This window comes from Sceloporus occidentalis, unplaced genomic scaffold (genome assembly GCF_023333645.1).
Source record: "Sceloporus occidentalis isolate IW3139 unplaced genomic scaffold, rSceOcc1.0.p SCAF_4, whole genome shotgun sequence".
NCBI lineage: Eukaryota > Metazoa > Chordata > Lepidosauria > Squamata > Phrynosomatidae > Sceloporus > Sceloporus occidentalis.
Genome location: NW_028316984.1, coordinates 111317439 through 111461617, shown reverse-complemented (window position 1 = coordinate 111461617; position 144179 = coordinate 111317439). Strand labels below are relative to the sequence as shown.

Below are 144179 nucleotides of genomic sequence, written 5' to 3'. Positions count from 1 at the left end.
TTATGTCTGACCATAGGTGGCGTTGCTCATCTTCATTACTAAGACGAAAAGCCAGCCTTGTCAGAGACAATTCTGTGATCATGTGGCCAGCATGATTGCACAGAATGCTGTTACTTTCCCATCAAAGTGGTGCCTATTTATCTACTTGCATTTGCATGCTTTCAAACTACTAGGTTGGCAAAAACTGGGACTAGTGATGGGAGCTCATGCCATCATAGAGCACTTGGGCCTCAAACTGCCAACCTGCCAATCTTGCAATCAGCAGAGTCAGCATCTTAACCACTTGAACCACCACATCCCTAAGAATCTCAAAGGTGCTACAAGAGAGAGAGAGAGAGAGAGAGAGAGAGAGAATAAGATCCCCTTGCATAGGAGCTAGGGTTAGGGGGAAAGGGTCCCATATGGGAAAGGGTACAGGTTGAGGCCAGCTTGATGTAGAAGTATGAGCATTGGACTATGACTCAGGAGATAAGTATTTGAATCCTGGCTCAGTCATGTAAACCCACTGATTGACCCTGGGGAAGTCGCATTCTCTCAGCCTCACAGGGTGGCACTGGCAAACCCCCTCTGAGGAAACTTGCCAAGAGAACTCCATGATAGCTTCACCTTAAGGTCACCATAAGTTGGAAATGACTTGAAGGCACACAACAACAATAACAGCAGGTTGAGTCCCTACATATCTCTTATGAGAAAGTTAACATTTTATCTTTCCACATTAGACCTGCAGATGTTTAAATCATGGAGCAGAGGATTAATGTTGAAGCTTTTGCTTGATCATCCATGTAAATCATCTGGGCAACTGTAACTGGTCCAGGGCCCAAATTTTAGCTCAGGATCTCTGGGGGTTGCTTGGATTCTCAGAAATCCACCCGACAAACCCCCACAAAAATAAAACAAAACTGGAAAAACCCCAAAGTGGAGTTATATGTCCACTTCTAGTTTTGAAAAAATGTTATTTTTTGATATTAAACTGCAAGCTATTTAAGAGGCAGATGCCAGAAATTTCATGGGGTACTCTTCTTCTTTCTTTCTTTCTTTCTTTCCTTCCTCTAAAAGGGGCAGTCTAGAGAGTCTGGAGGGGCCGAGAGCTGCCTCTGATATAAAGCATCCTTCATTTGTTTACTCTGTTCAGCATCAGTTTAACTAGAACAATACTAGCATTCAGACAAAAGTCTGAATTCCTCTTAAGATTTCCTATACGGGTAGCAAATATGGCTGAGTGCTGTGCGTGTCATAGTGGCTGAGCTTTCAGTTTTATATCATGCTGACATTAATAATATGAATGCTTCAGTTACTATGGTAAATTGTCAGAATTAGTTGTTTTTTCATTAGTGTCCTGCCAAGAATTATTCTGGATTGTAACTCAAAAGACCCATCAGTGTGCCACAGCTCTTTTCAGTGTTTGAAACTAGGCCAGCTTAATGAGTAGAGGAGAGCATTTTGCTGAAAAATGTTTGTTTACCAGAATGCAGTAGGTGGACTACCAATTTATTTGTCTAATTTGTAAGAACTGAGAAATCTCAGAGATGCAATTCATATTTGAATTCACAGGCTATTTACCACAGATTTCTTTGCCATCACGTTATACCTGGAATAATTTTGTTATCTGATTTAAATGGCAACATAGTTGTTCTGGCATCTCAATTTAAGAGAAGATTGGATGATATTCCTGAAGTCAATTACAAGTGCTTTATTTTTTTTCTTGAAACAAATTTTGTGCTCTCCTTCTCCTCATCCCCCCATTAAATGTAAATTGGAAAATTAGATTGAGATATCAAGAGTGCGTATTGCACAAAAAAACATTAAAACATCATTAACATGTACCAAGCACAAAAACTGTGAAGTAGATACAAGTATCCAGCTACTCAGGAGTACTGGAGCTTTAAGCTAACCTATGTTAGTACAAGTATCTTGCTAACAGTGTACCAGAATGCTATTACTTTGAATGCCCAATCTGTAAGTGTTGCTTACTATGTAATAGTCCTTGACAAAGGTCGATATACACTTATTAAAATAAAGAAAAACATATCCACATAGACATGTGAGCATAATAGTGTCTGTTTCATCTCACCCACCATGTTTGAGAACACCTTCAAGTGTTACTTTCTCAGCATACACCAAATAATGGACACTTGCATGATTTTCACACATGAAGAAGAAGAGGTGGATTCCATATGCATCAGGCAAAAGGAACTTGTGGCACCTTTGACACATTTTAACTAACTGTGAAAAAGAAGTTGTAGCACATACTTTAAGTGGAGTTGGGCTTCATTTGTACTGTAAAAATAATGCAGTTTTGGCACCTTTTTTACTGCCTTGGCTCAATGCTATGAAATTCTGGGATTTGTAGTTTGTTGTGACACAAGAGTTCTCTGACACAGAAGACTAAATAGCTCACAAAACTACAGATCCCAAAATCCCATAGAATTGAGACATGGCAGTTAAAGTGGTATGAAACTGCATTAATTTCACAATACAGATGCACCCCAGGTCTACTTCCTGAGATGCATGGAGTGAACACATAAGTACCACATGCATAAGTACTTCATACTGGATAACTGGTGGTTCTCAGCTGAATGCTTGGCTGGTTCTCATCAAAAAGGCATTCTGTATCATCTATCTCTGATGGTAACTCTGGGATGACTCACTAATTTGCATATGCAAGGCATCACTTGATGTTACATTTGTCAAGCGGTGAACATGAACAATGAACTGAAACTGCTTGAATCAAGAGGTTTTTTTCCTGTAAATTAATAAAAGGATTTGATCCAACAGCTGGTTCTGCTAGAAGAAGAAAGTTCAGGGGAAATTTTCACAAGATCTCTGTTCTCCCTCCATACCACTTCACCACTGTAGAGCAGATTTTCAAGGAGCACCAAAGGAAGGTGAGGTGGATAGAATGTCATGCCAGACAAACCTGATCTCTTTTTTTCATAAAATTACCAGCTTGTTAGATGAAGGGAATGCTGTGGATATAGTATATCTTGATTTCAGTAAGGCCTTTGAGAAAGTTCCCCATGACATTCTTGCAAACAAGCTTGTAAAATGTGGGCTAGACAAGGCAACTATTACATGGATTTGTAATTGGTTGACTGACCGAAGCCAAAGGGTGCTCAACAAAGGCTTCTTTTCATCCTGGAGAGAAGTGACCAGTGGGGTCCCACAGGGCTCTGTCCTGGGGCCAGTGCTATTCAATACCTTTATCAATGACTTGGAGGACAAAATTGGGGGCATACTTATCAAATTTGCAGATGACACCAAATTAGGGGGAGTAGCTAATACCCCTGAGGACAGGATCAAAATTTAAGATGACCTGAATAGACTAGAAAGCTGGGCCAAAGCTAACAAAATACTGCACTTAGGGCGGAAAAATAAAATGCACAGATATAGGATGGGGGACACCTGGCTGAATGAAACTACATGAGAAAGGGATCTGGGAGTCCAAGTAGACCACAAGTTGAACATGAGTCAACAGTGCAATGCAGCAGCTAAAAAGGAAAATGCAATTTTAGGCTGCATCAATAAAAGTATAGTGTCTAGATCAAGGGAAGTAATAGTGCCACTATATTCTGCTCTGGTCAGGCCCCACCTAGAATATTCTGTTCAGTTCTGGGCACCACAATTTAAAAAGGGTGTGGAGAAACTGGAGCATGTCCAAAGCAGAGCAACTAAAATGGTGAAGGGTCTGGAAGCCATGCCCTATGAGGAACGACTTAGGGAGCTGGGGATATTTAGCCTGGAGAAGAGAAGGTTAGAGGTGATATGATAGCCCTGTTTAAATATTTAAAGGGATGTCAGATTGAGGAGGGAACAAGCTTGTTTTCTGCTACTTCAGAGACTAGGACCCAGAACAATGGATGCAAGCTACAGCAAAAGAGATTCCACCTCAACATTAGGAGGAACTTCCTGACAGTAAGGGCTGTCCCACAGTGGAACACACTCCCTCGGAGTGTAGTGCAATCTCCCTCCTTGGAGGTCTTTAAACAGAGGCTGGATGGCCATCTGTTGGAGATGCTTTGATTGTGATTTCCTGCATGGCAGGGGGTTGGACTGGATGGTCCTTGCGGTCTCTTCCAACTCTATTATTCTATGATTCTATGAAAGGACTTCTCCCTTCCACTGGCAGTATTGTTCCAACTCTGCTTATGGGAGTGCCTGATCCAGTCCTATGCATGCTGGAGTGAATGAGGTTTTCTCTTCCATGTGATACTGTGCACATTAGTGTAAAAAAAAACTTGATGTATGAATGTTTTCTGTTGTCATAAGTAGATTGTGAGAAGCGTGTAAGATATGTTGGAGTTTGTGTTGAGAATTTTGTTGTCTTTGGTATAATTTTAATTGATATTTATGAATAAAAAGAGAATTATAAAAAAAAATTTGAAAGTGGAACACTCTTTAAATATGACCTCAGTCACTCAGAGCCAAAGCAGATAGCCCAGAATGAGCACTCTTCAACCACTCTGACCATGATCACTACAGGACCGCAGCAACTGGATGGCCCACTCCAAAAGCAGGCTGCCACCATGGTTCAAAATGGGCCAATGGCTGGAATGGATTGAATCCCCTCCTTTTGTTTTGTGTCACCATAGGCAGCTTCCAGCCAAGTCAGGGGCGTGAGTCATCTAAACGCCATGCCCCCGAAGCAGCTAGAAGCCACTCTATTTGGCCCATCTGTTTCAGGCCTCAGTGACTAGATGGTCTTAGCCAACTGAGTCAATGGCGCTCTCCAGATGGGCCTAAAGTCTGGTGCGCCTCGTCACGTGCTAGGGGTTGGCCAAGGGCGCACTGCCCATACATGCCTCACCACAGCACATGATGAGGGCGTCAAAATGGCAGCGCCCTGTAGACACGGGCACCGCCATTTTGACACAATCAACGCTTAGCGTCTGCACATCCTGTCATAATTGTGACGCCGCAAGTACACCATTGGTGCACTGTGGTGTCACAATTGTGCCATAAGAAGAACCTGCTTTTTGTGGGTTCTTTTTGCTGCGCAAGGGAGCCGCGCTGTTTTTCGCTCGACTCCCTCGCGCGGCAAAACAAGGTGCCGGCAGACCACCCTTTTTGGGCGGTCTGTACCCTGCCTTTGTTCTCCATCTGTAAAATGGCAATGATTGTATTCAGTCAAACATCCTCGCTTGTCTGGTGTGAGTGACAATGAGTGAGAAAACATTTGTACCACACATTACACCTAAAATAATGTTACAGAAACTTGGGAATATGCAAGTATAATAAAAACAAAAAGAACTGGAACTCTTGATACTTCCAGATACATTTTCCCCTTCCAGATGATCCAAAAGGCAGCTTTCAAAAGAAATTTTAAAACTATAAAAACAAAATGATCATTAAAAAAAACCCTTTACTAGCTAAAAGAGCAACAAGAAAGAAAATATGCCTTCATTTTCCATATTTATTCTGTTACATTTACTTCTAAACTTATGCCCAAAGAGTTTCAAGGGCATATCTGTGGTTCTTTACCTCCCCCCTTCCACTTTTAGCCTCATAACAACCCCATGTGTTAAGGCAAAAAACAGTAACTGGTGAAAAATCATGTGACTGGTTATGAGCGCCATAGCTGAGCAAGCATTTGAACATGGATCTCTAGGGTCCTGATCCATCATGTTAATTGCTGTTTAACATTGGATGTTTTTCTGTGTTTTTTTTAAATGTCTAGCAGCAGCATAACTTGTCCTCCAGAAATATATGAAGATCCACATTTTCATTTCTTGAAAGCCAAGGAATGATTGAATAGGTAGGCCTCCATTAGAATGACATTCCAGATGAATTGGGTCTATTTTGTGTATTTATCATTCTAATCTCTTCATAATTTATGGTGCATATAGTTGGATCCAGCCTCTTTTCTGCCAGCAAGAACATTCCTTAAGTGAAATTTTGCTCGGAACATACTCATCAGAAATCTTTACTATTTCCTCACTGCTTCTTCCCCACTGCTCTGGATGGTCCCTTGATTATTTTAAGAGTAGATGGAAAGGCAAAGAAAGAATCTACTATATCAAAGCTAGCTGAAAGAATCTACTATATCAAAAGCCTCCAGTTGACAAAAGGGACCCTTCTTTCTGGATCCAACCCATAGTTTTAACCAGATTCAACAACATAATATATACAGAAAACAGCAGTCCCTGCCTGTGACTGCTGTGTAATAGTGGTATATTCCACTTTTTGGCATGGCAATATCCTATGGAATCATGGGATTTGTAGTTTCGGGAGGGACATTCTCAGCCAGAGAGCTCTTTGGCCTCACTAAATTACAAACCCCAGAATTCCACAGGATGTTGCCATGCCAATTAGAGTGGAATATAGTGCTGTAACAGTGTAGTGTGATAAGAACATTTGTACTGGTAATGGGAGAGACAACAAAGACAACAAAAGGTAACAACTAGCATTCTTCGGTTTTCAAAACAGCAATCAAGGGTGGTCAAAATCAATGACATCAGGGTTGACCATTAGGAAACCTCTACTACAAAGCTTGTGATCTTCCTAAATACCAAATGAAAGCACTGATTTCAGTTACCTTAGCCAAGTGTTCCACAAAATTTCTCTGCTTTCTCTTGCTGCCCTCAACTTACTTCTTCTAGTACTTCTGTTCCTTCTTACTGGGCTTTCTTTTTTATTTCCTTAAGTGCCTTCTCAATGAAAGCATAAAGAGGCACACACTTGCTACTCATGAAAATGTGAGCAGCCACTGACTGACACAGAACCTCTATCTCAGAATATTATTATCCTTCTGGAAGAGTTCTTGGTGGAGTCTGGCAAGCAATGGAACCAAGATGTTGTTGCAGCAAGTAGTTCATCATAATGCCTAATAGAGATGTCAACAGATGGCTTGGGAGGCAAATGTTAACCTACTGGATCTCTCAGTCCTTTTTTCTGGCAACATATTTAATTTAATTAATTAGTAAAAGGTGTGAAGAACCTGACAAATGTCTTGATTGCCTAGACTTGTGTGGAAAATAAAATCCAAAGGGGCTAGTTCAGTTTTTAAGCTATTCTTTGATATTCAGACTAACCACACAACATAAAACATTCATTGTTTCTTTATTTAAATTTAATTTATACCCCATCTTTCTCCCTGATATGATCCACAGCAATAATGTTCTCTTTGGTCTTAATGATTTCCCAGAATCCCAGAGCCGACATTTATTTATTTCAGAATTGTGCTCAGAAACATTTGGTTGGAAGTGAAAATGTCACAACAACATTGTCATGTGCTATCTATAACTAGCCCCAGTCAACAATGACTACAACATTCTTCACCTGCTGAAGTCTCAAAGCCTTGACATATGCAGCCCTATGTGTTATGAATTACTGTAACTCAGACATGGATTTTAGCTGTGCAAATGCACTCCAGATGCCACCAAAAGCAGGACTGAATCCAGGATTACATTCAAAATGGAAACCTGAGTCTTCCAGGGGAGTACTATCCCATCCAGCACACGTTTCATTCCAATTCCCTTTCTTTTTTCAAGAGCATCTCTGTCTTCTCCAGGGGACCTCAGTTTATTTGCTCTCATCCTGTCTATTAGTAACACCAAGCACTGGGTTAGAACCAGAACTAGTTCTTGCTTTCAGGTATGTGAGCAGCCACTGGCATGCTCTGGTGGTGCAGTGATTAAATGTTGGTACTGCAGCCATTCACAGCTGCAAGGTTGTGAGTTCAATCCCAGGGACTCCAAGGTCCACTCAGCTTTGCAACTTTCCATAGGTCGCTAAAATGAGTACCCAGCTTGTTGGGGGCAATTTAGCTTACATATTGTAAACTGCTTAGGGAGTGCTCAAGTGCACTGATAAGTGGTATAGAAATGTACTTGCTATTGCTATTCAGATACAGCAGAGAACAAGAGTTTCGTGTCACCAGCACACAGGTAGCATCAAATTACCAAACCTCTCTATGAAGTTATTCACTGGGAATAGCTTCTTTCAGCTACATGGTAGGTCTCACTTCTCCAAGGATCCTACTCAGATGCTTAGACTGAACAAACTGAAAAGTATCCAGTATAATTAGACAAGTAGTTGCCAAAGGCATATCACATCCCCTGGATGTTTACCAACAATGGTATCTGGGGGTCAAACTCTACAATACTTTAAAAACATAGAAGCCAATCTAAGAGTAGTCTCTTTATCTTCTGTAAAGTAAGGATTTAACCCTTCTGTCAATCTACAGTGTTTTTATGCTTATAAAAATCTATTGGTGCTCTCTGTCTCCTACCTCCCACAACATTTCTTGTGTGAAATGGCAATGCCTTTAGTCTAAGTCTCATTGTTGTGTAGTTCCATTTGACTTCCCAAACCTTGAGGGTGGATGGCTGCAAGTATTTAGAACCCTGAAACGTAACAGGGTTCTTAATTGCCCAGGGTGGTCACAGGAGTAGAGAAAGCTATCTGCTGCAGAAGGTCAACCCCAGTGAACGGAGAGTAACAGGACCAGCAACAAGGATGTGAGGAAGGCATTGTGGCTGGGGTACGCATACCAAACATACACCCTATCTCCCCCATGCAGTGAGTAGAGATGCTTAAAGAGTAAGGTCATCACAACAGATGTAGCTTTCTCGGTTTAGTGTCGAGCATACCTGGGGAACCAGCATGGTGTAGTGATTTCAGCATTGGACTATAACTTTGGAGACTAAAGTTTGAGCAAGTCACACTTTCTCAGCCTCAGAGAAAGGCAAAGGCAATCCCCCTCTGAACAAATCTTGCCAAGAAAACCCCATGATAGGTTTGCCTTAGGGTCGACATAAGTTGAAAATAACTTGAAGACACACAACAGCCGATACTTGGAAAGAGATATGAGATACAGTAGAGTCTTGATTATCTGACGTAAACTGGTGGTCCCATAGGTCGGATAGTCGAAAAAGTCGGATAATCCGGAGGGTCATAGGAAAATAATAATAATAATAATAATAATAATAATAATAATAATAATAATAATAATAATAATATTTATTTGTATACCGCCCTATGGCGAACCAATCCGGGCGGTTAACAACAGTAAAATATAAAATATGACAATTAAAAACCCTTTATCCCTCCCCCCTTAAGACAGTATTAAATAGTATAACATATTAAAAACACAATATCAAGCATAAAAACAGCCTAGCAATCACTATGAAAAGCCTTGAATCACTATGAAAAGCCTAGCAATCACTATGAAAAGCCTAGCAATCACTATGAAAAGCCTTCCAATCACTATGAAAGTACAAATTGTAAAAAAAAAACACCATTGAACAACAACATTTTCACGTACAGTACTGTAAAGTACATACCTGTACAGTATAAACAGTTCAGTCTACTGACACTTTGAAAAAGTCACTGATCTTTTTCTGCTTTCCTGAGGATTGACGTTTCTTTGCAGCCAAATCTCGCCATCTTTGCAGCATCATAATGTCCATCCCCGTAGCCTCCTCTTGTTGCTCAATGTACTTCATTGCAGTTTCTAGAGCCCTAACCCCATCGCCATGCGAGATTGTGACAGGTTGAACAGATGCTTGCTCATCAATTTCTATTTCGTCACCATAACTATCACCACTATTTACAAGAGCAACAATTTCTTCATCAGTGATTTCATATTGATCATGTTCTTTCATCCAGCTGTCAACCTCATGAGAAGACACATCCTCACAACCTGGGATATGGTGTACTAAGGGTAGAATGCTTTCTTTGTCTTCATCTGTGCTTCCCATAATTTCATCATCATCTTCTTCATTCTCGCATAGCAACTTATTCCAAGATTTGACAATTGTCTGATCCTTAACATCACCCCAAGCCCTTGAAACCCAATAAGCAACATCCTTAAATTGATGCGTTTCAGTCTTTCAATCATGTCTTGCCCTTCCTCAGATTCTTCTATCAGTGTTGACAGCAACTTCCTGTGATAGTTCCTTTTTTGCATTTCTAAAATGCCCTGATCCATCGGTTGGCATATGGCGGTGACATTAGGTGGGAGAAACATAGCCTTAATGTTCCCATCTTGAAGCTCCTCTGCATCAGGGTGTGTTGGGGCATTGTCTAGCAACAAAACTGCTTTTCTGGGACGGTCATTGTCTCTCAAAAATTTCTCCGTGGAAGGAACGAATTCTTTAAAAAACCATTCTTTGAAAATTTCTCTGCTCATCCACGCACTTTTTTGACTGTAGTATTTCACAGGAAGAACAGTGTTTGAGATGCTTTTAAAGGCTCTTGGATTTTTGGACTTCCCAATCAGTACAAGGTCCATTTTGAGGGTTGCAGATGCATTGCTGCATGCTAAAATTGTCAGCCTTTCTTTACTATGCTTGTAGCCTGGAGCTGTTGCTTCAGTTCTGGATGCAAGGCTCTTACTGAGTAACAGTTTGTAATTGAGGCCGGTCTCATCACAATTAAATATCTGATCGGCCGTTAGGCTTTCAGTTTCAACAAGGTCTAGAAATTTTTTCTTGAATGTCTCCATCTCTTGAAAATCAGATGATAGTTTCTCTCCACAGATACATAACTGACGGACTCTGTAACGTCTCTTCCACCTGTCAAGCCAACCAACACTGGCCGTAAAACCTGGGTCCCCTTCATCAAATTCCTTTCGAAAATGCAATGCCTTTTGCTGCAAAATAGGTCCTGAAATAGGCACACCTTTGTCTCTGAACTGCAGAAACCAAACATACAAGGCTTCACTGACCATTTCATGGAAGATTATCGCTCTGCGTCCTTCCGTTCCGTTCTGAGCACGGAACGGAAGGAGCAGGGATGAGTGCGGAATGAGTGGGGGATGGATTTTACCGCACGCACCCGTCCCTCATTCGTTCCATTCCCCCTCTCTTCTGTTCTTAATCTGTTCCAGAGGGGGAAATTTTTGAGAACTGTTCTGAACAGTTCTCAAAAAGCGTTCCCTCTGGAACAGAATGGGCAGGGAAGAGAGGGGGAACGGAACGAGTGAGGGACGGGTGTGTGCGGTAAAATCCGTCCCCCACTTGTTCCATTTCCTGCCAGACCGGGCCGAGAACCCGGTGCGATAAAGTTCATAGCCACACTTTTTCATGGTTTTCCTCTCTTTCATGGCCTCATCAGTTAATCTGGAGGAAGACCATTTCTCTATCTCCACTCGGTTCCTTCTCCAGTCTCCTACAGTTACCCTTCCAACACCATAGTCATCTGCTACCTTCTGCAATGTCTCTCCATTTTCCAGTCTCTTGATTGCCTCAAGTTTCTGCTCCATTGATACAACAACCTTCTTCCTTTTCGTTGGAATGCTTGGGGATGTGCTGGAGGTTGCCATGCTCTGGGCCTAGTGGTTGCTCTGGGCCTAGTGGCTGCTATGGGCCTGGTGTTGCTCTGGGTCTAGTGTTGCTCTGGGCCTAGTGTTGCTCTGGGCCTAGTAGCGGTGGGGCTGCTTACCACTTGCGGCCTGGGGGTGGTGGTGGCGTTTGGAGCCTGCGGCCTGGTGGGGATGGTGCTCGGGGCCGCTGCCACCTCCGCGCCTGCGGCCTGGCGGGGGTGGCGCTCAGGGCCGCTGCCGCCTGGTGCTCCACGCCTGCCACCTCACTTGGGGCCTAGTGCTGGGGGCGTGGTCAGGACTCAAAGCCATGCCTACCGACCAGTCCAACGTCGGATAAACCAGAACGTTGGATCAACGAAGGTCGGATTAACAAGATTCTACTGTACTTGGGGACTTTGCTGAGTTTTGTAGTCTATCCACTTGCACATACTCTTGGCCTTTCCTTCTGAAGTCTGAAATGGTATGTCAACTCTCAAGAGAAATTAGAACAAGTTTCAGTGTATGACTAGCTTATTATATAGCAGGGGTAGAAACCATGTTGCCCTCCAGATGTTGCTGGACTGCCACTCCCAGCATTCTTAATTATTTTAGGGTTGCCATAATTGTCCACTATTACCAGGGACAAAATGTGGAACATTCAAGACCAAACTGTAGGACAACTGCAGGACAAAACTCAGCCCAAAATGTAGGACATTTAAGAAAAAGGAGGACCTTAAATGTCCTACATTTGGGGCTGAGTTTTGTCCTGCAGTTGTCCTACATTTTGTCCCTGGTAATAGTGGACAGTTATGGCCACCCAAGTTATGCTGAGATCCTTTGGTGAGGAATGATAATAACAGCAGCACCAGCAACAACAATAATAATATATCAAATGGTGAGGAAACACTGTGAGCTGCAGTCCAGCCATATCTAGAAGCAACACACATTTCCCATTCTTGGGGCACATTCATCCTGCACAATTACAATGCTATATTCTACTTTAACTGCCATGGTAATGAAGGGGGAGGGTAGCAAGCCCTCCCAACCTATGCCGGAAGGGTCCTTGGAGCACCCAGCAACAAAGAAAGTCCAGAGTCCGAACTGTAGCTCAAAATAAGCACACCTTTATTCTCCGTACAGGGTGACAGCTGCCTAGATGGCAATTCCAAGACTGTCACACCCAATTGTCTTTCTTCAAACCTTTTATACATTCAAAAATGCATAGTTTTAGCAACATCCTTTCTTCAAGTTACATTTTTTAATAATTTCCAGAACTAGTTCATTGACTAATTCCTGCCTTCCTGCCTTCCTGGCAAGTTTCCACAGTTCTGGTTAATCCTTCACAATCCCATTGTTCCTCTCTATCTCTAGTTCAGATTGCTTTAGCCATGCTATGCTGTAATCATTAAATTGCCCAACTGTCCTTTAGACTTTTAGGTGGTCGTCTCTCTCAGTAACATCCAAGGAATCCTGGGATTTGCAATTTAGGGAATGGCATTTAGAATTCTCACCCTGAGAGCTCTAGTGCTCCACCAAATTTCAAACCCCAGGATTCTATAAGATATTACCATGGCAGTTAAAGTGGAACCATAACACTATAATAGTGTCATGTGGATTGGCCCCTGGTATAGATGCATAACAGTGCTAGACAATTTAGAGTCCTGACATGCCATGGTCCTAAATTATGTGGGATCTTCCTGAATCTACTGCCCCCAATGACTCATTGGATCTACTGTAGTTGGGATTCCTCCTCCTCCTCCTCTTCCTCTCTTTATAGCTCACCTCCTCCCCAATAGCAGGACTACAAAGGGGGATGTAGGCCACACGTTTTTATTTTTGCATTTACTGAAAGACACAGACAGAACTAACAAACACATGAATACTATAGATTCCTCCATCTCCCACAGATATATTGTTAGAGGGAATCTCTGCCTTTTGAGAATATGATAAATTTACAAAGTATTCTCTGAAGTGTTGTTATCTTTTAATTTGTTTGTAGAAGCAGGAAAAAAAGGAGCAGCAGGTAAACCAGCAATAGTTAACTAAGATCATGTTCAGTCCCTGGGGCCATGATACTTTATGTACCATACTAAGGATCCCACAGGGACACAAGAACTGTGGATCCCATTATTAGAGAAAGAGAAGTTTGAAAAGAGCATAAATGTATTTTTACAGAGCATCAATAATTATTTTAGAAACAGACCTCTTTTATGCACATCTTAATTCTACCCAACGAGTTTCACAATTCTAGAAAGAGTGTTTAAAATGCCAGCAACGCCTTATCCTCAGAGCTCCACTTGAGTCAGCGTTCATCCCTAAATTTGGCTTTTATGTCAGGACTCCTTCCAGAAACAGAAATAATAAAAAGGGAGAGCCTATGTTCAGAGTATGTTCTTTCTAGAACAATGCAATTCATATCTCAGAGATTCGAGGACAACACCTCCAGGTCAGAGAATATGTGTTCCCAGCATGCTTTAGCCCTATCTCTCTCCTGTAAGCCATTAGCCATCATTAATTGTATAGAATCTAGAGATGTGGAGTAATCATGATAGTACAGTGTACTCCTCTTAATAATATTCTATTTTAAAATGGATGATCAAACATAATGGAATAAAACAATGAAGCCTCTTTAAATCATGTACTTATTTGTTTCCTTTAAATGTAAAGTTACATATATACTCTGTTAGAAAATTCTAAATATTCCTTATGCTATGAGTTACTTATTATATTGTAATTTTTTATGTTTCAACTAGAGTAGACCTATTGGATCAGTGCAATTCCCTACACAATGTGTGCATCTATATTGTAGAAATAGTGTAGCCTGACACCACTTCAAGTGACGTAGCACCATCATGATCCTGTGCATTCCCAGACATAGGTATTTTCAGAAGCATTGTTTTAATAGCACCTTATCACACTAGTGAAATCCCACTGAGGAACGGGATTTAAAATAGATTTAAATTAGAAAACTCCACAAATGTGGGGAGCTTATCACATGACGTTTCACCAGACATTTTGCTGAGAAATGGGATTTAAAATAGATTTAAATTAGAAGATTTTTGGAGATTTCGGATGGCCATCTTGCAGGAGTGTTTTAAAAGTGTATTCTTGCATGCCAGGGGGGTGGACTAGACAGTTCTTGAAGCCAACTCAATGCCTCTATGATTCTACATAATACTACCACTGAGATTCAGGGGCCCAAATCTGCTTATGCTGAACTAAAGCAGTGTGAATGGATACATGGAGGGGGGGGGGGGGGAAGAGTTATACTTACAGCCTGATTTCCCTCCAATGAGCTCAAAGTGACATACATTATTCTCTTCCCATTGCTACCATCACAACAGCACTGTCACATGAAGTCTCAGAAATCATGATTGGCCCAATATAACTCAGGGTGTAGCCACACAATAAAAACAATGTGGTTTGATACCACTTTAAGTGCTGTATATCCATCCTATAGAATCCTGGAATTTGTAGTTTACAAGGTCTTTAACCTTCTCTGACAAAAAGTGCGGTTACCTCAAACTACAAAACCCAAGATAGTATCAGATGGAACCATGGCAATTAAAATGGTGTCAAACTGCATGATTTCTAATGTAGATGCACCCTCAGTGAGCTTTATGGCTGAGTGGGTGCTTTAACACAGGTCTCTCCCTTGTTCAGTCTAACTACTACAACCATACTGACTCTCCCAAAATATGTAAATGTACCCTAAAGGCACCAGATTCTTCCTGATCTTGGAAGTTAAGCAGGGCAGGCCCTGGCTAGTACTTGGATGGCAGATCACCAATTAATACCAGGTGATGTGGGTTATATTTCAGAGGAAGTAACTGGCAAAACCACCTCTGTGTATTTCATGCTTAAAAATAGCCTAGGAAATTTAAATAGCTTACTCTTTTGGTCTCTTCCACTCTAAAAGATTCTATCATTTATATTCCATGTACCTTTGCTGAGAATATCACTACAGGTTGCCTCAGCCCAGTGCTGGTATATAGACTGATGCTTATATAGCTATTCTTGGCGTTTTCCTTCCTTTCTTTTTCAGACTGGTTCAAAACATTTTTGCCTTGGGCATGGTACAACAGGGGGCCTGCTCTCATTTCATGTACCAAAGCTGATTGGACTGGCACTTAAATATTTTTTTTCCCAACACTGGTGTTGGGGCAGCATCCTTCATGGCGCCTGACAGCAGCAAGCTAGTTTAGGGAACATAAGGAACACAGGGTCTGCACATAGTCTTTTCTTCCAGCACTTGCTGGTTCCTCCCTGTTTCTGCTGCCCAAGGAGGCATCTTCCCTTTGCCTAATGTTGGCGCTGGCCATTTGTCTTGTCTTTGCTTTCCTTCTTTCCTTTCAACTCTAAAATAATTATTTACTTTCTGTATTAAACTGCTCTATTCCATGTGTGTGCATATTTTTTCTTCTTCTTTCCCCTCTACATGATTAAACAGCTGGTTTCAGCACAGAGGTGACTTCATGTCAGGGGTGGATGAAGTGATCCTTTTATATCAATTAGTAATTACTGTAAAGTGCTTTGGGGTGAAAGGTACTATATAAATGCCACAAAGGATTAAGATTTCAAGGGATGAATAAGCAGCAGGAGCACACAAACTCATAAGTGGCATAGATCCTATTTTTATGCAAATTGCCCTGGTGATAAAGACTGAAGAAAGGGTCAGAGAAATAGAGAAATGTATGGTTTGGAAGTGGAATTATCTCAAAGCAGCCATTTTTCTTCCCTGTTCCTAAAGACATCAGGATATCTTTAAGCCAACAGCTCTTTCAGTTGAACACCATCTAGCTTTGCATCAGTAATAGTCGCAAGCAATAATATTCCAGATTCTTTGACCCCATTGCTAATTAATTCATGCTAGCTAGTCCATTATAGTATCTCCCAACCTGTTTTTCCTCTGTGACAAAATAATCAGTGCCAATAAAGCTCAAAGGCTGCAGTGAAAACAAAATATGCACAGTGATAATATTCACATATTTTGTTTTGAGTGTTTTCCTAAAAAGATTCAATTAACACACTTTCCTCTGAATCTGACATCTGTGGGCAATTCCAGAAAAAGCTGTTATGACGGGCTCGCTTTTCTCTGTTGCTTTGCTTCTCATGCAGCTTACACACAACCTTGTCCTCAGCTTGTATACACACCATATTTTACACATTTGCATCCTGATGCTTCACTGAACATGGAGAACCCAGTTTTTACAAACAATTTGCATGCCATGAAGAGAGTCTTTACTGTGCTTTGGGGATGTTGCTTTATTGGTGATTTCACTTTACCTACAATGGCTTCATCCTGTGGAACCAGATAAAGTGGAATCAAGATGCCATAATTGCAATTGAAAGGCAGTGCTATGGAAAGGTCTGTTTGGGAAAACATCAGGCAACACACCCTAAGAGATGTGAAAGCAGCAAAGTGGATTTCCCCTCTCTTAGCTGACAATGTCCATAATACAAATAATCATACTTTGAAACTGGAACACCAGCAAATAGACTGCACAAGACAAGCTCTGTATGAAATTGTTCTGTGTATCAAAATCTAGTCTGATTATGTTGGTCTTCCAGAAGCAGTAATGGTAATGAAAAGGGGGGGGGGGGGGGGAATAATGTTGATGCCATGTGAGACTACATGATCTGAGACTCGGAGGAAGAGATAAGTAACTCTGGCAAATGCACATAAAGAGAAATTAAGTTTTTAGCTCAACTATCTTTCATTCCTTCCTCATCATGAGCACTAGAAACTCTATGGAAAGGGAAAGTGTATCAGATCTCTCACTAATGCTGGGGAGTTAGCCCAAACCACACTAAGTTTTATGTAGACAATATTGTTACTAATATTGTTACTAATAGGGCAGTTGCCAACCAACTCCTGGCATGCCAGCCACAGATGCTGGCGAAACATCAGAAAGAAACTCTGCTGGAACATGGCCACATAGCCCAAAAAACCCACAAACAACTCCAAGCAGTCTTGGATGACACCGATTATCTTGATCCATTTCAAACTGGCTTCAGGTCAGGATATGGAGTCGAGACCGCCATGGTCGCCTTGGTCGATGATCTCCGTCTGTGCATCGACAGGGGAAGTGTGGCCCTGTTGGTGCTCTTGGACCTCTCAGTGGCCTTTGATACCATAGACCATGGTATCCTTCTGGAACGCTTGAGAGGTTTAGGAATAGGGGGCACTGCTTTGCAGTGGTTCCGGTCCTATCTCTTGGGTAGGTTCCAGATGGTGTCGCCTGGGGCCAAGAGGGAGCTCAAATTGGATGTCCCTCAAGGCGCGATACTGTCTCCAGTGCTATTCAACATTTACATGAAGCCACTGGGTGAGATCAACTGGAGACATGGGGTGGGATGTTATCAGTACACTGATGACACCCAAATTTGCTTCTCCATGACCCGGACTGCTTCGGTGACCAAGGATGGCATCTCCCCTCTGAATGACTGTCTGATGGATTGGATGAGAGAAAATAGACTTAAACTGAATCCAAATAAAACGGAGGTACTCACTATAGGCAATCCTAATCCGGGAATGGTGATAAGCTCTCCAGTTCTGGACGGGGTCACACTTCCCCTAAAGGATTGTGTTCGTAGCTTGGAGGTACTCCTGGACTCATCGCTTCAGCTGTCATCTCAGGTGGATGTGACAGCCAGGAGTGCCTGTTATCAGCTTTGTCTGATACGCCAGCTACGACCCTTCCTGGAACGGGAAAACCTAGAAAGAGTTGTACATTCACTGGTAAGCCCTTGTCTCAATTTCTGCAATGCTCTCTACATGGGGCAACCTTTATGCCTCGTTCGGAAGCTGCAACTGATCCAAAACATGGCAGCCAGATTGGTTACAGGAAGTTCAAAATTTGATCCTATTACACCTACCTTAAAATCCCTACACTAGCTGCCTATTAGCTTCCCAGCACAGTATAAGGTGTTGGTCATTACTTATAAAGCCCTGCATGGCTTGGGTCCAGCTTTCCTGAGGGAACACCTCCTCCCATGCAATCCTTCCTGCACTCTCAGGTCCTCTGGGAAGAATCTCTTGCAGTCTAAGAAAACCAGACTGGTAACAACTTCCCAGAGGACATTTTCTGTTGCCGCTCCAAAAATCTGGAATGACCTGCCAGAGGAGATCCGCCTTATAACATCTTTGGAGGCCTTTAAGAAGGCAATAAAAACAGATCTCTTCCAGCAGGCATTCTCAAATTGACCTCCTCGGAATGTTCACTCTCCAGTTGGGAATTGTCGTTTTTAATGGTATTTTAAGGTGGGAGGGAGATAGGGAATTGGATTTTATATGTTTTGCTTGTGGTTTGTTGTGGTTTGTTTTTATTGTTCTTATGTTTGTTGTTACCCGCCTCGATCCAATACAGGGAGAGGCGGGATATTATTATTATTATTATTATTATTATATTACACTGAATTAAAAACAGAGGGGGTGGGTGGGCTGCAGGTCAGAAAAACTCCTAGCAAGTCCAAAGAATAATCTGGAAAGGTGATGAGCAGTGTCAAGGAAGCTATTAAAACAAGGAAATCCTCCTTCCAAATCTGGACAAGTGAGCACAAAAAAGAGCACCCCCATTAACCAAGGCAGGTAATAAGGGATACAGTAAAGGATTTTGAGGCTCATATTGCTAACAACATTAGGAACAACAAGATAAAATTATTCAATACACCAGCAGCAAGAAAGTAGTGAGTTAAGGAGTAGTAAATGTGGATATGAAGACTGAAGAGAAGGTGAAACAGTTCTTTGCATCTGTCTTCATTTCAAAAGATATGGGGATGATACCCTTACCTGACCTAATATTTTCAGTAAGAGAGCCTGAAGAACGTGGACAAATATTGTAGTGGGGAAATAAGGTGAAGTTTTAGACCAAGGATAGGCAAATGCAGAAAGTCCAGGGGGCATTTTCCATTATTGCCAGATCCGCATGGCTCCCCTTTCAATGAAACTGGAAGCGACCAGAAAAGAAGGTATTCCAGAAAGATCATGAAAGTTCATTTGTGGTTACTGCATGGAAAATATATATATGGAGAAGACTTAGAAGGAAAATAAATAAAAAGGAATATGATAGAGAGATATAATATTATGGACCTGTCTAAATACCCTAAAGGCGCCTGATCCCATCTGATCTTGCAGGTTAAGCAGGATCAGAGTTGGTTAGTACTTGGATGGAAGACCACCAATCAGTACCAGGTGCTGTAGCTATATTTGCTGGAGGAAGGAATCAGAGAAACCACCTCTGAGTATTTCTTGCCTAAGAAAACCCTATGATATTTATGGGGTCATCATAAATCAACAGGCAACTTGAAGATGCACCCACACACACACACATATACTCATATAAAATTATGCATAGTGTGAACAACATAGTCTGCTTTCTGTATCCTCAGATTCTTTATCTGCAGATTCAGTCATCCATAGCTTGAAAATAATTTTTTTAAATATATGAATTCCGAAATGCAAACCCTGATTTTGCCATTTTATATAAGGGACATCATTTTACGGTACCATTGCTTATAAAGGGCATCCATGGATTTTGGTATCCATGGGGGGGCCCTAGTGAATACTAAGGGCCCACTGTAGGTGAAGAGAAACTTTACCCCTCTCTTAATACTAGATCATCCGTAGAAGCTGAATGGTAGGAAACTGAGCAGAAATAAAAAGAAATGCTTCTTCAGACAAGTGGGTTTCTTTACCAAAAGATGTAGTGGTGGGTTTGGATAGATTGATGTAGTGGAGCCAGAGTTTCCAGGATCCATGTGCTAGAACTGTTTGATTGGAAGAAGACAGTCCTCATCTGCTGCCACCACCCCATGACTTTCCTTTTTACATCGAGCTTAGCTGCAATCCATGTCGAACCTGGAGAAGGGGACAAATTTTACAACAATACAGGCATACCTCAGTTAACAAAGCCTCTGACTTAGGAGTTTCTTTTAACAATTTTTTTATGCTCACCAAGCTTGCCCTTTCCACCTTATTTTCTGGCTGGCTGGAAATTTTTAGCAGCATCAGGAGAAACACAGACTCTTGGTGCTGAGTTCCAACAGTGCATCTGTGGCAAACATTACAATAAAGCCTGAGGTGAGAAAAAGCAAGATTCTGTCATGTCTGATCAGTCTGCAGGAGTATTTGCCTGCCTACAATAGGCAAGAAAAAGATCAGCTGCATCTACAAATCCATACTGCAAGCCAAGGGGAGAGCAGACCTGCCTCATCAGCTGTCCCCATCATGTTAAAAATAAGCACAGAGGTATAGCTGTGCATGAAGTGCCATTGCACCATGATTACATATTCTTGGACAAGGTGTATCCATATTCTCCTGCTGAAATTGACCATAGTCCTCCTTCAGCTATGGATGTCATTGTGCATTCAATTATACAACATCGTCATTCAACACAAGAGTTATAAACATAATAAACACATGCAGAGGTTTAGGCTACACAAGTCCAGAGTATCAGCTGAGCCTTTAAATTTTTGAACTCATTTACTAATAGGCATCAATAAAACTCCCTGCATTTTTGACAATCCTTGGGAGCTTGGCTATAGAGACTGTCATGTTGAGCAATTGTGCTAGAAGTGGAAAGTATATTTGAAGAAGTTGGCAAACAAAAGGAAAATGGGATTCTCAGTTGTCAGGAAATTCTCATGAGGCAAATCATGACCAAAGCCCCGGCCCTGAAAAGACACATTGTTTTTTTCATTTTTGCCCCAAGCCTTTTTGTCTCCAAACAAGAAAAAAGCCTTTGAAAGTCCCTAAGTTTCATTCTTGTACTGACTGATTTTATTTTGGCAACCCACATGACATTTTTATCCTTCTGAAGTATTTTCTGGGAACTCCTGGCACTATAAGGACTTCTCAATCCTGCATCCCAGGTCAGTTTAAATTAACCCAGTAGTTACTGAAATGAAATATATCTTTGCTTGGCCATCTGTTTGTATTATCTCGGAACTACCTAGGACAGTGATGGAGAACCATTTTGGGGCTGTGGCCAGGGGTGGGGCTTTTGCACTCTGGGCCGGTACTTGCACCCCACCCCACCCCCAGGGGCAGGGTATCCAGGCCAGGATTTCTCTACCCTCTGAGAGACAGCTAGAAGCTGGGGAAGGTCTGGGAGGGGAGCAATGGATGTGCACTGGTTGCTCCTCCTCCTGTTGCCTTTTCCCCAGCCTCCAGCTGTCTCTGAGACACACACCCGGTCCTCCTCCTCCTGGTCCTTTCTTGACCCCCAGTTGTCCCTCTGGAGAGAGCTGGGGGTCAGGAATGGTCCATGCAGAGGAGGAGGAGCGGGCATGCACCCTTTCCTCACCTTCCTACACTTTTCCTGACGACCAGCTGTCCCTCCAGAAGGAGCTCCGGAGGGAGCTAGGGGTCAGGAATGGTCCGTGTAGAGGAGAAGCTCTCCAGAGATAGCTGGAGGTTGGGAAGGGTCTCTGGGCAGGAGCAATTGAGGTGCCGGTCACTCCTCCCCCCCCCCCAGGTCAGTTAACTAAGGGAAGAGAGGAGGTGGTAAAGTATTGCCTTTCCCAATATGCTCCCCAAGATTTCTTTTTTTACCCCAGACTTTCTTAAACTCAGTTCCTACATTCCATGGTTTCTCTGCTTTTTGTGTGTGTGTTTTTCATCATTAAGAACTTTTGCCCTCTTGTTGCTTGTGCAAACCTTTTTGACTCCATTCTGACCACATGTGTCCTGATTTTCATCTCTGAAATGTTCACGTTTAGTCATGATAACTATAGGGCTCGACAGACGGCCCCAAAAGGACATGCTGGAGGTGCACATTTTTCCTCCTGAGGGATGCCACATCAGCCAAACCACACAGCCTCCCTCTGCAGCAAAAAGAACCCTCTGAAAGCTGAAAGCAGCTTCTTTTTGCTGCATGCGACAGGCTCCATGAGTGCGCCATTGGCGCACTGTCATGCATCAATGATGCAAGCGCAGCACCTTGACGTGCAGATGCTGCACCATGCTTGCATCATAATGACAGCCCCCATGTGGACGGAAGGCCACCATGATGGCACTGCCACCACGCACTCGGGCTCGGGACCATGCGGTTGCTCCACAATCTTAATCCTAAAATTGACGCCAAACTGCCACTTTCCAGCAGTCTGTATCGGGCCTAAGAATTACAGGTTTAGTCTCCCTTATCCAGAATGCTTGGGACCAGAAATGTTTTGGACTTGCATATATTTACATATATAGTTGTATTTGCATATGTGTACATAATGAGATATCTTAGGGATGAGACCTGTGTCTAAACACAACATTCATTTATGTTTCATATACACCTTACACACATAGCCAGAAGGTAATTTTATACAATATTTTTAATGATGTTGTGAATGAAACATAGTTTGTGTATTCTGAACCAACACAAAGCAAAGGTGTTACTATCTCAGCCATCCATGAAAAAAGTTTTGTTTTTTGGAGGATTTCAGAATTCTGGATAAATGAGATTCAACCTGCACTTCAGATGTTAGAGGTAAATACCAAGAGCTGGTTATTGAGAAACATGAGCAGATTGATGGTATTGAACTCATGTTTGTGGTTTCCCAGTAGGGTTCTCAAGTGTCCCATATGCTACTTAATATCCCATATTTTGGATCATAAAGTCTCATTCCACACTGAGTAATTTGGGGTGATATGAGACACCCCAAATCATGTATTTGGGACCAGGGACCAGCGGCTATCTCACCTGGTTGACTCTCCAAGCAATTAGTGTGCATGCAATGATCAGGACTTACATACCAAATACCAGGGATCCATTTGCTGTGATTGTAGTTGGCATGGTGTCGCTTTTCCTCCTCTCTATCTAGCCAGACAACAAACAGAGAATAAAGTTTTCATCCCATGATGCCAGGCCTGCCATTGTGAGATTTGGGTTCCTGCAAGATTTTCAATTTTTTGGGAGCCATGAGATCTCATGAGAGCTACCCCTCTCCCAAGATTTGAGACAGCCTAATATAGGCCTGCCTCATGCATCTTGTATTGATTTCCAGAAAACTTGGCAATCCTTCTTCCCAGAGGCATCTGTTTGACTACCATGGGAAGAGAATGCTAGAACAGATGGGCTTTTCGTCTCATGCAGCAAGATCTTCTTATTTTCTAATAATATAATCACCATAAACCCACAGAAAGCTCATAATCTTTTAAATGCACACTATGTTTAAAGGTTACTTTTCCCCCTTTATTTTATCTTTTAACTTCTGTGTTTTATTTTGTTTTTGGGGAGGTTTAAACTCAAGAACAACAGTACAGTATGCATTGGAATATACCTCAAAAGTCAGTTGTCATGACTAAAGATAAAAAAAAAGCAGAACTAAATTTATTCCTGAGTCTATTGGAAAGTAGTCTTAAATAAATCCAAACAAGTCTTTGCTGAGTTTTCACAAACAGTTTCTGGTTCTGTGCAAACTGCAAATATTAAAATTTTGATATAGGATTAAAAATTCAATCATAAAGCTCCACCAAGTGGAAATACCAAAAACTGCACTCAAAAGGTTTTGCCCACATTTTTCCATGTCAATATGCCAGAGGATTTAAATAAAAGACAAACGCAAGTCAGCTGTTAGCTCTGATGATAGTCAATGTATGACAAATCTTCATTTTCCTTCCAACCAAATGTCACTGTGATACACATTGCAGATATGATTACTGATTTGAGGTGTGGGGAGTTGACAACAAAAAATCACAGACCAAAATACTTCCTTCCCAATTCCACAAAACATGAGCTTATTTTTAAAAGGATGTTTTTGCATTATGTGACATAAATGGGAAAGTATGTGCAACCACTAAAGTACTGCTTGAATGAAAATCATCCTGCTGGCTCCATGGAAATGTCATGCACAAACCTTTAATTTCTTTTCTTAACAGGCAACTTTGGTTATATATACAGAATTAACAGGCATTACTTTTCTGAGGGGTACCATATTCTAAAACAAATGCAGTCTGCTAAATGGTTTTGCTCTTTCTCACTTTTGAAATATTCATCATCTGTGTAGTTTTAACAACTCAACAAAAAAAATGTTAAAAGCATAGCTCTACTAACCCAGCAGGTAGTGCCATGTTTAATGAAACCATCTCTGTCATAAATAAAACACAAGCTGCTTATGCAGTATTAATATTTTGCCTCCACCTCAATCAAATCTTGAGTTTGGGTGAGGGGCCTGTAAAACTTGCTATGGTATTTTGTAGCTCTCTAAAAAAAATGTTAATTTCATCTCAGAGTGGTTAATATTTATTTATTTACTTTATACCTTTTCTGTAAAAGACTTGGGGGAGAGTACATGGTTCTGTCCTTTCATCTTGTCTCACAACAACCCTGCAAAGTAAGCGCAGAATAGGGATGGCTGGTAGCTTAAATGTTGAGGTGGAGTGGGGTGATAAATCCACTCCAGACTTAAAAACAGCTGTCCAAAGTGCTGAACCCTGTCCACAAAATAGTTTCAACATTTTGAATACCTCCTTTAAAGTTCAAACTAAACCCCATGGTAAATTCACTGCTGTGCCGACCTGGGGACAACAGCTTTTACTGGCTCAGTTCAGAGAGAATGAATGGTCCAAGATCACTCACTCAACTTCAAAGTTGAATTTGAACCCAGGTCTCCCCAGTATCAGCACTTCAAGCACTACATCCTCACCTAGATAGCCTTGTAATGGCTGTGAAGTGATACTGAGTGCCAGTAGGTCTCAAGTCTTTTCTGTCAAGACTTTCTGTCTTAAATATTCGGTTTAAATTCTTCTGAAGAGAGCTTTGGTGGCATCCCAAAGCAATAGCACAAGATATGATTCTTTGCTCTATAAATTTGTATAATAACACACTCTGCGCTTAGGAAAAGACATCCAGAGAGAAAGGCTCTCTCTTCTAATTGCTTACTTGGGGACATAAACTGTTCCCAGGTAATGGTTTGGACCAGTGGGTATCTATGGCGGGCTATTGGTATCTATGACTGATTTTGCGCCTTCCCCTCCAAAAAAAGTCTACTGCATGATCTCCAAATTTTGGGGGGCTACCCCCCTCTTTCCTCTTGGGTGACATGCATTTCCTCAATGCATATGACTTGATATTAGTTCTATCGTTCTACTGCAAATTCAAAACAAAAAAAATTGTTTGATGTTCCCTTTGTACCCTGTCACCTTGGGAGCATCAACTGAGCAGCTGGCTAAGCAGAGAATGAGAAGCCACTTGCCCATACCAGCCTTGCGGTAAAGACTGGTGCAAGCAAGAGGCCTCTTGGTCACTGCTTGACCAACTGCTCAGTCGCTGCTCCCTTTGCACCCAGTCACCCTGGGAGCAGCAACTGAGCAGCTGCCTCAGCAGTGATTGAGAAGCCTCTCATCTGTGCCAGCCTTTGCCATGAGGCTGGCATAGGTGAGCATCTTCTCAGTGTCTGCCCTGCCAGCTGTTCAGTTGCAGCTACCAAGATGACCAGGTGCAAAGGGAGAAATTTCTTCCCAATGAGGAAGAAGTCTCAATCCTTCATAGGGTAGAGAGGGACACAGCTAGTGTGTATGTAGGGGTTTTACAAAAGCCACATGCTCTGCTCTGGAGATATAGATGGGGAAAGCGAAATTTTTAAACTACAGAAGCTGCAACAAGATGAAGAACTCTTTTCAAGGATCAACTCCAGATACTCTCCCTCCTTCCCCAGAGATATGTCTTCCCCACAGAGCTTCCAGTGTCCCCCTCTTCACAAACATTGTTGTTCCTGTTACCTCCTAGCCTGTCCAATGAAAGAAGGAACAGCTGTGCAGCTCCAACTTGCCAGCCAAGTCCTGGTAAAGCTCACAAAGCTTAAACAGTGTACCAAATGTGAAAGCTCCTTTTTGCTGCTGCTTTTCTGCCACTACCACATGCTCTTAAGTCTTTGCTCCAATCAGTCAGTCTCTTGCAAAACGGCACTGTTCTCAGCCGCAGAAGTGATGCCCTGTGCCCAAGTCTTACAAGAGTTTCACAACCACCAGTGCCACTGCTAGCAAAAGATGCAGATAATGGAGTGAGCTTGCATGGGCAAACAAAGAGTGGGAGACACCAACACACAAAGCAATCAGAGGCACTGTACTGTGGTTTTAGGGGACCCTGAAAAGAAGTTTCACGCAAACCCACATTCCCAACATGATTCTAAAGGCTGCTTGTCCCCCCTGTCTTTCTTGGCCCTCCTGCCATCCACCTTTCCCCAGATCTTTCCACCAACCCCAGGGGGACATATCCCTCTTTTTGGGAATCACTGGTCTAGTCGGAGTGGGCAGTTTCAATCCACCCTTACAGTTTATACATACTACATGGCTAATAAAGTGTGGCATTTTCATTAGGGTGCTGCAGCATTTGAGTAGTTTACTAGGAAGATATTTTGCTGTGTATTCCTTGGTGCTTGCTTCCAATAAGTTCTCTTTGTATATTTGTAAATACAAGCACTATTGCATAGACTCCACACATACCCCATACGGTCAGAAAGGGCTGTCTTATCCAAAGGAAGTTAAATCCAGTGAACGTTTTATTGCTTCTCAGGACTTGACATATCAGAACAGATGACCCAGTAAGGAAGACTTGCACACTCAGTAACACTGATGCTTAAGATGCATTTGTTTTTAATCAATTGCAAGTGGTTGTTCTGAGTAAACTGCATATCCAGGAATCCTCTTGCAGTATTCTACACTCTATGTACATTCCATTCCAGCAGCAATTGAACCAATGATCACCACAGTCAGAATGGAAATCCTTGTACATAGTTGTAGGAATGCCAATGCATGAGAACATATCTGTTTTTGGAATCTATAAATACATACTCTCGAACATTTCACAAATGAAAAATGGAATACATGAGGCTGAGCAACATCAGTGTGTGGTTAAAATGGCAAAAGGTATTAATGAGGAAGAACACACAAGCTAGGAAAGCCTGCACCTGTTTCCTCTTGCCTGAGGCTACAGGGAAGGGTAACATTCCTCTTCTCCTTTCTTCTTCTCCAAACCACTAAGCTACTTATAAACTCTGAATTCATTCAGCAGCAATTGAAGTAAAGAGAGGACAAAAAGGAGGAAATGGGAGGGAGGGAGAGAAGCTAAAACGTTTTAAAAGCAGCTGAAAAAGTGGAACAAAAGATTAATTAGGACTCTCCTTGTAAAATTGAGACAGAGGGTATACATATAGAAGACAGATAAGTATATGCAAGGTAAACCATTAAATGCACTGGCATAAGCATGCTATTAGCATGCTTTTGCATGATTAGCACTCAAATGCAAACTACACCAAACTCACTAAACTCACTTGAATGTGTGGTTTGTCCACAAAGTGTTTAGTGTCACAACATGGGAAATCTTTTAAACAAAGAACAAAGTTGTTTTTCAAGGAACTTAATATCCAGTTTTAAGTATTTTCTCCAAAGTATTTGCATACAATCCTAAGCAAAAAAAAAAAAAAAAAATCTGGACGATGCCGACATGGCTGTCACTATAAGCCTTTCCATACAATTTATTTCACATTGTGACTTTTTAAATAGACATTTAGGGTTCTTTTATAGAGAATATAACTGCCAAAGTAAATTTCTTTTTGACCTAAGCTTTTCTTGAGATTAAAAATAGCCTCCTGTAAAATAATTACGAACTCTTTCCTACATTGCAAAATAGAAGACCTTGCATCTCTCATCAGAAACACAGCTTCAACACCTATTTTACCAATCTAATCAGCCTGTTTGATGCTTTAGCCTGGAAGAGTTAGTACCCAAGCTGAGCATTACACATCAGTTTACTAGCTTCATCTCCAAAATGGAAGGCAAAGGGAGTTCAGTGTATTTCCACTGATGCACTCATAATAATTTGCAAAGAGCCAAAATGTCAGACTGAGTGATCAAAATAATCATTGTCGTTTTGTATGTTGGGCATATGTTTCTGCCATTTTTCACATTCATCTGAAGCAATTTTGCTTACTGAAGCCACCTGCTGTGAACATTATGGAAGCTTTGCTCCTTATTCAGTGACAAGCAGCTTTTATACCACTTAGGTATTCATAGTGTACCATGTTAAGATTGGACAGCCACACAGCAAAGAGAGCAAAGAATTCACTGGATTTAGTTCTTAAATTTAAATTTAAAAATCCTAATTAACTATTTCAGTATCTAAATTTCAGAAGTTCGTTGATCGTTGCTAGCACAACACAGAATTTTGGAGTTTAAAATGGATAAATGTGGTATTGCAATAGCTTTCACAGGTGAGAGTAGAAACTCAGCTCTTAGTCTGGATACCCAAGTTTCAACAGTGGCCAGGAGTGCATTTGCACAGTTAAAACTAGTGTGCCAGGTGTGCCCATTCTTAGAGATGTCAGATCTGACTATAGTGACACCATCCTTGATTACATCCCATTTGAACTACTGTAAGACTCTCAGCATTGGGCTATATTTGGAAACTGGAAGCTTTAGTGTTTCCAAAATGCAGATTCATTTTTACCTGCACATTCCATGCTATTAATAATGAAGGGACAGCATGATCATTACCCTTTTGCCCATCACTAAACAGCCTCTCGGTGACATATTTTGCCCTGTTTAATGGATGCTAATTTAGAGAGCATATGGCCATGTACTTTTCATAGGCTGTCACTGTCACATTGGAAAACTATAATCTGCCTACCCTAAAAAAGACTCAGGGTGCATCTACACTGTAGAAATAATGCAGTTTGACACAACTTCAAGTGATGTAACTCCATCCTATGGAATCCTGGAATGTGTAGTTTTACAAGATCTTTAATCTTCTCTACCAGATTGCTGGTCCCTCACAAAACTACAAATCCCAGGATTCTGTAGTATGGAGCTATGGCAGTTAAAGTGGTGTCAAACTGCATTATTTATAAAGTTTAGATGCACCCTCAGTGTAAATAGAGCTACTTTAGTAAACAGCCTAGGCATTGTTCTTGTGACTGATGCTCTGATCCTGAAGTAAACCTATCACAGGCTTTTCTTGGGGGGGAAATGGCAGAAGAGCTTTGCAGTTGCCTTCCTGTGAGAGAGTAAACTACTCCAGGATCACCCAGTTTCCATAGCTGAGTCAGCATATGAATCCTGGTCTCCCAGAGTCGTAATGCAACACCCATAGCAGTAAGAGTGAATGATCTCTACAGTATTGTTTGAAAAGCAATGCCTTATCAATTAATGATGTTTAAGCTACAATGTTTAAGCTATTGAGACATAACAAAATAGAATACATATTGTTAAGGGATGTGTTTAAATTTAGAAAGCTACTGAAACAGACCTTAAAATCACTGATATATCACTATGGAGTTTATCACACGGGGAGTTTAAACAGTGATTAACCCATGAAAATCACACAATTGATATTAAAATATGATTAAAATGACATTAACACAAGAGCCATTATCCCATGAATAACTAGGGAATAACAGATGATAAGCAGCAAAAAGTCATTCATGGGAAAATTCACTGAATGATTTGCTGCTGTTTCTTGCCTGGTTATTCACAGGATAATGATACTTTAATCATGTTTCATCTCGGCATCGTAGGAAAACTATTAGAGCAATTGCAGGGTTATCACAGGTTATCCACAGAATAATAGTGCTTTGAACACAATGACGTATGAAAACCATTTGTGCAATTGTGGGATTATCATGGGTTACTCACTATTTATACTTCCAGTTGTCTTCCATGTGATAAATTCCTATCTGGAAGGTACACGATTTCATGACAATTAGTACAGTAATTCAACTCACATTATTTCAAATTTGCTCCAGTGTTATGCAAAACCACTGAAAAGTATTCAAAGGGATCTTTTTTAAAAAATTTAAAAAACAGTGTGGATGCATCCAGTAATGTAACTTGCACTGCTAGACTTACATTACCTTCAGATTGTGTCATTGCTGCAAACTGTCTGAGCTGTCCACCATTCAAATGTGCTTCCAATAAATTCATTTGAGCTTTGTGGCCTGTTTTATGCATCTGCCAGTGAACTGAGGTGTTGCAGGCACCACTGTTGTGATGGACTAAGGAAATGCTAAGGTCTGTTGCTTTACATCATCAATCTGAGACCCAAAGGGAACTTTCCTTTCAGGTTGCCTCTGGGTACATTCCTGAAGAGTAGTGACTGGTGACCAGAAAGACTGAGAAAAAGGACAGTGGCCATTTAACTAGCTGTTTGCCAACATTTTCTGGTCCCTTTTTGAGAAAGTTGTTTTATTTTTAGTGCCTAAGAAATGTAATTACAAACTTTCATTTGCCTAAAATTATGTATACAAAATTATGTATAGGACATGGAACCTAAGAATCTGTGAGGGCAAGGTATTTTGTAGCACTCTTGAGAAAATGCACTTTTCTTGTGGAAATAAAGCAAAAGTGCAGAAATGAAGCAAAAGTTGATGCTTTTGTTATATATCCTTTTAAAAATTACACACAGAAGACCATTTTTTGTGCCTCTTTTAACAAAAACAGCCAGTCATTCTTTGCTCAGAGTGTTTGTGTGTGTGTGCACAAATACATGAACACACACACACACACCTTACTCCTCAAGGAGCAAGTACATCAGTTTGCAGCAAAGACAGTCTGTACAAATTGCAAAGGCCTTCTTGGGACAAAATAGTGCTCATTCTCTCAATTGCACGGAAAGGCAAGGAAAATTACAGGGCCTAATAATTCTTCATCAGTTATCTCATTGAGCAGAGATGAAGCAATGAGTATTATTTTCATATCCATTAATGAAACAAATACCGTGTAGTTCCCCAAAGCAAATCTGAAAGCATTCACCAGAAATGCAGGTGCATAATCATTTGACAACGCCACCCCCCCCCCCCCATGGCCTAAACTTGTCTGAACAACCTGCAGATCCATGTAACAGCTTCTGGGTGCTCTTTTAAGCAGGCACAGGGAACTGTCCATGTGCCAAAGCTAGGTGTTTGGGTTTTTTTTAAAAGGGCTTCAACCCAGTTAAAGACCTGTTAATCAGTTTGTTGATTCACTTCATTTACTTATTAAATTGACATTAACTTTGTAAAGTTAACAATTCTGAAGCAAGAAACATCCTTTTTTGGTTCAGATGCACATAAAGTTGTAGCAGCACCGAAGAGGCATTCTTCATCCTTGTGCGTGAGAAGGGAAAACACCTCATCTAACCCACTGCAGGTTTTATAAGTGCTTGAATTAGAAGTATTCTTCCTGTGGAATGTTTCCCATGCAGAGACTCTCCAAGATGGCCCAGCTCAAGATAATTTGCTGCCTGAGGTGCAGCAGGAAATGGTACACCTCACACCAACCCAGTGCAAGTATGGTACCAAAGTATTGTTTCAAGTTGTTTCGGCACATGAAATACATAATCCCATAAATACTTATCCTCTTCTCTCCTACATCCCCGGCTCTCAATGCTGCCAAATACCATCTCTGAAAAATTTCTTTACTATGTATCTCTAGTATGTTTTAAGGGATACACAGAGGGTTGTAATGGAAAGGGGGATCATATTTCCTGTTTCTTGTGGGTTTCACTGTTCGAGCAGCAGATATCCAGTCCTGGGCATTGTACATAGTATATAACAAAGTCTTCTGCCTTTTCTTGACACCCAAAATTTGCTGCCCAAGGCAGCCTCTTCAACCTACCTAATAATAAGGCCAACTCACTAAACTACATACTAGATGCTTTCACATATCTAGTTTAAAAATCTGTCAATTTAATATTTATTATTTTTCTCTCATATGGTTATGCTTATACTCTTCATTTTCTTTGTGTATATGTGTCTGGATTTTTTTTTCCTGTACATCCAGTGTGTCTGCTTTGGCTGTTACAGGAACTGTTTGGGTGTTGCTTGATACGTTACTGTGGTTTTGTTTGGCTGATATTTTTAAGAGTTACAAATCACCTTAACCAGTTCTTTTTTTAAAGCTTTTTACGTTTTTACAAATTAAATAGACTAAATGTTTTTAAACTTGGGGAGGTATTATTAGCTAATTTGGGTTGCAGTCTTACACCTACTCAAATTGAACAGTCTCATAGAAATTTTTTTGCAAATAAGTCAAGGGGATTTTGTGTAGGATTGCACTATGCATCACATAAATGTTATTACAAAAATAATAGTGTTAATTTTCCTATTTTTTATTTTTGTAAATGTCCAGTTTGAAACAAAAAAAAAAAAAGACCTTCTTTGCCATGTACAGCTTTAACCTGCTTACATCAAAATAACTCTAAAGGACTGCTCAAAGAGTAGCAGTACAGATCTGACAATGATCTGACAATGTAATTTTTTTAGAGGCAATGAAAGTAGAGATTGTTTTGTGGGAGTTCTGAAGAAGAGATGATAGACCTTCGAGGTCAGGTCAGTCATAAGAGAAGTGCTTCTGTTTCTCATTTATTTTGTATTTACAGTGCACTTGCTATGGAGGCTTACCAGCAAAGTCAATATTCTTTGTTTATTAGAAACATTTTTCTAAACATTGAGAAAAATATTCATGTATGAAATGCTAAAAGTGAATAAAGGTTGTTTGTGCTTGTCCTTACATTATTGTCCTAAACAATTAAGGGACTCCTTCCACTTCTTGATTAAAGCACCATTACTCCTCTTTTATTGCCATGGCAACTTCGTAGTGAATTCTGAGGTTTGCAGTTAAAGAGAATTCTCAGACAGAAGCAATAGTGCCACTCCAAACTACACATCCCAGGATTCTGTAGGATGTAGCCATGGCTCTTAAAGCAGAATCATGACCCTGTTGTGTGAAAGGATCCAAGGTGAAAGGGTGGCCACATGTCATAACCTCAAAGAAGGATAAGGTACCATAAAATGTAAGACATTAAATAAAAAGGTAGGACATGACAAAATAAAGGTAAAAACCATTAATATAAATGTAAATTCATTATTATTATTATTATTATTATTATTATTATTTATACCTTGCCTTCCTCCCAGTACAGGAACTCAAGGCAGCTTACAAATCTGCTTCTTAGTCATGCTCAAAATGAAAGACATTTTGGAATTCCTCCTTGACAGAAGGTTAAAATGTAGGACATGTCCTGGAAAAGGGGGACATCTGGTCATCCTGTCCCAGTTACACTTGTATTCATTATCCCCACCATAACCTGGTGACAGATCTCCACTCCAGACCTAGGCTACAGTTCCTGGAGTGGCATCTAAGGGACATAAGGTATAATAGACCTCCTTCTCTGCCTATAGAAAGAGAGATCCCCGGGGGTGAAGGAGTTGTGCCCTTGGAGGCTAGTGCCATATAGAAGGAAAGTCCACCTTCCACTGGAATTCCAACCACAGAAGTCAATGTGAAGGCACCCCAGGGGTGGTGTTACTCTAAATATGTGGGGCTTGTAGAACCTCCACTGACAGCAGTAGTCTGTCTTTAATTAATCTGGGAAATACTCAGCTTGACGTTGCAAGGGGGGTAATGTATGCAGGATCCAGCACCTGCTTTCCCAGTAATAAGTGATGGACATAACCCATCCAGACACTCGGCACACAGAACTAACTGAATAGAGAAACATAGCAGAAGCTGAGGGTTGGCAAAGGGGGGTTGTATTACCCGTCCTGAATAAATGGTCCACAGAAAGCAGAAAAGCAGGATGACCCAAGCCACAAGGTTTGGTGTATGTTTAAGGAGGCAGATGAGAACAGAAACTCAGACTGAGTCCTGAGGGCAACAGTCACCATACAAGGGGTGGGTGGGTGGGGGGGGGGGCAAATGCAACAAAAAGATTTCATTTTGGGATGGTATTTATACCCTTAAAACCAATCCTTATCCATGAAAGTTCTATGGGAAACCAAAAGTTTGATTACCCCTTGACAGAACCAGAGGAGATTTACAAAGTGGAGAGTTTGTTTAGATATTCAGGAAATGAGAAGGTTTGATTGTGATCGAGGATGTTTCATGAACTTTACAACACCTAGACAAGATCTGGAATTACCAGGAATGAGATGGTAGGAAGGGATGTTTAGGAATACACAAGAGATGAAAGGGGGATTCTGGTCTTGTCGGATCTGACAGAACTCATATTCTGGCTTTCAGTTTCCATCAGATATCTAGAATAAGAGGTGTTTGGCAATGCTCTTTCTTGCATGTTCTTCTATTCCCATGCCTTTCCATATGAACCTATGTTCTATTCACACTACCTAAGTCCAGAGCTAGACGTGTCATTGCAGACCAATCCGCTCATGTTGGTGCCTTAATGTTGCACCAAACTGTATCTGGATTGATAAATATATTAGGGGATATTCAGATGCTTACAGTGGCCTTGGGATCAGGGGCGCCCAGAAGCTCAATTCTGGAGTTTGGAAAAGTGATGTGATTCCTACAGGAAGTGTTTCTATTTGATATCAATGGGAGGAGAAATAGGGTTTAAGATTGTAAAAGAATTATCCTCCCCCCAGAAGGAAAATTCCCCCTACCCACTTTTCAATTGATGGCGCATTGCTAGCAGGGCATAGTAAGTGGTGGTTCAGTCAACAAAAATTCTCCTACTGAACATCCCCCCCCCAAAAAAAAAAAATAAGTGTTAACTCCAAAAGGAGTTCCAAGATAAGTGTTCATAGAATTTGGGCATTAATGTTACTATTGTAGAACAAATAATTCTGAATCTGCAGAGATTGTTTAGGTCAAGAGAAGGAATGTGATAAAGATCCCCACAATTTGGGGAAGGGGGGAAAATAATCACCTGATCACATTCTTTTGCCGTGTCAATGTAATATGGTAACCATAAGTCAGAAACACAAATGTTTTTCCTCACTATTTAAAAAGTGTGCAATAGAAATCCTTTAGTTTAATTATTTTCTACAATGAACACAAGAGGGCACACTTCTCTACAGCTTGGATAAACTACCTTTATGCTGGACACACAGAGGATTCTCCATCCAAACTGGGAAAAATTTAAATAATCCAGAAAGTTGTATGTATAATTTTAAATCTCCTGACACATTATTTGTGTTAAAGTCAATGTAAGGAGAGACTCTGGAAAGGAGAAACTGCTTGCAATAGTAGCCTGTATTATTCAGGATTTTTAATACTTGAGGATCTCTAGGTCAGTAAAGCAACCCAAATAATCCATCTATTCACTGTTATGAATTATAGCTTTAGTATACTGCCTTTCAAGATACCACTTTTTCTCAGTGTAAAACTAAAAATGGGATAGAATAATAATAAAATATCTTCAGAACATTTCAAAAACATAAAAGCCAGTAAAGAAAATAATAGCTTAAAAAATTATCGAAATGGAACTACGTGGGGATGTTTTCAAAAAGCCATTTGATAGCAGGAAAAATAAAAGAAAAAATTGTACAATGGCAAATATTTACCTGCCATAAACAAGTACAAATCATTGTTGCAGTGGCACAGAGTGAGAAACGAAGTACATGTCAGGCACAGGCAGTCTCCAAGGCCACAAGTTTCAGGACATGAATAAGGGAGAGAAAGAGGTGCTTGACCCTTTCCCAGTAATTTTCCTGCTCAAAATAATTTCTTCCAGTTGTCTTAGTCTGGTAGTCCATTGCACATTGAAATGTGTTTCCCAAGTTTTAGCTTTAGATTTGTTTTAGGAAAGAAAATAGAGAAGCGATATACCTGTGAGCATGTGAAATGTAGTAAACCCTTGATAAAGGAGCTGGTAAGTGCCAGGAGATTTTATGTCCCATTGGCTCAGTGTAGAGTTAAAATTAAGAGGTTAGACTCAATAATATGAATCATTTTCACCAAGATGCAATGGCTTCATTAGAAGAGTGTGAAGAATGCGGGGAGTGAGGACTGCACCAAGTGACACCTTAAGGGAGTGACACCACTGCTTCTCAAACATATGCCTTTAGACAGAAAAGGGCTGTGGCATTCATCTGGGTCCCATTAAAATACTGAACAGATGGGGTGAGTGGAGGGAGGCTCAGTGGGAGAAGAAAGGAGAGGCCCCAGGTTGTCATTGTTTTTTTTTTAATGAAAAATTCAAATTTCAAAAAAATAATTTGATATATATATATATATATATATATATATATATATATATAATTTTTTAACAAAATCTTTGAAAACATCACATTTTCACATAGAATCATAGAATCATAGAGTTGGAAGAGACCGCAAGGGCCATCCAGTCCAACCCCCTGCCATGCAGGAAATCCAAATTAAAGCATCCCCAACAGATGGCCATCTAGCCTCTGCTTAAAGACCTCCAAGGAAGGAGACTCCACTACACTCCGGGGGAGTTTGTTCCACTGTCGAACAGCCCTTACTGTCAGGAAGTTCTTCCTAATGTTGAGGTGGAATCTCTTTTCCTGCAGCTTGCATCCATTGTTCCAGGTCCTGTTCTCTGGAGCAGCAGAAAACAAGCTTGCTCCCCTCCTCAATGTGACATCCTTTCAAATATTTAAACAGGGCTATCATATCACCTCTTAACCTTCTCTTCTCCAGGCTAAACATCCCCAGCTCCCTGAGTTGTTCCTCATAGGGCAAGGTTTCCAGACCTTTCACCATTTTAGTCGCCCTCCTCTGGAAACGCTTGAGTTTCTCAATGAAGCACATGAAGTTATTTCTATGTAAATACATTTACGCTGTGTGTATGCCCTTGTAATTTAAAAGTATATTTTTAATTGTGCTAGTTGTTTATATCACAACTATTACTATTACATTCAGTGGCACATGGGAATTACGATTTATGAGTAAGATTAGTACAAAAAATCATGACTAAGGATCCTGTATGGTACGGTATAGTAGGAGGTCAATGAAGTTGATTCCATGATTTACTGCACTGGGTGATGCCACTGCCAAAGAAATACCAACTCAAGAATGGCACCACCAGGCTTGGTGCGGGGGGAGCTACCAAGGAGAAACAGGTATCAGAAATGGCACCCTCTGGAATGGATGTAGGACGCGATTGGAATGCCCGGCGGCAGTGGCGGCATTCCAGTGTGCAGTAAACTCTGTTCTTAGCCCCATCCTGTTCCGTGCGCGCCCATGCGCGCCCCTGTTCTGGAACGCAATGGGACCGTTTCAGGGCCCATACGATATTCTTCAATGTCAACCTGAAGGCAGCTAACAACAGTAACAAAGCATAAGTATTATACAGCAAGATATGTTAATTCCAGACCAATCCACAGACCAAACATATAGATGACAAAAAAAATTGAAACATTTTGGTAAGATGGATGGGGAAAAACACTCTGACCATGAGGCAAGAACTTTGGTTGTAAGAAATGGCCAATTCTTTGTTCAATATACAATAGAGTCAGCCCTCCATATTCGCTGGGTTTAGGGATACAGAATCCCCATAAAAATGGAGAAACTGCAAATTAAAAAAAAACACCTATTTTTTTTACTGAGAGAACTCCGGGAATCTCTAGGACCTCCAGTTCAACTCTATGACCAACATCTACTGGAAGCTGACAACAGAATCAGTCTTGAGGACCTACAAATGCATAGAGGAGTGTTTTCTCTAGGAATATCTAGGAGCTGCAGCGCAATTCTATGGTCATTGTCCAGCAGAGTAACACTGGAGGATTTAGAGATTCCTAGAGAGAACATATTAATTAAATTTATGCATAATCAGATCTGTAAAATCAAAGACGCAAATGTAGAGGGCTGACTGTATATACAGTCTTTTTTTTTAATTCTCAGTTTTATTGAGACATTAAAGGACATCAGAAACTAGAACTGCAGCTGTGTCTTAATAATGAAGATATCTCACTTCATCTTCTCATATACTTTTTCTTTCTTTTTCTTTCTTTTCAGGTAGATGGAAGAACTTTTTCTTACCCTTTATCTCCACCTTCATATATTATTGCGTTTGTTTACTCCCCAGCGACTAGCTGGTGTGTTTAATAGTGCTATCGGCCAAAACTAGTGGTCCCTGTGAAATCTTGGCAAGTGAACTTGCAGGCATCCTGGTTCTGCCTATAAATCTCTCTAGAAATAAAGAAAAGCAAATACAAAGGAGGGAGGGGAAAACCCTGAAGATTACATCTAAGGAGGACAAAATGTTGTTTTGAGACATTCCATCACTAATAAAGGGCGAGAAGGAGGAAATCCTCTTCTAGGGATACTCTGGAAGTACCTCTTTTCCTGGCTGCATAGGAAAAGTGTTTGGATGTATGTAATTTAGGAAAACATTTATTTCAAATACAGGTGCCTTGTGTTATTTTCTAGGATGGTTTTCTGATCATGAGCTTGCTTAAATATACACCAATCACAGAGTAAGTTGGTACTAGGCTTTAAAATGGCTATATTTGTTTGAATGACTTGAGGTTATGTTTTGGTGATTTCTCAGGCAGATGTTTCCCAAGGTAGACCTCAGCATGCTGGACTCTGCGTGGAAGTTAGAGGGACTTCTCCAAGCTTTGGACTGTAATAGTGTGTATATTCATCCTTAGTTGAATATACACACCTCTCCACCACAGGGAGAGGAAAATACCACCAGGTTTTCACTGGTGACAGCAGAGCATAGAAAATGTATTTTTTGGATTACAACTCTAAGAATCCCTTGCTGCTGTCAAAAATTAATTTTTCCTCTTCTGGGAGAAGGTCAGCTCAAGTCGTTTTGTGGCATACTATTCTTACTCCTTTTTTGTAATAACCTGCTCCAGGGAATGGGACTGCATTCTTCTATCTCTTAGAAGTTACCACAACATAAGAAGCAACACATTTTTAAAGAGAAGCAAAGATCACAGCAGCTTATATTAGTTACTGGCCAAGTTCTCTGAAATAGAATATGTTATCTTCGGCATATTTGTTTTTACCTGTCAGTGTGGTTTATTATTAGGGAAGTATCCTATCCGCTGCTTTTTCCCCCAGCCATCAAAGCTGCTTCATTAAAGTTAATAGGGTTTGACTTCCAGACCAGGGTATTTTATCAAGATACTATAAAAGTGCTTCAGGTTTTAACTACTATTACTTCTACTTCTTCTTCTACTTCTTCTTTTTGCCCCCCCCCCTTCTCCTTGTCTTATCTTCCTCTCTCTCTCTCTCTCTCTCTCTCTCTCATAGTAAAAATAACAAAGAGATGTATTTCTTTTTAAAAGAATCCATTGTTTCTAATCTTCTGAAATTATGCTCATCTTTCATCTGTTTTCCTTTCCTTAAAATGAGCTATACTTTAAAAAGATGGGGAGAAAGATATCCCTGCTGGCAAACAGCCCAAGAAAAAGTAGCAGGAGTGTTCCTTGGTCAAATATTATGCAAACTCTATGCATTGATTCAAATACACACGCAATGTAAAATGATGTTTGAAAAACCAGTATGACTCCAACATACTTCCCACAGTGACTTCAGTAAGGATCCCAGGATTCTTCATGGAAGGCAAGTAAATTGACTACAAGAAATGGTCCTTTGAAATACACCATCTTCTTTGTTGTTATCAGCTGCCTTCAGGTCAACTTTAGTCTCATGGTGACCACATGAATGAGACTTCTCCAAGCCCCCCTGTCCTCAGTCGCTCTGCTCAGGTCCTGGAGGTTCAGGGCTATGATCTCCTTGATTGAGTCTATCCATCTAGTATGCATTCTGTAGGGGACAGTGCTCAGAGTTGTCCAAAGATGAATCCGGTGGTCATGTGGCCAGCATGACTGCACCGAATACTGTTACCTTCTCACCGAAGTGGTACCTGTTTATCTACTTGCATTTGCATGTTTTCGAACTGCTAGGCTGGCAGAAGCTGGGACTAGTGACAGGAACTCACCCCATCATGCAGCACTCAGGTTTCGAACTGCCAACCTTCTGATCTGATCATCAGAATTGGCATCTTAACCACTAAGCCACAACATCCCACATCTGATACTATTACAAATTACTATATACATTACATAGAAAATGCTATGTGTCACAAAAGAAAAACTGGGAAGCATATTTAGAGAGAATTCTCACCCCTCAATTACGTACATCAATTTGAGAAATCCTACAGGATCCCACAGGAAGCTATGCTCCAGAGAATGCTCCCTTTTGTTCATATTTTGTCATTCTTGCATCTCTCATTGCTCCTTCCTGTTTATGTGCTCATTTTTAACCACCTCCACATGTTTTCAGCTTCCAGAAACCCAGACATCATGGTCAATGGTCAGGAATTCTGGGAACTGAAGTTAAAAACATCTAGAGGTCCAAAGACTGAAAACTCTAATTTAATATTCATCCCCCAACTCTGTTTCATTCTTTTTTCTGTCTAAACTAAAAATGTAACATTCTTGGGACAAGGACTAGGGTTATATTTATATTATTTTATGAAATACCACAAAATCAGAGTGAATTATTCTAAAGACCCCTCTGCTGAATTAAAAACCCATTATTTGCATTGGTTTAGACCTTGTATTCATTTTCCATTTGGTATTTGAGAAACATTTTGCAAATACACCTGAGAAACATGAAACAGGAACCACTTTAGCAAAAGTGTCTATACCTTTTGTCACTGGAATTGAAAAGTACAGATGTCATGAATGTTGTACTCAACTGAATAGTTCTGTATTAGTAAGACAATTGAGGGGACAGCAGAGAATACATAGGAGAATATATTTAATGAAGAAAAATGTTGAAAGCTACTTAAAGTGAATGAATCTTGGAAAAAGACCTCTTTATTTTAATTAAATATTCAAATGTAAGCTTCTAAAAGTTCTCTAAATATTTTAATTTACTAACAGCACATGCTGGCCCCACTAACTGTGAAAAATGTAATAGGCTTCCCATGATTTCTTTAGATTTAAACTTTCTTCAAAAAGTAACATAAATCAGTTTTAAAATAATCAAATGCTATTTAAAATAAAATTGGTCAATATGTTAATTCAAACTATTTATTATACAAATGTAAATACATAAAAGGATTTAACCACCCAAAGTCTAATTGTGAAGTCCTTAAGAAATGGCTGCCTACCCAGTCCACATGGAGTAGGAACTGTCTGTAGGAACGTGTTTTTATTTCCTGTCATATGTTTCATGATATCAAAGTGCCACAGCTCTCCAAAAAAGAACCATATAATCTCACTTCAACATGAACAGAAGCTTGTGCATAGCATTATACTGCTTGCTTCTTTATATTCAACTTTACCAACCAAAAAATCATAGACTTGGAAGAGACTACAAGGGCCATCCAGTGCAATCCCCTGCCATGCAGGAACACACAATCAACGCAACCCCAACAGATGGCCATCCAGCCTCTATTTAAAAACTTCCAAAGAAGGAGACTCCACACACTCTGAGGCAGTGTATTCCACTGTCAAACAGCTCTTACTTCAGGAAATTCTTCCTAATGAGGAGATGGAATCTCTTTTTCTGTAGTTTGTATCCATTGCTCTGTGTCCTGTTCTCTGGAGATTCAGAAAACAAATTTGCTCCATGTTCAGTATGACATCCTTTCAAAACATTTAAACAGGGCTATCATATTAATTTAATTAATTTGTTTTATTTATATACCGCTATTCCAAAGATCATAGCAGTGAACAGCAAGTAAGCTAATTAGCAAGTAAGCTAATTTGCCCCCAACAGTCTGGGTACTCATTTTAGCTCCCTCCTCGGAAGGATGCAAGCCTGAGTCGAGCTTGGGCCCTTTTGCTGGTCTTGAACTCACAGCCTTGTGGTTTCGAGTGAATGGCTGCAGAACAGGCATTTAACCACTGCGCCACCAGGGCTCCTATTACCCCTTAACCTTATTTTCTCCAGACTAAACATACCTAGGTCCCTAACCATAAGACATGGTTTCCAGACCTTTCACCATTTTGGTCACCCTCCTCTGAACATGAACATGAACATCAACATCCTTTTTTAATTGTGGAGCCCATAACGGGACACAGTATTCCAGGTGAGGCCTGATGAAAGCAGAAGAGAAAGGCACTATTACTTCCCTCGATCTAGATACTATACTTCTATTGATGCAGCCTAGAATCACATTGGCTTTTTTAGCTGCTGCATCACACTGTTGACTCATGTTCAATTTGTGGTGTGCTAGGACTCCTAGATCCCTTTCACATGTGCTGTTATCAAGCCAGATGTCCCCCATCCTATATCTGTGCATTTTAATTTTTTTCTGCCAATGTACCTTGCATTTCTTCTTACTGAAATTCATTTTGTTTGTTTTGGCCCAGTATTTTAATCTATTATATTCATTTTGATCCTATCTTCTGGGTTATTAGCTAACCCTCCTAATTTGGTGTCATAAACAAGCCCTCTATTCCTTCATCCAAGTCACTGATAAAGATGTTCATTAGTACTAGACCCAGACCAGAACCTTGTGGCACCCCACTGGTCACTTCTCTCCAGGATGAAGAGGAGCCATTGCTGAGCACCCTTTGGGTTCAGTTGGTCAATCAGTTACAAATCCACCAACAGTAGCATTGTATAGCCCACATTTTACTAGCTTGTTTGCAAGAATAGAATGAGGACCTTGTCAAAGGCCTTACTGGAATCAAGATACACTACATCCATAGCATTTCTTTCATCTACCAAGCTGGTGATTTTATCAAAAGAAGAGTCCAGATTAATCTGGCGCAGTTTTTGAGAAACCCATGTTGACTTTTAGTGATTATGGCATTCCTTTATAAGTGCTTACAGACCATTTCTTTAATGATCTCCTCTAGAATTTTTCTAGTATCAATGTCAAGGTAACAGGGCAATACTTGTTTAGGTCCCTTTTTTCTCTTTTTTGAAAATGGGGACAACATTTGCCCCCCTCCAGTCTCCTGGGACTTCTCTTGTTCTCCAGGAATTCTCAAAGATTATTGACAGCAGCTCTGAGGTTACTTCTGCCAATTCTTTTAATATTTTTAATACCTTTGAATGTAGTTCATTTGGCCCTGGAGACTTTAATTCATTTAGATTGACCAGGTATTCCTGTACTAGCTCTTTATTTATTCTATGCTGCATTTCCCCTACTGCATCACTTGCTCCATTTTCCTCAGGTTGAGTACCCTTTTCCTTTTGTGAGAAAACTGAGGCAAAGAAGGTGTTCTGTAGTTCTGCCTTTTCGCTGTCCCTTGTTAGCATCTCACCATCTTCTCCATTAAGTGGTCTTACCATTTCCTTCCTCTTTCTTTTGCTACAGACATAACCCAAAAAGCCCTTTTTATTGTTCCTAACCGCTCTAGTAAGCCTGAACTCATCCTGCGCTTTAACTTTTTTTACTTTCCTCCAACATGTGCTAGCTATTTATTTGAATTCCTCTTTGGTGATTTCCCCCCTTTAATAATAATAATAATAATTATTATTATTATTTATATCCTGCCTCTCCCTTCCGGGATCTAGGCAGGTAACAACAGTCCAATAAAACAGACAATAATATTTCCCTAATCCCCTTAACCCTCCCTCCTTTTGCTTTTCCATTTCTTATACATGTCCCTTTTAAAACCTGAGTTGAATATTCTTTAGTCCTCCATCCTTGTTTCTTGAGATACCTCCCATTTTTTCTCATTGGAACTATTTGAAAGTGTACCTTCAATATCTCCCTTTTAGGAAATCCCATATGCTTCCTGTCAAGAACTCTCATCTCTTTTACTATTCCTGATCACAGGATCACACCCAGTTTTTTCCTAGGTTTACTGAAATCAGCTTTCCTGAAGCCCCATTCCCACTGGCAGATTTGCCCTGGAAGGAACTGGGCAGATTTGGGGGGGCCCTCCCGAATCTTTCCGTAAGCAAATGCCAACTACAAATCAGGGGCATTTTAACCCGAATGCCCTCTTAAGACAAATCGGGTTTAACATGAAGGTGCCTGCTGTCAATCAAGCGATTGTCATAGGTGACGTTTCCAGCACTCATTGGGGCATTGGCAGTGTGCTTCCCCCCTCCTTTTTTTTCAAAGAGCCAGGCGCCAGAACTGTCAAATTAAAAACCTTGTGTGTGTGTGTGTGTGTGTGTGTGTGTGTGTGTGTGTTGTGGGCATTTGGGTCAGTGCAGGTTATGATCTGCCCTGGGCCCCATTTTCAACCCCAAAATGCAAGCTAATGCCATCTCTGCATCCTGTATCCCCCCTTCTTGCCACCCCAGAATGCCTCATATGCATGTAATAATAGTAATAATAATAATAAATTCCTCACCTCGGAATGCCAGAAAAGGATGCGATGCCATGCATTCTTTAGGCTACCCCTGAATTCCTTAGAGACAGTAGCAAAAGCATGTATCAATTTGCCAAATTGGAAAGAGAAACTTTTGTAACATTCGAATTGTAGCATTCATTTGCGAAGGAAAAAAAGTTTTTTTGCAAAGTGCTCTTTGCAACATTTCCTTTGCTGGAAGCGAGGAAATGAAAGGGAAAGTGACCAAGCAGCTAGCCACGTTCTATCTACCACCTGAAGCAAAAATCATGTGCATAGACTGCCAAAAATAATTGTAAAAATATAAAAAAAGGGGGGGGTGTGCCTGGTGCGAGCTCCGTTCGTGCCCTCCCTCTGACCTGCCCTGAATTGACCCTTCGTCCTGCTTACATTCTCTTCAGAGGAGGTTTGCCATTGCCTTCCACTGAGGCTGAGGGAGAGTGACCTGTCAGTTCCAACTAAAGTAGACCCATGGAATCAATTGGGAATAAAAGGGAAATGCAGTGCAGGCATTCTGACTGTAGCATCTGCATATAACACTAATAAAATAATAATAATAATAATAATAATAATAATAATAATGGCTCTTAAGTTCCAGGAGCAAGAGGAAATGAAAGCAGCACAAGCAAGCACACACACGTCACCCAAAAAATCATGCGCATAGATTGTCAAATAAAAGAGGCTCCTTCTACAGCCTGATTTCCCTACATCCCTCCTCCCGCTTGGCCCCACAGCCTAATTTCCCTTGGCAATCCTCCTTCTCCTCCTACCTTCCGACCCTCCCCTCCCTCTGAGATGCCCTGGCTCCTTCATCCTCCTCCTCCTGCTGCTGTTATAGAATGCCCTCCATGGCTCCCTTCTTCCCGCGGCTCCTTCATCATCATCCTCCTCCTCATCCTTCATCACTTTCTCCAGTCCTCCCCCCCACCCTCCCTCTGACAGCCCTTTGCAGCCCTGTCAGTCACCTGATTTCCCCTTTTAGCCTCCTGTCACCCTTTTTGCTTCCTGTCAGATTCCCCTTTTTGCAACCAGGCTCCTCCCTCCTCCTCCTCCTCCTCCTCCTTTTCCGATGAGGGGAGGGAATGCTCTGCCCTTAGCCCACCCTCTGACCTTAATCTCTCCCCTGAACTTGACCCGATCATGATCAGGGGCAAGTTCATATTTCACAGAACCCGGGTTTTTTCAGAAAAGACGGATTTTGCCCTGAATCTGGATGACCCGGGCTAAAGGGCATTTCCTTGTGCATACCTTGAAATGGATTGTGACAGAATCGGGCCCAATATGAACTTCATGTGGAAGGATCGATTTCTGATCAGGGTAAAAGGTAGTCTGCATGGGCCCTATGTGTGACTATGCTTGGCTTCCCCTTTCCAATGTATAGCAAACTGCAAGAAAATGTGATCACACCCACCTAAGAATCCTTTCACTTGCACCCCATAAACCAGGCCATTCCTGTTGTTTGGAAATCATTGATCCCTTTGTTGCTTCTTCCATGTTCTGGACAATGAAATTGTCTGCCAGGGAAGTGAGGAATTTGAGGACCTTAAAATTTTGGCTGAGTGTGACTTCCAGCAAATATCAAGTTAGTTGAAATCACCTATTACTACTACATGTCTCCTTTCTGAGTGTGTGGTCATCTGCATCTGCATCCAATTCCTCCGTCTGATTTGAAGATCTGTAGTACCTTCCCACAATAACATCCTTGTTGTTTCTCTCCCCTTTAATTTTTGAACCATTCTTGAGCTTTGATCTTTCAGATGTTTTGAAAACCCAGAAGCCCCAGTAAACATGGCCAATGATCTGGGATTCTGGGAGCTGCAATCTGTGACTCAACTGGAAAAATGTGAAATGAAAATGAAAAAGTGAAGAAAACAGAACTGTAGAAACTGATTTCAAAATGCCTGATTTCATTTTGTAATGATGTGCAGAAATTATAATATCACTTGTATGACAATGGTGAATTGTAGGAAAGGAAAGAAACAGTGAACAATAATGTGAACAAACCTGAGATCACCATTGCAATCATCACTTTAATATACATGCATGTTGATGAAACTGGTTACAGCTTGGGTTTCCCTTATCTGATATTCCTGGGACAAGAAGTGTTTTAGATTTCAGATTTTATTTTTTGGATTTTGGAATGTTTGCATATACATGATGATATATCTTGGAGATGGGACCTAAGTCTAAATATGGAATTCATTTATGTTATCTTATACTCATGGCATGATTGTAATTTTATACAAAATATTTTTAATAATTTTATGTGTGGAACAAAGTTAGTGTACATTGAACCATCAGAAAGCAAAGGCATCACTATCTCAGCCACACATCTGAACAGTTTTGGATTTTGGAGTATTTCGGATTTTGAAATTCTGGATAAGGGAGACTCAACCCGCATTAAGCAATAAAATAATCATTTGCAAGATAATGCTGACAACTAGTTTTCAAAATCCAGAATTATAATAAGATATGCAGAATCAACAACCATATATATATATATATATATATATATATATATATAATCAACAGGGTAGTATCCACATAAGAGGGAGCAAGTACAGTGTAATGGTTTCACTGTTGGACTAGGACTCCAGAAATCCCCAGTCAGCCATGGAAACCCATGGGGTGACTTTGGGCAAGTCACACTTGGTCAACCTAAAAGGAATGCAGTGTCCTCTGAAAAAATCTTGCCAAGAAATCCCTATGATTGGGCTGCTGTAAATTGCAGTCACTTGAACAAATCCAGCTAATTCCTCCTGCTGGTGGTACTGCTTTTATCAATGGATTACAGAGGAAGATGACTCTCCTTCTCTCCATGGCTCTCTGCACACCCTCCAAAATCAGATTTATGGGGACCATGGGAAATTGCAAGGGGAAAGAAGAAGAGAGACTCTCATTGTGCAGGTGGACTTCTGTTTGGGCAATTCTTGATTTTGCTTTTAGGATATCAAAGCGCCATATCAATCACACGAGAATACAAAATAAAAATAAGCCACAAGTGTCCAATAAAATTATATATAGAAATTCATATGTGTTGCTAAATAGAATCCAAAGATTCATAAAAGATAATGAAAGTTGATGCAAATCTTTTGCAATTTTATGCTTTTATGTTTCATCCATTCTATTTAACTCAATGGGATACCAGTCTTGTCCTTGAATTTTAATCAGACATATACACAGTAGAATGAGAGAATCAGGTAACAGAAAATGCCTTGGACTCTGAAAACTTTAAATGGAATTTCATGAGAGATTATTTACCCTTTTTTACCCTTTCCTTTTTTCTGAAGCCTCACACTTCCATAACTTTCTCCAGAGGGACTGGGAGCTGTTGCGGAAAGGGGAAATTATGCAAAATTGGCCACAGACACCCATTTTGCATTATTGCATTCACAGTTCTTGGGAACCAAACACAGTCTTCCATATTCCTGTCTGTAAGTATCTTCATAAACTTAATTAATGTGAGCAGAATAACTGTCCAGATTTCCATATTTTTGTACATTTGTCCAATTTGGCATTCTGTAAAATAAATATATGTATCAGGAGAACATACTATCATGACTCCATAATCAGAATGAGAGAAAAGACTGGTGCCTCACGAAGTCATGGAACTGGAGTGTATCATATGGCAGGGTTATATAAGGTGGTTCCATCAAAGGGATTGATTCTGTAATTAGAACCAGGGACAGAATGAGTACCTTATTAGTATGTAATATTAGTCTTATACTTATTAGTCTGTAACCTTGACAGCAAGATATGTACCTTTTATTATGTTAATTGCTTTGAGAAACAATAACTAAGGGCCGAAACAGATGACCCTGAAGGGGCACCCCTTTGAACACAGGATAGGGACTGCAGCAAAGACATACCGCAGCCATGACCTGGCTATTTGCCAGCTCAAAAAAAGGCAGCAAAATGCTGCTCCATTTTGATCCGGCAAAAAGGCACCCTTTCCTCCACCACCACAGCTTTGCAGCACTTGAACAGCGTCTAAACACTGTGCCGCTGGAGTTCTGTGAAGCCAGCTCATGTGTGGGCAGGCTGGTGGCTTCCAGGTATTGTCAGGGCATGTATCATGCATACACCATGCCCTCACACTTCCCACAAGGCAGCTTTTAGTGCTGATCTGTACCGGCCCTTAGAGAAAAGTGGGATAAAAATACAATGATTGAATAAATAAGTGAATGCTGCCCATTGTGCTTCTAAAAACTGTCAGGTTCAAAAACAAGTAAATGTTCTGGGGCAGATTTTCAAGTTGACTATTTAGCTGCAATCATAAGCGAAAGGAAGAAAATCCCAGGACAACATACCTTTTAACTGTCCCAGTTAAAAACTATTCCACAATCTCAACTGATTTTTAAATGTTCCTGTTTCTGTCTCTTACTACTATTTTCCTCCTTTGTCCTCAGCTTACTTCATTTGCTATAAACTCAGTTCAAAGTGCTAAAGTAGTTTGCATTCATTAATTTGTCAGCTGGAAAGGAGAGGTGCGGGGGGGATCCTGTCCTCCCCTGTACACTTGTCCCTCCACATTTTCTGGGTTAGGGACACTGGACCCCCATGAATGTATAAAAGTCATAAATAACAAAAGCACTATGTTTTTACCTAAGAGAACAGCTCTCTAGGAATCTCTTGGTCCTCCAGTGCAACTCTGTGGTCAACATGTGCCAGGCATTGACCATATAATTACTGGAGGGCCTACAAATGTCTACTGGAGTGCTCCCTCTAAGAATCTCTAGATCCTTCAGTGTGACTTTTGGTTAAAGTTGACCATAGAGTTGCACTGGAGGACCTAGATATTCCTAGAGAGAACATATTAATAAATATGTGAATAATCAAATTTGCAAAAGTCAAAGCTGCAAATGCAGAGGGACAAGTGTAGATTCAGGCAAACCATACTGCTACAACATTTCCTAGCTATATATTCTTCCTTATTAATAACTTTTGCCAACACTCTTGATGTTGCTTAGCTATACATTTCATCTGGTTGTCATCCAGAGGTTGGACTGTATGGCCCTTGTGGTCTCTTCTAACTCTGTAATTCTATGATCTGTGAAATGTTGGAGGCTATATTGCAATATAATTGGGTCCTAGCACAACATTAGAATAAAGCCAAGGAAATGTTCTGCTAGTGTAACGTGACAAACTAGTGGTTTAGTTTTGGCTTTTATCATTCTAGATTACTGCTCTTGCCATCTTCCAGGTGGAATGTTTTGTCTTTCCTCTCTTTTTAAAAAAAGTTTTCAACATGCCTCTTATTAAAAGGATGGAAGATTAAAAACCTTCACTACCTAGTTATCATTTTTTCAAAGTTTTGAGAAGCACCAGCTTGCCAAGAACTGCACTTTCCACTAATAAGTCGGCAAACTCATTTCATCCTGCTCAGATAAACCTTATATTTCTGATTCAATTGGCTCCATTTCCCCATTTCTGTGTTTGCTGTCCAACATAAACAAAACATGCTTCACAAAGAACTCAACCCTTGGAAATGATCACAAATGCAGAGGATCATTCTGAAGTGCTAAGGTCAGTGTCTTTCTACACAACTCGGGTTAAGGTGACCAGAGCTCAGGACTGGAAAATGAAAAACAGCATCTTTCTACTACAGAACAGTAGTCACACTCTTTTGTAATACTAGATCCAGGACCTGGAATGAATGAAGAGAGAGAGAGACAGAGACAGACAACAGCTCAAAGAATCTCCCCAGACAGCATGGCCAATTTTTTTTTAATTCTAGGCTCTGTCGTAGAACTCATAGTCACCAGACTTTCTAGGCTGGATCTGATTTCCGTTTATGATCATCAGACAATGTGACATTCCTTAACTTTATATGTGAGTGTTACCCCAGTTTCTTCATCATTTTCCTTTATTATTAAAGCTGATTTACCAGAATTTCACTTAACTATCAGTTTTGTGCTGGCAGAGAACATGCCAGGCTCTCTACAAAAAAAGGATTAAATATAAAGGCAAGCTATTAAGAGAGCCTTTCCAGTGCAGTCATGGAAAGAGAGAGCAGTCCAAAGGTAATCCATTGCAGCACATAAATGAACAGGAACAACTTCTTCGTAATTGCCAAGAGGGATATGGCTGAGGATCAAAAATGTTTTACAGAACAGAAACATTATGATAAGGACAGAAGGATGTTCATTTTCAAGCTGGAGATAAGATATGAGCTCACTCTTAGAAGAGGGAAGAGAAAAAGGCTTAAAATCCAATCTTACCCTCTATCTAGAAATGCACAAAAGTCATACAGTCACACCAGATGCCCTACACATTGCACCACCCTTAGTATGTGTCTTGAATCAGTGAAGCAATAGGTAGCTTCCATACTGTGCCCAAATAAAGGGGTGTCAGTTGTATGCCTGTGGCACTACTGTAAATGTGCCACACAAGACCTTGGGGAGAAGCAATGTAGTGAAAATACCAACACAATCTCTAAAATCTATTTGGGAGCAAAAAACATTTGGGGGCTTTGCCCATCCCTATCCTAAAGGATGGGTCAGGAACTATTTTGTTGCATTTTGCTCCCCACAGGCTGTCTTTGGGAGTGGCTCCTTGGAATTTAAGGTGGCCTCCAGGGGTCCTTTCCTTCCATCATTCAAAGGCATGTTTATTCTCTATGGCATTTACCACACAGAGCCTTACCATCCCAAAAACATGGCTAAATCATTTGTAAAGTGCACGGGTGTGATAGCCAATCACGCCTGCCTCCCATGATTTAATCATCATTGAGGCGTCCCGCTCCTCTCCGCAATCAAAGTGTTTGCAGAGCAACCATTTTTCAACAACAGGAACTTCCGTTATTGGAGAAATGGCTGCTCCACTAATGCTTTGATGACAGCAGAGGAGCGAGATGCCTCAATGATAATTAAATCGTGGAAAGCAAGCACGATTGGCTATCACACCCACACACTTTATGGATGATTTAGTCCATAAATCAGGGCCTATAAGGCTCTGTATGATAATCACCTTAGGCTCAGAGCCTGCATCACAATCCCAGCTATGTTTATGCAGCTACAAGTGCAGGATCTCAGCCAGAAATAGTTTAATTACAGTTTAACTGTAACTCTTTGTACACAAACTTTTTGTATATTTTTATCTGTGCTTCTTTTTTTTTTTTTTTTACTTTATTCTATTTTCAAATTTTAAGCTGCCTTAAAAACATGTTCTGAATGGGAGGGGTGTATTGATAATAAACAAACAAACCAGCCAGGAAAAATGCCAGTAGGTGGCACTCATGTTTGCACAATGCAGCTTGTTTAGCCAAACTTTCACTTTGCTGTTCTCTACATGCACCTTTCAGTGTCTTGCTATGAACACCATTAAATTATTTCAGGGGTGGTGGCTATTTCTGTTAGTATAATAGAATAATGTTTTAAGTGCCAGCTAATATTCTGTCATCAAAAGCATTATATGTTCTCTATGCTGCATCAGCCTCTTAGAAAACAATGATCCTTTGGTACATAGCTATTTTTGGCTGTAATCAGGTTAAAGGTATGGTACATGGCACAGGTTTTATTCCTTGTTGGTAGGTCAACAGAGAAAATGTCTCCTGTGGTGCTTAAAGGAAACTCCATATGATAGAATAGTGCAATACTTAAAAGCTAATCAACCCTGGGCAGATAGACCTCAGTTAAGTAGATGTGTACTTATGAATTACTTCTTTAAAAGAAAATTTGGTACCAGAGGCAGAAATAACATGGAAAGAATGGGGATAGATTCCTAGAGAGCACTTGAAAGCTTCTTCCAGAATGCATCCAGAGATTATTATTTTTCTTGCACCAGCATCCACATTTTTGGTCCCATATTTATAAAACTATGCTTCTTTAACATGATGGTGAAGTAGCTTGTACTGCTCCAAACAGTCTCTGATACAATTAACAATCCAGTTACTGTGTGATGAAATATTAAAGTGCCAGCATGAGTTGATGTAATATGTGATAGTATACATGACACCAGATTTAGGAAGTATGAAAAGTGGAATTAAAGCAAGACAGTACCATCTGTGGCCATGCCTTGTCACATGACTCTGTGTTTGTCCAGTAACTGGTCTATTCTCCATCTGCTGCTGGAGTGCTCCTTTTCATTGACAGGCAAAACTCATCAATGCCTCCCAATTGCACCGCTTTTCCACCATTGAATGAGTGTGATAGGTTCCTCCGGAAGCAGTTCTGATATGCAGCCAGTCACATGGTGTGAATGGATGTGATTATGCTCCTCTCCCCCTCTTCCCCATCCCTCTCACTATTTCCAAGGAGGCTGTTTTTCTTTTCTTAATTAAATTTTTATTTATTTATTTATTTTTATTTAATTTATATCCATGGTTATGTAACTGAACTAAAAATAAAAATAGATTCAGGCATGCTGGGAAAAGGTTAAGGTAGGAAGACAGCGCTATGGATGCTGGTATATTGAAGACAAAGGCATGGACAGGGCAACATCATGGAAACTTGGAAGAGCTGGGTTGATGGCCAGCTATGTTGGTGCTTTTAATAATTTTATTTAATTCCCCCCTCCCCAAATGGGGACTCAAGGTGGCTAAAGAGCACTTAGCTTTTTAACTTAGCAGAAGTTAAACATGGTAGAATTAGGTCGCTAATCCATGTGTTCATTTATTTTCATATGAATCCCTTGATAGCTGCTCATGAGTTCATGAGCAATAAGGAGTTCAAGGGGCAATGTTAAAGGGTCCAGTTTCCTTTGAATGAGAACACATTTGGAAAAGTGTTGTGATATCTTTGTACTATTCTCTGTGTTTACAAATATACAAAAAGAGCCAAGTGGAAGCAAGAAGACACTAAAAACAGACAATTTATGTCAGAGCTTGGAAATGTTACTTTTATGAGCTGTCATTAGGTTAGAATAAGAGTGGATAACGGCAACAGGATTGTGGACTGCTTTTCGATTGGCCATGTACTCAAGGGCTCTCATTTTTTAAGGGTTTTTAGGGAACTTAAATGGATTTTTTAAAATAAAAAAATACATTGAAATTGGCTAGATGTATCGAAAGTGGATTTTAAATTAGTTGAAATCAGTCCAATAATGGCCTAAATGTTATTGTTATACCTGCCTAAAGTAAGGCCATTGAAGCAATTGGATTTACCTAAATGTTGACTCAGGAATTCAGCAATTGATTAAATGGGCCTACTCCAGATAGGACGAACCGCCTAGAATTCAAGTCATTACTTCTTAATTAAACATTCATTAAACATTATAATATCATTAAAAACATTTCCCCTGATCATTGTTAATAAACACTTTTCCACTCATGCATGATTTTTTATTGTTCCATATTGTAAAGAGGTAGAGAAGGAGGTTCGGGTTGAGCAGGCGGGAGGGAGGCAAGAGGACCCTGGGTAAGCTGAGGAAGTGAAAGAGGAACGAGTCGCACAGCTGGAGGCCAGATGGGAATCAGGGGCTCCACCCTGGGACCAAGGGGAGGGGGCGAGGAGGCTTATAAGGGGCCAGGGAGGAGGAAACATCATGGAAGAAGGTGTTGCGGTGAAGGAGTCAGGGCAGGGAGAGAGGAAGGGTCCCTAACAGCCCGAGCAGTGGCCTACCCTGAGCGGTTCCCCTCTTTCAGAGGACTAGGGCGAGTAGGACCACATGAGGTATCCCACCTGGCCTGCCCACGCTGGGGAGAGCCATTTAACCCAGAGATAGGCAGAGCGGCACTAGATGCTGGGGACCCAGGGGAGGCCTGGTGGGACGCCCGAGAGAGATGCTATCGACTGGAGTCACCACTGGGCAGAAGAGAACAAGGTGAGAGGGAGCGTGCTCAGTGGGCCTTCCGACCTCCTCACCCACAGACCCTGTAGAAAGAAAGGTGAGCCGGACTCCCTGTCGGGGAAGGTGACCAAGTGGACGACCAGTGAAGTAACTGTCGGACTTTGGGACTGTGAGTTGACGTTTCGGCGAAGAGGGCAGGGTGCTGTTTAAACCTTATTAAAGTTTAGTTTTTTGCGAGCATCACATTGCAAGCCCACGTGTGCTCTTTGACTAGGACCGTCTTTCACCATGGTCCCCAAGGTAGGCCAGCCCACGCCAGGGATGCCGACTCTGCCCCCACACATATATATGTTTTATGTACAAATGAACTTTAAAATATTCAAATTGACTGCAATTAATATGATATCGATTCTTGATAATGAACTGAAAGGAACTAAAGTGACCATGATATTGGTTGTCCCACTGACTATAGCACAGTGAGTTCCTTTTCTGTTTAGCTATGATGCATATAGTGAGGGCATTTGGAAGATCAGGATCAGCCCTGGTTAGTATTTGGATGGGAAATCACCAACAAATACCAGGTACTGTAGGCTATATTTCAGAGTAAGGAACTAGCAAAGCCACCTCTGTGTATTCCTTGCCTATGGAGTTTATCACCCAGGAGGGAAGCACCCAAATCCTGTGCATAAATGGGGTCTTGTGGAATTTCCCTGGGGTTTAAACCCCCAGGGAAATCCCACAAGAGCAAGATTGCTTTCAGATGACGTTGCTCAAATTAAGCATTAATGCGACATTAACTCATGCAAAATGCAGCAAAATTGCACTGCTTTTTAACTTCGGGATTTTCCCAAAGTTAAAAAGCGGCACGATCTTGCCATTTTTGTACGGGTTAATGTCATGTTAATACTTAATTCATGTGACATGTCTGAAAACAATCCCACTCTTGCAGTATTTTCCTGGGATTTAAACCTCATTTATTCATGGAATTTGAGCGCTTTGCCTCCCATGTGATCAGATCCCAAATGTGTTTCACATTAACAAACTGGTGTAATTTAAGTCAACTTTTTGGCAAGATCTCATTGCCAAAACCTCAATGTAATATGTGAACTTTGCCTATCACAAAGTACTGGTATAAGTCCAGGAAACACATACTAATATTTTATTGGTAGAAATCCAGCTTCTTCTGTTTAACAAACCACTAGAGGCTACATTAAAATTCCAAGTTTATCAGGACATATACATTCTGTGCACAAATCCAGCAGATTGCAATAAACAGCCACATGCAATCCTATCTAAAGTGTATGTATGCTACAGAAATCCACCAAAGTGGATGAGAGCCCTGACATTAGAGCTATTTAAGGATGGAAGTTCTAGTAATTTATTGCTTCAGGCTTATTGTGTCTTTGTAATAGGTTTCCTCTTCCTTTCCTTTAAAAAGAAAACTTTAACAAGCCATTGATCAGACAACTGAATTTCTCAGCATCTCACTTTCTCAGGTCACCCATAAGCACCTTGAGATTTATGCAGAGAAAAAATCATGTTGCTTTTTTAGGTGGTGGTGTTTTCTTAAGCAGTGCATCTCTGATCAAGATTTATTCTAGCAGGGCATACCGAGGGCCTCTGCCTTGAGAGCAGGGCTTGGTATGAACTGGGTCACAGAGGCAATTAAAAGTCGTAAAGCAGATGTATTGTGTCTCCCTTCAATCCCTTTGGTTTCTGTCAAGGGGTGAAATCATTGCATGGTACTTACTAGTGCATTTTTCATTGGTATTTTGAAGCAAACAATTTTTTTTGAGGGGGGGACCCAGGAGGTACTGGAGGCCCCATAAAGGAAGCCCTGAGAGGGAGCACATGTGGTTTTTTAAAATTATTCAGTGTTTTATTTTGGTCAATAAACAAATCAGAAGGCTTATTTTTATATGAATATAGTATTAGTGCGGTTGCAAAACCCTAAATACAAAATAACTACTTGGACTGTACTCAAGACATAATTGAGCTTTTGCCATGGATCCTATTGGTAGTTCCAACTTCTTGTTGTGGCTGCTGCTGCTGCTGCTGCTGCGTGCCTTCAAGTTGTTTCTGACCAGTATCATGAAGTTTTCTGGGGCTGAGAGTGTGTGACTCACCCAGCGGCATCATTAGGGAGCATGGGGTGTGTGGTCCGCACTGGGGATTTCTTCCCAAAAAATTGTTTGCTTCAAAATACCAAACAGCTGCAGGGAGTGTGGAGGGCATTTATACCATGTATGCAGATCCCCTGGGGAGTGATAAAATGTTTCCCCCCAAAACATCCTCTATGGACTGTTGGTGAATTTTCTAGCACATTTTACACACACACACACACACACACCAATGCAGATGCAGAAGATGCCTTTTTTCAAACAGGAAGTGAACAAAGAGTGACTTCTTCTCTCCTTCTGTTGTTAAAAGTGTCCTTTCTTAGGTCTAAAATTGGCCAGGAAGGCCCTCAGACACAATAAAAATACCCCATGTCTCCTGGGAGGTGTTTGGGGGCTTTGGGGGCCATTTTAAAAATAAATTAATAGAGGGCCAGTGCAACATAATGGTTTGAGTGTTGAACTACTACTCTGGAGACCAGGGTTCAATTCCCTACTCAGCCATGAAACAAACTGGGTGACCTTGGGCAAGACACATGCACTCAGCCTCAGGGGAAGGCAATGGCAAACCTTCTCTGAACAAATCTTGCAAAGAAAACCCCGTGATATGTCCTCCTTAAGGTTGTCATAAATTGGAAATGGCTTGAAGGCACATAACAACAACAACAACAACAACAACAACAACAACGGAGTACATACAATGGTTCCTGGGGAACTAATGCAGCACGCTATCCTCCCACAGCTGCCCACCTACTGTGGTCTATGTTCACAGCAGACAGTCGTCTAATATGGGTTGCACTGAGACTGATTCCACTGTGAAGAAAAGAGCTCCTTTCTTTCACAGAAAGAACTAGGATCCAATAAAGCAGGGGTGGAAAGCTTATGTTGTTGGATTGCCTCTCCCATTGCCTCTCCCATTATGCCTCCCCACTGACTATGCTGGCCAAGGTGGATGGGATGCTATACATTACTCAGCCCTGAAAAAGAAACTCCCTGCCGGAGGAAGGAAACAGGGAGAATTGGGCCAGAAATCCTATCAATGGTACCAACTATGTTGATTTATAATTTGATACTTATGTAAATCCACTATGAGGGGTGCAGTGGTATGACCCACACCAGGCGACACCTCAGAGGGGTTGACACCCCAGAGGGGAGGGGGTCACCCAGTGGGACAGTACACCCACATTGGACTTGGAAGGCGGGGGGGCTGCGTGGTCCCCATCTCACTTCCATGGCATCATTCTAGGTGCCACGGCAGTGAGGTGGGGGCCTTTTGGCCCCATTCCCAGAAGCCCTGCCCACCAAAGCCCTGCCCCCCCCCACCAGGTGTCACCCCCAATGGGGAGACCACAGAACTGGTCTATTTTAGTTGGGGAAAAACTAGTTGGAAAGATTCGTGCTAATCTTTCCAAATTCCTGCTGGATTTCTAGCTGTCCAGAGCATCTTTTCACACAATGCCACACAAGGGACAACAGACAAATGATGAAGGCGACTTTTGCTAAGTGCTAATCTGAATACAACTTTCTCATCACCAGGAAAGAAAGGAGATGAGGAGTGGAAGGAGAAAAGGAGGTTTCCTTCTTAACTTTACATTTTCTTACACCAGTTTACCTTTCTTACCTTTCTTACACTAAATCCATATCACAATAAGGAGTTTATCACACAGAGTTTATCCTGTGCAGAAATCGAATTTAAATTGGGAAAATCCCACAAAAGCCAGATCTTTTTCAGACAACGTCAGGGGGCATCCTGCATGGAAAGTGGACAAATCCCGCTTTTGCGGGATCATTTTCAGATGACGTCAGGGGCACTGAGCATTAATCCGACATTAACCTGCACAGAAAGTAGACAAAATTGGCAGCTTTTTACTTTTGAGATTTGCTTGAAGGTAAAAATTGGCCAATTTTGTCCACTTTCTGTGTGTGTTAATGTCGGATTAATGCTCAATGCCCCTGATGTGTCTGAAAATGATCCCGCTTTTGCAGGATTTTTCTGGATGGGATTTGGGCATTTAGCCTCCTGTGTGATAAACCCCTAAGTCTATTAATGAACTTTGACACCACTTTAAGTGCTGTAGCTCCAGCCTATGAAATACTGGAATTTTTATTTTATAAGGACTTTGGGCTTCTCTGCCAAGGAGTGCCGGTGTCTCACAAAACTTAGAGTTTCTGTAGGATAGAGCCATGGCAGTTCAAGTGGTGTCAAAATGCATCATTCCTACAATGTAGATGCAGCCTATGTTACTGTAAACTAGCTGCTGTGAACAATGGGTCTCAGAACTGAAATATGTACTCAACAACAGCTATAGAATTATATTAGAGGCAAAGGAAACTTTTGAAAGTTCTGTAGAGTTTGCTTACTGTGATGTCTCAGGCTCATGTAAAAGCCCAAATGTGATCTCCAGTAATCTACTCTGGTCTTCAAAAACAGTTGCATTATCTAGGAGTTTTAATAAGCAAATCAGACTGAAGATCTGTGGTGTTATTGAAGAGCTACATTGAGACATATGTGCTTTTTGCTGAAAAAATGATTCACGACTTCTTCAGAAAATGTGCCCTTCTTCTGGCCCCTACAGAATGCCTTTAAATGAAGTTCTTTCCCATCAAAAACATTTACAGTAGCAGTTGTATGAAACAAACATGATAGAAATGGAGAGAAAGTACCTCTTTAAAGTTATAATGTGCAGTTGTGCACAAGCTCTTTGCACTCAAAAGAAAGATCTTCCAACACAGTGGATATTGTTGGGAGGGGGTGTGTAAATTAGTTTGTAAATCCTATCTTGGTTTCCAAGTCAGTACAAAGTTAATAGCTGGCGAGCAGGAAAGGGCCTGGAAATAGATTACAAAGACCAAAACATAAGAGCAATGAAAATGTTTTTCATGCCAAAATGGGCTTTGGGGGAGGGGGGTTATGGAGAAACTAGAGTATGACCTGGAAGTTTGAGAACTTGGAGATCACTGCCTCACTGTTTAATTTTGTTCTTCTCTGGCATCACTCTCTCTTCATTTCAATTTACTGGCGATGGCTTTGGACACAGATGTTGGCTGTCTCCAGTATACTGTGATAATGACCTCGTACTCCAATGATTTAGTAAGCCTATGCAGCCACTCAGCCAGTAAAAGTCTAATCCCTTAATGGTCATTTGTGTCTTTGTAACACATCTCAAAGAATTCAACAATACTGCAAATTGTACTTGGTGGAATTACTTGCACATTGCCCGCCCTTGTTATCTTATCAAGAGGCTAATTCCCACAAATTATCATTCAGTTCCAAATAGGTGGGGGAAGGGCCATTGAATCATAAATTTGTCCTTCTCCAGACAGCTGCTAAGTCAATAGAATCTGGATCAAGTGAGAATTAGCAGTTACTCTGAACAATTAAGTCCTGAAAAGGTATTTGGCTCTCTGTCAATGAAATGTATGTTGATTAAAATCATTGATAGAGTGGTGTGTGCATTTTAAAAGTTTATTAATTCCCAAATGGAAGGAAAAAAACAGCTGGTTAACTATGAAAGGTTTTCACAAATGGACTAAATGTGAAGGGTGCTTTTCTTAGGACTGATCTTTGAAATATATTTAATTTCAACTGCTATTGCTGTCATTGGAGACACATTAACAAAGAGGTAAGACTATAGTGGGACTTACTTCTAAGTCATCATGACTATGAGTGTGCTCAGAATTGGTGGAATATAATGCAGAATGTAATGCAGGAAGCCTCTCATCACTGATGTTTTCTTTGGCTTGTTTGTTTTTCTGGCAACTTATCAATGGAATCAATTCAATGGTGATGTTTAGTCTGGTCTGTTTGTTTTATGTAACTTATCAATGGAGCGACCTCAACTTTAGTTCTATACCACTTCCATCACCACTACCAATTACATGCTGATCACTTTTCCTTTCCTTAACAGTTTATCTTTCTGTCCTTTACAACTTGTTTTCCAGAACTATAGATGATATTTATCTTTTTGGGACAAAATTCTATGGCTCAGTTGTGTTATTCACTCATTTTAACATCACATACAATTAAGAATTCTTTGGTCATGTGCAGTAACATTCTTAGGGCATGTTTACCCAGGCCATTTGCACCAGTTCCCCCCTGTCTTTGCTTCACTCTGTCTTCACATGGGAAGGCCAGTTTCACAGTGAATCAGGGCTATCCCTCCCATAAAAGGCATTTTGAAAAAGTCACCATTTGGTTCCAATCTTCCCAGAAAATCTGAAGTACTCTGGAGCAATGCCAGGTAGCTTTCTACATGCACATCCTGCTATGCCTCCCAACAGAACCACTGCTGGTGCAAGTGAGGTCACAATGGAGATTATTACACTCAGATGGGAAAAGGTAGGGATCTCTCTCCTGTCCATGGGTGAGTGTGTGTGTGAAAGTTTTTCAGAGTGTACATGCTGATCCTGTCATTATCCTGTCACTGAAGTAACATTGCATTAACGCGAACTTCTGTTGATGCAAATTGCTGGGGCAATGCCACTTCAATGACAAGACAATGACATCATTTGAAAGGCTTTCATGTAATCACTGTCACTTGCACTCAGATGAGACAATGTCCGGATAAGCATGACATTGTATGAAAGTCGATGGAACAGGGATGGGACAATCCTATCCCATCCTCCATGTGATAATCTCCATTGGTTCCCAGCCATGTGATTGATGGTGGGCACCTTTTTTAATCTCAAAGGGAGTGACTCACGCCAGTGGAGGAGGACAGCCCAATAAGACATGAGGGTAAACAACTGCCCAGAGTGCCCAGGTAACAGGGACAATTCAGGGTATTTTCAAGGCCAGAATAGTAAGCAGCCTTACAAATGTGAGATTGTTAGAGTTTTTCTGAACATTAGCAATCAGAATTAAGTACCATACACAAACACACAGACCAGAAAAAGCCTTGCAATTCAGGGAAATTGTTACCATTTTAAAGAAATACTAATAAACATATAAAATATTCTTTAACTTTTAATATGTATACAAACTGCATATAAAAAGATGGTATTCTTTATGTGGATGATGAAGTATACACTTTTGGTTCTTTTGCACCATATTGGAGCAACTTGTGCCTCTCCAGATGTTGTGAGTGTGCAACTTATTATTATTATTATTATTATTATTATTATTATTTATAAAGCGCTGTAGGTTTACACAGTGCTGTACATACAATTAAAATAAAATAAAATAAAGACCTGCCAATGGCGTACACTCTACAAAGAACAATGGAGATTAATACATATATTAAATTAGAAGCAATAAAATAAACAACACAGGTTAAAACAGCCTAGGCTAACAATCATGTAAGGCCTGGGAATGCTTCCCTAAACAGGATTGTCTGTTTCCATCAAACCTGGCCAACATACACAGTAGTGACACATAACAAAAGTTGCAGTCCAAAACGATCTGCCCTCCACTCTTCAACATATTGTCCATCCCTACTCAACACACCAGAATATGTGTATATTGATGATTGCAGCACTCTATGCTTTGATTTAACATGTATAACATATACAGATCTGATGTTATAGACATATCATCATTTTTTTTCTTCTCCAAGAGTGCATCTACACGATAGAAATAATGCAGTTTGGCACCAGTTTAGCTTCTATGGATATATTCCACAAAATCCTGGGATTTGTAGTCTTGTGAGGCACCAGCACTCTGGTAGAAAAGGCTATAGATAATGTAAAACTACAAAACCCAAGTTTCCATACGTTGGAGCTAATAGTGTATTCTTTTTGAAGTGCCTTATTCCCGACAGGATAGAGGTGCATTTAAATATACAAATGGGTTTTATCATATTCACCCGTGGCCAGGTGAATGCAGCCTGTATAGAGCCCGGATAGCAGCTAGGTTTATTCTGTGGTTTTTCAAAAATGGATTTTTGGGGGTTTATTGATGAATACAATAAAATCCATTTGTACATTTAAATGCGCCCCTATCCCATCGGCCATAAGGTGCTTAAAAAAGAGTGTGCTAATCTCCTTAAAGTTGTGTCAAACTATATTATTTCTACAGTGTGGATGCACCTCAACTCAGTGTTTATCAGTGTAATCAGTTCAAACATTAAATTACATTGATGAAAGTTAGTAGTACAGAGACATCAAGTAATGTACATTTGTAGGCAGAACTGCCCAACATCATTTGCTATGTTCTTTGCTACAAGAGTAATCTGGGTGAGTTCTGTTCCAGCTTGTATATGATAATATACTCAATCCCTGAGCACCACTAATTATTTTGATAATTTGGCACCATCCAAACCGAAAAGGGAGTTATCAGCAAGTATGAGGGAACCCCAATGTTTTCAGAAATGCAAAAATAAAGATTTAGAAAAAGAATCTGAAGGGGAGAGAGCCCTTCCATAGTTCAGGGAGGATTCAACATGCTCAGTGGACCTGAAATAATGACTGTGGTAGCAAGAGATTGGCTGGGAAGAAGGATGGAATGGAGTATTGTGTAGGTAGGCATGTCTGACTGACTTACAGTGAAAGGGGCACTCTTCATTACAATGTTTTGTCACATGTCTTGTATAAGAGCCAAAACCTGGATTTGGAAATATTGGGGTTTGACACACGAACGGCTCTGTGCCGCTTGTTTTTCCCCCGCATTTCCTCTCGGGAGCAAAAAGAAGCTGCCAAAAGCAGCTTCCTGGAAGGGGTGCAATTGGCGCGCTTGCATGCCCCAATTGCATCACTTCTGGTGAGCGCTGTTTGGGTGCTGTGCCATGCTCACGCCATCATGGCGCCGCTCATGTAGATGGGGCAAGCTATGATGGCGGCCTCCTCGCAGACTAGGGCTGCTGGGCATGTAAATGCCCAGCCTTATCTAGTCCTAGTTCGCCAGGAGGATGCCGCTAATCACCCTTCTGTACCGGGCCAGTCCTTTTTTACTACAGATTTCAGAATCAGGATAGTAAAAGTAACTTTTCTGAGCTTTGCCTAAACCTTGCTTAAATTAATCCACATGAGCATTGTGATTCCTGTAAATTATACAGCTGATCAGAAAACTATATGGTCATCCTTGCTTGGATTATATTCAGTCTACAAGGACAGAAATATAACAGAAACACTGACATGTGTCTCTAATGCTAATTTGCTCCTGAATTATGCAAAAACAATTCTTAACAAGAAGGGACAACATCTTTCATGTGTGCTAGATCCATTTTAATCATTTGTTTGAACAGTTTTCTTGTGCAAAATCAAAAAGACCATGCAAGAATCATTCAGGATTTCCAAATGGAGTCTGAGAGAAAAGGGGACAACTAGTTAACACAACTTTAATCAGTGATAAGCAGCAGAGCAGCAGCAAATGTGGTGTACATAAACAGGTGATAAAACCAGATAAGAGAGATGACAAAAATTACGAAAATAAAAAACACTGTTATAAAGATTTATGGAGCAGCTAAAGCAGAGCTAAATAAATGATAACAACCACTGATAAAAAGAAACGGGGCATCAGCCACATAAACACTTGGGGGAACTTCAATGCTTCTGTGTGTTACTATGACACTGGTTTGTTTATGCCAGCATTGACCTTCTGCACTGGGAGAAGTATATTAACCATCCCAGTGTCTTTTGTGTTGTTTTACTCCTCAGGAGAAAGTTGTGCAGGGCTGATTCTGATGAATGGCTTTTGCCAAAAGTCAAGTTATCCTTGACTAGATGCAGATGGCCCAGTAAAAAATGAATACTGCCAGCAGACGTTGTCTTTATCAGTTGTAAAAGTTCAGCAGGGACTAGACTTCCTCATCTCTGGCCAGAAAATCCCCAGCCGCACCCCCGAACATCCCAACCCAGCCGTCTTTTTCAGCACCAGATCACATCTTGTCCCGATGAATTCTTGCCTCTGATAAGTATGCTTCTATGTGCAAGGTTTCTGGCCATTTGGCACATGGTGCAGAATTGACACAAGCATGTTGGATCCTGCCTGAGGCAGACATCAGGAATTTATAGAGCTTATAAATATTAGACTGTTGTTATGTTGTTTGTCTTCCCTGTTGGCCCTACTGTGTCACAGACCACAGCTTGTGTTCTCCAGACTGTCTTCCAAGAAGGGAAGTTGGACTCAGACTTGAGATGACCCACAGAATCCCAGTCAAAACAGGACAAGACATCAGCATGGAGTAGCTCTGTTCTTCCGGGGAATAGTTTAAAAGACTAATTAGATGAGATTCATTTTAGAAAAGAGGAACTGAGTTCACAATTATCTTTCCTATTTTTGATTGGACAGATCTTTGGTCTTTTTGAGGGCTTTCCCGTGCCATTTATTCAAAGTACGCCCTGCCCTGCCATTGCAAAATGGAGAAACACTTTACTTCATTTCCAAGATCAATGAGTTCAAACAAACATTATTCAAGGGACTTGATTGTGGGAATTAAATGCAAAATGGATGAACATGCTTGCCAGATTGTATCTTGGAACTCTTTTGTAAGGCTAAAGAAACCCTTCATTTTACAGGGCCTGAGAGAAAAGAGGAAGAATTGTATAATTTTCTTACCTGAAGAAGAGCCCTTGAAAGTTTGCACATATATTTCTGCTTTTTTGGTTGGCCTATTAAAGGTATTATGGACTGCAAGAATAAAACCTCTGTTTGAAGCTGTGTTTGAATTCCTATGAAATGCTACTGTCTCCTAAAATACCTTTGGAAGCAAATCACTGTATATAAAAATGTATTCTTGTGATAAATAACTTTTGTGGAGAAAAATAAGTGTTTTAAAAAAATCTGAAAGCAGTGTTTGAATGTAAGGGAGATTTTAACTAAATCCACAAGCCCTATGAATCCTCCTTTTCAGTTAGCCAATTCATGCTCCTAAAGAAGCCATCACAAAGGAGGCTGTCATAAAGAGTGAAAAGAGGAGCCACTTCCTTGTAATCCTTCTGTAATTCAAATGGTTTATTTAAAAATATACCAGTATAAGAAAACTGTCATACACTCTACTCATTATGCAGACTCAAAGCATCCTTAAAAACAGTCACAACGTCAGTTTGCATGTAATTCTTCTTCTACAACCACAGGTCTATCTACTAGGTTGTAAAAATAAAAAAGTCCAGAATAGGGGACATTTTATTGTTAAAAGAGTTGCCACTTCCCGGCCTACAAATAGTGCCCATACTTTCTCTGTTTTCATCTGTTGATTAAAAATTGTAGATACAGACCAGAGTACAAGTTAGCAAAGCTACATTCCCTCAGTGTTGACCTACATCCGCAGTGATTAGGCTAGCTATAGAACCTGAGTAAGTGCAAATTGTAGTTCAGCAAAGAAGGCCTCCTAATTATGTTTCCGTTTATACCTCATCCCTTCCTTCATCATGCAAGTGCTGTTAAGGTATCATCTAATAAAACCTTTAAAAAATGTCTGCAGTTCAGCATGGGACTTATACCTTAATAAATGGCCTTATGTGTAAGATAAATAAAATTGGGTAATTTCACAATGTCCGTATTCACTTAGCAGCTGCTGTGATGTTACATCATTCCGGCTTCCCTTGCACAATGATAGCAAATGGAATGACTGATGTGCCATTGCCCTGATGTACAATTGTGCACTGATGCACACCAGTGCACTCCTGAGTTTGTTTGTCCTAATGCAAAAGCTGTTGTTGTTCAGGCATGAGATGCTATTTTGGTTTTTGTATTTTTAACTTCCTATTTGTAAAGATTTTATTTTTTATATTATTATATTAATTGTGTTTGTGTTGAATTAAAAATGTAAATTGTCTATTTACTAAATTCTCACAGGATTGTTTTGTTTTGAGGGGTTGTGTTTTGGAGAGATGTTTTTGTTTTTTTGTTTGTTTTGCTGACATACAAACCAGAGCTAGTCCTGAAGTTAGAATGAATGATGAAGTCACCTTACATGCTTGAAGTTGTTATTTGCAGTCAGGTTGGCTTTGATTTATGATGACGCTGTGAATAAAAGACCTCCAGAGCCTGGGTCATCAACAGCCCTGTTCAGCTCCTGCAAACCCAGGGCTGTGGCTTCCTTCATTGAATCAATCCATCTTTAATGTGGTTTTCTTCTTTTCCTATTGCCTTCCACTTTACTGAACATACCATAAAAGAGGTGAAAATGTTAGTTGCATTATTATTATTATTATTATTATTATTATTATTATTATTCCAGTTTGATTGTGGGCAGTTTCCATCTCAAATGCCAAAATAACTTAATAATAATAATAATAATAATAATAATAAGTTTTATTTATGTTTTACCGCCTGTCCCAGTTGATCGAAGCAGGATTACAGTCAGATTATAAAATTCGCCAACAATAATTCTAATAACAGTGTTAAAATCACAAAAGCCATGCATTATCTAAAACAAATTAATACAATATAAAGTCTTGGCTGGCTTTGGTAATTTTGGTAATTAAATTGCGGGGGAAGAAGGCTGATACCTGAATAGTTTCAGCCACCCATTGAATTGACTATCATGCAGTCTATTCCATCAATTATCTCGCACCCCAGCCTTTCGGTTTTAGTCAACATAATTAAATTTTTAATATGAATCTTTTAATGTATTTGTGATTTAATCAGTGTTTTATGGGGAGAGGATAGAATTTGGGATTATTGTGTATTGTTGTTTTATTATGTATTGGACTGTTTTACTGTAAGCCGCCTCAGTCCTAGTCTGAGTAGGATATAAATAAAAGTTTATTGTTGTTGTTATTATTATTGTTCAACCTCAGGTGGCAAAATATCCTGGGTCTGTTGTATCTACAGTCATACCTTGAGTTTACTAGACATTATGTTCAGTCAAACCAAATAATGTATTGGGTAGTGGATTGCTTGATGAAAGCAGGTTAGAGAGAAAACAAAGGAGAAAATATCAAATAAATCCAACTATCTAACATAGGCTACCCTGAAGAATTTTATGGCTAGGTGGGATTTGATTATCAAGCTTGGACAAATTACATGTTGGACAACAATTCCCAGAATTGTTGGTTGTGGGGAGCTGGTTGTGAGATTCTGAGGGTAATAGTCCAGAAAAGTAAATTGTTCAAACTCTTGCTTTAAATCTAGGCCTATGTCTAGTATGTATCCACAATGTCCCTTGTGTAAGTATTTGGACAGCAAAAATAATTATTCTGTTGCTGAGGGTGACTTGGTCCCCCTTTCATGAGTGGCAACTACATCTTCATGTTTCAGTTTTAGCTTTGTTGAGCATCCTTTGGGCTTTCTCATTCTTCCTCATTCATCCCAGTGAAATGCTTTTGAGTATACCATTAGCAAAACTGCAAGCCACAGCACTGAACAGTGTGGATGACAATAGACAGATTCCTATCTGTCAGATTCACCGCTAGTGCAAAACGTTTGGACAGTTTACTTTGTTCCTCACATGTCTTCACTGGCATGTAAGTAAAAGGCAGAGAGCCTTCTCGGCTACTTTATAAAATACACCCAAATACAGGCACGCTCCCAAATTTTCAAAAGCTGCCTCACGTCTGCCTCAGTCCTTTTCTTCTTTCCAAGTATTCTGTTTTGTTGCTGTTGTTCCTTCAAGTTATTTCTGACTTATGGCGACCCTAAGGCAAACCTATTATGGCGTTTTATTGGCAAATTTCTTCAGAGGGGGTTTGCCATGGCCATCCTCTGAACATGAAAGACTGCGACTTGCCTAAGGTCATCCAGTGGGTTTACATGACATAGCAGGACACAGGATTCAAACCCTAGTCTTTAGAGTCATAGTCCAATGCTCAAACCACTAACTGTGTAGGCTCTATACTGTTTTATCCATATAAGTAAAAACATCCTAATCTCAGGCTCAGGTTACCATCAGTGAGCAGTTTCAAGAATTTCATTTCCACTCATCTGTAGTTGTGGTTTCCCATCCTTCTTTCAATTGAAAACAAATCATATGGAAAACAGTCTTAGCAGGTGGACAAACAAGCCTGCAAAACCTTTTAATGTTAAAAATTTTTACCTCTTAATACTCACCCAGAAGCATTTCTGGGTACTAGTTGGGTTATATACTGGTAGCTATATCTTTCCTGAAGCAGCATGGTGTAGTAGAGCTTGGGTGAGTCACACTCTCTCAGCCACAAAGGGAGGCAAAGGCAAGCCCCCAAAACAAATCTTGACAAAAAAATTCCTTGTTAGGTTTACTTTCACACTACACTGATGTAGAACTATGTTTCTATTTTAACTTCCTTGGCAACATCCTGTGGTATGCTAGGTTCATAGTTTGGGGAGGGTGCTAGAACTCTGTGGCTGAGAATTCTAAATACTTCTCACTAAACTGCAAGTCCCAGGATTTGATAGGATGTAGCCTATGGCTGCATCTGCCCTGTAAAAATAATGAAGTTTGACCCTTTTTTAACTGCCATGGCTCCATGTTATGGAATCCTAGATTTTGTAGTTTGTTGTGGCACCAGAGCTCTCTAACAGAGAAGGCTAAATATCTCATAAAACTACAAATCCCAGAATTCCATAGCATTGAGCCATGGCAGTTAAAGTGGTGTTCAGCTGCATTATTTCTACAGTACAAATGCAGCCATAGCAGTTGAGGTTCATAGTGCTGCTCCAACTAGGTAGGACATTATCAGACAAGGGAAATTGGAAGTATAATCCAATGGCAATCCGAACGCAATCATGGGGTTTCACGTTATTGCGTGAGAGGTGATCACATGCAATTTTGGGCAATGGCAAGCTACTTTCGGGCAATGGGAAGTCAGTTCAAACGCAATTCAAATTCACGTAAATTCGCTGAACTAGCGAATTCACGTGAATGTGTTCTGGCCCCACTTTCTTTTCATTCGAAATTAAGAGAAATTCCTCCCGTGTGATAAACTCCATAGTGTGAAAGGACCTCAGGCAGAGGGGGCCATTGAATGAAAAAGTGGTCTCCTTCCCCCTCTGGCCTCTCATCAAGATTACAATCTTTATGGCTACCAAAAATATTGCAAAATGCACAGAACTGTTAGGCATAGTTTTGCCTTAGCCTCACTTTCATTTTCCTTTCCTTTCCTTTCCTTTGTGGGGAGAGAGATAATGAATGCTTTCTCTGTGTTATCAGATCTGGAAAGAGTCTACCTTTCTCCCTATTTTCTTCCTCTGAACTGATAACTTTGAGAAAGAGATAATCTTCTCCTCTACTTTCTCCAAATGACCCAACAGTGCAAAATGTTATGTACATCAACAAACACTTGATTTTTTATAAGCTGGGTCAGTAAGGATTATGGTAGGAAGAGCAACTGCACACCATTGGCTGCAGTGTGACTTCCATCATCCTTCACCATTCCATCACCCCTCACCATTGGCTATGCTGGCTAGGGCTGATGGGGGCTGCAGGCCAACAATATCTGGAGAATAAGCTGCCCATCCTTATTCTGAGCTGAAACAAATCTCCAAATGTTGAGACCTATGGTCTGTGCACACCAGCAGGGAAGGGTGGGTTGGAGGGTGGAGTCAGGGTGGGGCATCCATATGATGCATGCCCTGACTCCACCCCCAGGGCAGCATGGCGCAGCACCCTGCACCACATGGCACATGGCGTTGCACTCCTCTGGTGCTGTGTCCACACAACAGTGCCAATGGCGTGCTGTAAAGCTGCGGTGCTGCAGCTATCACACCCTTTGCAGGGCACAAAAAGAAACCGCTGCAATGGCCAGATTGGGACCGCGGCATGCAGTTGCTGTGGCCCCGATCTGCCTATAAAAGGGGCGGCTGCAGGCCACCCCTTAGGGGCAGTCTGCACAGCCACCTAGTTGCTCCAGTCACCTGAAAAAATGGTTATATATAGGTGGGGGGATGCTTTCATGGTTATGAAATATCTATCTTCATCTTTACATATGCTTTCAGACTCAGAATTATGAAACTTAACCTATCACAATGGACACCAATCTTTCTCTCTCTTTTGTCTAGTAGTGCTTGCCTGACCTAACTGTTACCTTTCAAATGTGCATATTGTTAGTTTTCCATAAAAAGTCACTGAAACATACTGAACTGTTCTTTTTACTGAAAAATTTAGGAATCTATCCCTATTCTTTCCATGTTATTCCTTCCTCTGGTACGAAATTTTCAATTAAAGAAGTAATGCCCATGAATTCATCAATGGGGCATACATGTATAAGATTTAAGCGTCAGCATAGTGCAGCAGTTTGAAGGCTGAAGAAGACCACAGTTCAAGGAGACCACAGTTCAAACCCACTCAGCCATGAAGAATCAATTTTGTAAAATTTCATGTATTATTTTTCCCTTTGCTTGATGTACTCATGTTGTTATATGATCAATTTTGAAACATTTCTGGTATTATTTTCTCATTGTCTTCTCACTTTCGTAGTCACATTACTAACAGATTCCATGGTTTTGGTGTTTTGCCAAAAATGCATATGTAAACAGACAAAACTAATAATATCCTGGTTGACCACTTTGATTCCACCACCACCACATTAAAAATAATTCTGGAATCCCTGTGTTGGCCTACTCAGGAGTTAGCTTCACAGAAATCAATGAGACTTAGGCCCAGTACAGACCACCAGTTTGCAGCAGCCTAGGGCCAATTCTAGGTTTCCGGGGTACGTTGCATCCGCACACTCCGGAAACCTAGAACGTATAGGTGGCGCCATCTTTATGTTTCGCTGTCCATACAGCATGCATGTGCATGATGCAAGCACGGCACAGCATACAGACCTCCCGGGTGTCATGCTTACGTCATGGACGTGCAACAGGGACAGTCATGGCATGCTGAGTATGCCACAAAAAGAACCTGCTTTTCGCAGGTTCTTTTTACTCCGGAGAGACACCGCGCGGTTTGGCTGCTACGGCATCCCTCCAGAGGGAAACCAGACGCCTCCAGCCCACCCCCTTGGGACAGTCTGGAGAACCCCATATTCTCAGGTAAGTGTGCATAGACTGTATATTTCAAACTTCATAGGATTAATGGAAGGGAAAACTGCAATCCTATGTGTGCTTACATGGAAATAAGTCTCCTTGAGCTAAGTAAGACTGACTTCTGAGTAAACATGGTAAGGCTGGCACTATAATATTTCTTTAATTTGACATTTTAAATACACACACACACACACACACACATTTCCCTCCACATTTGCGGCTTTGACGTGTTTGCTGATTTGATTATTCGTGGATTTTATTAATATGTTCTCTCTAGGAATCTCTAGGTCCTCCAGTGCAACTCTATGGTTAACTTTAACCAAAAATCGCATTGAAGGACCTAGAGATTCCTAGAGAGAGCATTCCACTAGGCATTTGTAGCTCCTTCAGCACAATTCTATGGTCAATGTCTGGCAGAGACTTGCACTGGAGGACCTAGAGATTCCAAGAGAGATGTTCTCTCAGGTAAAAACATAGTGTTTTGTTATGTGTGGTTTTTCCACACTCACAAGGTTCCTGTGCCCCTAACCCCAGCGAATGTGGAGGGAGGAGTGTATGCTTCTTGTAATATTATTGATTACATTTTCAAAGTGGTAGTTTCCTTCACCCTATTTATTAGTCAATTTATTTCATGTTTTTGTTCATAGCATTAAGCCTTTTAGCACGTGTCTCTTTGGGACAAAACTTTAAAAGTCTGTATCATACTGATCTAGGGCCTATACAGACAGACAGCTCCATGCCATCCATTTTTGCCTTAGAAGGAGGCCGCAGCAATCATACGCTATGGCCTCCAGAGGGAGCAAAAAGAACCCGCTTCTGGGCAGGTTCTTTTTGTGTCCCAGCAGGGGCACCATAGGTGCGCTCACACACCATGATGACTGCATTGTGCCACACAGACGTTCTCATGGCATGTGCTGTGTGGACAGGCATGAGCTATAATGGTGGTCGGGCTGCAGAACTAGGGCTTGGAGCATGTGAATGCTCAGCCCTAGCTCAGCCCTAGTATGCGTGCAGGCCGGCACAAAGTGCCCCTTAGTCTTACGAAGTCTGGATTTTTCTAGAGGCCATGTTTAAGATAGATCATTAGGGTATATCATTTTGCGTGTGTGTGTGTACACATAAACACACTACTTTTTCCAAATTCTTTTTTTTTCTTTCTTGTTATGAGTTTCTCCAGAGGCATGTTGTCCTCTGACAGCAAAAGATAAAGCTGACTGATGCAAATGAGTCATAATTCCCTTGAAATAAAGAGTGATTTCAAGTTCAATGTAAGACTTCTGAACAAAGCTTGCCAAGAAAACCCCATATAGTTAAGGTTGCCATAAAATAGATGTGACTTGAAGACATGTAATAACATATAATAACACAAGGGGGCTCAGGGTCGACTCAACCTAGCATCCTTCTGAGGTCGCTAAAATGAGTAACCAGCTTGTTGGGGGCAATTAGCTTACACATTGTAAACCACTTAGGGAGTGCTTAAGTGCACTGATAAGCATGGGCAATTAGCCATTGCCCATGAAGATCAGAGTTCAGAACCTTAGTCAGACATGAAGCTCACTGGGTGCACTTGTTTTAGAAAGAGTCTTTCTTTATTTCAAAACTGAACATATACATAGGAGTACTGTGAAGATAAAATGCACGCTCATCCATGTATGTCACCTTAAGCCAGGGACGTAGCCAGGATTTTGGGAAGGGGGGGTCCAGACTAAGTGTCATCATTATTATGGGGCTTGGGTGTGGTGGCACGGCAGCACACACCATTCATTTTATCTAACAGAAGGGGGGTCTGGACCCCAAGGACCCCCTCCCCTTGGCTACATCCCTGCTTAAGCCCATTATAGGAAAATACAGGATAAAGGATAAAGAGGAAGAGGATGCACACATTCACAGTTCCATCAGGACTGTGATGTGATTTTGTGCTATTAAAGGTAGTGAAATTCTAATCTTTTCCCTAATGCAGCTACATTACATTTCTACTGAAAATGTCACTGATGGCCTGTAGATCATTTTCTTAAAGGAGAACTGCTATCAGTGTCCAGGAAGTGGAGTGAAACATTCTCTGCAACATAATATGAAATGTGATACTGTTGTCAGTACATTTCCCCAGTGAGCAGGATAAATTGTGGTCAAGACCTGGACAGGTTAACTAGTGGTCATCCAATCTGGTGGTACCTTTATATACATAAAGAGGTCAACACTATTGGAGAAGAAATTTGAAACCTAATAACAGCCATGAAACAAGACATCTGCTGGACTCTTATTTGTTTCTCTTTAAATGGCCTTTAATTGATAGCTCAGTGAAAAATGCAGGTTACAGCCTTTGTGGTATCAATAGGTTGCAGCAACATCTGAACCATAATGCATCTAATATTTATTCACCTTCTAATTTGAATTAAGAGCAATACATTATTAGATATATATTTATAGATATATGTACACCACTCCAAGCAATTAATAGTAAATAATAAACCCTGAAATAATATATTTCCTCACATTGGGCATTTCTTTTTGCACATATAATTGTAAATGCAAACACGTTCAAGTCACTGTTTAGCTTAAGAGCCATATGTTAGTGAAAATTTTGGACCAGCCTCTTCTTAAGTTCAACTTTAATTTTATTTTATACAACTTGCCAGCCATATAACCAGCATGGCTGCACGTTAAACAAAGTCTAAACATCTACAATGATATTGACTTTATTTTGTGCAAGAACTTGTATCTTAAAGTGGAATAAATTTAAACCAGTTTCAGAAAACAAACTAAACAATGTACAGTTTCTCTACATGAAAGCTGTTGGTAAGAACAAGTCAGCTTCCATGCCAGATTTTCATTCACTGGGTAGAAATATATTGTCTCCTCTTAACTTTGTTATCTTTAGAAACAAAACTAGCCATCTTGAAGATTGCAGTCAATTTGAACTTCTCTCCCATAGATACCTATAGAAAGAGACAGTTCAAGGCAAGACATTATAATCCTATTCATGTTGGTTCAATTGCACAATGGAACTTACTTCCAGGAAAGTGTGTAAAGGACTGTTAGCATCCTTTTAAGATTGCAAATACACCAGCATTTCCTTCTGTTACCTGTCATAGGCCAAGAAAATGAAAGAGAAACAGAGTGCTGAATAGCTTATTATGTGCCTGTCATGTGGCGAGTGGACACCCAGATATGGTGGTACTCAGTGGTGGTCTTGGTGCCAGGAATTGTGGTTGATTAAAAGAATAGGAAGTATCTCTCAATTATTTTCCTTAAAGAGTGGACAGCAGAGGAAGTGGAAAGAAGAAACAGAAAGCTCTCCTTTTTCAGTGGTGCAGCCAACCACACACACACACCCCTTGCTAATTAGATGCCTAATAAAACTCATGGGGTCCTCAGTTTGGGGGTGAAAATACTACCAACTACGCTGTGATCATTCGTATCATCATGAAGGCTGAAGCCCTTTCAGATCATTCACACTGAATACACATGGATAAGAAACAGGGTCGCTATAGCAGGTTCTTGACCAATTCTGATTCAAGGTCTTTAGAAAGTTTACCAGTGTACAACTGTTTGTGCTAGGTCACTCTTCACATGATGAGGAATCCAGAAAGGGCAATGTTTCTGACTGTGCAAGGAAAGTCTTGCAGTTAAATACTGATATACACATGGTGGTATGATATGATCATAGACTCCATTTAATTGCTGATACTTAATAGAGCATGGTTAGGGCATAGGACAGATGTAGGAGGGTGTAGGAGCATGCTTAATCCCACAGAGATACCCACCAAAATATTCAATTAATTTCTGAAACTAGCATCAAATGTACTGGTGTTCTTCCTGTCTTCGACGCAGACAACTGTGGGAACAGTGCATCCTTAGGGACAGTTTTGGGTCGACAAGAAACCTCTGATTCACCTCTCTCTTTTTCTTTCCCTCTCACACACAGATACATACACACACACAAACTGCATATGCTTATGAGAAACCCAAGCACCCACAGTTTTAAGAATTGTGGACAAAATATTTGTAATTATTGACACAGAGGATTTACAGAAGAATAGAAAACTGTTCCCTTTGACTGTTAGAAAGATTACCAAAATTGATTCAGCATATGTTCAAGACTACAGTAGTCTTTAGAAGCTTCTGTGTTTTCAGCAGTATGCATGAACGGACTTTCACACATATTGGTAATTATATATGAACATGACTGAGCATTGTCACTAGCTTGCATTTGCAAATTTCAAGTAAAAAATAAAAATACAAAAACTTCTGACCAGAAGAACAAATATACATAGCTAGAGTCTATAGTAATATTTAAAGTATAACATAGTCAACCTGGAATTATATAATAATGTTACAAAAAGAAACCATTTGAGGTTTTTGAACAGGAAGGTTTGAAAGTCCAAGCGGAAGCCTGAACTGAACCAAATCCTAGAGTTTAGTTAACTTCTCTTAACTGCATTTTGAAGGCATCCAAAAAATTCCTTAAGGAGGTGAGAGATGATGGTTGAAATGTTTGCAATAGTCCGTGGGGTCCCATCTGATTTGTACAGGCAATATGAGAGAGATCTAAAGAGTAAGCTGAAGTTTAGTCATGTTTCTGTTGTGCATATTATGATGACGGACCAATTCATCAGACCGAGCAAACTTTTTTTGACAACTGGGCCACCGGCAACTGAAAGGCTTCTCACCTGTTAACAAGACACACAATTATCAAGCTAGCATAGGTTGAAACTTTACATCATGCCCCCCCTCCCATTAGAACACTAGTCAAAGCCTTTCCCAAGCCATGAATAGGTGGTGCTTCATTGAGGTCATGGGAATCCCGCCAGTGATTCAAATGCAAGTATTATTGCACTCTTCACTTCCATTACTTTTTTCTTAGAACATTTGCTTGGACCATGCTTTTACTCTAAAGAGTTCAAACCCACTATAGCAGTTCTCCTATCCTGACAGCATTCAGAAGCATATATAATTAGATCCAGCAGATCACTCTCTAGATGACTGTTGTTGCTGTGTGCCTTTTAAGTTGTTTCCGAGTTATTGAACCTATAATGGCGTTTCTTGACTAAATTTATTCAGAGATGGTTTGCCTTTGCCTTCCTCTGAAGTTGAGAGAGTGTGACTTGCCCAAGGTCACTTGGAAGTATCCACAAATAAGTGGAGATTTGAATCGATGTGTGGGTGGTAAGTTTCTTGCAAGACAATGGAAAAGTTAAAAATTCACCAAGCTGTGATCCTGATTCACTTCAGTACCACCTCTCTATCCATGTGGCTGTTTTTATAAAGAAAAGGATGTGAGGAGTTCCAGTCACTAAATTCAAAGACACTTTTAATACAGCATGCAGACTGACTCTCAGTGAATGACATACCTCCCGTGCAAAAAAGAAAAAGTAAAAATAAAAAGAATCCAATTGTATTTTGTGCAGTGAGAGTGCTAATTTAAACTGCTAAACATTTTGGTGGATGGTCCATTACTGAAAGCACCACAATCAGGAATTATATTCTTATCAAAATATGATTGTATTTTAGTGGTCTCTATTGTTAGATACTTAAAAATCAGGTGAAAGAACACAAAGTCTCACATGTGGTGAACCTCTCCCCCTTTAAAATATTTTTTTTCTTCTAAAAACAAGGACTACAATATGGTTCTCCTTCTATTCATATAGTACATTGGATTAAGTATTACAGAACAGGAGCAAACTAGGGCTGCCCGTATGTATATAGGGAAAGTGCTTGATTTTAATTGTCAAGATAAGCAATAGTACATTGTTTTGGTCTTCCACTAGATGGCGATAAGTTTCTCTATTCCCCTTAATCTAAGTGACCACCCTGTGGCCCTCCAGATTCCGATTGAAAATCCCATCAACGCTGGTCAACAAAGCTAGTTGTGAAAGAAGATAGAAACCACAGTCCAACAATATGCTGTATGCAAGTCCACATGTTGCCCAACTCTGCTTTAAGCAATATTTTCAGGTGTCACTGCTAGCAGAAAATAATACCATTCAGCAATTTACGAGAAATGCTCTAAGAATATTAATCACAGCAAAATTAAGTTTAGGTAAAGTAAATTAAAAAATATAAATGGGAAAAAAGTATACGCACTTGTTTTACCTGTATGAGTCCTGGTGTGAGTCTTCAGGTGATCAGATCTGGAGAACTTTCTCTGACATGTTTTACATTGGAAGGGTTTCACACCTAAACAGATAAAAGAAGTCTATTCCCATAATCTAATACCTTTTCAGAAGAGCAGAGGACATTGTTATTTCTGAGTTTCCAGACTGCAGATTTTTGTTGTTATTTAATATACCTAATAATTCTAACTACGTACTTATATGATGAAGTGGACATTAATGAAACTTCTGGACTACATTCTATTTACAACCCTCTTTTCCTCTTTAACTTCTGTTAGTGCTTTCATAGTACATTTGGTCTTGGCAAAATAAGTAACTATTCAAATAATCTGAAATATTGAAATAATGGCAAAATCTTTATTTTTAAAAATATGTTGTGCAGACCCCAGCACAATACAATCCCAAAATTAACACATGATTAGGAGTATTTTCCAACTAAAGATACATTCTTCTGCTTTTTAAAAAAATGCTCTTCCTAGTTCCATTTCCATAAAGCATTTAAATTAATTGGAATATTTTATGAAAACATAAAGAGGAACTTTCCCACACCAGGACACTGATAAAAGGTGAGGCTCTATAACATCTAGTACATGTATTCTCACCATACACAATCTGTATATATTCTTTTCCCTCTCAGCAAACCATAGTGATTACCATGCAAATAGGGGTGGATATGATGGTTGTTACTAAGAGAAGGAAAATGCACAGACAGCAGGTCCCCCAATCTTGCTACATGAATGTCAGTATTACGTTGCAGAGTAATGACAGGAAACAAAAGAAAAATATTACCCACAACGCTATTTGTGTGGTGGTGTAGTGGTTACAGGATTGGGACTTGGGACTATCACATGAGAAAAGAAAGCAGAAACAGAGAGGGAGAGTAGCAGCTTTTTCTGTACCTTACTGCATGAAATCATAGTGCTTCAGTTCTCTTTCTGCAGGAGAATACTGTAAAAGCATGTCTTTTATTGAACAGATTTTTCCAGCTAGATAAAAGACATACTTTTACAATTGTCTGCCAACATCTACAACATCGACAGCTATGACATCTTGTGGTAAAACACGGAGAAAGCCACTACTTTCTGGCTCCTTTTCCAGTTTGTTTTCTCACGAGATATAGCTCTAAGTTCTATTCCTCACAGTACCACAAAATTCATTTGGTAACCTTCAACTCATCCTTCTATTTCAGCCAGTTGTTGTTAACTGCTTTCTATAAATGCGACAGCTCCAAGACACCCTATCTGTAGATTCATGGACATGGCTTCCTTGATTGATTCTATCCATCTAGAATGTGGTCTTCCTTTTTTCCTGCTCCCCTCTACCTTACCTAACATTAATTTATCTAGCGAGTCATGCCTTCTTATGATATGAACAAAGTATGACAGCCTCAATTTAGTCATTTTGGCTTCTTGATTTGCTCTAGGATCCATTGATTTGTCTTTTTAGCAGTTCAGCACCACTTCTCAAATGAGTTAATTTTCTTTCTATCATCTTTTCTCACTGTCCAGCTCTCAGATCCATACATAGTGAGGGGAATACAATGGCATGGACAATTCTAACTTTAGTATTGTGAAATATCTTTGCACTTCCAGATCTTGCCTAGTTCTTTCATAGTGCCCTTCCAATTCCTAGTCTTCTGATTTTTTGATTCCAATCTACATTCTGATCAATGACTGATCCAAGGTATGGGAAATCTTTGACTATTTCAGTTTCTTCATCACTTACATTAAGCTTATGTAAATTATCCGTGGTCATCAATTTTGGTTTTTGTTGAGCACTAAACCTGCCTTAGCACTTTCCTTCTTGACATTCCTCAGTACTTATTCCAGGTTGTTGCTATCTTTGCTAGTAGTACAGTGTCATCTGCACATCTCAAATTGCTGATGTTCCTTCCTCCCATTTTTACACCTCCTTCCTCTAAGTCTAATCCTGCTTTGCCTATCATACTTTTGGCAAACAAGCTGAACAGGTATGGTGATAGGATGCAGCCTTGCCTGACTGCCTTTCTAGCAGGAAAGCATTACAGTACAGTATGTTTCATTCTTCTACCAGGAGTCTGCCCTAATTAATATGCTCATAGTGAGAAAATAAAGTGGGGTGAAAACAAAACATATTTAAAGATATTTCTACTGAGCATCCATCTTCTCGTTCAGAGTGGAAGCTTCTCTGCTGCATACAATCCTGACATTCAGAATGAGGAGAAAGTGATTTTTAAAAGGAAAAAATATAGATTTGAAGGCTTTCACGGCTGGCACCCATAGTTTTTGGTGGGTTTTTTGGGCTATGAGGTCGTATTCCAGAACATGGCCTCATAGCCTGAGAAAACCAAAAAAAAAACCTATAGTAAATATAGGCCAGGTACACACCACCACAACGCGATGTCCTGGTGGCGATAGTAGGGCTCGGGACTGGACACCAGCCTCATGGTCCCAAGCCCTACTACAGGTGGACAATGCCATTACAGCACCTCGATACTCTGGGGAGAGGCGAGCTATAAATAAATCATATTATTATTATTATTATTATTATTATTATTATTATTATTATTGAGACATGGGCAAACAAATTTATCTAAGGCCCCATTCCCACTATAAAAAGAATCGGATTGCTGAGCGAATTAAATGACCCTAGTTCCCAGTTGAAACTGGTTCCTGTCGCAATGTGATTGAATCTGTCATGATGAAGTGAGGCAAAGGCAAAAGAACCGTTTTTTTCCAGACACCAGCTAAAAAGAAAGTCTTTTGAAAAACTGTGATTCCAAAGCTTGTCCAGCAAGTGGGAACGACAGATTGGAATCGCAGCATTCTGGAGGGGAGACTCTGATGGCAGAGGGGTGTTTATCATCCCTCCCCATTTTTGGGAGATGTCATCCTCCCCTCCCAGTGCTGTCTTGTCATTATTGGTGTGATGTTTGGTTCCTTTAAATAAATAAATAAATAAATAAATAAATAAAACTAAGCTTAGACAGAATGGTTTAACAACTACTTGCAAAGGTGCTAAACCACTCTGTCACTTAAGCACTTAATTGTATTTACAAAAAGAAAAGAAAAGAAAGAAAAGAAAACATGCCCTGACCTCCTTTTCACAGGCCTCCCTGGGTCCCAGTGCCCTCCATTTCCGTCATCCTCCTCCCCCTCTTCTCCCTTCCCTGGCCCCCAGGCTCCCTTCCCAACCTTGCCTACGTCTCCTCCTCCTCCTCTTCTCCGCTCCCCTGCCACCTTGCTTTGCTCCATTGCCATCCTCCTTGTCACACTCTCTCAGCCTCAGAACACACTCTCTCAACCTCCAACTGCCCCCCCCCCTCAATTGCCAAGCCGGGCTTACATCAGATGATTGACAGGGGAGTTTAAAGCTGTGCTGCCAGTGGGAACCACAATCACCTAAAAAAAAACCAATCGCACAGGATAAGGAAAAAAAACCCTTTCATAATGAGAACTAGGGGTCTTTTGAAATCGCTTTCCAAACCAGCGCAGGAGCGAATCATGAAGCAATTCATCCTGCCATTGAGAATGACCCCTAAGTGATTGACTAATTCCAGAATAAAGATATCAGAATTCCAAGACAACATGTTTATTTTAATTACATGTTCTAAATTATGCACATAAACTACATGCGCACTGTATGTCATGGCCTCCTTTAAAAGTGCTTCTATTTAGTGAGGTCTGGTTGTTGAACAGTTTGATTTTTCTTTTTACACACTCCTAATTCTGTAGCTCAACTCAGTTGGCTAGCTCATTTCTAAGCTATTAGCAGCACAATCAGCAGTGAATCTTTTTCTTTCCAGGGTGATTATTTATGGAGGACAGAGGGCAAGCCCTCGACCAAGTGCTTCAAGTGACAGGATGACTTGTCAGGATCACCTAAGTCAATAGACAACATTCTTGTTCCAGGCTTTGGCTATTGTTACAAACAGTTACATTGACCAGAGTCCAACTACACATGTCAAGTACACAAATCTCTCTGCTTTCCCACAACCATGGGATGGTTGACCTGTAATGCTCTAAGTTTTCTGAGGCATAATAACAATGAAAATAGAAGTGCAATGCTGTTTGTTTGTTTGTTTTTTGCAGTTTACTTTTGTGTGAGCCATAATCCTGTATTTTAAAATAATAATAATAATAGTAATAGTAAAATTCTATCTGACTCATTCCACATCAGAGAAATTAAAAACTACTAAATATTTTCATAGCCAAGATATTCAACAAACCTGTATGTCGCCTTTGGTGTCGTTTCAATTGATCTGAACGAGAGAATCTTCGTTCACAGTCTTTAAAGTCACACTGGTATGGTTTTTCACCTTAGACAGAAACAAGTATATTTGAAAAGCAGGGAGTGAATAAAGTTGCAAATCATTAAATAAAAATCCAAACTACAACTGCTGTCCCTTATACAGCAAGTGTGTGTGTGTGTGTGTGTGTGTGTGTGTGTGTGTATGTGTTTTTTTAAACAAAGAAATAAATTTAGGGGAAATTGCCATAACTGTTCTTCAGTTGCAAAGACATAAAATACAAAAACATTTCATACCAGATTTTTCCCCAATTAAATCTCAACAGATTTGCAGTGTGGCAAAAGTGTTTATTTTGACACTACTGGTACACAGATAGGGCAGCTGATCTCAATAGCAGTTTCCTAATCTATATATTTATGTCTAAATAAGACCAATTCTGCAATTCATATCTTATGTTATTTCTTGTTGTTGTGCCATCAAGTAATTTCTGACTTATGGCAACTCTAAGGCAATCCTATCACAGGGTTTTCTTAGCAAGTTTCTTTGAAGAAGGTTTGCCATTGCCATCCTCTGAGGCTGAGAGGCTGAGGCCCAAGGCCACCCAGTGGGTTTACATAACCAAGCTGGGGTTTGAACCCTGGTATTCAGAGGCATAGTCCAAAGCTCAAACTACTACATGTTTCTTTTTTACATGGGTATTATTTCCATGGTGAAAGAAGTATACTTGTGGAAACTGTACTTCATGATGAATATTTGTTTTCAATGTATAGTATTATCTTCAAATGTAGTAGCATTATAGGAATAGCATATGTTTTGAGATATAAAATGACAACTGTATAGGGTTTTTAAAACGTAATGGTTTAGTTAGTTGTACACATTTTACAAAAATTTTGTAGTATCTTGGAGAAAATTTAGTATCATTTAAATGTTCGGAGTGTTTGTCTCCCTCCTGTGGGTTTAATGAAAGCAGTTACCACATCTGTGAAATAAGTGTTTTGCAATATGAAGTCCAATAGGACCATTGCTGAAATGATATTGTAGGTCAACTCATACTCTTCTTTCGAGGTGTAGACTCTATATGCAATGACATTACAACCTCCAATTTCAAACCAAGAATAGAGGCAGGGAGGTAGGTGTTAAATGCCTCTGCGAGATGGTGGTATTCTGACACATTCTAGACATCTGGGACAGGAATGTGCTAGTTTCTAAAAGCAAGTCAACCTAACCTGTTCATATACCTTTTTTTCCTAAATCTAAATGCTCCCTACTATTATTCACTGTAAGAAAAAAAAAACATTAGCATTCCTCCAGGAAGAAAGTCCTGACTCACAGATAAACAGAACAGTTTTCTCTGCTGTATAGGCATGAAGTATGTCATTCCTATTTGTCTTTTCTTCTATGATCATCTTCTGTGACTTTTTTTTATTTCAGTCTTCTACCTTAGATGGCAGTTGCTGGCTTGTCAGTGGGGTGGTGAACCCACTCCAAGTTTTAGTTCAGACTTAAAAGGAGTTATCCAAAGTGCAGCATCCTATATCCTAACCAGTTACAGCAGTTTAGATGCTTTTGTTAAAGTTCAGACTACAATCTAGAACAAATTCACCACTCCGCTCACAGGGAGGCCACCAACCACCAATGGTTACTTGGAGCAAGAATGTACAGGAACTAAGCTTCCTCTATGCATAATACTCCTTCTCTTCATAGAAAAGCTATACCCATCCGCCGTTACTTTTGAATTCCCCACTGCTCTACATTTGAAGGTTGTCTACTGGGGCCATGCAATGAGGTTTCATTCTCAGATATTATATGGGTTCTGTTCATATACGGGTCCTAATAAGGCATTCTCTGAGGTACTGGTAAACACCTGGAATCACCATAATCTACTGTAGGTTTGGGAGCCTAGGGAAATGACTTTAAATGCCCCATTCTGCCACTATAATTTCTTTCCATTTTCATTAGTTACCAAACTTGGGGCACAATTGGTATACACATGTATTGTCTGCTTATAGCCATGAGTCAACTCTAATATTTTGGTACTATGCTTACCAAAATAAGGGTGGAAATGCAAGAAGCATTGTTTTAAATAGGCCAATATATATCAATAATATAAATTTATGTCAGTGCAGAGCTTGTACCTTTTGAAGTAAAAAAGTAAAGGTAGTCCCTTGTCATGAATGTCTAGTCATAACCAAATATAGGGGTGGTGCTCATCTCTGTTTCTAAGCCGAAGAGCCAGCATTGTCTGAGGACTGCTCTGGTGGTCATGTGGCCAGCATGACTCCATTGAATGCTGTTATCTTAAGTGGTACCTATTTATCTACTCATATTTGCATGCTTTTGAAATGCTAGGTTGGCAGAAGCTGAGACTAATGATAGGAGTTCACCTCCATCATGCAGCACTCAGGCCTCAAACTGCCAACCTTCTGATCTTCCGATCATCAGAACAGGAATCTTAACCACTAAGCCACCACATCCCATACACCTTTTGAAGTACAACTCCTAAAATTCTCCAAGCATGCAGAATAGCATGTCACACTGGATAATCGATAAGTCAGCAGTAGAGATATTACATGATTGAGGAGTTCCAAGAGCAGTAATCCAAAAAAGTATTTATTCTAAGCTCTGGTCAGTAGAATGTTTATTTTCTAAGAGCCAGGAGCAAAGCAATATTTATGAACCTGCCTTATATTCACATGGTCTGTTGGCCCATCTAGCCTAGTGGTTTTTTCCCTGGCTAGTAATAATTCTTTTGAATCTCAGAGAAGGATCTTTTGGAGCCCTGCAAAGTAGATAGAGATACCAGAAACTGGGCTTGGAACCTTGTGCATGGAGCGCATGTACTAACTCTACCATGGAGCTAAGGACCCTCCAGTGTGATGTTCCACCAATCCTGATGAACACATGGATGCAGCTACCCCTGCATGTTTGCTGTTATTCTATAAGATTTTTGTTTTGTGAACTAGATTGAATAACTTGCTAACATGGCATAAACCATATACTTTGAGACGCAACCACCAACTCATGCCCCAAATACTAAGTTTTCTGGATATATGTTCTGAACAATGGGATCAAAATCTAAAAGTCACTGTTTGATAGCCATATGAAAAACTTTATAACTTCCTGTACAGCCTCCTAAAGTAGTTTACTGGTTATTAAACCCCCAAAAGGGTAGTTTCTATGTCTATTCGATTTAATTTATTTTTATGCAGAAAGCTATATTTGTCACATGTGTTTAAAAAAGATTCCTTTCAAATCTGACCACAAGCTCTCCCACAGGAATGATTGTGCCTTGAAAGTCATTCTGAAAAAGCCTTAAACTTTGGCAGATTTAGTGAAAGAAAGGGGCTGTTGGTAGAACAGAATGGCCTGGCCAAATGATAGGCTGCAAAGTGCAATGTATTTCCAGTGCTAAACCATGTTAATTTCCACAGAACAGTGAGATAGGTCTTGCATTGCTTTCACATTGCAAACAAAAGCTCTTTGTTATTGTTACTTTGATATCTTTTTGAAGCCAAAGAATAGCTGAGATCTGCCAGAATAGCTCAAACTGCTGTTATTATTATTATTTTTTTATTTCTCAATATGGGATGCAAAATGTTGCCTGCCATTCACACTTTTCAAACTGTTAGTACCTTATCACAAGATAAGTGTTTGGAACCAAGTGAAATCATAGTTTCTTCGAGTTCAATAGTCCTCACAGAATATTCTTTATTCTTTAAGATTAGGCAAGCTCAGGGGATCAAGGGGTAATTTTGCACCTCCAGAACCCACAATGGGCTGCTTATTGTTGCTGCTGTTTGCTTTCAATTAGTTTTTGTTTTATAGTAACCATTAGGCAAACCTATCATGGAGTTTTCTTGGCAGGATTTATTCAAAGGAGGTTTGCTATTGCCTTCCTCTGAGGCTGAGAGTATGTGACTTGCCCAAGGTCACCCAGTGGGTTTGTGTGTCTGAGAGGGGATTTGAACCCTCGTCTCCCAAAGTCCTAGTTTAACACTCAAACTACTACATCATGCTGGCTCCCTGCAATGAACTGCACCAACCTATTATTAAAAAACAGGAAAGGAGAAATCAGTTTGGAAGTACTAGAAGACACCATTGGGGTGGGGTGGGGGGATAAGGCACAGAAAAAAGTCTATGCCTTCTTTTACTGCAAAAACATTAGTCCCGGAGGGCTAGAGATTAACATATGTGGATAAAAAATATCAACAGGATGGAGCAGGGACCTAAGACAGGCCTGGGGCCACTAAAGAGCTTTGAAGGGCCACATATAACCTACTGAATGGCAGAGTTCCAGACAGGAGTCCTATCCAGAGAAGCCTTGTGGTATGTGAAGCATGTGTGTATGATGAGCCCTCCCCAATAACCAATTATGTATTTTTAATGGGAATCAGAAACCACAAATGCTGTGTTGAGCTCCACAAATTAATAATAAATTAAAAACCACATGCTTTTGAAGAAGACTAATTCCATCCATCTATGGAAGCCTTCTTGCAGTATAATTTCCAAATGATAAGAATCCTGCCAATGGGCTCTTTCCACCCAATTCGAAAAGGGCAATGAGATATCAAATCATTATTACTGAAAATGCAATAAATGAGCACTTGTGGAAAAACCCTCATTGAAGAAAGTATAGGGAATACCCTGGAAGCCAGCTTTGCAGTCTCTACAGCAAGAAGAACGGATATATTTGATTAAGGGTTGTTGCTTTTTAACCTATCACAATTATGATTCAGAAAATCCCATTTATTAAGATACCTTTTAAAAATACACCAGCTAACTATAAATTTAAACTGGCCTCAAGATTACCTTCAGTCCAAACTGTGTCTCCCACTCATTTTCTTTTCCGACCAAAATGATTTCATATGAACCTGCTGTGGTTGAAGGCCAATAACTGCCTGGCTAAAAGGAGTTTAAGGGATACCCTCTTCCTGATAATCTGTGATCTCCACCACTACAACCTTTTCCTTTAATAAGTATCAAAACCTCTGAGAGGTCAAGTTCACTACTAATCTCTCCATTGCCCAGAATCAAATCCAAAGCAACATCAAATCCTCAGTCCCAGGTAAGACCAGGAATCCATTATAAAGCAACATATACACAACCTTCAGAAGCATTGTTGTAGAAAATATTGTTTTCCATGTCAGGGTGAGGAAAGAACCAGGACTGAGTGAAGAGCTGGTGTTCTTCATATCATTAAAGGATCTATAACCTAGAAATATTTTAAGACTTGGGCAAGCTCAGCAATTTTCATGAAAGCAAAGCCAGAGTGGAAAAGTTAATTTTAACAGTATAGTTTAGTTCCTTTTTTAGAACTGCCTGTATGTGTTGATAAATTTGCCCCTCTCCACAGGTTGTTGGAATAGGGCTCCCATCAACTCTAATCACTGCCACTGCTGACTGGGGATTATGGGAATTGCCATCCAACTGCATCTGGATACCCAATGTTGGAAGCCACTGATCACCTTCACTAATATCGCAACAGATATATTAACATCAGTAGTCAGCCAGTGTGGTGTAGAGGTTTTATGTTGGACTCTGGGAGTTTGAATCCCTTCTTAACTTCAGAAACCCACAATTCTCACACACATACTTAGCTATACACAAAGGCATTGGCAAACCATCTCTAAATAATTCTTGACTAAATCAAGAAAACTCTGTGATAAAGTTACATATGTTTGAATTAACCTGAGAGTACGTTCTTTCTAAAAGTAAGTAAGTAAACGTGAAGTCAAAGGCTTTCATGGCTGGCATCCATGCTTTTTTGTGGGGGTTTTCGGGCTATGTGACCATGTTCTAGAAGATTTTCTTCCTGGTGTTTCGCCAGCATCTGTGGCTGGCATCTTCAGAGAATGCTTGCCTGGAAAAAGTGGGCCGCAGGAGTTTACCGCATCCCATGCAGCTGAGGACAAGTCTACATAGGGACCACCAAACGCAGTGTGCAAACAAGAATCAAGGAACATGAGAGACACTGCAGACTGGGCCAGCCAGAAAAATCAGCAGTAGCAGAACATGCCACAGACCATCCTGGGCATAAAATACTGTTTGAAAACAATTAAATTCTGGACCATGCCAACCATTACCATGTCAGGATGCACAGGGAAGCCATTGAAATCCACAAACACCTGGACAATTTCAACAGAAAAGAGGAAACCCTTAAAGTAAACAAGGTTTGGCTACCAGTCCTGAGGAATAGCAAAATAAGGACTCAGCAAATGCCAATGGGAAACCATTCAGAGTCAGGGGCTTTCCCAACAGATAATGATAACCAATTAGCAGACATTAATCCTCTTTTGCATTTGCCTCCCAGCCTGAGGGCTGCCATCAGCACAGAACAATACACATGCAAATCACTCCTGCATTCCCAGGCTCACACAGTATATATACACCCACTTTTTCCAGGCAAGCATTCTCTGAAGATGCCAGCCACAGATGTTGGTGAAACGTCAGGAAGAAAATCTTCTAGAACATGGCCACATAGCCCGAAAAAAACACAAAAAAACATAAGTAAGTAAATAACTTTATTGTTAAAAGCTAAAAGCTGTCACAATTTGTACTGGTTGAACCAGTGAATACAAAAGCAGTATAAAAAGATCAAGGCACAAAATTTCTTTTAAAAAACATCAATAAGATAAAATAATAATGATTAAAACATATCACAAATGAGACTTCTAATAATCACTCCCATCTTGAAAACTAAGCCTAATCTTACTAGCAGCTAAACCAAGTTTTGCCACCATGGAGGTAATGTATACATCATTACCAGCAAAAAGAATACAGATCTGCTAGGAACAAGATCTGTCAGAAAGAGAATGTAAAATTTGATCAAGGAACTTTTGTCTAAGAGCTATATAAAGAGGGCAATATAAAAGATAATGTCCAATATTTTCCACTACCCCAGTTTTACAAATACACAATCTTAGATGGACAGGGGTGTTATTATATCTGCCTGTCAAATATGCAGAAGGCATACACTGAAACCGTAAGGCTGTAAATGTTTTTCTAATAGGGACCACAGTAAGATTTAAAAAAAAGCAATGTTCTAACTTTCTAAAATAAAATCTTTCCTTCACAGAAAATCTGTCCACCTTAACTTGGCATTCTCTAAATGGGTCAGACTACAACTTTCATCATCCTCAGCTCCCCTAATAGAGTTGCCATATCCCGATTTTTGCCAAGATATTCTGGATTTTTAAGGGTCTTTGAGATGTCCTGCCCAGTTTAGAGATCATGTCCTGGCAAGGGCAAGGCCTCCCTGAACCTGGCACAGCCTCATGGGGCCTCGGCCTGCCAGCCAGCCATTCTACCCCCAAACACATCCACGGGGTGAGGTCTGCCTTGCATGGCTGCACACAGGGCCTCCAGCCAGCCCCAAACACATCTAGTAGGTGAGGTCTCCCTAGTGCAGCTGCCCGGGGCCTCCACCAGCCAGTTGAGCCACAAGGCAAGGAGGTCCAGGGCAGTAAAGCCTCAATGCTGCCATTGCTGCCTCGGAGGCCAGAGTGGCATTGTCTCCAGCAGCCTTTCTTCTTCACTTTCTCCACAAAGCTGTGGCCTGGTGGCAGCCAAAGTCCAGGACATGTCTTCAATTGCAGACTTCTCTCCGGGTCCAGGAAGGAGAATGCCAACCCATCCTCCATTTGGAGTATGTTTTTTTGGTTGTGGTGTGCTTTCAAGTCCTTTCCGATTTAGGGCCACCCTCTGCTGGGGTTTTCTTGACAAGATTGGTTCAGCGGGGGGTTGCCATGGCCTTTCCCTGAGGCTGAGAGTGTGAATTGCTAAGGTCACCCAGTGGGTTTCCATAGCCAAACAGGGATTCAAACCCTGCTCTCTAGAGTCCTAGTCCAACACACAAACCATATTCATGTTTTTTTAATTAATGTTTTTGGCTTTTAGTTGGTCATGTCCTCCATTTTTCTTGAATGTCCTACAGCTTGTCCTACATATTTTCTATATTTTGTTCTGGTTTTGTGGAAGGGACTTATGGCAACCCTAACCATTATCCAGGCTGCCTGGGCATCAAGGTGATTATAATCCAACACAAACTGGAGAGTGCCCAATGAGGGAAGGCTCATTCATAGGGACCTGCACCCATGAATCAGTCCTTCCTGTAAAATTCAGAAGGAAATGCTTTTCAAAATCAACTGGGTCCTATATAACGTAGAATTAACAGGCTTAAATTAGCAACTTTGTGCCATGATACATGAAAAAAAACTGAATAACTAAGGTTGCTTAATTTGCAAACCTCATGCCCTTTCCCCTTTTTTCTCTTCATTTTAGGAAATGTCATGCATGGTTTTCCAAATTCAATCACTTGATATAAACCTTTTCATTTAATAAAATTCTAATTTTCAAGTCCAGATACCCATTTATAAGAACTGTTCCTTCAATGATGGTCTATTTTATTCATAGTATTTTTACAGTTTCACTGAAAATAAAGCTTTTCTCTGGAACAATGTATCACTTTTTGCTGGTAAAAAAAAACAAATTCTCAAACCATACATCAAGTTCCTGAAACTTTTCAAACACATGAGTCATTGTTTCTGGATCATGCTGATGGCAGATGGAAACTCCATGAAATCTTATCACCACAGTTTGTTAATTGTAATCTTGTTTTCATTATATTTAGAAGCTGCATGATGCTCCAAGACAAAAGTATCATTTTATGACTATATGTGTTTCGTTAATGGCATTCTTAATACTAGGAAGACACTCAGTAAACAGACATAGGGGTCATGAGGTGTCAGCAAAAACTGTGTTGAAACATTGATAAATACTGATATAAATTGCAGTTTTGTGTAACAGAGTTCTACAGATAGTAACACTATCTAAAAGAAGAGCCTGCAGAAAATGTAATGAGTCAGCTGCCTCTAAATGTCTAAGTGATGAGAAAAGGGAATCTTACCATCATTTTTCCTTTTCCTTTTGGTAAACAGATGGCTGTCTAGCTCTTGTCCCTCCCAAAAAATATGAATCTCTGTTTTCAAGCACCACTCATGAGGTTGGAGAAAAATCAAATTGGAGTCACCTGTCTAGAATGAAGTACAGTTGTCCCTCCATATTCACTAGGGTTAGGGGAACAAGACCCCCGTGAATATTGAAAAACCACAAATAACAAAAACACTGTTTTACCTGAGAGGACACCTCTCTAGGAATCTCTAGGTCCTCCAGTGCAACTTGTGGTAAAAGTTGACCATAGTGTTGCACTGGAGGACCTAGATATTCCTAGAGAGAACATATTAATGAAATCCGTGAATAATCAAATCCGCAAATATCAAAGCTGCAAATATGGAGGGATGACTGTATATAAATTGCCTTTGATCTCACTTTGGGAGGAAGGCAGTATATAAATGAAATAAATAAATAAATAAGCACCCTATTTGTAAAAAAAATCTACTTGGAAAACACATTTTGGTTGGCTTCTTATTGGTTAGATGAATTGGTCAACTAGTCCCCATGCTACAATGAGTAGACCCATTCATCAATGGTTGTACAGTAAGTCATCACATAGGAAACAGTGTGATGTACTGACCTAAGCATTGGACTATGACTCCAGAGACCAGGGTTTGAACCCCCACTTAGCCCTGGAAACCCACTGGGTGACCTTGGGCAAGTCATAGCCTCAGAAGATGGCAAAGGCAACCCCCCCCCAACAAATTTTGCCAAGGAAACCTTGTCATAGAGTCATTTTAGAGTTCCATGTGTCAGAAATGACCTGAAGACACACAACAAAATCAACACATAGATAAAACCAATGGATTCAATAGATCTACTCTAGTCAGGACTAAAACACAATTTAGGCCTTATTATGGTATAAGTTTTTATGACCTATTTCACTGTTGTACTCTAGGAGGTGAGTTATACTTGCATTTTTTGCACAGAGAAAATCACATCTGTTAATCGATTCAAAATTGATTCACCATTCTCACTACATTTTAAGGCAGTGAATCTCCCTCTGGCATTTAAATCTGGTCTGAAGTTCTCATTTACCACCAGTCACCTCCATTTCCTGAACACTGGCTATGTGATCCAAATCGATCCGATAGCTTACTCACACTATCAGGGATGCAGATTGATGCGGTTCTAAAAACTGATGCGGTTCTTTAAAAAAAGAACCGCTAAGGGATCTGGTGCCAAATGCACCAGTTTAAAGGGGCTGTTTGGTTGTCCCCCCCCCCCCCCCCAAGCAATCTGCACCATGTAGAATTGGTGTAAGTCTGAACTACAGGGAAACTACAGTTTCCAAATCAGGTTATTTTGTAGTGTCAATGGGGCCCAAAGCTACAATAAAGGTAAAGGTAAAAGTTTTGCCTTGACAAGACTGTCAAGGGAAAACCTTGACTGTAGGGGATGGTGCTCATCTCTGTTACTAAGCCGAGGGAGCCAGCCTTGTCAAAGACAACTCTGTGATCCTGTGGTCATCATGACTGCACAGAATGCTAATAGCTTCCACCAAAGTGGTAACTATTTATCTACTTGCACCTTTACATGCTTTTGAACTGCTAGGTTGGCAGAAGCTGGGATAGTGACAGGAGCTCACTCCGTCATGCAGCACCTGGGCCTCAGACTGCTGATCTTGCAATCATCAGAATCTACTATACACCATAATAAATCTGATAATTTTTGTTGCTTTTACATGAACAAGACTTCTTGTGGTTTTCACTGCTACAAAGCTACTTCAGGTTTGAGTCTACACCTGACAAATAAATCAGCCATCCAAATTTCAGAGGTGCATCCGCAAGGGGAACAAAATGAGGGTATTTCCCCTTCCAAATAACAATTGAGCCCTGAGATGAAATTTTTCCTTCAGCCCGCAAATCTGTAGGATTTCAGAGTGAGAAACTGAAAATCATTCAGATCTCAAGCTCTTATATTTACTGTTTTCACATTCCCTTGGTAACTTTGCCTGCCCCTTTTCTGTGGATGCCTACAAAATGTTTCTAAATGCTCAAGTGAAGTTTTAAATTACAGTACAGGAGTTCAGTTAGACAAGGGGCTGCGTTAGACAAGGGTTAGACTGGAGTCGGAGTAAGAGAAGAGTTTTGGTTGGGGGTTTAGTATGGTTAGGCTGAGATGAGTATGTGTGTGGTGTTTTTCAGTGTAATAAATACAAAATCTGTTTTGGTAGGTTTAGCTGCTGTAAATAAGGAAATTGTTTTATTTCTATGCATAGTTGGCCTCCAAAAACACTATCTACCTGAGAGCTTTGATGTAGACAAGATGTCTGAGGTAGTAGCATTGAATATAAATGGTGATGTCCACTGAGGTTAGAAGTTATATAAATCCTCATATGTACCCTGAGGGCACCTGGTATCACACAGGTGGGACAAGAGGACATCTTTACATGGTGGCAGAGGTGGGGATAAGGGAAAACTCTTGTTCTTGGTAATTGCAGTGAGCACCATGGAGCAGAGACATAGCCAGGATTTTAGGAACCGGGGGGGGGGGGGGGGCAGACTAAGTGCCACCATTATAATGGGCCTTGGGCGCGGCGGTATAACAGCGTGTGCCATTCGTTTTTCTAATGGAAGGGGGGGGTCCGGACCCCACGGACCCCACCCCCCCACCCCGGTAGATCCCTGCATCGAGGTCTTCACATTTGGTGGGTTAAAGGGCAGAAACCCCACAACTGGCCACAGTGGCAGGATTGCCTAAAATGATTACTCACAGCTGGTTTCACTGGTGAGATTGCCGAAATGGAAAACCCCACAGTTGGTGAAATACAGTTGGAGAAACAGTTTTCATTGAAAAACATCCTGTATATCACATCCTCATTATTTACAGCCAGCAAAGCATTACAGTATACTAATCTGTTAAGTGTCAAAAGCTCAGAGAATGCCTCCCATTGGAGGATCTATGAAAGGGTTTTGTTGCCAGGGATAGGACAAAGTCATCAAGACCCAATACCAGATAGGAAAAAATATATGGAATCAATAAAGACATTTACCAGTGTGCTTTCTACCGTGCATCTGCAGATGAGACAGCTTAAAATATCGTTTATTACAGCCAGGGTATACACACATGAATGGCCGTTTCTCATTTGTCTCACTTGTTGATCTGACGATTGTAGGCGCTACTCCAGGCACTCGTCGCACATCCTATAATGACATAAAGAAAGGGAGGGAAATTCAATATATTATTTAGCCAAATGTAGCATAAGCAAGAACTGTCAGGCTACCTTACATATCCATCCCACCAAAACACATTATATCACATCTGGATCATTTTATTTTTGTTGTTGTTAATTTCCCTTGAGTCGATCTCGACTCATGGTGACCCTGTGGCTGAAACAACTCCAAGACTCCCTGTCCTCCACTTAGTTCCTGCAAATTCATAGCTGTGACCTCCTTAATAGAGTTCTCCCATCTAGCATGTGGCCTTCCTCTCTTCTACTTCCCTCCACCTTTCCCAGTATTATTTTTTTCTAATAAGTCCTCTCTTTTCATGATACGCCAAAGATACAACAGCCAAAGTTTTGTCATTTTGGCTTCCAGGGAGATTTCTGGTTTGATCTGTTCTAGGACCCATTTGCTTATTTTTTTATTTTTTGGTTGTCCACAGAATTCTCATTGCTCTTCTCCAGCAACACATCTCAAATGAATTGTTTTTCTTCCTATCTTGTTTCTTAATTGTCCAGCTCTCACATCCATACATGGTAACAGAGAATACAATGACTTGTATGATTCTAACTTTTGTACAGTGCGCTCGCGTCATACGCGAGCTCACTTTACACAGCTTTCAGCCTACGCTGAAAGCTGCGTGGGGAGAAGGGGCAACGCATCCCATAGGGACTAATGGGCCGTGTGCACATGGGGCTCGAGCATAGGCAGTATTTGCTTTATGGGGGGGAGTCCGGAACAGATCCCCCGCGTAAAGGAAGGGCAAACTGTACTCAGTTGTGTATCTTTGCATTTTAGGATCTTTTCTAGTTCTTTCATAGCTGCCCTCCCTATTCTTAATCTTCTTCTGATTGCCTGGCTGCAGTCCCTGTTCCTGTCAATGTTTGATCAGGTATGAGAATTCTTTTACTATTTCTATTGTCTAGGTTGAATATGTGTAGATTCTCCATGATCATTATTTTTATTTTCTTTATGTTCAGCAGTAAGCCTGCCTTTGCACTTTCTTCCTTGATCTTTCTCAGTAGTTGTTCTAAGTCACTGAGGTTTTCTACCAGTATTATGGTATCATCTTCGTATCTTAGATTGTTAATATTCCTTCATCCTATTGTCACTCCTCCTTTTCTGTGTCCAAGCCTACTTTTTTCACAATGGGCCTAAACAGACAGGCCAAAATAATGCTGCTTCAGGTCACTTTGGAGGTATGCTATTTAAATGATGCATGCGTCTTAAGAGGCCGGAAGCCACGCTCCAGTCCTAAGGACTGGAGCATGGCTTTGGCGCAGCTTCTGGCCTCTTCAGATGTGTGTGTCATTTAAACAACATATCTCCAAAGTGACCTGAAGCAGCTTTATTTTGGCCTTTCTGTTCAGGCCCAATATGTTCTGCATATAAGTAGAGCAGGTAGGGTGATAAGATGCAGCCTTGTCTGACCTCTTTGCTAATTGGGAACCATTCAGTTTCCCCATGTTTTATTCTGGCACAGCCTCTTGTCCTGAGTACAGATTCCTCACCAGGACTTTCAGATGTATTGGTACTCCCATGTCTTTAAGAGCATTCTGCAACCTTTCATGATCTATGTAGTCAAAGGCTTTGCTATAGTCTATAAAGCACATGGTGATTTTCTTCTGGAATTCCTCAGTGCATTCCATTATCCATCGTATGTTTGCAGTGTGGTCCCTAGTGCCCCTTCCTTTCCTGAACTCTGCTTGGACCTCTGGGATTTCTCTCTTCAATGGTTGGAGTCTATGTTGCAGAATTTTGAGCATAATTTTGCTTGTATGGGAGATTAGTGCTAAGGTCTCATAGTTGCTACCGTCTCTTATGTCTCCTTTTTTGTGGATGAGGATATATATTGATTGTTTCCAATCTGATGCAATCCTTTTATTTACTTATTTATTTTTGTTTTTCACCAAGCAAGTTGTACGGAGCTCAGTTCAAAGTCTTCACCTATACATCCCTAAACAAATTGGGACCAGTATATGTGAAAATCCAACTTCTCTCATATGAGCCTGCCTAAAACCTAAGAACTTTGAGGCTCTTTTCTACACCCAACCATCCCATGAGGCTAGGATAGTGTCTACAAGTTTGACAGGGTTTTCTCCATAGCAGCATCCCAACTATGGAATTTCCTCCAAGGATCATGCTATTTCACTTGGCCTTTGGTTGTTAAAATTAGGGAGTGGCTGCTCTGGTTGATTTCAGCTGTTTTTAACTGTCTTTCTATTATCAGTGGTTTTAGAACTATTTTTAAAAATGAGGTTTAGTTTGGATTTAATTTCCATATATTCAATGTTTTTATCCCTTTTACTTTACCTCAGGTACCCTGGTAGATGGAGAGGTGACTTTAAAAAAAATCATATATATAATCATAGAATCATAGCGGTGGAAGAGACCGCAAGGGCCATCCAGTCCAACCCCTTGCCATGCAGGAAATCCAAATCAAAGCATCCCCAACAGATGGCCATCCAGCCTCTGCTTAAAGACCTCCAAGGAAGGAAACTCCACTACACTCCGGGGGAGTGTGTTCCACTGTCAAACAGCCCTTACTGTCAGGAAGTTCTTCCTAATGTTGAGGTGGAATCTTTTTTCCTGTAGCTTGCATCCATTGTTCCGGATCCTAGTCTCTGCAGCAGCAGAAAACAAACTTGCTCCCTCCTCAATATGCATCCCTTCAAATATTTAAACAGGGCTATCATATCACCCTTTAACCTTCTCTTGTCCATGTTAAACATCCCCAGCTCCCTAAGTCATTCTTCAAAGGGTATGGTTTCCAGACCCTTCACCATTTTTTTCTCCCTCCTTTGGACACACTCCAGCTTCTCAACATCCTTTTTGAATTGTGGTGCCCAGAACTGGACACAGTATTCCAGGTGAGGCCTGACCAAAGCAGAATAGAGTGGGACTATTACTTCCCTTGATCTAGACACTGTACTTCTGTTGATGCAGCCTAAAATTGCATTGGCTTTTTTAGCTGCCGCATCGCACTGTTGACTCATGTTCAACTTGTGGTCTACTTGGACTCCTAGATCCCTTTCACATGTAGTTTCATTCAGCTAAGTGTCCCCCATCACATAGCTGTACATTTCATTTTTCCATCCTAAGGGCAGTACCTTACATTTCTCAGTGTTGAATTTCATTTTGTTAGCTTTGGCCCAGCTTTCCAATCTATTCAGGTCATTTTGAATTTTGATCCTGTCCTCTGGGGTATTAGCTCCTCCTCCTAATTTGGTGTCATCTGCAAATTCTGTCCTCCAATCATTGATAAAGATGTTGAATACCACTGGGCCCAGGACAGAGCCCTGTGGGACCCCACTGGTCACTCCTCTCCAGGATGAAAAGGAGCCATTGTTGAGCATCCTTTGGCTTCAGCCAGTCAACCATTTACAAATCCTTATAACAGTTGCCTTGTCTAGCCCACATTTTGCAAGCTTGTTTGCAAGAACGCCATTGCTAACCTTGTCAAAGGCCTTACAGAAGTCAAGATATATTATGTCCACAGCATTCCCTTCATCTACCAAGCTGGTAATTTTATCAGAAAAAGAGAGAAGATTTGTCTGGCATGACTTGTTTCTCTGTTGACTTTTTGTGATTATGGCATTGCTTTCTAGATGGTCATAGATGTTCTGTTTAATGATCTGCTCTAGAATCTTTCCTGGTATTGATGTCAGACTAACTGGACGATAATTGTTGGGATACTCTTTTTTTCCCCTTTTTGAAGATGGGAACAATGAAGATTTTCAGACCTGGCTGAAACGTTCCTGAAAGGAGCCAGGACCATCTTCAAAAGGGCCAGGAGGAGGCAGTGTTTGAAAGTCTGAAGCACTTTTCCCATCGCCATGGAAACGTTTTTCCCTGCTAGCCTTGAATCGTTCCAGGGGAGTGAGTTTTCTACAGACGCAGCTTTTGCATCTATAGAAAACTCATCCCCCTGGAACGATTCAAGCAAGAGGGAGAAACGTTTCCATGGCGATGGGAGAAGCGCTTCAGGCTTTCACACACTGCCTCCTCCTGGCCCTTTTGAAGATGGTCCTGGTGGTTCGTTTCAGGAATGTTTCAGCCAGGTCTGAAAATCTTCAATGTTTGCCCTCCTCCATTCTGCTGGGACTTCTCCTGTTCTCTAGGAGTTCTCAAAGATTATTGCCAATGGCTCTGATATTACATTTGCCAGTTCCTTTAATACCCTTGGGTGTAGTTTACATAAGTAAATAAATATTGCAGTTTGATAAAAACAGATTCGCAGGCTTTCAGTCGACATCCTCTGTCACCTGAAAAGTAAGGGATAATATTTGAGACACCTCAAGATCATTTGGAGGTGTCAGATTTAGGGAAACCATGGAGTTAGTTGGCAATTTACTCTCAAATATGTTGTAGTGAAAGGAAATGTGAGGTTTCGTTTTCTTTACTTTGTCAAGCAATGACTTTATAGTGATCTTCCCAACAACAAAATGTATTCTTATTGAAATTTATTACTGATACAATGGAACTTAAGAACAGCAGTAATAATTAACATCAGCCAAGTAATTACCCTAAAATCATCTATTTTCCCCTACATACTCACTTGTATTCCTCTAAAAACTCCATGGGTGTGTATTCTGTATTGGGCCCCACAGCTATATAACATGGGACCTGCATGGTTATCACTTTCATATCCTGTTGCATGGCTGGGCAAAAAAGAGAGAAAAGACTTTATACTTGGTTCATAAATCTCTACAAGGAAGTGTCTTTGCAGTGCTTCTTCAATAAATGCCAAAACAGTTACATCCAAACATCTGGTGAAATAATGGAGGTAAACACTTCAATTCTGTTTAAAATATTAGTTCCACGTGGAAAAGAGAAAATTGGTCTACTTTTGCTGTAAAATGTGATTAGTGAAGAAAAGATGGAGAAAAATGGAGAGGAACAAAAGTTAATGCTCTGACTACGTGCAAGTTATTTATCAGTGAAATTCCAGGTCGGCTGTTGCTAATATCTTTGGAATGACCAAAATGCCTCAGGTTTCACATTAAGTGCAGCGGATTTTTGTCAGCACCTCATGACTCAGATATAACCAGATAGGGCTGAGAAAGTGATGACATTTACAAGAACAGCTGTGGTGCAGCCACAGGATAGGATTACAAATCAGTGTCCTAACCTATTTAACCCACACATCAGCTTGGAAGATGTACTGTAGCTTAACCTTCTGTAAAATCAACAAACATGAAACCCTTACCCTATCAAAACCTCTGGACTTTTTTACTGTCACTGCAACAAAATTTTCTCCACTTAAATATTTGTGGCTTTAAAGCCAAGACTAGGAATTTCTGAACTTTATAATATTCCACAACACAAAACTTTCTCTCTATATAAACTTTTGCCTTCCAGATTTTGGATGGATGAAGGAATTCTTTATCTGAATTAAAACTAAATTAACCTTGCTCTTTAAAGTTCTCTGTCAAGAGAGGAGCCCATCACCCTCAGCTTCTCCATCAGTCATTGATTTCAGTGTGTTTCTTAAAATTAGAAGTTCCACTGATTTTAAATGGAACTTACTGTACACAGCTGTGCAAGAAGCTACAGACATGCAGAGTAATTTTTTTACCCACCTCGATCCAATACAGGGAGAGGTGGGATACAAATAATAATAATTATTATTATTATTATTATTACACATTTTCTCAGAAACAAATTCCCTTTGACTTATAACACTCACTTGTGACATAGATGGTGACATAGATGGTGCATAGATCTAGTCTTAGCTGATTCAATCACTAACAGAGCAAAAGGACAAGAATAGCTATGGCTTCATGGGGAGGTGCGTAACATGAAAACAAATTTGTACCGAAATATGATAGGCAACACATATCCATGCTGGGGGACCACATTAGTCAACTAGGGCAGGGGATACTTTCCTCCAGTCTCTGAAACTGTACTAATTTAGTCATTTCTACTGCTGCTATCACCATTTGTCCCATGACATCCAAAACAGTGATCTTTCTGCTGGTGGAAAAATGATACATGGGGAGTGCACACCTCATTTCCCAGCAGAATTGTGTTCTTGACAGCCCATTGGGAGCACAGTTCTGCTAAGAAACAAGGTGTGTATTCCTTACACACCATATTTCCCATTAGAATCACTAGGGTTTTGACAACAGTGTCCCAGAGCAGGGCACAAATACGGCCAGGGCTACATCTATGTCCTCTCTGTAACATTTCATTCTTAAACACACATGTTGAAGCTCAGTGCTTTTAATTTTACAAAATTGTGCCTTTAGATAAGCATGACTACAGCAACCTTTCATAAAAGGAGCCCCGCAAGATCAGAACTAAGGCCTATCTAGTCAAGCATTCCATTCATATAATGGTCAACCAGTTGCCTATGGGAAGCTCATAAATCGGAACATGAATGGAGCATCACTTTTTTGCTTGTGTATGCCAGTTACTGTTTCTGCTACTACAGTGGAGATACGTCCATCATAAATTTCCACCTATAACCCCAATCTGATATTCTCCAGGACATTTTGGCCTATAACTCTCGTAAACCCTGATCTATGCCCATGGCAGCTAAGGACAGCAGGAGATTTTGTCTCAAAGATATGGAGAACATCAGGTTAGGGAAGCTGGACTAGAATCAAAACCTTTAATCTAGGCATAGGGAAACGTGGTCCCTGGGCCACAAGCAATCCCCCAACCCCCACACATAAAACAACAATCCCAAATTAGTAAAGAAGTACTAAACTTTTTTAGGGAACCTTGTGACAAGTTAACAAGAATCAGCATGAAATATGAACATACAGTAATCCACCACCATCATAATTAAAAATCTTGAAATGGGAAATAAAGGAGAATACACTGAAAAGACAAGATAGCATTTGTATAGTGCTTCAAAAACAAACAAAAATGTAAGATACAGGAAATATGCCATTTTTATGTTTAAAAACTAAAAAGTTTAATATGAACAGTTGTTTTTAAAACACAACACTAAAAAATATACAGTACCAATTTCTCTGGAAAGAATGATTCTATGAAGTATGAAGATAGTTTTCTTTTCATAAAAAAAGTTAAGTATTTGTTGAGACATTCTCATCCGTCTCAGTTGGTCTTACAATCCCTGTACATAGCTCAAAACAAGATTAGGTTGCTTAAGACAATTGCTTTCAGTTGTGGGCCTAACTCTTCACTGGGCTGAATCTAACAGATTCAAATATGTTCTGCAAGCACAAATTTCCATTCATGCAAATCCTTCCCCACATTTTCTCCATGTCCACTTCCTGATGCTGCCCCCTTTTCATCCTTTTTCTATGCCATGCCATCTCCAGCTTCCATGATACACTTTTAGATGGAGTGTGACACAATGAGAAGAAGATGGAAGAAATTAGAAAGGCCGGTTGTATGAACAAAGTTTGGCTTATGCTTCTTAGGGTCTGCGGTACTATCTATCGCAGTGGTCTTTGCTTCGGCACACTTACTCAAAGAATCCAAAATATAAACCAAATTATGATCAGACAGTTCTCAGAAAATGTCATTATGGCAGGTACATGACAACTACTGGACTCCAGTGTTCTATCACAATGTGTCTAAAAGAGTTTCTAAAGGGAAGGGCAAAAAAACCAACCACATCAACTAGCTATGGAGCATATCTTTGCTGTTATGAGCCTTGATGTTGATTCCAAGTTATGGCAACCCTATCATAGGGTACACTCAGGCCGTCTGGGAGATTTCTACTTTAGATCAAACTAGGCAGATGGTTACCCAGAGGGCATTTTCTTCATCTGCACCCAGATGGTGGAATCATCTGCTAGAAGAGATTTGTCAGCTCAAGCTACAGTACTATCTGTACTTAAATAAGCAGTAAAGACCAGTCTCTTCCAGCAGGCCTATCCAGATTATTTTGAAATTATGGATTTTAAAATATTTATTGATGGATTTTAATATGTATTGGTTTTATGTGCTCTTTTAACTGATGTTATGTGCTTGTTGTTATTCCCTGTCTCACTCCATCTGGAAAGGCAGGTAAGAAATTGTCATGTTGTTGTTGCTCTTGGGGTTTTTTTTGGCAAAATTTAATCAGAAGAGTTTGCTATTGCCTTTCTCTTGGGCTAAAAGTGTGTAAAATGCTCTCAGGATCACCCAATGGGCTCCTGTCTGAGAAAGAACTGAACTCTGATCTCCCAGTGTCCTATTCCAGCAGTCCAACTACTACCCCACATTGTTTTGGGCTTACTATTAGGGCCTGGGAAAGGGCATAATGTTTTATCCCTTTGCACTTACATAATATAGCACAACTAACCACCCAATTATGTGCTATAACCAACCTGGCAGATTCCAGATGTTTTGTATGAAACTTCCAGACGGTTGGTCATTTGGGGATATTTTTAATAATTTAAAGTGTTTTAGTTTAAAATGAATGTGCTAATAACATGTGATTAACAGTGTAATTAACTGTAATAATATCATATCATGCTTTCTTAAATTAACTTTATAGTATGCGTTTAGAAAAAAAATTACTGTGCAGTGCTCCCTAAAATTTCAGTGTTAACACATTGATTTCTTTTGACAATTTAACATTAATGTGTGAGTGTTAAAATTTACATTTCCATACTCAGACTATGTATTCTGGAGAGTACTTCCATGCACATATGCCCACCAGTTGAATCAGTGAAAGTACTTGATGGTTTTACATTTTGAGGTTTGCAAAGCATTTTAAAGAAGTAGTAATTATATCCCAGAAAAAGAGAACAAGTATATAAAGTCTGTCAACTCTGGAGAAAAATAAGAAAGTTACAGTTTTCAGTGTAAAGCAAGATGCAAATAATTGTTGAATAATTCAAGAAGTAGAAAAGTATGTGAAACACTAACCTCCTGGGAATCCTTTATGAACACTTCATGTATTTTAGAGACGTAAATCTTAGGAAGAGTAGCTATGTCCATAGCCAGTGAAGCTGAAGGCACTGTGTATTGTAACTCTCTCAGCCAGAGAAGACAGATAACTATTTTGGCTCATATTACCAGTGATGAGACTATGTCTAGCTCTGATTTTCCACAGAATCTACAGTCTTGGCCTATCCCAAAAACATTTAAATGTGCTATACTATAGATTCCTCATCCTGATTTCATTTTCTCTTTGCTTTTTCCTCATGTCCCAGGTCATATCACTGCTAACGGTCATCACTGATAGATGCCTAGAAGACCATTCATTTTGCTCTTTCCAAGTTTAATATTTCTGTTTAATCCTGGAGATTTTCCCCTCCCACTTTACTTCAGTCCATAAAGAATAATCTCTTCCTTGCTTTGATTTTTTGAATATGTTTCTTTATTCTTCATGTTATTTTTTTCTGGAGAAACCAAACAGTGTCTAATATTACAGTGGTGAGTCTAAAGAGGAAGTAGCAGACAATAAAGGATAAAGTCAGAAATGGCCTCAAAAAGTCAACAAGGAGTGTTTGGACTGAAATGAAAGCCATGATATGGAAACAATTGTTGTGGAAGTGGGAGATCTTATTCTTTTAAAAAGAATTTTTTTAAAAAAAAAATAGCATCCCATGGTTTTAAAGAACTCCTGAATTCCTTGTCAGACTTAACTCAGTTCACTACCACTTTACTGTTGTTGTTGTTGTGTGTGTGTGTGTGTGTGTGTGTGTGTGTGTTTTACCATGACACAATTTTTAAAGCAACATTTAAATTATCAATTTTGAACAAGCTGTACAGGTATTAAAGCAAGGCTGCAAACACATTATAAATATTGCACAGTATCATTCAGGAACAAAGCAAAAAAATGGAAAGTAAGTGTTCACATAGGAAGAATGAAAGGAAACAAAGTCCAATATGCTGTGTAATGGTCCAAAACTTTTATTTCATGAAGTCCACTTCTATAGAGAGTACAAGTGCAACTCCAGAAATGAAGGTTTTCAACCATCACACAGTACGTGGGATTTTGTCTCCTATCATTCTCACACAATAACATTCCCACAGGCCGCATGCTCAACCACCCTAATTATGCAGCTCCCACCACTCTCTCAAAGTCAAGCAAAATTCATCAACACAGCACTGGTGACAAAAGAGAAAAATTAATTCTCCCTTAAGAAAAATGTTTTGGAGGTTGTTGTTGTTTTTAATTCTGAGACATTAAAAAAGTCTCGAAGGACATGTGCATCTATTGCTATGGTTCCTGTTGGGGGCTGGGGGTTCATAACTCCTTCAGTGATAGGAGCCCTGGTGGCGCAGTGGTTAAATGCCTGTACTGCAGCCATTCACTCAAAACCACAAGGTTGCGAGTTCAAGACCAGCTAAAGGGCCCAAGCTCGACTCAGGCTTGCATCCTTCAGAGGTCGCTAAAATGAGTACCCAGACTGTTGGGGGCAAATTAGCTTACTTGCTAATTAGCTTACTTGCTGTTCACCGCTATGATCTTTGGAATAGCGGTATATAAATAAAACAAATTATTATTAATTATTATTATATATATTGTGAGTTAGACTGCAATGTTTGTATACTGAATGATTTCAAGATGGACAAGAATGGCAAAGGAAATTTTGCATCAGTGAAACAGAATTTATGCACCAAAATGCTATAATAATACAACTCAAAGGGAAAACAACAGCAACCGAACTAACACAGGAACAACAAAGCAAAACTCCCACCAGAAAAAAGTTAAAAGCATTTGTAATGTTGGTGAACTAAAATGAATTGGTTTTATACTTGTGAATGTTCATTTTATCTCAAATATATTTCTAATGAGTAAGCCAGATGCTAAGTTGTGTGTTATATATAAAAATGTCTATGCATACACACGTGTGTCGCTCTCATTTTTAACTCTATAGCCTAGGATTCTGATCAATCTAATGATGTTAGTACCAAATTCTATTAGCTCTTTTCTGACAACCATATTTGCAATGACCTTCATCTTTCCACTTGGTCTGAACTCCAGGCAAGAAAGGAGAACTGTGTCCATGACAGCCCCCATATCCTGTCTGCAGCCTCGTCTAATATCTTTAATAGCTTGAGGCTTCTTCAAGAAGGACTTCCTGCTTCCAGGGTAACAGGAAAACATTTTTGAACAAGCAGTAGCCAGTCTAGCTCTCACTCCCTACAGGTGGGAGAGGACCACTGCCTGTATAGAGGAAGCTCAGGAAAATGGGAGGGACAGTGGAAACGCAAAGAATGTAAATCCTATGCTGATGCAAGCTAACAAAAGGATGCAAGAGGCTACAAGAGTATGAAGAAACGACAGTAAAATTAAAACAAGAAATGTGGAAAAGGATTAAAGAAAAGAGAGATATGGGCTGTAGCTTATTGCTGCCAGGAATCACAATGGCTAAAACCGTTGTGGAACTTTTAATTTTGCTCTCTTGTCCCTTTTATGAGTCACAAGTGCTGCACAACAAAAATAAGTCGACTATGGTGCCCTTCCATGTTCCAGAGTGTTATTCCTGTTATATACTGTTTTTAAAAGTCACTTGAAATGTGCACTTGAAAAAGAAATGCAGTCTTTAAAGAATGAAATGGAAGTTCATGAAGTGGTGGGAGAGCAGTTTCTGGGAAGAGGAAGGGAATATCTTTACTGGAACCCCACCTCTTTCCTCCTTAGGGTCAAGATGTTCCAGAAAGTGTTGTTATCTGTTTTCACGAAAAAGGCTAGATCCCATGCTACACAACAGTAACATATGAATAGGTATTGCCACAAAAATAAGTATATGGTATGGTGCTGAGCTAGTTGGCCATTGTTAGGTTTTGGTTTGGTTTGGGATTTTGGGGGCAAACAATCACTTCTTTGTTTTTATGTTGTGCTTCTGAGATTAGCCAGAACACTGAAGTAGGGATAGTTTTGTTTTTTTGTTTTTAAATCACCTTTGAAGATGACAGTTCGGGGAATTTAAAACAAAGTTGCTTCCTTCTTAGTGCTATAAATATATTTCCTGGCTTTTCTCTTTGATTCGTTCCTTCACAAATCTACCTTTCAACAGCAGCTGCTGGTGGAGCGATAAATCTGCCCCAGGTTGCAGTCCAAACTGTTTTTAAAAATCAATCTGAATTTCTAAACCTTATCCTCAAAACAGCATCTTAAGTGCTTCCTTTAAGGTTTGGACTAAAAACTGGGGCAGGACTCACTGTGTCTGCTGACTTAGAAGCTACCAGCTACTATTACCTTTCTTCACTCCAACAAACCATATTTTCATTTGCTGTTGTCTGAGCAATCTTGCATCCCCCCCCCGCCCCGCCCTCATACAGACACACACACAGTTTGATCTCACATCATGCTTTGAGCAACGTGGACCAACTGGAGGCAAAGTTTGGTATCTCATAATGAAGGACTTAATCCATCCTTCATGTAAACAGCATGGAGCTGCCACTGTGGAAAAACCTGCAGAGTTTTCTCTCTGGGTTTGGGAGAGAAATAAATAGGTATCAAATATGCTGAGGGAAAGAAAGTGTCAAATGAATGGTCTCTTAGTGAGAGTAAAATAAATACGTGACCATCCCCATTGTAAGTCGTGGAGGCGGGATCCTGGCACTGAGGATCTTACTTTTAAAAAATCATCAGGGGGCAGTGAAACAGATCAGTGACTTACTCATAAATGCAAAAAATATGGAATAAGGGGTATCCAACAAGCATTTTTCACTGACTGAATAGCTCCCATCTACTAAATTCCTGAATAGGTAGGAAGTTGTTTTCTCCTCCCCCTGCATCCCCCTCCATGCATTACACAAAATTTGCAGGACAGGGTTGAGAAACTGAGAAATCACAAACGTCTTAAGCAAATTATTGTAGCCCTGAAGCTCCCTGCATTACAAGACTTGGAGATGACTCCCTGGATTTGCTGTGGGCAAAAATCTTATATTTTAAGCAGAGATTCATTTTTGTGTCAGTCAAGTGGGAAAATGAAGCAATAGGTGACCTCTTTGTTGGTCTTGCTATTATCAACTATTGTGTACTACTTAACTTTAATTTGTGGTGGTAGAGGTTGCTATTTAGTAATGGCAGTAGTACCAACAACAACAACATAAATTATTATAAATTATTATGCACTATGGGAGCCAAACTTGGAGCAGGTAGAATAGAGACATTGAAATCCATGGGAAAAGTGAGTCATCATGACTAATCTAAATCACATGGATTTCAATTGGTTTTCTCTAAGCCTGTGGTAGGGTGCATCTACACTGTAGAAATAACACAGTTTGGCACCACTGCCCTGACTCCATCTTACAGAATCCTGACATTTGTAGTTTGGTGAGGCACCAGAACTCTGTGGCAGAGAAGCTTGCGATAGCAGTGCCCCATTCACTTCAATTAAACTATGCCATCAGTAAGATATCCAAACATTTCAAGCTGCAGTCCTAATAAATTGAAAGTAAGCCCCACTGAACCCAATGGGACTTTAGGTGTGAAAATATTTAAGGCTGCACAATAAATCAATGGACATTTGATTTATCTATGAAATCAAAAGTATAAAACCATTATAAGGAAATGTATAATAATTAGAACCAGTTATGGCAAGAGACTGTTCAGACATTTCAAAAGAAATACAATCCACACCTAGAATGAATTTTGCAAAGAAAGTATCTATGGACAGAAGAAAGGATAACAAATTTGAAGTATTGATCTTATGCCCTTAAGCTGTTAATACTCTGAATTATTTGATTTTATTTAGCATGCAGGGTTAAATATAGATACAGTGTTCTCTGAGATTTTTAAATGCCTGGAATGTGACAAATGTCCACATTCTATTATGCTTAATATTTTGACTACAGTTTCTTTATTTCATCTGTGATCAATTCATAATATAACCGTGTAACATTGAAAAAATTGAAAAAGCCCAGCACCTTACCCTTTAAGCGTGGATCCCAAATTCATTTGATTCCATGTCATGCATTCAAGCTGTGAGGTCATTTGGTATAAATTGTCGCTGTTATGAAAATATTTAAAATTAAAACTAACGTTATATGACTCGGTTTAAACAGTTTGTTTTACAAAGAAGCAATATTCTTAATTTTTTTAATTCAGAAAAATTGCAAAGTGGTCCAAAATAATTTCTTAGTTTACTAACTCATATTCCTAATATGCAAGGTTGAGCTGAAGAAAGAAAAGTTAAAAAGAAGAAAAAATTAGAGGAAAATGCAGTGTGTCCATAAAATATTGCAAAATAATCCTCAAAACATTACACATATATATATGGCCGTATCCAATAGTATCATTCCACTAACTGAGGTCTAATCTGCACTTCAGAAATAACGCTATTTGACTCTGCTTTAATTGCCATGGCTCAATGTTATGCAATTCTGGGATTTGTAGTTTGGTGGGGCACCAGAGCTCTCTGACAGAGAAGGCTAAATATTTCACAAAACTACCTATCCCAGGATTCCATAGCACTGAGCCATGGCAATTAATGCAGTCTCAAACTTAATTATTTCTGCAGTGCAGATTGACCTTTGATTATCCTGTTTGTTTGGGGTTTTTTTTTTAGCAAATTCTGCTTCATAAACCACTGAGCATAGAATTGCATATAGGTTTTAACTAGTCATGGCTTCATTATGCTAAATATTGCTTGCACTTGATCCGATGGTTGCTTCAGTAGAATTTGCACCAAAAAAGAGGTGGAACAATTCCACATTGTACATTTGCAGCTAGTGTTACATTTGATGGAACTCTAAACTGATTTCTGTAAAAAAGAAAAATATTATTATATTCAGTTCAATTATTTATAGACCCATAACGGCAACTTACTGCTATGAGGGTAGATGATTTTTTTTTACTCTTTAATGAAGACAGCATTACATAGTTAATTAACTGAAACAGCTCTAGGGATAAGTGATTAATGGTGCTACATAAAGTAACCTGACACCAAGTGGAGGGGGAACAGAGAGTCTGAACTTTCAAGGGGGCTCAACCATGTGTGAACAGGCTCTGAACTCTGCAGACTCCAATGCTTTCTCAAAATGGTTCATTACTATTTACCCATTAGTAGCAGTAGTAATAGTAGTAAAACATTCAAAGACAACATCTTTTTAATTTTAATATGATATAATATCTGCTTTTAAGATAATGGCAAGCATTCTTTAAGAATATATAGAATATAATTGCAGGCTATGGGAGGGGTGTTGGGGGGGTGTTACACTTTTGTCCTCTAAAAATGGGTTAGGAATATGTCTTTTGCACTATTTTCTATAAAGAAATCATAGAATACTTTGAACACTTACACATACATACAGAGGAGTATACACATGCAGATACATAAACCAAGAAACAAAGTTAAATGACCTCAGTTGCAAAGTATGTGTAATATCATTTGTCATTACCCCTGAATGCTATTATTCATCAGTGTGTCTGAACTGCTATTATGTGACTACAATGTCCTGCATATCAGCACAGAAATTGCTAACTCTCCTGCAGTTTCCCCATTTGCAACAGCAGCTCGTGCTGGTCTGTGCCACTACATTTTGCAATTCCATGAATTCTTCCTGTAATGTTGATGTAATTAATTCCTTCAGGGCCATGATTTTTATTAGAAGTGCCAGACCTGTGCATTTACAGCAGGAGATTTCCCTTTAACTTTATTCCGTTTGACAGTTCATTTATAAGAACCTCCTCCACAAGATCCCTTTTTTCTTCATTTGCTTTTTTCATCAAGTAATTCACTTACTCATCTTGTCACCAGCCAAAAGCCACTCAGGTTGCCAGGACTGAACCCTGAAAAGACTCCTATAACTTTATAGGCTGTATGGTTTTTATAGTTGTACAGTGTGGGCAATTTTGCTGGAGGCAGTTTTTTCTTTATGAGGTTCTACAATGACATGAGAAGCTGCACCAGGTGTAATTTTCCCTTGTCTAAAGAAAAATAAAATAAACCAAAACACTACTAGATTTGTATATAGCTTGTGGGGGACCACACTGGCCAAAAAAATAAGTCAGTATTAAGACAACTTTCAACTCGGGAAATAGTTGCACTATCAAAGAACATGAGAAGAACCTAAAGGATAAGCCTGATCCAGAATTCTGCTTCCTAAAGGGACTAAGCAGATGGCTCTGGGAAGTCCACAAGTAAGGCATAAAGGCAAAAGCTCTGTTCCTCCTGAAGTATTTAGTGACAGACTGCTTCTGAACATGGAGGTTCTCCATAAACATCATGATATATAGCTACAGATAGACATATGTTGTGTGTAATTTATATTCTTCCTCCTTCAAATCTGTCTAACCTAGTGTCTGTTACATCACTTGGAAATAAATTCCACAAATTCACTACTCTGGGGACCCTGGAAACTGTGGGACTCGACAGATGGGAGGCCTGCAGCCACCCCTTTTTGCCACAGATCATTGCCGCAGCAATCAGACGCTGCAGCAATGATCTGTTCCCTGTCGGGAAGAAGCTACCAAAAGCAGGTTCTTGGAAGGGGTGCCATGATAGCGCTCACACACCATCATGATGCTCCTTGTGCGGAGCACCGTTTGGGCGCTCTGATGCCCATGCGTCATCATGGCATGCTCCATGTGGATGGGCACGTGCCAACATGGCACATGGGCAGCAAAAGTAGGGCTGGGCACATGTGGACGCCCAGCCCTACCAAGCCCTACTTTTGGCCCCAGGCTAGTACAAAGTGTCGGTCTATTTAGGGCCTGTGTTACATGTGTCATTTACCTGGTCATTTTTATCACAATATCATGGGAGAATTAAATTCAATTGTTCTCTCAAGATTCCTTGGTAAAAATACTAGTTGTGAAATGTTTCACAGTTCAGGCGATCACAGCACTGCTGTTACTGAGAAAGCTGAAATATTTTCTACACACTGGAATGCACTGAAGCACTCAGGGCTGTGAGTCCCTTCACAGATTGGTCAATGTAATAAGAAGATGGGAGTGGAACACCTTCCAATACCATCTCCTATCCTATTGCAAGCATTCTCTGACCTTCTGGAGTAGATCTGGGTACTGGAGGGAATTATTGGAAATCAGTCCCTGCTGATAGAAGCTGACACTGGTTAAAAGAAACTTCCATCAGCAGAAAGACATCACCTTGATACAACCTTCAGTTAATGTATATTTGTTCAACTTACATTTTGGTTTAATTCCATGTTAATGACTTACTTTGATTAGTTACAGCTGCCTATTTGTTTAGAAAGTTCCAGATATTATGTGTCTTTTAAAAATTTCTGTGAAATTGTTAATGACCATAATAAATCTGCACATTCATAAATGTAATGATGCATTTATGAATAGACTCCTGGCAATCTATCTGACTGAGTAACCCCCAATTTTATTATTATGCTGGGTGGGGGGGGGTCTCTGTTTTCTTTAACTATACTGTTCATAGTTTTCTAAACTGTTATCATGTTTGCACTTAGCTGTATTTCTAAACTCAAAAGCATGGAATGTTTTGGCCTTTCCTCACAGAGAACTTGCTCCAGTTCCCTGAAGTTTTGGCTGCCCTTTTCTTCACCTTCCCTCACTGTGCAATATTATACAGGCATAGCAGTGACTCTGTAGTTAGGGAGAGTGATGTTTTCAATATTCTAGTATTATAAAGCCTACAAATTAACTACCTTACTTAAACCAAAAAAAAAAGTGCTCTGGTAGGGAGAGTGTTTCACTGGGAATTGAAATGTCCAGGTTATAGTCCCCATTCAGCTCTGAAACTCACCAATTGACCTTGAGCTGGTCATTCTTTCAGAATGACTTGCTCACAGGTTACTCTGCCCTGAGTTCATTGAAAGAGAGGCAGCATATAAATCTAACTAACTAAATGTAATTAATGAATTTAACTCATCATACAGTCAAAACAATGTGTCTTGTCAACATGAAATTTGGCATAAAACCCCGGCTTGGTGAGGGATGCAATCTAACCAAATTTCAAAAATGCTGATGATTAATGGTTGAACTGCACAGCAATTTAAAACATTTGTTCCATGTTATAACTATGATGACCGTACTGTTTGCAGCAATTTTGTGCCCTCGGAAAATATATCTTAGATTATCTTGTTGTTAGATTAGATACTTCGTGGACATGCCTTTTTCTGGCTTTATAACAATCTGTTTTCCTTAAGCTATGAGGTTTTAATCAGTCATTTTTTTAATGACAAGGCTTGTGACTCATGTCTGTTTTGTAGTTTGAAGCATCCCTTATGGAGTTTGCTTCCCAAAATAAAATGATTGTTGTGAGAACAAGCAGCCTACAGCACTAGAAGAGAACAAATGGGGGAAAACAAGCTGCTACAAACCATATTATTTATGAAGTGCTGCTATGTGACTCTTGGGGAGAGATGCTGCCTTGTGCTTCTGTATGTGAAATGTTGATAGGTGTTAGTGTGTCTTTGTGTGTTATATGCTAATGCATTTGTTTGCATGCAAAATATTGTTTCATGTTTTCATGGGTGAAATACTGCATGGAATCATAAGACCTTTACAATTTAAGTCTGTTGGCGTTCCCTCCCCCATCTTTCCCCATCTCCTCCTTACTGCTACGGGACCTTTTGCAAAACCTTGCCTAAGAACAAATTCTGGAGACCTCAAAGGCTTCCACGTATTTTTGCATGTTTATTGTCTGTGGTAGTGGTATTATCCTAATATGGATTTTGATTTTTGTCTTATGTCCAACATGACTGCCTCCATCTTCTGTCTCACAAATGTTAGTGTGGAGATGTCTTTATTATCAATTTTGGTGGAAAGTGCAGCTTCAAAAAAGTCTTGTCTGGCAGATTGGTATGTATATGGGTGGTCAAACAATCCCAGATAGATAGATAGATAGATAGATAGATAGATAGATAGATAGATAGATAGATGATAGATAGACAGAGGATTAAGTCCCATCAATTGCACTGCTGGTTATTTCTGATTTCTATTTCTATTCCCCTCATTAACCATAAAACCAGACCATTCCTGGAAGATCCCTATTGTTTTTAATTTATGAGGGACCAGAACACAGCTCCATGACACCATGTTTGGTGTTTTCTCAGCAATTTTTTTAAAAATACTCTGTGTTACATAATATAGCCAAATATCACTTAAAATTGGTTTATAGCTGAGTAGAAAAGAATGCATTCTTGGAATGAATAGCTCTAACCGGAGAGAAAATTATTCCAATTATTTTCAACTGAATCGCCCAAATCACACTAAAACACACACACATACACACACACACACACACGCACACACACAAAATACTACAAAACTCTTTCCTTCTGTTAAGAGATGTTTGTAGAAAGAAGAGGGTTGGGGAAAGATATTAATGTCCATTGGAGTGAAATAAAAGGAAGTTAAGGGAGGGGACCTGAAAGAAAACTAGCAGTAGATTATAGAGCGTTTGTTTTGGCCTACATTGCAGCCTATGAGTACTTGACCTTAGTGCAGAAAGGGCTATAACCTGAGCTGCAACTCCTCCACTCTTAGAGTCTTTGCAAGTGTGACTCAGTAAATTTTCAGCATTAAACATGTTTACTACATCCAACTGTATGAAGTTCACAATTTCATTTAACTGAGCAACAACTCAGTTAATTATAGAGCTGTACAAACAGCCCCTATGGGGCAGCATGCAGCCGCCCCTTTACTGACCAGATCGGGGCCATGACCACTGCATGCCACAGCTCTGATCCAGCCTCTGGAGGGCGGAAAAAGGAGCCACAAAATACAGCTCCTCTTTGCACCCTCTGAAAGTCGCCACAGCCATGGTGGCAGAGCTTTGTGATGGACTTTTGGTGCTGCATCATCTAGATGCAGCGCTAGGGTCACACCATGATGTCCACACTGTCTAGAATGGTTAGGCTTGCCATATCCCGCCTGGGGGTGGGACTTTCCCAGTTTGGGGCAGGTCCGCACGGTCCCGGCCCGGTTTGCCCCCGCCCCCAGGATTGCCCCTGCCCCCGGGCTGAGGGGAGGATTCCCTCCCCGTTTGGGCTCCGCCCCCGCTGAGGGCAGGGGCCCAGGCTAGGAGGGAAAGCCTCCCTAAGGGGAGGATTCCCTCCCCGCTTGGCCTCCGCCCCCGCTGAAGGCGGGGGCCCAGGCTGGGAGGGAAAGCCTCCCCTCAGCAAGGCTCCTAATCAAATGTAGGACACAAAAAAAATGTGTCCTACATTTGAAATTTTTGTCCTACATTTGTCCCGGTTTGGAGGTCCTGAAAAATGGCAACCCTAAGAATGGTGCACACCATAATGGCATGAGGGGGGTGGTGCCACGGCATCAAGTGTGTGGACGCTCCACTGTGACTCAACCAACAGGCTGGCACTTTGTTCCCGTCTGTACCAGGCCTATGTCAGCATTTCTTCACTTTCTCTACCTGGCCTACATACCTCAGTACAATATTCCTGATGGTCATGTATGCTGTTGTAACTAAGATTGTCTGGTTGTACTAACACACACTGGTTCTGGTTATTCCTCTTCCTCAAGGGAGAAGAAAATATTTTTCCAAGTAGAGTATTTCCTGTGCTGTGTGATTGATAAGAGAACCTAAATCTTTCTTTATAACTGATGCCCCATAAACCTTATCAAATTTACTCAGATCAATTTGGTTCAGTGGGACTAACAATTTCATTTAGGACTGTAGCCTTAAAAGTATAGATGCTAACTATATTTACAGGGAACCACAATTTGTTAACAGAAAAGAGTTAAGAGATCTCACACATTTCATAATAAGAGTAATTAGAAGCAGTATCTATTCATCCACTGTACCTTTTTACAACACAGATCTTCTTTGCCTTCAAAGGCAAAAAGACAAGAACTACAGAAGAGTCTGAAAGGCCCATAGATCACAGTGGGAAACACAAAAGGTAGGAGAATGCTTGCCCAATTTTCCTTTCCAGTTTCACAAGACTTCAACAGAGCTGGTTGGAAAATCCTTCCCAACAAAGCACTGTCTTTAACTTTCTTCACCCATTTGCTATAAAGAGCAAGGGTTTCCTGCATGTCTCTACCTTATACATGCTGTCTCTAAAACGTTCCCCATTTACTCAATCACCCACTGTGGAGATGTATTTAAGCAACCAGACCATGTGACTAGAAGACCTTCCAGGTGTATTTGCAAGCACTGCATGAAGGGAGGCAAAGGTGAACCTCTGGACAACCTCTCACCAAGAAAACTCTATTAGGAGACAACCCCAGATAAAACCAAAGGCAGGACTAGAACACAAACAGAGAATAATCAAGAATAGAAGGTTGATCAAGGGCACAGAGGAACTCAAAAGATGGAAAGTCAAGCAGAAGACATGTTCAGCAATGCAAATACTGTCTGACGCAGCACTACATATATTATAGGAGTGTGGAATGTGAGAAGCATGAGCCAGGGGAAGCTGAGCACAGTAAAAACGGAAATGGAATGCATAAACATAGCAGCACTAGGAGTGAGCGAACTAAAATGGACAGGATTGAGTTATTTTGAATCAGACAGCTACACAATGTTCTACTCAGGAAATGAAAAGAAACAAAGAAACAGGGTACTTTCATACTAAGGAGACATGTAGCGAAAGCAGTCAAAGGATACAATGGAAAGTCAGACCAAATCACATCAACAAGCCTTCAAAGAAAACGTATAAATATTACCATAAATCAAGCATATGCACCAACCACAAAGGCAGAGGAAGAAGAAATTGAGAGATTCTATGACGAAGTCCAGGAAGAAATTGACAACACACCAACACAGGATCTCAAGTTAATCATAGAAGACTGGAATGCTAAAGTTAATAGCAAACAGGAATAAAAAAACGTAGGAAGATTCAGACTAGGTATAAGTAATGAAGCAGGAGAGTGACTGAGGCCAACAATCTGTTCATTGCAAGCATCTTCTTTGTACAACCAGAGAGGAGACTATATAGATTACAGTGTTAACTAAAATATGTCAAAAAATATAGAAAACAAAATGGTGGCCAACAGACTGGAAGTGATCGATATACATTCCCATCCACAAAAAAAGGAGACACAAAAGACTGCAGCAACTATAAGACCAAAGCATTAATTTCCCAGCTAAGCAAAATTATGCTCAAAATTCTGCAGCATAGATTCCATTCATACATAGAGAAATCCCAAAGGAGCAATCAGGATTCGGGAAAAGAAGAAGCACTAGGGACCACACTGCAAACATACAATGGTTAATGGAGTGCATCAAGAAGAAAATCAGCATGTGCTTTATAGACTATAGCAAAGCCTTTTGACTGCATAGATCACAAAAAGCTTTGGAATGCACTTAATGACATGGGAGTACCACTATATTTGATACGCCTCATAACAAATATGTATTTAGGACAAGAGACTACTGTTAAAACAGAATATGGAGAAACAGAATGCTTTTCAGTTGGCAAAAAGGTCAGACAAGGATGCATTCTGTCACCCTACTTGTTCAACTTGTATGCACAAAATATCATACTAAGAGCACGCTTAGATTCAAAAGAAGGAGGAAGAAAAAATAGGGGGAAGGAACATCAACAATCTAAGATATGTGGATGGTACCATACAACTAGTGGAAAACATCACAGACTTGGAACAATTACTAAGGAAAGTCAAAGAAAAAAGTGTAAAAGCAAGCTTACTGTTGAAGATAAAGAAAGCAAAAATAATGACCACTGAAGATCTACACTAATTCAACCTAAGTAATGAGAAAATCGAAATAAACTTTCCCCATACCTTAGAAACCTTGATCAGAATGGAGACTGCAGTCAAGAAATAAGAAGACTAGGAATGGGAAGGGCAGCCATGAAAAACTAGACAAGATCCTAAAGTGCAAAGATATAGAACTGAGCATTAAAATTAGAATCGTACAGGCCATTATATTCTGCATCACCATACTGGATGTGAGAGCAGGAAAATGAAGAAAGCTGATAGAAAGAAAAGAAACTCATTTGAAATGTGGTGCTGGAGAAAAGTTGGGGGTACTGTGGACAGCTAAAAAAGACAAATAAATGGGTCCTTGAACAGATCAAGCCCAAACTCTCCCTAGAACCTAAGATGATGAAACTGAGGCTGTCATCATGAGAAGACATGACTCACAAGAAAAGACAATAAATGCTAGGGAAGGTAAAAGGCAGCAAAAAAGAGGAGCCCACACATCAGATGGCTAGACTCAGTCAGGGAGGTCACAAGCTTGAATCTGCAGGACCTAAGCAGAGCAGTGGAAGACCAGGGGTCTTAGGGGTGTCTCATCCATGGGGTTGCCATAAGTCAGGGCCAACTGAAGGCAGTCAGCACTGACTGAAGACTGAGTGCAGGCTCTGTTGAGGTCCTCCTCTTCCTGAAACTTTTCTTTATTTAGCTAGGGCTTAGGCACTGCATGTAAATATGTTTGAATGTACCTTTAAATGTAATTACAGTCAGTGCTCTGTATCCAGAGATTCAGCCATCCATGGCTTGAAAATATTCAAAAATAATATACAGTGGACCCTTGTTATATGCTAGGGTCTGGTTCCAAGATCCCCCGTGTATAACAAAATCCGTGTATGCTCAAGTCCCATTAACTATAATGACATAGCAAAATGGTGTCCCTTATAAAAAATGGAAAATCAAGGTAAATTTATACTTTTTTGGAACATTTTCAAACCGTGTATGCTTGAATCCGTGTATAAAAAATCCGTGTATAAGAAGGGCCGACTGTACATTCCAAAAGCAAACCTTGTTTTGGACATTTTATATAAGGGACACCATTCCACAATGTTACTGTGCTTAATGAGACTTGAACCTCCACAGATTTTTATATCCAAGGAGAGTCTTGGAATCAAACCCCAGTGGATACCAAGAGCCTACTGTAAACCCATGGCCTGGGTCCAGACTACTTGAGGGATTGCCTCCTCCCATACAATCCTTCCCACACACTCAAGTCCTCTGTCAGGAACCTACTACAGCCAAAGAAAACCAGGCTGGTGGCAACTTCACAGAGGACCTTTTCAGTCACCGCTCCAAAAATGTGGAATGATCTGCCAGAGGAGATCCGCCAAATTACATCTTTAGAGGCCTTTAAAAAGGTGATAAAGACGGATCTCTTCTGGTGAGCCTTCCCAGACTAACCTCCAAAATGAGAACCTGAACTGTTCAACTATCCACTGTCTCTCCCTATGACCACTCCTGTAAATATTTTTCTGTGCTCCTAATTTTTGCTGCATTCTCTATGCAACTGGATGTAATGGTGATACTGCTACTGTTATGATATAGTATCATGTTTTATTTGTATTTTAGCTCGAGGAGGAAAAGCTAGGGGATTGGGATCATGTTACTACTGTTTTTAAATGTTGTATTGGACTGTTGTTACCTGCCTAGATTTTCGAAAGGGAAAGGCGGGATATAAATAAATAAATTATTATTATTATTATTATTATTATTATTATTAAAGTTTTTGGCTATGAAACATGCATACTACTGTTTGCCTTACTTTATTAAAACTACTCTGAGAGACCCAAAACAGAGAGATGAAAGGGAAGAGTGTTGTTGATGTTGTTGTTTCATGCCTTCTAGTCATTTCGAACTTCTGGCAACCCTAACACAAACCTATCATGGCATTTTATTGGCAAGATTTGTTCAGAAGAGGTTTGCCATTGCATCCCGGGGGCATCCCTTTGTATCCGTGGGGCTGAGAGCATGTGACTTGCTCAAGGTCAACCAGTGGGTTTAAGGGCTGAGCTGGGAATTGAACCCTGGGCTTCAGAATCATAGTCCAGCACTCATGCCACTATGCTACACTGGTGAAAAGACTCCACATTGGAGTCTTTTAGGTGCTTGCAAACACACTGGGAAGATTCTCTGGTCCCAGGGTCTGGTTGCTTAACTATATCCCCTCAATATGTGACTGAGCGAATGGGGAAAGTTTTAGAGGTGGCATTGTATAGAGTAGAGGCATGTGGGAAACCCTTACCGCCTAAAGCCCCATTTGCTCTGATAGCAAACCAGTGGAGGGGGTTAAAGAGAATGATTGGCTGGGAAGTTTTAATCAACAGTTATCAAGAGGGCCATAGTGTTCCCAACCCTGCATTGATAATTGGATTAAAATAACAACTTTTGAGAAACAAGCCATTGTGGTCTGAAGCAGTCCCTGAGAGGAACTGTCTTTCCAGCCAGACATTGAAGCTTATTAACTGTTATTCCAAGATGCTACCTTTCAGGAATTCACATAAATAAAACTATTTCTGTTTCTCTGATTTGCTCCTCTGGATGGTAATACCTTCCTCCTGTCAACTGTATGAAGAAAGCCACAATATGGTTACAGATTTCTTGCTGCAGCTCTCTGGAGCTATACTGCTTTCAAGTGTGTTGTTTTTATCTGAGTAGTATTATTACTTCCAAACATGTACTATTTTTGTGTTAAAGGATGGTGAGCTCTCCCTCTGGGGACAGAACTGTTAACCTTTAGAAAAACTGCAAAAAGCTGCTCAGAGCCATTTGCAAGCACCAAAATGAGTATGTGTTTAGGACAGGTTTATGAAATCTGTTTGTGCAACATAAATCTACAGAATCGGAGGAAACATAATGTGCAGCCTATATATGTTTGTGCCACAACCTCTTTGTCAGGCCTGAAGGTATCCAGGAAATCGTTGTCATGTCTCTACAGCAGTCTAGCAGTTATTCTTTCAGAATCTTGCAAGACAAATCACTTGGATCATTCTTCATCTGCCCTTACTTTTAGCCCTAAACATTCATAATATTCCCTCCATGTCTTGGATACCTTCTGAAGAAGAAATCATAGTCAAATACTCTCAATCTGGTTCAGTCCCAGGGCCAGCAGAAAACTGGAGTAAATGAAACAGTGTCTCCTCCTTTCATATCCAGGTTGCTATTCACTGAGTGGAAAATTTACCCGATTAGTGGGGGAAATTGTTTGCATTTACCCAGAAATTAATTTAAGTCAGTTCAGTCGGATTTACTCTCAGATAGAGTCCACCTGGTGCAGGGTTTGAGCGTTGCACTACGACTCTGGAGACCAGGGTTCGAATCCCCACTGGGCCATGTATCCCACTGGGTGACCTTGGGGAAGTCACATACTCTCAGCCTCTGGGGAAGGCAATGGCAAACCTCTTCTGAACAAATCTTGCCAAGAAAACCCATGATAGGGTCACCATAAGTGGGAAAGGACTTGACAACAGCAACAAACAAAGTGTGAAAGGGGTTGCAATATGGCAAAGTGATGCAGTCACTGGCAAGCAAGCCAACAAGAATGCATGAGCAATTATACCACCAAGGGGATCATATTCCATGAAAAGGTGTAGGAAATACTAAATAATGTCAGAGATAATTGACAGAACTCTTTGAAGATGTGAGAAAATGCTGGCTTCCATTACAAACTGGACTAGGCAAGAAATGCTTTGGGTTAGCAGTTAAGGACTGGTGCATGATTCAATATTCAAAATTTACAAACTCAGAACAAATTCCATCAGAGGAAAAATGATTTATTAAGATGAGAGAAGCTATGGGCCTGGACATTTTAGCATCCATTATGAGTGACACATCAAGAAAGTGTACAGAAGATAATTGGAATTGTTTTAAAATCTATGGAAATGAAAAAAGGCTGGAGTTTTGATTAATGATGATATATGGAATACAGTATTGGGGGGATCCTCCATCATTTGGAAGAATCAGAATTTATAATTTTTCCTTCAATTACTGCCTCGTACTAATATTGAAAATTGGGAACAATAAAAAAGTAAAGGGACTATCCTACGGAATATATGATGTAAAGAGGAAATCTAGAAATTTTGTAATGATAAGGTGATTTCAACTGATTTGGGGAGGTTTATAATAGAAGACCGTTGACAATTCTATGTTATCTTTCTACACTTGATGTTTGTTAGCCACGCAGTTGGATACAAGTTTGTTCTATGTCTATTTGTTCATATGTTTGTCTATTTGTATGTTGTTGTTGTTTCGAATATATATCCCAGTGTATGAATGGAAGGCAGCCACTCGTAGGATCGGGTGCAAGGGAGGCATCCAGCAAACCGTAAAGGCAGCTAGTGAGAAAAGGGGTCTGGACAGGGAATCTCTGCAAAGAAGGGCCCCTCAGTTAACAAAGCTTCAGGCAACACCAAAGGCTTGAAGGATGGGAGGTTGCTAAATAGGGAAATGCCTAATATGAAAGTCATGCAGCAGATCTAAAAAAAGGGCCGCTGAAAGGATTGAGGAAGCTGCATCCACACTGGAGGAATAACTCGGTTTGGCATCGCTTTAACTGCCTTGGCTCAAGGCTATGCAATTCTGGGAATAGGCAACTATTTCTCAATTGGACTCTTGTTAATTAAGTGTAACGAAGGAAGCCCACGCTATCTCAACTTCTGCCTTTCGCCAGCACTTGCTTATATTGCTACACAGTATAATGCTAGGCAATACTATTCCCAATATTATACCTATATTGCCACAAAATAAGATTCCCACTTCCCAGGGGCAGGAGATCCTGGGCTTCCCAGGATTTGATGCCCTTAGACCCAAAGGCTTAGAAGGTGGGCATGGCCTCTCTAGGTTACAAGGTTCATTTGCACCTATAGGAGCCTAATATGAAGAGCCATGTTCTCCATCAGAGGTCTAAGGGGACTCTATAGAGCCATAGGATCTGGAGAGAAGATAGTCTCTCTCTCTCTCTCTCTCTTTCTTTCTCTTTCTCTCTCTCTCTTTCACACACACACACACACAGTGCATCCCTACAAGGCTTTCCCTACCCATGGCGACCCCAAAGCAAACCTATCCAGGGGTTTCCTTGGCAAGATTGGTTCAAAGGGTGCTGAAAGAGTGTGACTTGCTCAAGCTCACCCATGGCCCGGTGGGGATTCAAACGCTGTTCTCCAGAGTCCCAGTCCAACAGTCAAACCACTACATGGGCTTCATGAAAGAAACCGGTTGGCAGTTAAGGAAGCAAAATCCTGGGATTTTCTGGGCAGGCTGTAGAGATGTGAAAGATTTCTTTGGCATTGTTATTGCAGGGCAATGTTCCCAGGCAGATAGGTTAATGCATTTGGGCCCTCTCTTTGTTGCCACATCTCTAACCTTGAGGTTAGAGCAGACTCAGAAGTAGTAAAACAGCTTCTGGAAATGAGGGACCAGAACTTGGGGAAATGTATGGAATGCTTGTGACTACAGTTCCCAGAATCCCCCATCCAGCATAGAAGCTCCCTGTGCTAGCTGGGGGATTCTGGATGCTATCAGCCAAAATGGTCTCTTTTCCAAGATTTGTGAGTAATACCCCATTTCTGCCATCCTCAAACAGATTAGGGAGCCAACTGGTTTAGCAGTTTGACTATCCACACTGGTTGACACCACTTTAATTGCCATGGCTCGATGCTATGGAATTCTGGGAGCCGTAGTTTGTTGTGGCGCCACAGTGCTCTGACAGGGAAGGGTGAATGTCTCACAAAACTATAGTTACCAGAATTCTTTACCATTGAGTCATGGCAGTTAAAGTGGTGTCAAGATGGATTATTTCTGCAGTGTGGATGCAGCCTGAAATAAAACCTCCGAAGATCACAGTTCGAATCCCAGGTCTGGAAATCTTCTGGGCGAGTCCCACTCTCTCAGCCTTAGAGGAAGGCAATGGTTCACCTCCTCTGCACTACATAAAGTGCAACAACAACAACAATCTGAAGAAATGTTGCCAAGAAAACACTGTGAAAAGAGTCACCATAAATCCCAACCGACTTGAAAGCACACAACAACTTATCCAGATTGATGATGGTAAAAGCAACAAGCCCTGTGTAACAAGAGGTGCTCTGTGTGTGTGTGTGCGCACACGCATACATTTTCTTAGCTGCTCCAAGAGAGGTGGGATTGGTTCTAAGTTCACCAAAAGTTGAAGAATAGTTGGGGGAAAGGAGGGGAGAAGGATTTGGTTCTGGCTCCTAAACAAACTCAAAAATAAACTCTCAGAGGGTCTCTCCTTCCATTGCAGCAGCTCAAAGATAAAATGACTACAGCAACTGCTCCCTACCTCTGCAACCTAGCAAGTCTTGGGGCCTATAAATGTAGGGGCCCACAAAGTTCACAGGGATGGAAGTGTTTGCGTTTGTTTTGTAGCATCTGCATTGGAGGAACACTCTGGTTTGACACCACTTTAACTGCCATGGCTCAATGCTGTGGAATTCTTTGAGCTGTAGTTTGTTGTGGCACCAGAGAAACTACAGCTCCCAGATTTCCAAAGCACTGAGGCATGGCAGTTAAAGCAGTGTCAAACTGGAGTGCTTCTCCCTCCAGTGCGGATGTAGCCTTTGTTTAAGAGCCAGGTCCTGGAGGGCTTTCTCAGCCAGTCACATTCTCAACTTGGGTTCCTCAATCAGTAAGGAAATAAAGAAGAAAGTTCAGGGCAAGGCCCCACATCTCCTGCAGCAAGCATGACTTATGGGGAGGCACCCAGCATCTGATTGGAATGAGGACAGGGGGTCCCCATTGGTTCCAAGCACACCAGGATTAAACCAAAACCCCTACAACTGCCTTTGGACAAATCCAGCACCCTGCTATCAGGCGGTTTGAAATACAGGCTTCAAACAGTAGCATGGTCTATTGTCACAGTTGGTCTTTATCTCCAGGAAGAAGCAACTTACGGGGATTCATTTAAAAGCCAGAATGTTGTCTCTCTCACAGAGACACACTGGCAGTTTTCAAGTGCCATGATTTCATCCTGTCATTCTGGGTTCATGGAAAGGATGGTCAACTCCCTTTCTGCTCTCTGTCAGGGAGATGGACGTTTGCCACTGAGCAGAATGGAGAGAGAAAACACCAAAATGAACACATTCTTCATTTCCTTAAGCTTCCTAATTAACAAAGGTCCCGAATTTTCCTTCTCCCTGACAGGCCAGAGATCTCTGGAATGGTTCTGTCGATGATACTTTTGCCTCAAACCAAAATGATCCCCATGAATGTCACTGGAAACTGGACTGAGCTTAATTCCCAATAAAGTCCAGTGGAGAAAAGGGTGAAGTTTTCTCCAGGCCTTTCTGCTGGCTCTGAGGACCAGAGGACAAGGCAACCAAGTCTTCACTGCAAGCATACTTGGGGCAAAACAGTGCATACTAGATCCACTTCTTACTGACTCTAGCAGAAATGCTTAAGGGCCAGGCAGGGAGAGGGAATACATATTCAATACAGAAGTCGAAGGCTTTCATGGCCGGCATCCATAGATTTTTGTGGGTTTTTCAGGCTATGTAGCCATGTTCTTGAAGAGTTTCTTCCTGATGTTTCATTGGCATTTGTGGCTGGCATCTCCAGAGAACATGGCCACATAGCCCGAAAACCCCATTAAAAACTATATTCAGTACAGCCTATTTGTGACAAAGTTTTAAGGCTGTTGATTGGATGTTTATAGCTTGGAAACCCACAATGCCCCAGGGTTGTTTTTGCTGGATTTAGGCCAGCTTGGTGGCTCCTCTGAAAAAGATTTTTCTCACCAAAGAGATCTCCCAGAAGCAAGGGCCTGGCAGCCTGCTGACTGACCACAGTGTCTTCCAATATGGAACCTATATTTCAGGAGTGGTGTCTGCCATTCAAAGAGACAGACTTAAAAAGAGCCTCTCTAGCCCAGCATGCTTTCACCCAGCCATAGAGGAAGCCCATAAGCAGAGTATCAAATGCCCTTCCAATAAACAGATTTTCACTAACTGATTTGGCTTCCACCAGGTTATAAACTGTACATCCCTAGAATGATTATAACTTTGAATTATTTTAAAATAATTTCACCAAATCAATTTCTCCCCCAGCCATTCCTCTGGAAAACAGATTAAATTTAATTTTTAGAATAGCAAGAGGTATGTACTCAGAGATACTAAAAAGCAAGGATTTTCTTTCCTCGCTTCATAAGTCCATAACACACTGCAGAAATAATCCAGTTTGAAAACGCTTTAACTGCCCTGGCTCAATGCTAGGAATCCTGGGAACTGTAGTTTTGTGAGACATTTAACCTTGTCTGTCAGAGAGCTCTAGTGCCACAATAAACTACAGTTCTTTAAGATTCCCTAGCGCTGAGTCAGTTAAAGCAGTCTCAAACTGGATTATTTTTGAGGTGTGTTTTGGGCCTGAATCTCTGTGATTACTATCCTCTCATCACTAAGAAAATATCAGGGTGTCATTAGATGTTCCTCCTGTCCTTGAAAGTGAAATATGTCACTATAAATATACAATTCATATTTTCTATAAATAAGACCAGGCGGGGTGAAGGAGCAAGGAAGAAGTAGAGGAGAGCATGTCCAAGCCACTGTCTTATTGCAACCAACAATAAATAAAACTCTTGTGCCAAGATGAGAGAGGTGCAATGTAGGCCAGAAGGCTGGAAGAAGCAGAGGAGAGAGTAAACATTGCTGGGGAAAGGCTTCTCACCTGTTGTAGGGGTTCCTGAGGAGCAGAGCCTGGCTGCCTGTGCAACTGTCTGTGGGGGTGTGGCAGCCATAGACAGGGGGAGGCATGGTATACTGCTGCTCACCTGCAGACAAAACGGAGAAAAGTCACCTGCTGCCCTGCACAGAGAAGGATCAATATACCATAATGAACACTGGAGTGACAGGGCCTTTCTACTAGCCATGCTCTGGAGTTGTATTTTTAAGGCCCGGAGCCAACCAGTTGTTTCTGAACTAAAACACCCATTCCATTTGCAGTAGCTTATCTTCTTCTGGGCAAAGGGCAGGACTAGGTCCCTCTTTATTTTCAATCTGTGAATAGCCTGAGTCAAAAAATTAATGTAAAAAACAAGTGAATACAGTGGGCGCTTGGCCTCCACTGGGCTCTAGTTCTAGGACCCCTGCCATGGATGTCAAAATCCGTGGATGCTCAAATCCCAATAAATATAATGGGATTGTGAAATGATGTCCCGGATATAAAATGGCCAAATCAAGGTTTGCTATTTGGAGTTTAGATGTTTTAAAAATATTTTCAAGCCTTGGATAGTTGAATCCTCAGAAAAGGAATCCATGGATAAGGAAGGCTGGCTGTACTTTGTTTGGGAATTTGCCTGGCTAGAAGTCCCGAGTTGAAAGCTCTTCCCAAACAAGAGCTCTCCAACCAACTCAAACAAGCCCTTATTTCTCCGGCAGTCTGCCATTTGCAGAAGCTTAAAACACCAGCCAAGCAAAGCAAATGTAGGCAGCAACGGTTGATTTTTAAAGCTCAAGGGATTTCAGTAGGATCTGAAAATGGTTGCTAAAGAAAATACTACTTTTGGTTCCAGCACACTAGAAACTGTCTTCTTGAGATGAGAGATGGACTTAAGTCTTAGTAGATACACCAGCCCTGCACACCTCTTGCAGAAATAGTCCTACAGCATTTAATGCACCTTAATGCACAGCGCATCATTTTAATGGACACTCTTAACCATGTTTACTCAGAAGTAAATCCCATTGTGAGCACTGGGAGTTACTTCCTCATAGGGCAAGACAGCCATCAAGATTTCGGCTCAGGGATGGGGGGGGGAGGGGGCTGTAAACCTGTTTGGGTGCTAACATTAACACTCTAGACTTCCAGCAGCTATCACTGCATTATATCTCCATCTTTTCCATTTCTAATCTGATGTCATGCATTTGAGACTTTTTAAAAAATCAAATCAGTGGAAGACAGCTTTCCTTTGAGTCCCCATTAACAAGTGATATAGCCACTAGAGTACTGGAAACCAGAAGAGGGGAGGGGGTTAAGGCTTGAATGTTCAAATCATTTCCCCCTTCGACTTCCCAAACCCTCCATATTTTGTCACCATTGGCTCTGCTATCTTGGGGTTCCTGGGAGCTGTAGTCCATCAACATCTGGAAAGGTCACACTTCCCAGGCCTGCTATAAGCACTATGTGCTTCGCTCTGGTGCCACAACAAACTGCAATGCCCAGAATCCCATAGCCTGGAGCCATGGCAGTTCAAGTGGTGTCAAACCGGGTTATTTCTGCAGTGCAGCTGGGCCCTTCCTTACCTAGCGAGGTCTGCTGGCCGATGGCGATGGGGTCCTCGTGCTTGAAGGCGTGGTTGGGGAACTGGGCGGCGTGGTGGGAAGGAGTGTGTCCGTAACTGGGAGCCCCATCAAAGGCCACGGGGCCATAGCCTGCCAAGAGAGAGAAGAAAGATGCTCAGGAGCCGGGAGTGGCAGCAGCGCCTGCCCTTGAACTCGCTCCCTTCCCTCTGGGCTTCCTGCAGCAGAAAAAGAAAGGCCTCCTCCTCCTCCTCCATCAGGCAGCGTCCAAGCCTTGAAGCCTCCGTTTTTCCTAGCCCTGAACCCCCAGAAACCCAAGGAAAGGAAGGACCGAAATAGCCCTCGCCTTAACGGGGGTGTTGAGTGGAAGTCTTAGAGGAGGACAAGGCACTGCAAAATGTCGGCCAAATCAAAGCTAAAAAGAAACACTCCCAGAAATATCCATTCATGCTTCTTCGTCGTGCTCCAAACGGAGGACGTTCTGGAATTCCTCCTGGAAACGAGGGTGAAATGGAGGACATGTCCGGGGAAAGGAGGACGCTATTGAGTCTGTGCCTGTTTCTCAGCACAAAAGCACAGCTTCCTTCCGTGTAAAAGGACAAGACCCTGGGGTTAAGAGAATAGGAGGCTCACAAGGCCAGGGCCTTAATCCAGTCATTTTTATCATTCATAGATAGATAGATAGATAGATAGATAGATAGATATAATTCATATGTGTGTACACGCACACATTGTGTGTGTGTGTGTGTGTGTGTGTGTATAAAATTCCATACTGCATCTGAAGAAGTGGATTGATATCCACCAAAGCTCATGTTAAAATAAAAACCAGTTAATCTTAAAAGTGCTGCTAAATCCTTTGAGTGAGAGAGACCTCCAAGCCTGCTCAGCTCCTGCAGACCCAAGGCGACCTATCTTCCTTGATTTGAGTCCATCCTCCTCTAAGGCGGGTCTGCCTCCTTTCCTAATGCCTTTCTCCTTGCCAAGCATTATCTTTTCTACGGAGTCCTTTATCCTCATGATAGGACCAAAGTATGGTAGCCTAGGTCTTTTTCTGCTTTTAGGATCTATGGGGTCGCCATAAGTCAACAGGCGACTTGAAGGCACACACACACACACACACACACAACTTAATGCTGAACACCAGCCCTGTTGGTCATATAGCAATAGCAAATCTAATCAAAAGTTAGATGCCTTTCTTGGCCAACCAAAATGCACAATATGTACGTTGCAAACTTTCTAAGCTCCACTGGCTTCTTCAACAGGCAAGCTTCCAAAGCTTGCAACGTCTATATTTTGCATTTTGAGAGTAACTGAAAGGAAGACATTGGCAGCATGAGCTTTCGTAGACTTCAGTCTCTACATCCTCAGTCTCAAAAGGCGCTCTGCTCTCTCCGTACTTGATTCTCCAGACTAACACGGCTATATCTTTGATGCCTACCATTGTGTATTTGGATTAGCCAAGGAAGGCATGACTGCTTGGTGCACATACAGCTGAGCCTGAGCATTGCTTTCAGGGTGACTGAGTGCCAAGTGCCAAGCCATGCCAATTTGGAAATTCTGTATATCTGTTTCCACAGAGAGATGTAAGCCAGGCTGCTGGGAAGAGAAAAAAGCTCAAGGGATGTTTTTCGCCCTGCAATGCCTTCTTCGGTGGGAAGGAAAAGCCGGCCCCAGACGCTTCCCACCAACCTGCGTTGTTTTCTTTAATCTCTCCACATAGTTAAGAGCAAAAAAGACCCATCTGTGGAGCAAAGCCGCCCTCCGTTTCACACGTCAAAGCTGCCCTTTAATCTGGGCTCTCGCTCGTTTTATAAGATCGATTTTCCGCAATAAAAAACGGCACGCCGTTAAATGAAAAAATAACCTCCTACTTTAAGTGAAAATTGCTCCTTCAAAGAATAACAAACAACCTACTTTTAAAACAAGAAAGAAAGAAAGAAAGAAAGCAGCAGCCAAAGCAAGGGAGCGGCTTTCGGATGGCAAAGGATGGTCTCCGCTGACCCTCGGGTGACAGCGACTCGTAAATCAGGCGCTCCGACACCCCCCTTTCATTAATTACTCGGAGCCAGTGAAACAACTTGGGCTGGAAAGTAATTACAAAGTAATATTATCTGGGCAGCGGCTTCTCGGCTCATCGGCCTTTAGCGAGGAATGTTTGGGGCAGGTCGGCGGCCTTTGCTTTCCCCGATCTCACACCCGGCGAGGGTTGCCAATAAATAAATAACGGGAGGCTCTGGAATACCCCGAAAGTAGTGACTGATCAGCAATAACTACTCAGCAGTGTTGGTGTTGCTCTTGTTTTTCCTCCTCGGAGTGGACATGCTACAGGTTTGCGTCTTCTAAGAAAAACACCAGCTGGCAATGGACAGGGACACCGGGGAGCGCTTTGTGTGTGTTTGTACACTGCTTTTCTTGCCCTGACACCAGCAAAGAGCCTCCTTCCTTGGGACACATGAGGGCTGGCCAGTCTCTCTTCCTTCCATCCATAGGGGACATCAGGGCGACCAGAGGGAGGAGGGACACAAGGGACAACACTGACAAAAGTCACTGCGGGAAAGGTCCCATGAGAAGGATTTCCATGCCACCCGAGCCACAGCTGCCCCGGAACAGAAGAAGGCGGCTTGATAAAGGGCGATTTCAGCCTCCCTTCCTAAATTCATCTCGACAGGACTTAGATTAGAACAAGGGAAGGAACATAAAGGCAGGCTATAACACTTGTTGTTATGAGATAACAATAGCGTTTGTATACCACTTTTAAGTGAACTAGCACTCCCTAAGATGTGTAAGCCAATTGTTGTTATTGTGGAACCAAACCCCAGTGCCTACTGTAGTAAAGTTTTAAGCTATGAAACCTGCATACTACTTCTTTGCCTTACTTTGGTAAAACTACTCTGAGAGTCCCAAGACAGAGAGAGAGAAAGAGAGGGAGGAATGTTGTTGTTGCTGTTGTGTGCCGTCAAGTCATTTCTTTAATCTCTCCACATAATTAAGAGCAAAAAAGACCCATCTGTTTAGGGCGACCCTAAGACGAGCCTGCCGTAGGGTTTCCTTGGCAAGACTTGTTCAGAGGAGGCTTGTCATGGGCATCCTCTGAGGCTGAGAGCATGCGACTTGCCCAAGGGCACCCAGCGCGTTTCAGAACCCTGTTCTCCAGAGTCAATAATCCATCACTCCAAGCACGCTTGAGTTATTATTACCTTGGGGGAGCATTGTTTAACCTTCCACTAGAATTAACTGAGAACGGGGCACGCATTCAGAAGGCGAACTTTCAGTTTTTGTTTGGCTTGAAAAGAAAGAGCAATCAAAATATCAAGGACAGGCACGCATCCTATAAACAGACCTGCGACAGGCTCCAGAGCCCCAGGGCCCTATGTATTTGCCCTGATAGAGAAGCTGAAACATGGCCCGAAAAGGGATGGTGGGCTACCATCGATGTACATTGGAATCCTGCCCCTTCCATAGAAGCAAACATACTTGCGTAAGTGTAGGACCTCCCTATTAAAACACACATACTCTACTAGGGATTTCCTAAACTTAATTCCTAGTAAGGGCATCTAATTCTTGCAGCTTTCCTGGATAATAAAACCCATTGACTGAAACTTATATAATTCACCCTTAGAAATGAATGTCGTTGAATTTAGTCATGCTCCAAATGGAGGATATTTTTAAATTCCTCCTGGTCAGAAGGCAGAAATGTAGGACATGTCCTGGGAAACGAGGACGTCTGGTCACCCTGAGCCTAGGAGGGCTTCTTAAGTCTGTAAGAGGGCAAGGGAGAGTTTCCCTTGTAGGAATTCCCTTCTTCAGGGCTCAACTCCCCAAATTTCTCGCATTACATCGTGCACACCTTCTATTTACTGCCTTTGGCCACTTTGCCTGTCCTTTTCCTTGGGATGCCTAAACCATTTCAAAAGGACATATTCAGAGGTAGCCATGTTGTCCATATAGCAAAGTGAAATAACATCCAAAATCCACAAGACTGTGATACCGTTAACCGGCCAACCAACTTTATTTTGGTTAGCCGATTAAAAGTATTTGCTGTTTACTAACTAAAAGGGTATTTTGGTTGGCCCATTAAAAGCATCCCTGATTTGTGGGTTTTGGATGCCAGTTGCCCTATTTTCTAAATGGTAGGACTCAAAGACATAGCTACGTTGGTCTGGAAAATCAGTATGCAAAAGGATCTTTCTCTACACCAAATGCATCTGAGGGAATGTAGGCTCAAGCGTAGGAAAGCTCAGGCTACCAACTTCTACCTTCAGTTCTCAAAGGTGCTGCAAGATCTTATTTCTCTGAATGGTTTAACTGAAAGTTTAAGTTACAGCCACGCTAGAAATTGTGAATAAAATGTCATTGCGGAGGCAGAATCCTTATTTGGGGGAGGCAATCCTCCCTTCTCCCCCTTGTCGGGGCCCTGCTGGGGGGCTGGGAAGGGCTTTTCTGCGGCGCTGTGACTCCACTGGGCACACAGGGTGTCCTCCTTTTCCAGGACAAGTCCTCCATTTCAACCTGGTGGCATTCTAAAACGTCCCTCCCTTTGGGGAAGGACTCAGAATCATGAATTTATAAATATATATAAGGAGTGCTTTGAGCTTTGATTTGGTCCTGCCCTCCCTCTTTTTTGGGAATGTGCTCCAAAATGCCCTCCTTTGCGGTGAGGACACACCTGGTGACCCTGGGCAGCGTTGTCAAGGCCGGTGTGCCCAAGCCTTGCCCTCCTCCTTCCACCCTGCAGCTGCTCCGGGCCGCCTTATCTCAGCCACAAAGCAAAGGCAACTTTTCTTTCTTTCTTTCTTTCTTTCTTTCTTTCTTTCTTTCTGCTTTCCCCCAAATATTGAGGCTTCCCACCCACCCCCGGACCTCCCCCTCTCATCCTCCCCCCCCCCAAAAAAAAAGAGGGCAGCTGAGTCTGGTTGACCTTCCCATTTGGACTGGGAGCCAGGCGGGGGTTTCGGTGCTGCCCTGGCCCAACGCTTCCCCCAGGAATGCGATAAGGGACTTCTGAGCCAGGCTCTTGATAGATAGCGGGGTCTCTTTAATTAGGACTTTTATCGGAGGCCGCCCTGATTAAAACGTGCTGAAAAGGAGGGCAATTGGGACATCTGGAGAAGAAGGCAGCCCTTCCGAAGGGATCCCACTGGGAGGAGGAGGAGGAGGAGGAGGAAGAGGAAGCCAGCTGCCAAAAAAGAAGGGAGGGGAGGAAAAGGCACCCAAAGGGGGCCAAGATTCAAAACAAGAGAGAACAGGGCTGGGGCTCTCTTTCTCTCCCCCCCCCCTCCTTCCTCCATCAAAGATTTGGCAAAAACACCAAGGTAACCTCTTTCCCACGGTGGGAAAACCCGTCTCAAACCTTAACTTCAACCTTGACTGATTCCAAGCGAAAGAACACTATATCCACTTCCCCCCACAAACAACTCTTGGCCAGCTGTCCTGGGTTCTTCCCAGCCGCCAAAACACACAACACACGCACGCACACATCCCCAGGAAAGGCAAAGCCAGGTTGGTCGCTTGTTTTTGGTGGAAGCTGGAGGAACTCCAAGGGTTTGAGGTTTTGGTGAAGAAGGATTTGGGGGGTAGCCTTACCTTTCCTAATTCACCGCTTCTGTGTATTGATCTTCTCCCTCCTTTGCCAAAATATAAAGAGCGGGATCCAAGTCCGAATCCACACGGGAGAAATAATCCGGTTTGACCCGGTGCCACAACAAACTGCCATTTCCGGAATTCCACAGCATTGAGCCATGGCAGCTAAAGTGGTATCAAATCGGATTATTCCTCCCGTGTGGATGCAGCCCCAATCTCTATCCAAGGTGTTCTGCTAGAGCTGTCACTCAAAAAGAGTGACAGGACCCCTCCCAGCGCTCCTATTCTCCGCTAGTTCTTCTGATTCCCCATCCTTTAAGTCAGGAGTGGGGCAGTGAGTTTAAAGTATAAAGTATAAATAAAAGGGGGTAAAGTAAGAGGCTGCTTTCTCCCCTCCATGCCAGAAAAAGTTACAGAACTTTGAATTTTGTAATATGAATTTTAGGCGGAGTCAGATCCTTTGGGTGCAAAGGCGCTTGCGTTGCCAACGAAAATGGATCCTTTCTCCACGAATGGCTGAAAGGAATAGATATATTCTTGCCTTCAGCGAGAAGGACAGCGGTGGGCCTCGGATTTAAAAGAGAGGGGTTACACACTGGGTCTCCGACAAGTGTTGTATTATGAAAGGATCTGCGAATCCCGTAATTTCCTCAAGAGGAAATTTTTGAGTTTCTGCCTTTAAACAGAACTAAACAGTTTTGTTTTTTAAAGCATTGACATGTTTTCCAAGCAAGCATAGATTTAGGATAAAGTAATTTACCTAGCACTGTTTTCATTTTAGTTGTTAAATATACATTTTTGTCCTTAGAACTGTTTCTTCTTTTTTTTTCCCATGTGCAACCCCTTTAATGTTTTCTTCAACGGCCAGAAATAATCAAGGAATAAGGTCAGACTTCTGTGGGGTGTTTGATCACACAAAAGGAAATGGGTGGGAAATGGGTGAATTTGAAATCATGTTATGATGTTTTCTGGGAAAGATTTATTCCGAAGAGTGGGGCTTGCTGATGGCAAGGTCACCCAAAAAGTTCCCGTGGCTGAACAGGATTTGAACCCTAATCTCCTTGGTCGGCTCTTGGAACAGAACAGAAATACAATTTTTATTGAAAGGAAGTCAGTTTCTCAAAAAATTATGTTTCAGTCTGCCTAAAGAGAGGTTTTCAGTCAGATGTAATCTGCTGTCTGTAGTGACAGTGAAATTTTGACTTTTCAAAACCAGCTAAAGGTTGACCACTGGCATTTAAAAGAAGAAGACACTCTGGTTTTGTTCTGACACTTTTGCCAAACTCCTCGTTCTGCCCAGTCTTCCACACATACCTAAACAGACAAACACTCCCTCCATAAAATCGCTAAAGGTATTGTCAGACCCAATAGCAAACCAATGTTCATCAATAATTGCTATATAATATAAAAGGGGTTCTTAAAAGGAGGGGCAGTGGGACAACTATTTAGGAAAGGTTTCTTGGATTAACAAAAACGGATTGCCTTCCCAACCTAACCATTTAGGCAATATAAGACAGGTCAGATCTTCAGCCCTATAGGGCAGGTAGCTTATTTATAGGGAGCGGGAACTGTTTTAAGGCTTTGATGGCCGGCATCCATAGTTTTTTTGTGAGTTTTTCGGGCTCTGTGGCCTTGCTCTAGAAGAGTTTATTCAGCATCTGCTGGCGAAACGTCAGGAATAAATTCTTCCAGAACATGGCCACAGAGCCCGAAAAACCCACAAAAAACTAAAGAAGGCGAATGTTTGTTTCCTGTCCATCAACACTAAAATATCTTTAAATATGAAGATTCTTACAAACAGAGTGTGTAGGTAGAAGTGTCCTCTATGTGTTGAGTATAGCTTATTCCCAAGTAAATTGAAACAGGCATCTTTCATTATTCCTGGGAGGTCTCTATTATTATTATTATTATTATTATTATTATTATTAGAGCTGATCATTTAGTACACTTCTGATTAACCAATTCCTGTAAAGTCTCAACTATAAAGGAGTGGTGGTTTTCCAATTCAGGACAACCCACCCATCCCATCCCAGTTTAGTCTTTCTGGGGCAGGAATCCCCTCTCTCTCCTCTTAAAACGTATAGCTATAAACAGGTCAAGACAAGTATAATAATAGACCATGTAAAGTTGCCCTAAGTTGACAGGCGACTTGAAGGCACAACAAACAAACAAGGCAAGTTCGTTTCTTTAACCCCACCGAGGAGATAGCTTTTTAAAAGTATAGGATTAAATTAAAGGGTGAGAATAGTTTTCTGCATTCATTTGGGTTTTTTAAAACTTTTTTTAAACTGAAAAACCCACCTCCTCCTCTCAAATATGAAATAAATGCGGTGGGAGAATTAATCCAATGAAATGAATTTTTCTGTTCAAATAATGTACCCTCGCTGTCGATTTGACTAGTCCAGCCACTGCATCTTTTCTAAGATCTGTTAGCATGGATCAGAAAGTTAGTGAATCAGTCAGGAAGGGTTCCTTCTCTTATTTTCCTCAGGGATGAACTGCAACAAGGTCAAGGGAAAAGTAAACACAAGTAATTATGGTATTCACAACGAATTACCTCCCGCAATCCTCAGCTAAATATATTATTCTTTCATTCCATGTATCTGCGGAGGAAAAGCGAGTTCCACAATAAACCAACTAGAGAATAAGCAAGCCAGAACTTCTCCCACAAAGCCTTTACTAAAATGAACTGGAACCTCGTTTTTCAGTGGCTCTAATAATTTTGTTATTTCTCAGAAAGTTTATAGACTTTTTGAAAAGTTAATTCCATAGGAGAAACTCCTTTCTCGTTCGCATAGAGAAAATCAGATTAAAACGAGAGAAACGGGTCACTTCAGTAAAAGGAACTTTTGCTGAAAGGTCCTTCCAGTTCGTGGTCACCTCTCTTCCGACTCCCGGTGAAAACAAGTAACATCGAAGACCTTTGGGTCTATATTTTTAAGATAAATAAATCTGCGGGACTTTAACAGTGTTCAGTGGGTTTACTCACTAGTAAAATGTGTAAAATGACAGGTTAAATCCCACCGATTTCAACGGGATTTAAAACACTACACAAATAAATTCTGGATCGGAGCTCTAATTGACGGTTCTCCTCCAAAGAACTGTACTTTTTAAAGCAAGGGTTTTGGCATAACCCTCTGCAATGATCGTAGGATTTACTGAGCTCTGTAAATATCTCCCTGTGGATCCGGTTATTAATAGAGAACACTCCAATACTAGCTGTGTGGGTTTTGTGTTTGTGTTTAACATCTACTCCAGAAGGAAAACTATTAATTTCTCCTTCCACTTTCAGCCACCAATATCTCCTCTGGTTCAGAAAACCTGCCAGCATCACTTACCAACAGTTTTTGGAGTCAGAATCCGCAGAAGTCAGTACCTAAATTCCTGTGGACCAATGTCATTTCCGCGGTTTCGTTTTCATAACATCAACCAAATATTTTTAGAGGGTCATCAAGAGTTCCCTTACTATCTTGCCACAATTTTTTTTCAAGGGAAAAAAAAGCACTACTACAACCTGTTTGCTTCAAGGAGGCGTTGACAACGTGAATTTACTCCTAAGGTAAATACAGTAGTCCCAAATACAGAAGACCCAAATACTAGTCCCAAATACAGTAGGCCCATTGAATCAATGGCTTACTTAAGTGTTGACATAACACTTTGAATCCATTCAGCGGGTCTACACTAATCGGGACTTAACAACTAGTTTTTGCCACCTACTAAAAATAAGTAAACACTGCCTGATACAAGAAAGACGGGTGTACTTAAAGGCGACAAAATGAGGGCATCATATCCCCCATAAGTATTTTGACCCCCTAAATGAAAGTTTCCTTCAACCCCTCCCCAAATTTTTAGCGTTGCAGTAATGCAAAACCTCGGCTGAACATTTGGAAATATTGGTAGAATTCAAAGATGTTAGTCTGTAGACTCAGTATGTAGAGAAATCTTGTAGCACCTTTGAGACTAACTAATATTTACTAACAGTTAACTAACAGTCACTAAAGTTAATACTTTCAGTTCATAACTAACTAACTTCAGTTAGTCTCAAAGGTGCTACAAGCTCTCTCTACATTTAGAAACACTGTTTAGGCATCCAAAGGAGCAAAGTTACCAAGGGAACCAAACACAGCAAATGTAAGACCTCTCTAGGTGTTTCCCTCTAGTCGGGAAAGTGGGGAGTGAGGGGGAAATAATTTGGGGGCAGAGTTCTTACTAGGAGGAGTAATACCCTCAATTTGCCACATCCCCAACCCACCCCGTAGTTACATTTCTACTGATAGCCCTAAGGGTTATTAAAAGTAATTTCCACACCCACTAAAGATGTCACCAGACAGTTACTCAAAGCACTTTCCTACACCTCTTGACTCACTAGTAAGACCCAGTCCTACGCATTCCCACCCACCTCCACTGACAAACCTATCGGAAGATGTTTTTGCATGGGAACTCATAGGTGTATAGAACAGGAAGACGAAGACGGTACTTCCGACATACATAATAACTACCTTCCGAACCAGAATTGTTGAAAGAAAAAACTCGGACATGTAATGAAACGCGCATTCTGAAATTTTCATTGAATTCCTCTCGCTGGAACAAGAAACCTCACAATCTAGTGTGAAAAGATGAACAAGGACAGGCTTGTGCTTTGGGACTGAAAGGCAAACATGCAGAACCATTTTTAAAGAAAAATTAAAGGAGGGTTACCAAAATCATCAGCGTTATCTCCTAACCCTGAAACCACTGCTAAATGCTAAATAGCCCGGTGGTTGCAGTAAATTTGGATTTCATCCTGTGGATTAAATTGCGAAGCCACACAATTTGGATTTGGCCGAATATAAAATGCAAAACTATAATTCACAATCCAGTTACCAACCTGCATTGATTTTCTGTCCCATCCTAAACATACCCTTCCTCAAGCACATCCTTAGAAATGCAATTCCCTAGGTAGCCACTCAGAAACGGGTCCCATTCTGTTCAGTGGAGCCTACTCACAGGTAAGTAAGTATGGGACTGAAGTATTACTGAATAGTTTCCAAGTCGTGGGAGGTGCACACGCTGCACCCGCTTTATCCAGAGCCCAGCCCCAAAACATTCACTCCTAACCTATTTGGTCCCTAATTGCAAAGGGATCTTGCAGCACCTTTGAGACTCATTGACAGAAAGAAATCGGTAGCATGAGCTTCCCTAAGACTTGAGCCTACTTACTCAGATACCTGGGGTCCCTATTCATTCCATTGTAACTTAACAGAGTAATTTTACTATTCATTGTAGCGATCCCTGTGCCCATAGCATTCAGTACTAACTCCTGCTTAATGTCTCATGGACATTACCATGTTTAGGATGTTGACGCCTTCAAGGATGGCCGCAGCCCAAGCTTTGGGGGGAACTTTTCTCGTAAAGATGCCCAGGCTCCTGCTCCAAAGACGTGGGCAAGAGGGTTGCTTTCATGCCAAGCAAAGAAAGCGGGATTTGTTTTGCTCCATTGAAGATCTCATCCAAAGGGATTTGTTTTACTCCAGTCCTTTCTGTCCATTGATCTCAATGGAAGCGGGGGATGGAGAGTTGGAAAGGCTGGGTCCCGCCCGCCACTATGGCTGCATCCGCACTGCAGAAATAATCGGTTTGACACCACTTTGATTGCCACAGCTCAATGCTATGGAATCCGGGGAGTTTGTTGTAGCACCAGAGCTCTCTCACTGAGATGGCTAAATATCTCACAAAATACAACCCCCAGAATTCCATAGCAGTTAAAGTGGTGTCAAACCGGATTATTTCTGCACTGCGGATGCAGCCTATGCCAGGTGCCCAGAGATCGCCCCTGAAAGAGATCCCCACACCCACTTTCCCAAACCCATGCCCCCCGAAATTAGGACATTGTCCCCCGTCAACAAGAATTCTGCCCCGTGAAGTTTTCCTTTAGTCCCTAAATTTCTAAAGGTAAGAGCCCGGTCACACCTAAAACGCTTCCGAGGTTTGCTGTGTTCACATTCCTTGGGTCACTTGGCTTGCTCCTTTTCTTTGGGCGCCTAAGCTGTATTTCTAAATGCTCTCTTGGAGTGTTAAGTGTTCAAGGGACTGCGAGGCTATCCATTGGGAGAGTGGAGGAAAATGTCACCTGCGGAGGGGATTTCGCCCTGGGCCTGAGGCTCCCCCTCCCTCCCTCCCTCCCTCCCTCTCCCGGGATCCGGTCTGCCATCGGACAGAAGGTGCTTCTTTCCATCGGCGGAAGGTAATGGGGAGGCAGGCAGGCAGGCGCAAAGATTTAGGGCTAAATCTCGTTACTAGTCCGCAATGGTCTGAGTGTTGGACTACGACTCTGGAGACCGGCGTTCGAGTCCCAGTTCGGCCATGGAAACCCACTGGTGCCCTCGTCGCACTCTCTCAGCCGCAGAGGAAGGCAATGGCCAACCCCCTCTGGAACCCATCTTGCCCAGAAAATCCCATCACAGGGCCGCCCTTAGGGGCGCCATAAGTCGCAAACGGATTGAGAGCAACAACGATAGCCCAAGTCCCAGTTGGAGAATGAAGGGGACTTGATGATAGAGCAAAGCCCAAGTGGCCCAGTTGTTCTATGGGTCCACTTAAATTGATTCTATGGGCTGGTCTACTCATATATTGATTCTATGGGTCCACTCACGCTGGTTCTAGGGGTCCTCCTATCGGTTCTATGGATCCACTAAAATCTTGGTTCTATGGGTCCACTTATATTGGTCTATGAGTCGACTCCTCTTGGTTCTATAGGTCCACTCATCTATTGATTCTATGGGTCCACTCATTGGTTCTATGGGTCTCCTCCTGCTGGACCGGCTGGTTCTGTGGGTGCCTATCATTCCGGGGCGGAGGGGCAGTGTCCCCGTGGGGGCTTACCTTGGTTGCGGAGGGCTTGCTGTCCTTCCAGGCAGCTGGGCAGGTACGCTCCGGCGGGGAAGAGCCTGCCTTGCCCGGGGGGCGCCTGCCCGGGTCCCGGGGGCGGGGGCGGCGGGGGCGGAGGCGGGGGCGGCGGGGCGGCGAAGGGCCCGTAGCGGCAGGCCCCGGCGGTGCCGGTGAACTGTCCGGAGAAGTGGACGGTGAAGGCGCTGAGGCACTGCTCCTCGGGGGAGGGCTCGCTGGCGCTCCAGCTGGGCTCCTGCTTGATGAAGGCCGAGGCCGGAGGGCCAGGAGGAGGAGGAGGAGGAGGAGGGGGCCCCAGGGACCCGTAGGAGGCGCCCGGCGGGGGAGGGAAGTCCAGCATGGGAGCCCACTGGCCCGCCATCGGGCAGCCCCCGTTCCCCGGCGGCGGGAGGAGGGCGTTGAGCTCGCGCCCGTCGGAAGAGGAGCCCATCTGCTGCTCGCCGGCGGCGGCGGCGGCTTTCCTCCTGGCCGGGAAGAGCCACTCGCTGCCGGCGGGGGGGCCCTTGGGCCAGGCGCTGCTGGGGCCCCAGGCGGAGCTGAGCGCCTTCGGGGAGGCTGGCTCCGGGAGGGGGAGGCCGGCGCCCGGCTCCAGCCCCGCCAGCGCCAGGTGGCTCTCCAGGGTGGCCCTCGGAAGGACCGAGCGGAGCAAGAGGGCGGCAGGGAAGAGCGAAGGAGGGCAGAGGGAGCAGCGAAGCCGGGAGGGAAGCAAGGAGGGAAGGAGCCAGGCTGGACCGAGGGGCCGAGAGATGCCGACGCCTCCGACGCCTCCGACGCCGCCTCCGATGCCTGGGCTTTGCCCTCTCCAGCCCCGAAAGCGCCGCGGCTCATGGAGGGGGCTGGCCCCCGAGGAAGGGGAGGAGCCAACGCCCCCAAGGAGGCCACGCCCACCCCACCCCCCACCCCCCACGGACCCCCCCCTCCCCACGGAAGAGGCGGCAAGGGACCCCCGCCCCACGGTCTCTCCGCTCCCCTCCTCCTCCTCCTCCTCCTCCTCCTCCTCCAGGCCTTACTTTGCCACCTTTCTCTCCAGGAGGAATTCCCAAGAGGCTTTCTGTTCTCAGCAGGCTCTGGCTAAGAAACATCTGTCTCTCTGTGTGTGTGTGTGTAGTTAGATGGCTGTTGTGAGCTTTCTTTTCTTTTTTTGTTCGTGTCCTCCCTTTTTCTTGGATGTCCTCCTTTTCTGTCCTCCTTTTCCAGGACGGGTCCCCCAAAACCCTCAAAAAACTAGGTAGGAAATGTTTGGAGCTTTTATGTCCTACATTTTTCCTGCCACGTCCTACACTCAGGGCGACCAGAGGTCTTCCTTTTCCAGGATAGCTCCGCTCCGTTCTGGGCCCACAACAAACTCCAACTCCCAGAATTCCATAGCCCTGAGCCAGAAAGAGTTAAAGTGGTGCCAACCGTGTTATTTCTCTAGTGTGGATGCAGCTCGGCCATGGAAACCCACTGGGGGACCGTGAGCGAGTCACACTCTCTCAGCCTCTTCAAGGGAAGGCCAGGGCAAACCTCCTCTGAAGAAATCTTGCCAAGAAGAAACCTGTGATAGAGTCGTCCTAAGTCGGAAACGACTTGAAAGCCCACAGCAACGAAAGTCGCATTCCCAGCCCCTGCTTCCGAGGCTCCTGAGGCAAATTATGGCCCGGCTGGTAGCACAGGGAAGGGAGGCATTTATTATTTATACTGTTTGTTTGTTTGTTTGTTTCATTTTTTTAATGCCGCCTTTCTCCCCAAAAGGGACCCAAGGCGGCCCAGAAGATAAAAACATTTTAAACCCAATTAAGCGCAACCTTCCACTCGATTCCCTTCGCCTCTTTCCTCAAAGGGGTTAAGGGGGCCACCTCCCTTGCACTGGCGCCTCTTAGCGAACTACGCTTTTTCTCAAAGGTCCATGGAGTCTGGTCCGGAGTCAGGACTAGTCTTGGGCAAACCAACCTTACCAGCCAGTTTGAAGAACTGCAATAAGCACTTTCTCCATTCCGAAGCTCTATGTGAAAGAGAAGCCATACATGAAAGAGGACCCAGTACCTCTAAGAACATTAGAAGAGCTTTGCTTGATCAGATCAAAGGCCCCAAAAGTGCAGCATCCAGGTGCCATAAAGATTAACAGGTTGCCTCTCCAGCATTTAGTTTCTAATACTGAACGTAGGATATTTGTTGTAATGTCGCTGCAACACAACTCCTACGTATGGTCTCCCCATCATAGGGCTCTCTGGGCATGTTTTATCCAAAGGAAACTGGTCTAAAGTGGGTTTCCATGGCCCATCTGGGACTGGAAACCTGGTTTCCCTGGATGAATGCTAGTCCAGTAGTCCAGTCGTCAAAGCACCACTCTAGCACACTGGCTCCAGAGGGCATGGCCATCCGGTTTAGCAGCCACGGATAGCCCTTACTTCCATATGTTGCCTAGCCTAGGCTGCATCTGTACACAGAAATAATTCAGTTCGACTCCGCTTTAACTACCATGGGTCAATGCTACATAATCCCGGAATTTGTAGTTTGTTGCGGCACCAGGGTTCTCTGACAAAAAAGGCTAAATATCTCACAAAACTGCAAGATCCAGAAATTCATAGCATTGAGACACGGCAGTTAAAGCGACGACAAACTGCATTGTTTCTGCAGTGCAGATGCAGCCCGCCTTTTAAAGTAAAGTAACAGAGGATTTGATGTCATTCATGATCCTAGTGGAAGCTTCCATCCCTGCTCCCAAATGACAGCGAAGTTTCGCCACTGGACAGCTCTGCTGAACAAAAGGAAAACGAACTAATCCCTCCAACACATCTGCCCTCCTTTCTTTCCAGACCTTCTTTCCCAGTTGTCCTCTCCTCCCCTCCGGCCCCCTCTTGGGTTCTCCCCTTGACAGCATCCAGCAGCAGGCAGGATCCAGGCGCCTTCCCTCCGGAGAAGCATCACTGTTTTGGCCCGGAATTGCTCGGAAATGGCATTTGAAGTAATGGGTCTGGATTTAGCCCATGAGCTAAACCTTAATCCCTTCTACCCAAGAAGGGATTAAAATCCCCTTGAAACAGGTCTCTTCAGAACATCTAGTCTTAAGAAACCCTTGTGTGGGGAATGGAGGGAAAGAATTAGCCCCCCGCCCGCCCAAGACCCCCTGGTTGCTTGAAATGAAAGACAGCCCCCAGCTCTCACTTCCCTCCTCCTGCTGCTGGTCGCCTCTTTAGTGGGTTTCGAGGAGGCACAGCTCCGCTCTGGGCCCACAACAAACTCCAACTCCCAGAATTCCATAGCCTTGAGCCAGGGCACTTAAAGCCGTGCCAAACCGGGTTATTTCTCCAGTGTGGATGCAGCCCCAAGAAAACCTCTGGGCTGAGTCTTTCTTTTCAAAATGCTAATGCCAGACCTCTTCATTTAAAAAAAAAAAGAAGTGCAGTACCATAGTTACTTTGGAAGTGTCTTCCTTGCGGGCAAATGGATCTTGTGAATGCCAGCTAGGAAGCCAGGTTGGCAGTTACACACACACACACACACACACACACACACTTGTGTTGTTGAACTCAGTGTGTCCTCCTTGTGCCTATGGCAAACCTCAAGATGGCAGCCTGAGCTGTTCTTGACATCTGGACGTCTGAAGGCAGCTCCTAATAGATGAAATTTAATGCAACAAACTTGCTGGTGTATATTACAGGGAGAGGAAGCGAAACGTTGCAAATCACTCCTCTGTTGTCACTTACGATTTTTCAGCAAGTATTAAAGACCCTAGTTAACATGGCCCTCTCTAGGGGACCGGGTTACTTGGTACATCCAAAGGGCAACATCTACAATTTCAGCCCGACCTTATCACCAAAACAGTAATCACAATTCAAGTAGCAATGTGAAAGAAAGAAAGAAAGAAAGAAAGAAAGAAAGAGGACACCATTGACGGAATCCTTGTTGATGTGTATCTCTTTGCATTCTCAGCCATGGATTACAGTGTTCAGCGAGTTTGTTGTCTCCTGGCTCATCTACTACAAGAGGATATTTTGAAAGAAAATGTATTTTGCACCGAGGAAAGAGGAGTTTTAGTGATTCCAGCACAGTTTGAACTGGACTTTGAATTAAGCTGGTGGAATTATAGAGCACTGTTTTCTAACTTGAAGTTAATGTTGTTGTGTGCCTTCAAACCGTTTCCGATCATAAGGTGAATCTATCACGGGGTTTTCCTGGCATGTTTCGTTAGAGGGGTTTGCCACTGCCATCCTCTGAGGTTGAGAGTGTGTGACTAAACCAAGGTTACTTAGTGGTTTTCCATGGCCAAGCCAGTATTCAAACCCTGGTCTCCAAAATCCTAGTCAGACACTCAAACCAATACGCCAAGCTGGCTCACATTAATTAATTTGAAATCCATCATTTGAAATTAATGACAAAATAATAAATCACAGTTGTCCAAAGTGTTTAGGGAAGGAACCAAGAGCATTAACCCCCGCCATAAGAATTCTGAACCCTCAGACGAAATTTCCCTTCAGATCCCACATTTCCAACATTGCAGAGAGTGAGAGATTGGAAAACATTCACACCTACAGCTCTTATATTTGCTGTGTTTGCATTCCCTTGACCGCTTTGCTTGCCCCTTTTTCTTGAGTGCCCAAACTGTATTTCTAAATGCCATGATAGACATTTTGGGATCAAAGGAAAATGTCATGGGGGAAGGAGAATTTTTATTTGGGGGTGTGTGATACCCTCATTCTGCCCCTCCCCTGTAACTACACCTTTAGCACATGGTGCAAAACCCTGTAACTACCTCTAGCAGATGCTGCATCATTCTCCTGATGCTCCCACACAAATGCCAGATGTGCATTTAACTTCTGGCAGGTGAATTCTGGATTGTTCTTGTTTTAGTCGTTTCTGGATTTTTTGGTTTTTAACGTGGGTCCCACTAACAAATAAGTCCCCCTGACCCATATTATGAGTGGAGTCAAATACTCACTTTCCCTCTAAATTGTGAGGTCGAGTAAACCCATCTTATTGCTGTGAACTCGGAGTAAAGAAGAAAACTCAAAAGAGCAGAAGACGCTGCTCCAAAAATTCGGGTCATTCTGAACATTATTTATTTAGTAATTTATTTATTATTCATTTTATTGATAATGTTTCCAGTCTGTTCGGATCAAGGGGAAACTCCTCCGACGCATGGGCATTGCAGTCTTCCTCCCAGCGCCAAACCATTCCCTCTGGAAGAAGACATTCTCTCAACAGATGGGACTTTTTTCCCAGCAGGAACGAAATATTGCAAATCGGATTTCCTTTTCGCAAAGGACAGGAGGGGCACTTTTTTGCTTTTGAGCTGGAAAGGGGGGAGACTGGGGAAATCCTCCTATTAACAGGGCAGACCCGGGACGTGTTTCAACCTGAGACTAAGGGCAAAACGCCCCCCATCCCCATTCCTTAGCTATTGCCACACTACAGAATTAATGCAGTTTGACACCGCTTTCAGGGTCATGGCTCCATCCTATGGAATGCCTGGGACTTGTGTTTTGTTGCGGCGCCAGAGCTCTCTGACAGGGAAGGCTAAACAAAACTACAGATCCCAGAATTTCACAGTATTGAGTCATGGCAGTTAAAGCGGTGTCAAACTGCATTAATTCTGCAGTGTGGACGCAGCCTCGAAT

General features: G+C 41.3%; 1 protein-coding gene across 2 annotated transcripts; it reads right to left on the bottom strand.

The window, feature by feature from the left end:
• Positions 1–73127: 73127 nt before the first annotated feature.
• On the bottom strand, positions 73128–139009 carry WT1 (WT1 transcription factor). 2 transcript variants are annotated; one of them, XM_089521278.1, is made up of 9 exons: positions 138556–139009; positions 126118–126246; positions 124547–124649; positions 107133–107210; positions 97889–97991; positions 93159–93309; positions 81191–81280; positions 76955–77047; positions 73128–75540 (listed from the first exon to the last, which is right to left on the bottom strand). In XM_089521278.1, the coding sequence occupies exons 1-9, from the start codon at positions 139007–139009 to the stop codon at positions 75419–75421; spliced, it is 1323 nt and encodes a 440-aa protein (XP_089377404.1). In that variant the 3' UTR covers positions 73128–75418. The 2 variants fall into 2 exon arrangements, with proteins under 2 accessions (XP_089377404.1, XP_089377406.1); XM_089521280.1 differs by having other exon boundaries at positions 76964–77047.
• Between the last annotated feature and the right edge of the window lie 5170 nt (positions 139010–144179).

What these genes read in the sequence shown, in the direction of transcription:
- WT1 (XM_089521278.1), bottom strand. Translation starts at nt 139,009, where the DNA reads ATGGGCTCCTCTTCCGACGGGCGCGAGCTCAACGCCCTCCTCCCGCCG. An exon ending in TTGGGATCCACGCTTAAAGG is followed by an intron (nt 97,992 to 107,132) that starts GTAAGGTGCTGG and finishes TTTTTTGCCCAG; the next exon opens with CCATGCAACAGGATATGAAA. An exon ending in GAGTTTTTAGAGGAATACAA is followed by an intron (nt 93,310 to 97,888) that starts GTGAGTATGTAG and finishes ATGTCATTATAG; the next exon opens with GATGTGCGACGAGTGCCTGG.